General features: G+C 54.7%; 40 protein-coding genes and 1 non-coding gene across 41 annotated transcripts in view; 18 read left to right on the forward strand and 23 right to left on the reverse strand.

The window, feature by feature from the left end:
* Positions 1-2,263: 2,263 nt before the first annotated feature.
* GLRG_06102 (inositol monophosphatase) lies at positions 2,264-3,286 on the reverse strand (the record flags this gene model as incomplete). The annotated part of the gene is made up of 2 exons (XM_008096787.1): positions 2,264-3,036; positions 3,169-3,286. The coding sequence occupies 2 exons, from the start codon at positions 3,284-3,286 to the stop codon at positions 2,264-2,266; spliced, it is 891 nt and encodes a 296-aa protein (XP_008094978.1).
* A 797-nt stretch (positions 3,287-4,083) lies between these two features.
* Positions 4,084-4,171, reverse strand: GLRG_13154. Its single transcript has one exon. It is a non-coding gene; the product is annotated as a tRNA-Glu (tRNA).
* Positions 4,172-7,235: 3,064 nt separating this feature from the next.
* GLRG_06103 (uncharacterized protein) lies at positions 7,236-8,016 on the reverse strand (the record flags this gene model as incomplete). The annotated part of the gene is made up of 2 exons (XM_008096788.1): positions 7,236-7,838; positions 7,912-8,016. The coding sequence occupies 2 exons, from the start codon at positions 8,014-8,016 to the stop codon at positions 7,236-7,238; spliced, it is 708 nt and encodes a 235-aa protein (XP_008094979.1).
* A 2,309-nt stretch (positions 8,017-10,325) lies between these two features.
* On the reverse strand, positions 10,326-11,738 carry GLRG_06104 (histidine acid phosphatase; the record flags this gene model as incomplete). Its single annotated transcript, XM_008096789.1, has 2 exons — positions 10,326-11,631; positions 11,698-11,738. 2 exons carry the CDS (start codon positions 11,736-11,738, stop codon positions 10,326-10,328), a joined length of 1,347 nt encoding a protein of 448 aa, XP_008094980.1.
* Positions 11,739-12,233: 495 nt separating this feature from the next.
* On the forward strand, positions 12,234-12,578 carry GLRG_06105 (uncharacterized protein; the record flags this gene model as incomplete). Its single annotated transcript, XM_008096790.1, has 1 exon — positions 12,234-12,578. The coding sequence occupies one exon, from the start codon at positions 12,234-12,236 to the stop codon at positions 12,576-12,578; it is 345 nt and encodes a 114-aa protein (XP_008094981.1).
* A 304-nt stretch (positions 12,579-12,882) lies between these two features.
* Positions 12,883-15,505, reverse strand: GLRG_06106 (dynamin family protein; the record flags this gene model as incomplete). The annotated part of the gene is made up of 6 exons (XM_008096791.1): positions 12,883-13,572; positions 13,632-14,559; positions 14,611-14,692; positions 14,817-14,946; positions 15,074-15,328; positions 15,392-15,505. The coding sequence occupies 6 exons, from the start codon at positions 15,503-15,505 to the stop codon at positions 12,883-12,885; spliced, it is 2,199 nt and encodes a 732-aa protein (XP_008094982.1).
* A 1,890-nt stretch (positions 15,506-17,395) lies between these two features.
* GLRG_06107 (uncharacterized protein) lies at positions 17,396-17,758 on the forward strand (the record flags this gene model as incomplete). Its single annotated transcript, XM_008096792.1, has 1 exon — positions 17,396-17,758. The coding sequence occupies one exon, from the start codon at positions 17,396-17,398 to the stop codon at positions 17,756-17,758; it is 363 nt and encodes a 120-aa protein (XP_008094983.1).
* A 739-nt stretch (positions 17,759-18,497) lies between these two features.
* On the forward strand, positions 18,498-19,184 carry GLRG_06108 (uncharacterized protein; the record flags this gene model as incomplete). Its single annotated transcript, XM_008096793.1, has 1 exon — positions 18,498-19,184. One exon carries the CDS (start codon positions 18,498-18,500, stop codon positions 19,182-19,184), a length of 687 nt encoding a protein of 228 aa, XP_008094984.1.
* Positions 19,185-19,848: 664 nt separating this feature from the next.
* GLRG_06109 (uncharacterized protein) lies at positions 19,849-21,086 on the forward strand (the record flags this gene model as incomplete). Its single annotated transcript, XM_008096794.1, has 3 exons — positions 19,849-19,906; positions 19,979-20,140; positions 20,272-21,086. 3 exons carry the CDS (start codon positions 19,849-19,851, stop codon positions 21,084-21,086), a joined length of 1,035 nt encoding a protein of 344 aa, XP_008094985.1.
* Positions 21,087-21,479: 393 nt separating this feature from the next.
* GLRG_06110 (3-isopropylmalate dehydratase) lies at positions 21,480-24,058 on the reverse strand (the record flags this gene model as incomplete). Its single annotated transcript, XM_008096795.1, has 4 exons — positions 21,480-23,603; positions 23,682-23,756; positions 23,855-23,886; positions 23,959-24,058. 4 exons carry the CDS (start codon positions 24,056-24,058, stop codon positions 21,480-21,482), a joined length of 2,331 nt encoding a protein of 776 aa, XP_008094986.1.
* A 1,820-nt stretch (positions 24,059-25,878) lies between these two features.
* On the reverse strand, positions 25,879-29,066 carry GLRG_06111 (uncharacterized protein; the record flags this gene model as incomplete). Its single annotated transcript, XM_008096796.1, has 4 exons — positions 25,879-27,440; positions 27,771-28,115; positions 28,250-28,681; positions 28,904-29,066. The coding sequence occupies 4 exons, from the start codon at positions 29,064-29,066 to the stop codon at positions 25,879-25,881; spliced, it is 2,502 nt and encodes an 833-aa protein (XP_008094987.1).
* A 2,382-nt stretch (positions 29,067-31,448) lies between these two features.
* Positions 31,449-32,893, reverse strand: GLRG_06112 (uncharacterized protein; the record flags this gene model as incomplete). Its single annotated transcript, XM_008096797.1, has 2 exons — positions 31,449-32,594; positions 32,648-32,893. 2 exons carry the CDS (start codon positions 32,891-32,893, stop codon positions 31,449-31,451), a joined length of 1,392 nt encoding a protein of 463 aa, XP_008094988.1.
* Positions 32,894-35,072: 2,179 nt separating this feature from the next.
* GLRG_06113 (V-type ATPase) lies at positions 35,073-35,623 on the forward strand (the record flags this gene model as incomplete). The annotated part of the gene is made up of 4 exons (XM_008096798.1): positions 35,073-35,129; positions 35,191-35,226; positions 35,289-35,423; positions 35,483-35,623. 4 exons carry the CDS (start codon positions 35,073-35,075, stop codon positions 35,621-35,623), a joined length of 369 nt encoding a protein of 122 aa, XP_008094989.1.
* A 371-nt stretch (positions 35,624-35,994) lies between these two features.
* On the reverse strand, positions 35,995-36,675 carry GLRG_06114 (ML domain-containing protein; the record flags this gene model as incomplete). Its single annotated transcript, XM_008096799.1, has 3 exons — positions 35,995-36,114; positions 36,170-36,386; positions 36,467-36,675. 3 exons carry the CDS (start codon positions 36,673-36,675, stop codon positions 35,995-35,997), a joined length of 546 nt encoding a protein of 181 aa, XP_008094990.1.
* Positions 36,676-42,305: 5,630 nt separating this feature from the next.
* On the forward strand, positions 42,306-45,122 carry GLRG_06115 (PHD-finger domain-containing protein; the record flags this gene model as incomplete). Its single annotated transcript, XM_008096800.1, has 1 exon — positions 42,306-45,122. One exon carries the CDS (start codon positions 42,306-42,308, stop codon positions 45,120-45,122), a length of 2,817 nt encoding a protein of 938 aa, XP_008094991.1.
* A 969-nt stretch (positions 45,123-46,091) lies between these two features.
* GLRG_06116 (glycosyl transferase family 4) lies at positions 46,092-47,609 on the reverse strand (the record flags this gene model as incomplete). Its single annotated transcript, XM_008096801.1, has 2 exons — positions 46,092-47,075; positions 47,169-47,609. The coding sequence occupies 2 exons, from the start codon at positions 47,607-47,609 to the stop codon at positions 46,092-46,094; spliced, it is 1,425 nt and encodes a 474-aa protein (XP_008094992.1).
* Positions 47,610-49,895: 2,286 nt separating this feature from the next.
* On the forward strand, positions 49,896-51,272 carry GLRG_06117 (major facilitator superfamily transporter; the record flags this gene model as incomplete). The annotated part of the gene is made up of 1 exon (XM_008096802.1): positions 49,896-51,272. One exon carries the CDS (start codon positions 49,896-49,898, stop codon positions 51,270-51,272), a length of 1,377 nt encoding a protein of 458 aa, XP_008094993.1.
* A 357-nt stretch (positions 51,273-51,629) lies between these two features.
* On the reverse strand, positions 51,630-53,672 carry GLRG_06118 (transglutaminase-like superfamily protein; the record flags this gene model as incomplete). The annotated part of the gene is made up of 1 exon (XM_008096803.1): positions 51,630-53,672. The coding sequence occupies one exon, from the start codon at positions 53,670-53,672 to the stop codon at positions 51,630-51,632; it is 2,043 nt and encodes a 680-aa protein (XP_008094994.1).
* Positions 53,673-56,868: 3,196 nt separating this feature from the next.
* GLRG_06119 (F-box domain-containing protein) lies at positions 56,869-60,047 on the forward strand (the record flags this gene model as incomplete). Its single annotated transcript, XM_008096804.1, has 4 exons — positions 56,869-56,982; positions 57,046-57,386; positions 57,439-59,497; positions 59,553-60,047. 4 exons carry the CDS (start codon positions 56,869-56,871, stop codon positions 60,045-60,047), a joined length of 3,009 nt encoding a protein of 1,002 aa, XP_008094995.1.
* Positions 60,048-60,572: 525 nt separating this feature from the next.
* Positions 60,573-61,514, reverse strand: GLRG_06120 (uncharacterized protein; the record flags this gene model as incomplete). The annotated part of the gene is made up of 2 exons (XM_008096805.1): positions 60,573-61,102; positions 61,277-61,514. The coding sequence occupies 2 exons, from the start codon at positions 61,512-61,514 to the stop codon at positions 60,573-60,575; spliced, it is 768 nt and encodes a 255-aa protein (XP_008094996.1).
* A 911-nt stretch (positions 61,515-62,425) lies between these two features.
* GLRG_06121 (cyclin domain-containing protein) lies at positions 62,426-63,399 on the reverse strand (the record flags this gene model as incomplete). Its single annotated transcript, XM_008096806.1, has 2 exons — positions 62,426-63,112; positions 63,175-63,399. 2 exons carry the CDS (start codon positions 63,397-63,399, stop codon positions 62,426-62,428), a joined length of 912 nt encoding a protein of 303 aa, XP_008094997.1.
* Positions 63,400-64,147: 748 nt separating this feature from the next.
* Positions 64,148-66,085, forward strand: GLRG_06122 (PX domain-containing protein; the record flags this gene model as incomplete). The annotated part of the gene is made up of 3 exons (XM_008096807.1): positions 64,148-64,630; positions 64,690-65,143; positions 65,205-66,085. 3 exons carry the CDS (start codon positions 64,148-64,150, stop codon positions 66,083-66,085), a joined length of 1,818 nt encoding a protein of 605 aa, XP_008094998.1.
* A 6,504-nt stretch (positions 66,086-72,589) lies between these two features.
* On the forward strand, positions 72,590-73,995 carry GLRG_06123 (alcohol dehydrogenase GroES-like domain-containing protein; the record flags this gene model as incomplete). The annotated part of the gene is made up of 2 exons (XM_008096808.1): positions 72,590-72,700; positions 72,844-73,995. The coding sequence occupies 2 exons, from the start codon at positions 72,590-72,592 to the stop codon at positions 73,993-73,995; spliced, it is 1,263 nt and encodes a 420-aa protein (XP_008094999.1).
* Positions 73,996-74,573: 578 nt separating this feature from the next.
* Positions 74,574-75,874, reverse strand: GLRG_06124 (signalosome subunit; the record flags this gene model as incomplete). Its single annotated transcript, XM_008096809.1, has 2 exons — positions 74,574-75,541; positions 75,598-75,874. The coding sequence occupies 2 exons, from the start codon at positions 75,872-75,874 to the stop codon at positions 74,574-74,576; spliced, it is 1,245 nt and encodes a 414-aa protein (XP_008095000.1).
* A 1,145-nt stretch (positions 75,875-77,019) lies between these two features.
* Positions 77,020-78,840, forward strand: GLRG_06125 (uncharacterized protein; the record flags this gene model as incomplete). The annotated part of the gene is made up of 3 exons (XM_008096810.1): positions 77,020-77,521; positions 77,580-77,614; positions 77,668-78,840. 3 exons carry the CDS (start codon positions 77,020-77,022, stop codon positions 78,838-78,840), a joined length of 1,710 nt encoding a protein of 569 aa, XP_008095001.1.
* Positions 78,841-78,968: 128 nt separating this feature from the next.
* On the reverse strand, positions 78,969-79,349 carry GLRG_06126 (uncharacterized protein; the record flags this gene model as incomplete). The annotated part of the gene is made up of 1 exon (XM_008096811.1): positions 78,969-79,349. The coding sequence occupies one exon, from the start codon at positions 79,347-79,349 to the stop codon at positions 78,969-78,971; it is 381 nt and encodes a 126-aa protein (XP_008095002.1).
* Positions 79,350-81,255: 1,906 nt separating this feature from the next.
* Positions 81,256-81,573, forward strand: GLRG_06127 (uncharacterized protein; the record flags this gene model as incomplete). Its single annotated transcript, XM_008096812.1, has 1 exon — positions 81,256-81,573. The coding sequence occupies one exon, from the start codon at positions 81,256-81,258 to the stop codon at positions 81,571-81,573; it is 318 nt and encodes a 105-aa protein (XP_008095003.1).
* A 934-nt stretch (positions 81,574-82,507) lies between these two features.
* GLRG_06128 (uncharacterized protein) lies at positions 82,508-83,408 on the forward strand (the record flags this gene model as incomplete). The annotated part of the gene is made up of 2 exons (XM_008096813.1): positions 82,508-82,585; positions 82,638-83,408. 2 exons carry the CDS (start codon positions 82,508-82,510, stop codon positions 83,406-83,408), a joined length of 849 nt encoding a protein of 282 aa, XP_008095004.1.
* Positions 83,409-83,473: 65 nt separating this feature from the next.
* On the reverse strand, positions 83,474-84,348 carry GLRG_06129 (chorismate mutase; the record flags this gene model as incomplete). The annotated part of the gene is made up of 2 exons (XM_008096814.1): positions 83,474-84,203; positions 84,278-84,348. 2 exons carry the CDS (start codon positions 84,346-84,348, stop codon positions 83,474-83,476), a joined length of 801 nt encoding a protein of 266 aa, XP_008095005.1.
* A 743-nt stretch (positions 84,349-85,091) lies between these two features.
* GLRG_06130 (WD domain-containing protein) lies at positions 85,092-87,270 on the forward strand (the record flags this gene model as incomplete). The annotated part of the gene is made up of 4 exons (XM_008096815.1): positions 85,092-85,160; positions 85,242-85,854; positions 85,913-86,943; positions 86,995-87,270. 4 exons carry the CDS (start codon positions 85,092-85,094, stop codon positions 87,268-87,270), a joined length of 1,989 nt encoding a protein of 662 aa, XP_008095006.1.
* Positions 87,271-87,633: 363 nt separating this feature from the next.
* On the forward strand, positions 87,634-89,367 carry GLRG_06131 (JmjC domain-containing protein; the record flags this gene model as incomplete). The annotated part of the gene is made up of 1 exon (XM_008096816.1): positions 87,634-89,367. The coding sequence occupies one exon, from the start codon at positions 87,634-87,636 to the stop codon at positions 89,365-89,367; it is 1,734 nt and encodes a 577-aa protein (XP_008095007.1).
* Positions 89,368-89,524: 157 nt separating this feature from the next.
* Positions 89,525-91,114, reverse strand: GLRG_06132 (uncharacterized protein; the record flags this gene model as incomplete). Its single annotated transcript, XM_008096817.1, has 1 exon — positions 89,525-91,114. One exon carries the CDS (start codon positions 91,112-91,114, stop codon positions 89,525-89,527), a length of 1,590 nt encoding a protein of 529 aa, XP_008095008.1.
* Positions 91,115-93,721: 2,607 nt separating this feature from the next.
* Positions 93,722-98,345, forward strand: GLRG_06133 (GRAM domain-containing protein; the record flags this gene model as incomplete). The annotated part of the gene is made up of 3 exons (XM_008096818.1): positions 93,722-94,113; positions 94,898-97,635; positions 97,687-98,345. 3 exons carry the CDS (start codon positions 93,722-93,724, stop codon positions 98,343-98,345), a joined length of 3,789 nt encoding a protein of 1,262 aa, XP_008095009.1.
* Positions 98,346-99,209: 864 nt separating this feature from the next.
* On the reverse strand, positions 99,210-100,191 carry GLRG_06134 (uncharacterized protein; the record flags this gene model as incomplete). The annotated part of the gene is made up of 2 exons (XM_008096819.1): positions 99,210-99,978; positions 100,031-100,191. 2 exons carry the CDS (start codon positions 100,189-100,191, stop codon positions 99,210-99,212), a joined length of 930 nt encoding a protein of 309 aa, XP_008095010.1.
* A 2,136-nt stretch (positions 100,192-102,327) lies between these two features.
* Positions 102,328-103,023, reverse strand: GLRG_06135 (uncharacterized protein; the record flags this gene model as incomplete). Its single annotated transcript, XM_008096820.1, has 1 exon — positions 102,328-103,023. One exon carries the CDS (start codon positions 103,021-103,023, stop codon positions 102,328-102,330), a length of 696 nt encoding a protein of 231 aa, XP_008095011.1.
* A 5,379-nt stretch (positions 103,024-108,402) lies between these two features.
* GLRG_06136 (phosphatidylinositol-specific phospholipase C) lies at positions 108,403-109,458 on the reverse strand (the record flags this gene model as incomplete). The annotated part of the gene is made up of 1 exon (XM_008096821.1): positions 108,403-109,458. The coding sequence occupies one exon, from the start codon at positions 109,456-109,458 to the stop codon at positions 108,403-108,405; it is 1,056 nt and encodes a 351-aa protein (XP_008095012.1).
* Positions 109,459-112,633: 3,175 nt separating this feature from the next.
* On the reverse strand, positions 112,634-113,120 carry GLRG_06137 (uncharacterized protein; the record flags this gene model as incomplete). The annotated part of the gene is made up of 1 exon (XM_008096822.1): positions 112,634-113,120. A coding segment is annotated over exon 1 (252 nt), but the record flags the coding sequence as incomplete, so codon positions are not given.
* Positions 113,121-118,869: 5,749 nt separating this feature from the next.
* On the forward strand, positions 118,870-120,435 carry GLRG_06138 (WSC domain-containing protein; the record flags this gene model as incomplete). Its single annotated transcript, XM_008096823.1, has 4 exons — positions 118,870-119,032; positions 119,166-119,515; positions 119,662-119,778; positions 119,881-120,435. 4 exons carry the CDS (start codon positions 118,870-118,872, stop codon positions 120,433-120,435), a joined length of 1,185 nt encoding a protein of 394 aa, XP_008095014.1.
* Positions 120,436-124,751: 4,316 nt separating this feature from the next.
* GLRG_06139 (uncharacterized protein) lies at positions 124,752-126,619 on the forward strand (the record flags this gene model as incomplete). Its single annotated transcript, XM_008096824.1, has 3 exons — positions 124,752-124,791; positions 124,882-125,465; positions 125,519-126,619. 3 exons carry the CDS (start codon positions 124,752-124,754, stop codon positions 126,617-126,619), a joined length of 1,725 nt encoding a protein of 574 aa, XP_008095015.1.
* A 432-nt stretch (positions 126,620-127,051) lies between these two features.
* Positions 127,052-127,800, reverse strand: GLRG_06140 (uncharacterized protein). Its single transcript, XM_008096825.1, has one exon. The coding sequence runs from the start codon at positions 127,650-127,652 to the stop codon at positions 127,245-127,247; it is 408 nt and encodes a 135-aa protein (XP_008095016.1). The 5' UTR covers positions 127,653-127,800; the 3' UTR covers positions 127,052-127,244.
* A 306-nt stretch (positions 127,801-128,106) lies between these two features.
* Positions 128,107-134,026, reverse strand: part of GLRG_06141 (THO complex subunit 2) — a gene marked incomplete at both ends in the record, with an annotated part of 7,370 nt that continues 1,450 nt past the window's right edge. The window contains 3 exons of the mRNA XM_008096826.1: positions 128,107-130,708; positions 130,762-130,856; positions 130,908-134,026. The exon at positions 130,908-134,026 is cut by the window's right edge and continues 1,450 nt beyond it. Of these exons, the coding sequence (XP_008095017.1) occupies positions 128,107-130,708; positions 130,762-130,856; positions 130,908-134,026 (5,816 nt within the window). The remainder of the gene's footprint in view (positions 130,709-130,761; positions 130,857-130,907) is intronic.

A 134,026-nucleotide genomic window follows, 5' to 3' on the forward strand; every position in this document is an offset into this window, starting at 1 on the left:
ATGGGCCTGAGACAAGGGTGCCATGGTCCCTGACGTCGTGCTCCACTCACCCCGCGCACGCCATCCTATAAGGCTCTGACGTTCTCGCCAACCCCCACGCTGTCCATGTCTTACAAAGAGCCGCCTTCAACGTCGTCTCTTGATTGCTCGGGTCAAAGGCGCATTGGATTTGCTTTGCTTGAACTTCTTTCGATGGTCGATGCATATTGCGATATCATGTTACGCCGCCCATTGGCCATCCTGTCGCTCTGGCGCCGGATGGCTTGCATGTCAGTCTTGTGTCGAGCTAGATGACTAGACGCCTGTAATTGGTACGGTTACCTGCTCCTGGGCTTCTTCACATGTTATCAGGTTGTTCAATACACCCCTCGGTGGCACGAGTCCCGTCGATCGGTTTTATGCTACTGTCCCAACAACGCCACACCAGCTGTAGGTGTCGGTCCATCTAGATTTGTGAGACCTGGTTCAACATTTAAGCCAGGGCCTGAATACTTCAATGTCCCTCTCACATGCGTCCAAACCGCAAAGCTAGGCTGAGATGCTCTATAGAAACTACGAGCGGCTTGGCTAGGCAGACGGCGCGACCCAAGACCAGAATCCCCAATGATCAACCTTTACAAATCACCGAAAACCTCCCGGGTGGAGGTAGATATAGCCAGAGCTTGGCGTCATGGGTCTCAGAACTTCTCAATCAGACCGCGAAAAACTAACTTGAAACTTCCTCTAATATGAAAACTCCGTCTCGAAGGCCATCCAGGGCAGCCGGGCCGGCGATGCGATCGAGGCGGGCCTGCGTTTGCAAGGCAAAGGAAGCCGCTTTCGCTGGAAACGCGGCGACGTTGGACGCATCGCACGCCGAGCCTTCTGTGGACTCTGTAACGATACTTTCACATGCGCTGTTGAGCTGTTCAGGGTGAATATTCCGATGAGTACGCGCGCAGAGAGACGAGGCTGCTCATCGTGATGCAGCAGGGTGCCTCTCCTGCAGCCCGGCTCTCTAGCCAGACTCCCGAGCGGGCTTTATGCCGACAAATGTAGGATGCTGAGGGGGTCTCAACGAGTTCGCGATCACGCCATCGCCCCTGACGACCATGATTGGCCTCCTGTCTCCTTTTGGAGGTACCCATGAGCCTCTCCCGTTTCCGTTTTGGAGCCTCTGGAAATGAGAAGAGAACGATGCTTTGCAAGCGTAAGTCGGTTACATGAGCCTGTCCAACGGCCGCACCCGCCTCTGACACTCGCAGGCATTCGCTGACATGATTCTCTTTGGGTAGCGAGCAGTCGTTGGAGCCGAAGCGTGGCGGCGGGTGGCGTCTTGCAGTCGCCTCACTGCCTCGGATTCTACCGCGTCTGTCGAGGAGAATTTGAACATTCTTTGTCCTACCGCAGCACCCTCGCGGTAATGCGCAAGAAGATGGGGATGAAGTCACACGCATCGGGGAGCGGTCAGTCATCAATTTCATTCCTAGCCCGAACTTGTGCGCATAAATCCCCCCTCCCCCTCCTGAACTCCAAGCCGCAAGGATGATGGCGGCCTTCGTAGCTACATGTCGTAGAGGCCCATTCTCCCTAAACCACGGGAGAAATGGTTCTTGTATCTTCCTTCGACTTCGACGAGGCCGACCGGCGGCTTTGATCTTGCAAGATCCGGAGCTAGGAGCAGCGACTGAGGCAGACGAGGTTCCCCAGCTGTTGCCAGAAAGGCAGCGAGCCAGACAATAGATGTAACTATGAGATTTACGCAAAATCCACCGGCCTCGTCTGTCTCTCACGCCATTTCCCAAAAGTTTGGCGTACAAATGCGACATGCAACAATACCGTGCAGGCTGGCCCGGGAGAATTGTCTAGATCATAGACATGGAACCCGCTCGCCCGGTTATCAAGACGGACGAGGAAAGGAGACGTACTATGAGATCCCGATGTGACTTGGAAAGGATAGACATGCTAGGAACGGATGAGGCAATCCGAAAACAACAAGCATTCTGGATAATATTGGGTCAGCCTTTTACTGTCCTGTTCTAATATACCAGATGAATGACCGGGCACCCACTGCAATCACTCAGTCTATCAACTATATGGTCGGTCGTATATAGCGTCTGGAGAAACGGCCTTTTAAGCAGCCGGGTGTCTCTGTCTTGGCTTTCCCAGCCCTCGTCTATGTAATCTCGGTTTCATTTCATCATCACATCATGTCCCCGTCAAGAAACCGCCTGGCGGCGCTTCGCGAAGGCTCCCCCCGCCCCTCCCGGAAGCCCAAGCCCGCCTAGACGGGGTAGTCGAGCTTCTTCCCGTCCAGTACCTTCCAGAACTCCTCGACGATCTCCCTCTGACCAGACGGCGCCCCCCGCACGGCGAGGTACACCCTCTCATCCACGGCCGGCTCCCAGACGCCTGGGTTCCCGCCGGCCATGAGCCCGCCGGCCTCGGTAAGGATGCACCAGCCCGCGCACACGTCCCAGGCCCAACAGCCGCCCTCCCAGTAGGCGTCCAGCTGCCCCGCAGCGACGGCCGCGAGGTTGAGCGCCGCGGACCCCAGGGAGCGCATCGAGTGCACCATGGCGCCGCCCGACTCCTTGGTCGCGGCCAGCCGCTTGAACGTCTCGGTCTTGAGCTCGAAGTTGGGCCCGTCACGCGTGGAGCCCCACTCGCAGGCCAGCAGCGCGCCGTCAAGCCCCTTGAGCGGGATCGGGCTCCGGGCCAGGGGCAGGCGCTGCGGCGCCCCGCCCGCGCGGCGCATGTAGCTGCCCTTGCCCTTGATGCCCGTGAACAGGAGGTCCTGGAAGGGATTGTAGATGACGCCGACGACGGGGACGCAGCCGACGGACAGGCCGAGGGAGATGCAGGCTTCGGGGAAGGAGTGGACGAAGTTGGTGGTGCCGTCGATGGGGTCGACGACGAAGGTCGGCTCCGGGCCAAGACGGGTGCCCTTTGTGTACGTCTCCTCGCCCATGAAGGAGATGTCGGGGTAGGCCGACTTTAGGCGAGTCGAGACCATTTTCTCGACGGCCTGGTCGGTCTCTGTGACAATGTCGACGGCTGTTTGAGGGGGGAGAACGGAATCGGGTGTAAGCCAGGTGATTCGGAGGGTCAAACAAGGCCGGTACGAATGAAAAAGAAATATTGATTGGGGGTGCCAGAGGGGATAGGCAAGTAGGGGAGACTACGCACAGTTGAGCTTGGTGCCCTGGTCAATCGACGACGGGTTCGCGGCCATGATCATCTTGCCGGCCTCGCTCGCGATGTCGAGGAGGGTGTCGTGGATCTCTTGGAGGTTGAGGTCCGCCATCTTTGCCGTGTCTGGCGGGGTGCTTGGTTTCTATGCTCTCCAAAGGGGCCGGGTGCGTTGGCCAAAAGAGGTTCGGTTGGTCAAAAACAGCTCCTACCGTATCGCAACTGTTCAATAAAGGAAGCTGTACAAGTGGTTGGTTGGTTGTCTCTGTCAATCGACGCTGGAGTCGAAGCTCGCTATAAGTTTTTCTTTTTTCTTTTTCTTTGTGGGGGGTAAGTAAAGTCGGGAATTAAGCAGGAGAGCTGGGATGTAGAATGATGGCGGGGTTATGGGAAGGAGGAAGGAATGAGGACATAGCTTGCGGGTGAGGGGCATTGTGGGGAAAGCTGACGATCGATCCCCTTTCCCTTCCATTCTCACCTTCCACCGCGGCGGACTTTCGGTTGGTTCAATTGGGGGCTACAGTCGTCAGGGGGGTATTGGAAGCTCCCGGGGGGGCGGGGTGAAAGCCCAATGGAGTCAGAGTTCGCAGGGGGGTAGGCCGCACAGACCCGCATGCATAGGGTATATATTTCACACTGTAGAGAAGACCTTCTAAAAGCCCACTAAGAGTCCTATAAGAAAGAGCCCTATAGGCTTTATATACAGGTATATAGTAAGTTATACTGTACTTACTAGACCTTTTTATACGTTAGAGCTAGCTCTATAACCCTAGCCTTATTACCTACTACGCCCTATAAACTCTAACTCTACTAGGCTTTTACCCCCTAAGGAGCTTCTAATACCCCCTAGACAGCTATAGCCTTGGCGAGGGGTACTAAAAATACTAATAATAAATAAGGAAAAAAGACATGTTCCCTCACCGAGGTTCGAACTCGGGTCTCTCCGGAGCGCTTCCAGGGGATTGAAAGCGGAGTATCCTAACCACTGGACTATAAGGGACAATCTAAAACATTACTAGAACCAATGCATCAACAGTAGTTATAGTGCATACAGTCCTCTCTAAGAAGCCTAAAAACGTATCCCATTGAGTGCCAAGTGACCTCACATAACCCAAAAATGGGTCTATGTAAATAATTACCGACAGCTATTGGACAGTCAGCCTGGATTGCTGTACTCTTATTGGTCTGAGGTTATGTGAGGTCACTCGGCACTCAATGGGATAAAGAGTGTTATATTAAATCTACTAAACTCACTATCTTCTACTTAAAGTATCTTAGTAAACTCTGCTAGACTACCACTATAGCCGTTAAAAACTTTACGCTATAGGTTATAGACACTACTAGAGATATCTACACTTGCCGCTTACTAGTCATATAAAGTCGGTGAGCTGGACGGCGGCGGTAGCGGCGGTGGCGGCCTCGTCGACGGCCCAGGCAAGTAGCTGGGTTGCGAGACGTGGCGGAGTACCCAAGGACAAGGAGTTGTTTTATACGGGAGGGGGAATCTTTTTGATACTCAAAGTGCAATTCAAAACTTATTTTCAATTACAATATGTTGAAAGTCAGGTAAACAAAAGTGCCTATTGACTGTTAGTTAGGTAACAGAGGGAGGTGTTGCTCGCGGGTGAATTAGCCAGCCGGCCGGCGAAGTAGGGGTCGCTATTAGGAGAAGCTCTACACACACAATACAAGGCCAGAGGCCCTCTGGAATATATACAAAAAACGATTTTAGGTAGAAATACCCTTCCTAAGTGGGTTTGCCATTCACCGAGCATATCTGTTGCGCCTACAACTGGTATCACCTCCCACAACCAGCTTCTGTCCTATCTCGAGTGTGTCTGCCTGGCCGCATCTCACAAGCCCGGATACATTACCGAGTTCCGTCTATCTTTACCAGGAGTGCACGCTCTGAATACATTGACGACACAGTCTATATAAATCCGCTAGCCTCTTTGTAGCCCTTTGCAGATTAGCCAGAGCCCAAGGACAGTCATTAGGCAGTTATAGACTATCCTAACTGTCTATTATAATAACCAAGTAATCTTTCTTATAGAGGTCATTTTATTCCCTCCTAACGTCACATCTCAGTATACTCTTAGGGTCCTATAACATATAGTTATAGTACTATATATACTTTTGCTCTGGTCAGTTTGATAAGGGGATCGGCTCACCCAGCTGTTCTTTTATCCAGCATATACTCACTGAAAACCATTCTAGGATGAAGGCCCTTCGCGCTCTGCTCCGCGGTCGTCAGCTATAGTCACCGAAGTGGTGCATCTCAACGTTCAACAAGGCAACCTGCGATATCTTCCCATATTTCGTCGTACATCTAATCCACTCCCTCGACTTCGCCATCACCTTCTGCTTGCAGCGCGGGCCGTCTTCCGCTTCCGCGCGCACCGCGGCTGCCCACCAAGAGCCTCACAAAAAAATTCTTCTTCCCCCTCCGCGGCAGCAAGAGCCTTCGCTTCAAGTACCTTCCAGGCAAAGGACTTCTACCCTAGCAAACAACAGCAAGAGCAACCCCGCGATACGTGAAAATGCACGAGGAAGAGACGAATATGCTCCTACAGCGCCCACCTTTTCAACCGATAACCCTGTTCTCCAACCTCCAGATCGACGCTTAGTCTGAACATCAATATGGACTCGATCAACGGAAAGAACCTCGCAGGGGCCATACGGACTCCAGAGGAGAGGCTTCCCTTTGGAGGACCGCTCGACGGACCACATGAGCATCCCCACCTCGCATGATGTGGCAGGATTATTGATTGTATCGAAGAGGGCCTGCAAGTTTTGCCGCTATTAACGCTGAGGGAGTCTTTGCCAACGGACTCCCTGGTCTCGCCTCCGACGCAGGACATAGTCCGGAAAGATATGTCTTGTTGAAACAGGAGACATCGACATCATTCACGCATAGTTTACAGGAAGACAGCCTACTTAACAATAACGACTGCAAGACCCGATCCTTCCAACATTATATCTCAAGACTCGCTACATTCATAAATATCGACTCCGTTTCCATCGGTCAGAGCCACGCCGTATAAACTAAGTTCGCTCACAAGAACCTTTTACCGTCACTTCTAAGCAAGGTAGAAGCTATAGGTGCTACCTAAGCCAACAGACTACTTACACAAGAGTGTCCTACAGCCATTAATAAAGTTCACACCCCGACGGCTCATCTGATTATTCGGGCCCTCAATGTCATCCCACCGATACTGGTCACTGATTGTTTCTCATCTCTAATCCCAAATGTGCAACCAAACATGCTAGATCCAACAGCGCTAGCACCGCCTCACGACTATCCAGACAATGAAAACTGCAAACACCTGTTCTTCAAGACTGTCGTAAGTCAGTCACCATGGCTGGTGTCTGTCTGCAATACGTGGTCCAGGGGGACGAGGTTACTGTTAGTCAGGGGGGACAGGGTTACCACGTTCGAAGCCATACATCACACACATCACACACGCAACAGCCATCAGCACACAGCAAGGCAGACCAAGGCTCCTCGGACCTAGCTTTACTGCAATGCGTGGTCCAGGGGTACGGGGTTACTGTTGGTCCACGGGGTACGAGGTATTCTGCCTTGTGCCGGACCAGCTTGGGTCATTGGCCGGCAAGCAGAACGCATCTCATCACTTATCGAGGGAATCTTTGGGCGAATAGTGTTGCAGAAAGAGGGAACCGCTTGGCGGCTCATTGTGTTTTTGTATATCGGCCGCCCATGAAAAAAATAAAAAAATGAAAAAGCTTGGTAAAGCGAGAAACGATAGCAATCCTAACGCCCTTGGAATTGTATGGCACATTTCCCCCAATCGTGACATGTCCCCGTAAACCCTCCTCCACCTTCCGGGCCCGCTTTCCTTTACTCGATAGTAGCTTCGCCGCATTATCCCCAAAGACGTCTGACCACCCTTCCCCATATTCCACCAGGGATATAATTCTGCCACCTAGCCCAAGTGGAATCCCCAGGCTGGAAACAAGCCAAGCTTTACCGTGGGCCCTTGCCCGCCCCCTCTTCGGTAAAGGTTTCGTATTGCGAGCTTCAAAGGTAGACTGCTGCGCCCTTATACGTTCTCCCGGAAAATCGACCTCCGCTCCGTCGGGCTCTCTCCGTTGTCTTTCTGCTGCTGTTGCGATGCCGTGTCGACGATGGGGCGGGGACTAACACCGCGCAAACTGATATTACTCGGCTCCGCATCGTCCTCGAACGGGTTCCTACTGCCCGCCTTGGGCCCGCCTAGTCTAGCATCGTCATCGCCGAGCCGGCTGAGGCTCCGGCCCCGCGCCGGCTCGTCGTGGTGCACGCCCGGTGTCGCAGCAAGGTTCATGCCGTAGCTGTTGCCACCATCCGCACCGTTGCCACCACGATATCCGAGCTCCTGTTCCTCGTAGTTACCGTAGGGGCCATACGTCTCAGCCTCGTGGCCGACGCGCGCATCCCAAGCCTCGTCCGGGTCGAGTGGGCCGAAGCCGCGGCGGGGTGCGCCGGCGCCCGAGGGCTGCTCGTAGGCGCCGGCGGCGGAGCGGCTCCCACGGTTTTTGAAAGAGCTGATCTTGTCGTTGAACCAGCCAGAAATACCGCTCGGTGCGGGGCGCGGGGGGCCGTAGGATGGCGATGTTTCGGATTTTCGGAAGGGAAGGTAGGAGGAGAGCGACGGAGGCGGGAGCTGCTCGTTCATCGGTCAGTATTGATCACCTGGGCGATAGCTTGGTGGTAGACGGGGAGAATTTGCAACGTACACCTAGTCTTCGAGCACGGAGCTGAGTGAAGATAATCCAGCCGACGATGCCGATGAGGGCGAGGACCAGGATGGTGATGATAATGCCTCCGGCGACTGACACCATGTTTGCGATTCAATTGCGACGATGCAAGTCGGTCGGCTCTGATGGCGGGAGGAGAGGAAACAAGGGCTCGCAGCGCAATGTCGACGATGTGGTGACGGCGACCGTGTTGGTGGTGAGTGCGTCGGTGATTGAGGATGTACGGCGGCGGCCGATGGAGGTCCGGTTCATGAAAGGTGGTCGAAAGTGCGTGGTGTGGTTTGCGTCGTCCGCCTTGGCTTGGTGGGCTGTGTGTGTGTGTGTGTGTGTGTGTGTGTGTGTGGGTTGTGCTACATACACGGACACGGCACACGACACACGCTGTTGGGGGCTAGCGGCAGTGCGCCTAGACGGCTGAATGGAAGGCTGTCCGAGAGAAGGTGACGCGAGAGAAGGTTAGGCGGAAGCCTGGACCCGTCGGCTGTAGTGAGGTGGGGGAGGAAGAGAAGACAGACTTGGAGAGACGGAAAGGAAAGGCGGCAGGCCCGTTGAAACCTTGTTTGACGAGAAAGCAGTGCAGCGCAGTGCGGTGCAGTGCGTCGCGTTACGCAAGGCAGCCAGATCAGCACCCAAGCGGATTACATGCACCTGGTACGGAGTACTCGTTTGGTTCCCCGTGTCGGCCAAGGCAGGACAAAAAACGGCAAACAAGGCAGTGGGAACTGAATGACTGCAAGTCGCCCGGCGCAGAAGAACGAAGGAAGTAGGATAAGCCAAGCTTACTGCACTCCAATCCCCCTCAGCTGTCAAGTGCCAATTCCCAGGCAGGTAAGGTAGGTAGGTTTCCTCTACTCCAGAACGCTAGCTTCTCAAACCCGGCAGCTCGGTGCTTGTTTCTTCAGCGGACTGCCTGCTCATCATGTAAGTACTGTACATCCTCCTCCTGCTTGCTGTTGCTGCCCAATCAGCTCTGGCTCTGTGCTCTTTTGCTAGAGCTTGCGCTAGGATGCGCACATTCCACCCGATAAAGTTTTGTTTCTATCGGATTTATTTCGCAAGCCAACGAGTGTAGAGTTAAGACAATCGCCAAAGAAGCCTCCACGTCGTCCTTTCTTTTTGTTGTTCTGTTCCCCGACCCAACAAAGGGGGGAGGGGGCCGGACTGGGGAGACAGCATCCCGTCGAAATACCTAATGTAGGTAGACAACACAACAGGAGCTCAGGTCGATGACGTGCATCCTGTGCAGCGCTCGAGGAGCTCGAGTCCTTTTTTTTGTACGGAGTATACGTACCGGTATAGTATAGTACGGCACTGCTAAGAGCCCACAAACGAAACCAGCTTTGAACCCCTGCCTTTCGTGGCCCCTTGCGCTATTCATAGCGGAGAAACGAGCCCGATCCCCACCACCCTTGTCGTTCGCTCACTCACTCACTCACTCACTTACATAGTCTACAGACAAGCTGATAATGCCCCCCCCTGACAACCCAAGAGTACCGTGCACAATAACCGATAGGGTTAACGTGACAGTAGAGTAGGTAATAGGGTTCTTACCAATAGATACGCACATACACGTCAAAGGGGTCTATAAGCCTAGAACAAACCAAAATTTTTATTCTTCTCGCTCTATATCCGTATAGTCTAGCAGTAAGTGATGCTCTTACTAATCTAATAGCTATAGGTTTAATTCTAGCCTTTTCTAACCTTTTCTAATTTTTTCTGACTTTTTCTTTGGGTAATTTCAAAATGGCTCCGCTAGGGAGGGTTAGAATAGTCTATCCCGCCCTGCTTCCTCTGCTACGCTCTAGGTCGGGATAGGCCAAGACTATCCCTTTTGCCTCTGTTTTTTACCTCTGTTTTTTGCCTCTATTTCTACAGGGTGGCAGGGGTAAGTTTTTCCCCCCTATGATGTTATCCCCCATAGCTGACATCATGATAGAGGGGGAATATTCACCAAAAGTGAAGTTCTGTAGTAGGGGGGTGAGCATTAGTTACCTAACAGGGGGGAAAAACTTCGGCCGGATACCATCGTACTTTTTCCCTCTATCTATACCCTTATCTATTAGCTATAACTGTATCTATTGTCAGCTCAAGCCTGCACGGGCCAGCGCGCACGGTACTCTCGGGTTGTCAAGGGGGGGGCATTATCAGCTTGTCTGATCGCTCACCCGGACTCCTGAGCCCCTGCCAAGTCAAACTTTGGTGCCACCCAAAAGATAAACCCCGACACTTGACATTGACACTCGATACCTTTTGTTCCCAAGCTATCGCCAGCACAAAGTCATATTCTCTCAACTCTATTTGGGGAAAAGGAGGAAGGAGATATCATTCATCATTTCGCCTCCCTCTAGATCTAGATAGACTGGCCGAAAATGAAACCAAGCCTAATGTGGGTATCACACGAAACACTGATCCCAGAGCCCTCCGCTCCTCGCGAACCCCATGCTCTCCACGAACGAGCGTAGCTGGCACCGCCCGAGGTCGTCGGCGCCGCACCCGACCAGCGGCACCACCCGGTCGTTGACCAGCACCCGGACCATCTCCTCGTCCGTACCGTCGCATTTCATCTTCTCCACGTACATGCGCGCCGCGAACGGCACCGTCCAGCTCGCCGTGAACCCTTTGGTCTCTGACACAGGCGTCAGCTCCGTCTTGGACAGCGGCTTCGTCTCGTTGTACAAGCCCAGAGCGCCGTAAATAGTCATCATGTCGTTGTCGTGGCTGAAGTCGGCGTACAGCTTCTTGTCGAGCGGGAACGTTGCCGGGTCCGAATCGAGCGTCGAGTTAGTCGACGTGTGGTCCACCACGGGCTGCCGCGTCAGGCGCGCAATAAGCTCGTTGGTGAAGCCCACACCCTGCGTCGGCCCGAGCGGGTTGCCCGCGTTGTAGCCGTAGTACTTGCCCAGCGTCTCGTAGTACTCGTAGCTCTTCCACTCCTCCAACGTGAAGAGGTTGCAGAACTGCGACTGCGTGCCCTCAACCACCGTGTTGAACGGGCACAGCTCCATGAAGTTGATGGTGTCCGCCGCCGTCAGGTTCGCGCCAACCAGGTTCTCGTTAAGCCGGGCCGTGATCGGAGGTGTGAAAATGTCACGCCACGGGGCCTGCGCCTCGTCGCCGACTTTGGAGTATGCGCCATCCTCAAAGGCAGTGCAGAGGCCGTGGTCCAGCGTGTTGTTGAAACCCTTGGTCTCGGGGATGATTTTCACGGCCCCCGCGATGCCACCGCCGCCCCCCGTGTGGCCATCGGCAATTTTGGAGCTGTAGAAACCTTGCGTCCAGTTTAGGCCAGATTCGACCACGCGCTCCTGGCCGGAGGCTCGGATGAAGGGGTCGTTCACGGCGGCGAGCGCTTGGTAGCGTTTGTAGAATGCCACGCCCGAGTCGACAAGCTCCTTCTGGCCGAAAGATGTGAGCTGGTCGGCGCCAAGAGTGTAATTGTAGGTCTTGATAAACTCGTAACCTTTGCCGTAGCTCGTGACGTTGGCGTGGATGCGGTCGACGAGCGCCTTGTATTTCACTGTCTTGCCGGCGGTAGGATCCCGAGCGCCGTGCCGCGACAGGACCTGTGCGAAGGTGATCTCGCAGCCGGGGGGCGTGGCTGCGCTAATCTCAGATGGCACCGAGAAGAAAGGTGAAAGCTGGCCCCAAGACTGCGAGATGGGTTCAACATCGCCTTGCGGTGCCTGGCCGCGGACAAAGCTAACCGTGGCGTGAGTTTTCAGTTTCACACACGTCAAGGCTCAGAGTGATGGAGACAGTACTTACCCGAAGGCCAAGGCGAACGAGACTAGAATGGCAGAAGCCATGGCGACGAGTGTGAATATGAAGAGTCGACGTTTGTAGATCGGTATGCGGGTCTCCCGATGATCATCAACCTCGTCCCTCTCGCCCTCCTCACCCGGGATGGCGTTGTATTTATGCGCCTTCCCTGCGACGAGATTCCTGATGGCCCAGTAGGCCGAACTATCCATAGTCAAGTCGGAAACACCCATCTCGGCGATTCGTTCTTCAGGCCAGTGGGCTTGCGTGTCGTAAATGATTTGCCCGATACAGCATCCCTGTGCCCCTCCTTCCAGGGTGCGATTATGTGTACGTAGTATGGGCGAAATTAGGTATCGGCAGGGTAAATGAATCAGGCGCATTAGTTCCAAACGCTACGGTGTCTGCCCCGCCCTCCTGGCCCTGTCACGTGGGGCCGACGCAACGTCAGAATTAGAAACAAGCTTCTGTAAGCTTCATTACCTACCTCTCACGCAAGAACCTTTGAATTATTTATTTGAATCGCTTAACGCCCCGCACACATGCCGCACCTACCACTACAAGTATGTAGCTCCGAAGGCGAAGTACTTCCCTTATTCGATATCCGTACAGCCGTCTTAAACCCCGTCTCGGAAGCCAAAGTAAGGGTAGTCACTCTCTATATCGCAGGGGCAGGCTCTCCAAGGCCCTCCCGCCCCTGCTCCTTAATAACATGCTATGGCCGTGTGTCTTCTAATCTTAAACACAACATTCCAGCTGACAAAGCAAGAAGAAACAAACTGTACGATTCATCGTCTTGGGTGATCGCAGTTCAATTTTTTCCTATGTTGCCAACTGCGGAACAGCCCTTGCTACATTCCCAGCCTACAGTGAACCTTGCCTTTTAGTCTAATGATACATCTTCAGGCCCGGTACCAAATTACAACGTCGCTATCAATGACACACTTGAGCCCTGAACTTCACTAAACGATTTCAGATTCAGACGTTCTCGCCAGACGGATCCGAGGCGAGCTGTACACCTTCAAGAGAGAGCATGCGAATTCTTAAGTCTACCAATCTATTTTCAGACTGCAACAGAACCTATCTCCATCCTCACGCCTTGATCGGTAATCTGAGACGACATCGCCCAAGTACACAGCAGACGGACCTAGGGTCGATTCAACCCAGCCGCGGCAAGGTCTCATAGCAGCTTTAAGTGCGAAGAACCTTTCTGGCCTGCTCGAACAGCTTGATGTCATTCTTCAACATCTCACGCGTGGCCTTGCTCACAGCGTCCTCGCCTGCCACCATTTCCAACTGTTCGGCCGTCATCTTAAGGATACGGTTCGAAGACAAGACATTCAGAGGGCTGGTCTCGGCACTGAGAAGGAAGTAGTCGATGACCTGAGAGCAGACCGTGTCAGAAAATCGAGCGCTGGCGATGTCGTAGTAGCACTTCAGGACGTCATGGATGATGTTGCACGTCTCGTTCATTCTTTCGGTACTGGTCGGTTCTCTCGTCAGCTCTCTGTAATTGACGTGTTCTTCGCCAGTATTATCCCCAGCGTTCTTGCAGCCTTTGTACTTGATTGCAGATCTCTTGGCCTTGACTTGACCCAGTGCTCTGTCGAATGCCGGGTTGTACGTGATGGAACGGCCCCCTCGCTCCACGTGGATAAGCAATCTCGCCTGTTGCATGGCCGTCTGGTAACGCTTGACGAGGTCCTCAACAATCGAGGACCAAAGCGCCTCAAGGACCTGTCCATCCCCGCAGGCCTCCTTGACCACCCCGTAGATGAAGTGGTGGACAACAAGGATGACGTTGCTGACGTGGGCCAAAGTGATGGGCTCCCACTTCTTCGACTGCTCCTTGAACGCTGTGGGAAGCAGGTGATTGTTGACCTTGGAATGATCAGTGTGCCGATCAAGCATTGTGCAGTTAATCAATGATAGCCACTTACAGTGCCCAGCTCGAAGCCGCGAGATGCGAGGTGTAGCTGTTCGAGGTGCTTCATGATGTTCTGGTTTTGAGGTGCCGCACACTTGCAGGGCTCTGACAAGACTGCATCCAATTCACCGAACTCGTCCGGCGGTATCACAAACGCTATGTCGTACAGGTCATTTCTGCTGGCATCCTCGTCTTCGTCCTTGTCTTCGTTCTCGTCTTCGTTCTCGTCTTCGTCCTCGGCGCTAACTTCATTGCCTTGGTTCTCGGCCTTTTCATCTTCATCCATACCATCGAAGCTGCGGGTATGAGCTCTGTTGAAGAACATGAGAGAGAAAGCCGAATTGACCTCACGAATCCGGGTCGCCAGGCGATATTCTGAATGTTTATCAAAAAGAGTATCGCCGGTGTAGTAGGCGTTCAGACTGAAGTCCCGGAGCTGAACGTACCGACTCACAATCTTGCCGAGATAGGCTCTCTGCTCGTCAGCCGTGGACCGGGACTGTCCTAGAGCCTCGAGTTGGGTCCTGGCGTCGGCGAGGCGTTCGTTGATCTCACGGCGCACTTTGGGGAATTCGCTCTTGGTACGGTCCATAAGGAGCTCACGCAAGCGATTGCGGAGGGCTGGGATTCCCAGGCGCGACTTGTCGAGCTTGCACCAGGGGTCCTCGCTGAAGAAGGCCTTCTCCTGGTAATCCCGCTCCTCTTTGATGGACGAGGTGTCGTCGGCGCCGCGATTCTTGACAACGTAGTAGCCCAGCTGGATATCTCGTCTCTTGCCCCTAATCAGATCCATCGCCGCTTCACGAGTGGCATTCTCGCTGACTAGATCAGGTTTGGTCAGGACGCCCAGGGTGCGCTTGCCCTCGGGGTCTGCCTCGGCGGCATAGGTGAGGATGGTCTGGGTTGCAACATCCACGTTGCATGGGATCACGGCAAGTATGCTGGATGTACAGATTAGTAACTGGAGAATCCCGACTTGCGAAGCGACTTACATCGTTCGGGAGTCCTTGATGTAGTCCTTGACCATGGACTTGACCAAGGCAACGTCTCTGGCAGTCGAAACGCCTGGAAATGCTGATTAGCATTCACACTTGTAACCTTGCTAGGGAGTTCTTACCATCTTGTGCATTCTCAAATATGCCTGTGTTACCGGATAATCAGCGGCTTCCTTGCATTCAAAAAACGCTAGTCGACTCACCAGGCACATCGATGATAGTAAGATGCTCTTCGTCAGGACCACATATCTCAACACGTAAAACATCTTTGCTGAAAGCAGCTCCCCCAGAAGAACCATCGAGGGAAGTCTTCAGACCCATGACATTCGCAGCCTATGAAAGCGGTCAGGAGGTAACATTTGCGTAGACGAATATCAATGAGAAGTGGACGCCACGCCTAAGGTGACCAGTGTCGAATGAAGCGACGACAGAAAGGGGACTATGAAGACGATTGACCTACTTCCTTGAGTACATCTGCAAACTCTTGGCCCTTCAAGTCACGGAGCTCACGCCGGAATGACTTGGCAAGCTCGGCTCTCTCTGGGGTCGCCTCGAACGGCTGGATTGTGACGATGATGCTTGTCGTAGCTTCTCGGCGGCATACGATCTCGGTGGCATGACGAGTACAGAGACCCACCGAACGAGGGAAGTAGTACCCCGTGAGAGACTCCAGAACACTGGATTTTCCGGAAGACTGATCTCCCACGACAACAAGCTGTGAAAGAAAGGTCAGTAAGTGATGATATATACACATACAAATCATGCCATAGCTGCTTACCTGCGGAAGAGCGACTTGCTTAGAGATTCCGAGCTCCCTCAACTTGTCAATCTTGTCGAGGAGGTTCCGGTTACCCAGACCGGAATTCTGACTCTTGGACTGTACGGGTGCCATGATTGTGTCAATGGGTGATGACGTTCTGAAGTAATGTGGGGTGTTGGATGCAAAATCAGAAACGATGGTGAAAGTCTGAGGGAGGTTAGGAATGGCAGAAAAGTCTGGGAGAGAAGGGAAGAAGGGGTGGCATATAAGCAGATTTTTCTCTCTCTTGTGGTGGCGGCCCGCATCTTGCTGCAGGCATCGATACAATTTCAATCAACTGACCAAGAGAGAGGTGTGGACAAACGACGGTGACAAGGGTGTCGGGAAGAGCATTGACTGTAACAACAAACAGAGCTCCTCCACTCTGCAGCAGATCAGTAATTTGGACCAGGTTTCTGGCGTCTACCTCATGTATGGGCAGCTTCGAGATAAAGCACAAACACTGCCCCTAGGCAGGTATCAAACGTAGAACAGGCGAATAGATGCCCCAAAAACCAAGCCGAAAGATGTAGCACAGTCAACTGGTGAATTGCTTGTGAAGATCGGCTCTCATGACAGACTCCTTCCTCCCCACGAAAGAAGCGATGATCCTGCCTCTTTCAAGGACATATTCAATTGAAAAGGCTTGACATGGACAGGCTCACTTGCGCCTGGCATTCCATCACCGCCCGTATTTCTCGGCTTCCAAGCTATACCAGTGATCAAGATGACAAGGCCATGATCATGATTCCTTGTAGCGGTGCTAAGTAACTACGGCTTTGCTGTGAAGGCGCATAATGTCAACTGCTTTTGGCACCAGTTCGTCCAAGACCTAAGCTGTAGGGTTTCGTTAACGAGAGATCAGTAAAAGATGCAGCATGGCTATAAAAAACGGGTCGTGGCCTAGAGTAGCTAACACAGTGCGGCAGATGCCTTCAACTTCAGAAATCTGGTTTCTGTAGATAACAATAACAGAGGTAACGTGTTCAATATGAAAAACAGACCACCTCTTTCATGTATGGAATGGGTGTTAAAAAAGGTCTTCGTCAAGAGGAGTGGCCGCCACGTAAGATGTTGGCATGATGTGAACAAGCGTTTGGCCCATAAAGTCTATACGGCTTGTGAGCGCTCATGAGACACACAATAAGCGGTTTGGATTACGGCCTATAAGAGAGCACTTAGCTTTGAAACGTACTCCCAGGCATAGTGGCTTCAGCAGTTTGAACAAAAATCATGACATGATGGATAAAGACATACAACACCAGGTATTTGCTGATTGTCACCGGCTTAACCACTAGCCTGGCCCTCATGAAGTGTTGTTAGCTGTGGGAGCCTAGATTTCCTGTTTTTGAAGCCTTGCACTTCTATCATCGGAAGGCGAAGCTCCCTATATTGTTCCACTTTGCGGCATATAAAGTAGGTCCTCGCTGAAACGGTGTCCCTCTGTTTCCATGTTGGTTGATTGGTTGATTCGGCGCTCTGACAGGCCCTCGTCACCTCCCAGGGCCGGCTCACACACATCTACATGCATCGACAGAACTGTCGCCATTCGACAGCCACGAGGCGAGACCTACCTCATGACGGCCCGGTTAGGCTACGGAGACGGCAAACAATACAATTAATGCTGCTGCTGTCTAGATGCAGTGTTCGTCCGGCCCCGCAGTTGTTGGAGCTGAGTCTCGCAAGTTGTAACTGCCAACTGGGTTGACTGTGTTGGTTGGAAGACTCAAGGTTGACCATGCCAAGTCGCAGAACGAGGCCCTCAATGCTACGCTGATGGTGGTCCGTGCCTCAGCTCATGTTGGACCAACCCGGCTTTCACCTTCCTTTACGAGTAATGTTGCTAGGGTAGGTAACCGTTGGCTCTATGAAGAGTGATGGTTGGGTCTTCTCAGTCTCTCCACTCTCGGGCAACGTTTTATCAGTTCCATCACGGCTGACTATGGTAACGTGACGGCTGCCTTCCGGTCATCTTGCTGCAACATGGCGGCTATCATCTTTGCGTGGCCGGTTGGCTGGTTCTTCCTTCTCGTCCGCCCTGTTCTTCTTCCTCGGCCTGTGACAGTGACGGCGCACACGACTTCTATCCTGCTCCTGGACGAGGGAAAGCCCTACGGCTCCCGGCCCACCACGGGTGCAACACTGGGATGCCAGCGCCGCATCTCGTTCGGTTTAGGCTGCAACATGAGAACCCTGGTCTTTTGGTTTGTTGACTGGTCGATGTCCGAGATTCTACGGATACTCCTCCGGACACTGCGCTCCCTCGCTCATGGGATCCACAGCTTTGCGCCCGACAAGCGAACCGTCCTTCCGAGTCCCTGGACTTCTCCAGAGCTCGCATACTAGGACCATGTTCTCCGAGTCATCACGAGCACGCACTGGATATGCATCACATACTGCGGCTTGACGACGATGCACCATTTATCCGCCGCACTCTTCGTCTCGGTGTTGAACTGGGAGTCTCCCAGCAACTGGGCGGGAACACCGCTTTTCGGCTCCATCTGGGATGCCTACACTCCCTGCCGCTTCTAGGCCGTCTTCTGGTACCGACTGCATGTCGTCCCATTCTCGGCTTACATGCGGTTTCTGCCGAAGGCGCTTCGCGCTCTGTGGGTCTTGTTGCTTTCTGCGCCTGGTCACGCGCTGGTCCTGAATTAGGCCCTGTGCTTGTGCAAACGTGTTCTTGGCGTGGATGGCGGGAGGATGCCCGGTCTCTTTTTCGTATGGCTATTCTTCTTTTGTACCGTATCGGCGTGGCAGGATCCTGGAGTTTAGCATAGATCCCGATGTGGGCGTCATGGGTCTCTTTCCTAGCTATCCTAGGCATGTTTCTTGCTTACACGATATCATCATTACTGTTCTAGCACATGATCTATGGCGGGTGCTACTCTGTCGTGTTAATCTCATTGTTTCTTATGACTAATCCGCTCTACTCTTTTCAACTAACCCATTATGGAGGGCTGTATCCGTAACTCTCCTCCTTTCCCTTTATTTACTCTCACTTCCGAGAGTGCACACTCCTGCGAAACCACCAGAGCTGCACATATCAATCGATTGCAGAATTCTCGGATCTCCTGACAGCGCCATGGACGAACCCCGTGGTTCGACCGAGACGTCTCTGCCACCCTACGACGCCGTCTCGCAGCCGTATCAGGAGGTGTGCCCCCCAACGACTCTCATCATAGCAGGCCAGTCGATCCACGCTCTAACGGCAGATTCGCCGCCGCTTTATCATCTCAGTCTTGGTATTTCAAACCTTTCGGATATCACCACAGAGGTAGAGCTCTCGCGCGTTGAGCCGAATAAAGATGGCTCGGGACGCCAACGCCATATATATGACTTGCGATATATGCGCTCGGGACCTGGTGGCTACGTGAAGCTGCCGTCCGACTCGCCTCACTACTTTATCGAGCGTGCAAGCCGTCGCGTCCCGGGCCTTCAGGATCTGGGCCTCAAGAAGAGCCGCTTGCTGGGAAAGGCATGTACGACTGTTCTGCCCGTTGACATAAGAGGCAAGACCAGCAAGTACAGCATACCCAACTTTGTCAAGGACAGCGCCCCCGTGTTCAGTATCAACAAAGATAGGTGGGCGGATGCGCAAGGGGCTCCGATTGCCTCCATGCATGATACCACCGAGCACAGCCTGATCGTCACGGCGGCCCTGCCGCGCGCCCAGTTCGACATGCTCGTAGCACTGTGGTGCTGTAAGGTATGGGAGTCTGGAGTTGCTAATGCCGAAAAGGTGCACGAGGGGATCGACGGAGGTGAGTAATTCAGTCAGATATGGACATTCCAACACGCCCGTTTGGTCGCTGACTTTTTATATGTGTGTTTAGTGAAGAGAAAGATGCGGCTGGCAAGGGAGTTTGGGATGCGCGGCCCACTCAGTAAGTTGTCATTCCTCGTATCTGCGTCGACCAGAATCGCTCGATTGACATAGTGTTCAGTGGGAGCCGGAGGAGTGGCTGGGGGGTTTTGAGCTGGCGCGTACGGGGCCTCGCCGCCTGTCTGATGAGGATACAAACGCCCACTGCGTTGGGTAGGTTGCGGTTCATGGGAATGACGATGAAGATGTAGAGCCTGCACTCTTTATGGAACCTCTTGCGTCTGTTTCTTTGCTAAACTGTTCTGCGTACGAGACTTTGCAAGCTTGAAACCCGTCAACAAGACAAGTTGTGTGTTGTCGGAGTCGAGCCCGGTTCTCCAACAGTGAAAAATTGCTAGTGCAGCCCACACCGTGCCCGCAACCACCGCAACTCACTCACCCACTCACCACTCACACACTTGCAGCCTCTCACACCCCCATCTCATTCTCACCAGCGATCTCGGTCTTATAAATTGTACCAACTGAGCTTGGTGGGTGAAACATACTTGGAATCCTCCGGCTCTAACCACCCGCCCTTGCATCGGCCCCGGGCTCAGATACCCAATTCGCAATGGCCGTAAAAGCCCTCATCTCAAGCCTTGAGGACGAGATCCTTGACCCGGAGGAAGGTAAGCCCACCTCATTCCCCCCTTCCCAAACGGAACAATAACTCACATGCTTCTTCTACTTCTCTTCCTCAGAAACATTCTTCCTCTTCTCCCACGACTTCCGTTCCTCGAACCTGGGCATGATCGACCCGAAAGCCGCTGAACTCTCGTTGACGATTGCCGGCCGCGACTTCACAATCCATCAGTCCCCTACCATCCTCTCGTCAACGCGTGCTGGTGGCACCACCGGGGCCGGTGAGTATCCTTATCCGCTACTTAAGAAGCTTTCGAGTCCCGGCACTGCTGAATCTCTTTGCTTCGTACCTCACCTCACTCGCTGTCTTTCGTCTCATCCATCTCCATACAGACTAACACCCTTCACGCAGTCCTCTGGAAAGTGACGCCCCTCTTCGCAACCTACCTTTCCTCCCCTTCCTCCCTGTTCAACCCAATCTTCCACCCTTCCTCCACGATCCTCGAACTAGGCTGCGGCATCTCCCCCCTGACGGCACTCCTCCTCGCCCCGCGCGTATCCCGCTACGTCCTCACAGACCAGCCCTACGTGGCGCGCATAATCCAACAGAACCTCGAGGCGAACCCCCTACCAAAGTCCGCCTCGTCCTCATCCTCAAAACCCTCCTCCTTCTCCTCCCGCCGGAAAAGGGCTGGCGCAGCAAACCCGTCGTCGTCATCGTCCGCCCCCGGCCAGGACGCCAGAGCCGACAGCCCCGGTGTGATCGCCTTCCGTCCCCTCGACTGGGAGCTCGACACCCCGGACTCCTCCCTCACGGGCTCCCCCGCCGCCCGCAGCTTCGACGCCCTCATCTGCTGCGACTGCATCTACAACGAGGCCCTCGTCGGGCCCCTCGTCTCCGCCACAGCCGACCTCGCCCGCCTCCGCCTCCGCGACCAGGAGGACGACGCCAACGCCCGTGACGCCGCGGGCGCCACCGGGGACCGTCACAACCACTACTCAGCATCGTCCACAACGACAACGACGACGGACCGGTCCGAGCCGTGCGTCTGCATTGTGGCGCAGCAGCTCCGCAGCCCCGACGTCTTCGAGGCATGGGCCAGGGCCTTCCACCGAGACTTCCGCGTCTGGCGCGTCCCGAGCGCCCTGCTGCCCGAAGGGCTGAGAATTGAGTCCGAGTTCGTGGTTCACGTCGGCATTCTGAGAGAAGCCAGAGTGGACTTTTAGTTCCCGTCGCTTTACGTATTTTACGGCAAGGGACTGAACACATCATAAAAATAGGGGGAAAACGACATCACCATTGCCGGCGAGGGAAACGAGACCCAAATCTTGAGAAAGCCCTTTCTGTCTCTCTTTGTTTGTGGCTACACATCTAGCAAGCTTTGTAAAACTTTTCTGGCAATAGCTTTCTATTATGAAGAGCCGCCCTTATACCATTTCCCTTTGAATATCTCGATTTCCCGAATCGCCGCTAGTGTGGCGAGGAGGCATGTTTGGACATGCCAAAAAAAAAAAAAAAAAGCCGTAACCCAAACCGCATCGTAGATACGTCACATGATGATAATAACTCCCTTTTTTAAATACAAAAAGCCAATCCCGTCTGCTTTTAGTATGAGCCCTTTACCACTCGAGGGGCTCCGTCTTGGTCTCGCCCCGGTTCGTCTTGGGAACGGGGACAGCCTTGGCGAGGAGACGGCCCGTCTTGGGGTCTCTCTTGAGGTAGCCCGTGCCGTCGAGCCAGGGGGTGATCTGAGACATTCGGCGCTCGTACTCGGTGATCTTGTCGTTCTGCTGCATGGTCAGGCCAATGTCGTCGAGGCCGTTGATGAGGCAGTGTTTCCGGAACTCCTCTACGTCAAAGTCGGAGATGGTGTTGCCGTCGGAGTCCTTGATGACCTGGTTGGGCAGGTCGACCTCGACCTCCTTGCCGGAGCGCGCCACGGCGGCAATCGCCTCAAGCTTCTCCTTGTCGGAGATGATGATGGGCAGCATGCCGTTCTTGAAAGTGTTGTTGAAGAAGATATCGGCGTACGAGGGCGCAATGACACAGCGAATGCCAAAGTCGTTCAAGGCCCAGGGGGCGTGTTCTCTTGAGGAGCCACAGCCAAAGTTGGGGCCGGTGACGACAAGGATCTTGGCGTTGCGGTATGGTTCCTTGTTCAGGACAAAGTTGGGGTTTTCGGAACCGTCCTCGTTGAACCGCAGGGCGAAGAACAGGGCGTTGCCCAGACCAGTGCGCTTAATAGTCTTGAGGAACTGTTTAGGGATGATGGCGTCGGTGTCGACGTTGGACATCTCCAGAGGAGCAGCGATGCCCTTCAGGTTGGTGAACTTGGGGAGACCGGCAGAGGTACCGGCTGAGACGGAGGTGTTTGTGTGGGGCTCGCTGTCCTGGGGCTGGTCGGCAATGGCGTCCTTCTCCGAGTCGCTCTCCAGTACCCGCTCGTCGACATGGGGCTCGGCGGCGGGGGTGATGGCGGCCTCAATATGCGGACTGGCCTTGTATCCCTGGAGTTTCCTGACATCGGCGAGCTTGCCGACAATGCCGGCGGCGGCAGCCATGACGGGAGACATGAGATGCGTCCGGGACCCGGCCCCCTGGCGACCCTCGAAGTTTCTGTTGCTGGTGGACGCGCATCTCTCTTTGGGAGCGAGGATATCAGGGTTCATACCCAAGCACATACTGCAGCCGGCCTCACGCCACTCGAAACCAGCGCTCTCGAAGATCTTGTCCAAACCCTCCTTCTCTGCCTGAGTCTTGATGAGACCAGATCCGGGGACGACCATGGCGCGCTTGATGTTGGCGGCGATCTTCTTGCCCTTGACGACTTGAGCGGCGGCGCGCAGATCCTCGATGCGGGAATTTGTGCAGGAGCCGATGAAGACCTTGTCGACGACAATGTCCTCCATGGGAGTCCCGGGGGTCAGGCCCATGTACTCAAGCATTCTGCGGCCGGCGGCCTTCTTGTTCTCGGTGGAGAAGGTCTCGGGGTCGGGGACACAGCCAGTGATGGGGACGACGTCCTCAGGGCTAGTACCCCAGGTGACGGTGGGGACGATGTCCTTGGCGTCGATGAAGACGTCGATGTCGTACTTTGCGCCGTCGTCGGACTGCAGAGACTTCCAGTACTTCACGGCGCGATGCCACTCGTCCGAGTTGTACTTGGGGGCGAGGGGGCGGTTCTTGAGGTACTCGAAGGTGATGTCGTCGGGGGCGACCATGCCGGCTCTCGCGCCACCCTCGATAGACATGTTGCAGATGGACATGCGGGCCTCCATGCTGAGGCTGCGGATAACGGAACCGCAGAACTCGATAACGGCACCGGTACCGCCGGCGGTGCCGATCTTGCCAATGGCGTGCAGGACAACGTCCTTGGAGCTGACACCGGGGGCCAGCTCTCCGTCGACCTGTATCCGCATGTTCTTGCTCCTCTTGGTGATCAAGCACTGGGTGGCCAGCACGTGCTCGACCTCACTGGTGCCGATGCCGAAGGCCAAGGCGCCGAAAGCACCGTGGGTCGAGGTGTGACTGTCACCACACACAACGGTGGTGCCGGGAAGGGTGAAGCCTTGCTCGGGGCCAATGACATGAACAATGCCCTGTCGCTTGTCGCCGAGGCCAAAATATGTCAGGCCGAAGTCCTTGACATTCTCCTCGAGGGTCATGCACTGGATTCGGGAGTCCTCCTCGGCAATGAAGGAGCCGATGTCCTTCATGCCTTTCCGCGAGGAAGTGGGAACATTCTGGTGGTGGGGGTCAGCGATTGCGAGTGACGGGAAGGAGGAGGAGGAAACTCCGTCTGCATCACGGAGTCAACTTACGTGGTCGGTGGTCGCGAGAGTGCAATCCGGTCGGCGCACTTTGCGGCCGGCGTTCTTCAGGCCCTCAAATGCTTGCTGCAGGTCCTTTGTTAGCGAGCCGCCATGGTGGGGTCGGCCAACCGACGTCATCCACGTCCGAGGGCCAAGGAAGAGGGAACGAGGCGGCGACATACAGGAGAGGTGACCTCGTGCACGAGATGTCTGTCTGTAATTCGGCCATGGTTAGCGAGCTGAATTACCTAGCAGATTGACCCTCGTCGCGGGCGGACTGACTTACCAATGTACAGCAGGATGGTGCCGTCCAGCTTCTCATCCACGACGTGGGCCTGCAGGACCTTGTCGTAGAGAGTCTGCGGGTTACCTTCGGCAACAGGCATTGTGTGCGACTCGAAGGGAAAAGGGTTCAAGCTCAAAAAGCAAACCAGCCGTCCTCACAAGTAGGGACCGTTTTGGTAGGCACAATGGGGTTTCCCGAGGTCCTTTTCAAAGTAGGCTTCTGGACGGGGGAAAGTCGTAGTTTGAGGGCTGGATTCGTGAGGCACGGCGTGAAAGGGGGTGAAAGGGGGAGAAAGGGGAGAGAGCAAGTGAAAATCCTGAGTCGGAGGAGAGAAGTGGCAGGGTGTGGGGGAAGAGCCGCTCAATATGTATCTGCCGGACCGGGAGGCCTTCGTCCCCCTCCCCTCCTTCTACTGCGTAGGGATTGTGAGTGTCAAGTGCCTTAGAGTTAGTTGCGGGACACTCAATCAAAGAGGATACACGGGTTTGGGAGCTTCGGAAAGCGAGGGGCAGCAAGGAAGAGACACACACGACTCTGGAAAAGTGCCAAGCGCAAGTACCTCGCAGCCATTTAAAGGGGGCAGTGTACCTACCCGTCTACCTAGGTAGGTACCTTGGCTTGGGTGGCACCCAGGTATTGAAAATGCAAAAACGAAGCTTTGGGCTGAGCCCCTCCAAGCCTTCCGATCATCGGAGGCGCCAGTCCCAGCTAGAGGCGGGTCCGGTCGCCGGAACGCGGGGTACAGCGCCCTGATTTGCAAATGAGGCCCGCGGATTGGCCCGCCGCCGCAAAGGTGCCCTGGTGGTGCCGAGGGTCCTGCTCCACATCAGTCGAGCTTCTGGAGAACCTTCCAAATCCAACCATGAAAATTGTTGGCTCTCGCCATCGGTCCGGCGGTGGTTGACGAAACCAAAGAAGAGGGGTGATGAATCCGCCCATTCTCTGGGCTAAGGCCTAGGCCTAGGCCTAGGAATCGCCCTTGGCTATCTGGTGCTGCGCGTGGTTGTGACTCTACTGGCTAAGCTAAGTCGGTAGGTATAAGAGGCTGCTCTGCTGGCTGGCTCTGACGTTCCCTGTCCTGGAGAAAATGTGAACGCTTGACTACCGCAATCTGACGAGTAGTGTAATATGGGCTCGAACGGGCACAGCGTTGCCCAAAACAGCAAGTCGTTAAGTTCACTCGTACCCACCACATATGCCTCTGGCACCAATGTGACCCAGCCGCGTCTCCGTTCTGTTCCGTTGTTTGCCGTCCTGATCTTCACTTTCTTATCCTTGCTGCCGTTGCCGCTGTGATGACACTTGGGCACTGTTACAAGACGGGTCCCTCTCAAGGTCGCAAACGACACGGTCAGCCGGACGGCTGGCCCTTATGTACGTGACTTCGTTTGCCTTCCAACAGCTCAATCCGAGCGTTGGCACCGTCCATTGTCGCGACTCTTGTAAGCGCTCCGTCGACCGGCCCCAGCCTTCAATGTATCGCGCCAAGATATCATCTCATTAAACTAGAGCCCGTCGAGAGCCTAGAGGCCAACTTGTGTTGTCCATCATGCGCACACAGGGACACTCACTTCACAACCCACGCCCGACACTCGCTCTGCCATGGCCGAAACTTTGATCGATAGGGAATATCCATAGTTACCAAACCATACCAATATTAATGCTGTATCAGTCAACGACTTCCGTGACACTACCCCACTCCCAAGACTCAAACAAACGCCCGTCAATCTCGTACCATTTGACATTGCGCTTTCGGCCTCCTTATCAGGCATCCCCCTTCCCCCTACCCAGCCGATGTACGGCGGCGTGCGTCCATAGCGCCTCGCCCAATCCAGCCCATCCCCACAGCGTCAATCGGCGGTTGGTCAGGTCCGAGCGCCAAGCTTTCCTCCACGGCCTCCCCTTTTTGTCACCACGTTATCAAGAACCGAGAATCGCAATCAGGCCTACCAGTATTATGTGCACCATTCCCAACAGCAATGCGATTCCTTGCGCGATCCGGACTGCCGCCGCCAACAACGTGAAACCGCTGCCCAGCGCAAATAGGAACAATACAAAATCCCCCCATGTTGATTTGTTGCCATCAAGTCGCTTCCTGGCAGGCGATGTCGGATCAAAGCATGGCGAGATCACCGTCCAATACCAGCGGGCCAACATCCCCATCATCTGCTTGCCGTCCGTGGCGCACTTTAGCACATGCTTGTTAAACGTCTCTCTTCTCAAACGACTTTCGATGCCGCCGCCTTCGGAGCCCTTGCTCGCCGGGGCACTTGACATGCTGTAGCCAGCTTTCGACCTGGCATGTCTGGTCGATGGCAATGCTTTGCTCGTCGTTCGCGTAGTCTGCCGATTGACGCTGCCCCTTGTTCCGACAGAACACAGCTCCGAGCTTTGGCCGCTGTTCATCTCTGCGGCCTCCATTAATTTTTGTTGGCTCTTGCCCAGATGCCTCATCGAGTTGAAGCTGCTCCGCAACCTCCTAAACGGAACGTAATCGGCGTGGGGCTTCCTGAGGCTGAGAGGCAATGCCCGGAATTCTTCCCTCCCCGGAAGAGACCTCTTTCGAGTTTGCGCCATCTTGCTGCCCGAGTTGGCTACCGCGGCCCGCGCCGCCTCCAACGAAACCGCCTCGCTTTGGTCCCACTGCGTCGTTTTCTCCCGTGTGTTTAGGGGTGATGTAGACGTGGACGTGTGTGACGTGACAAGGTTGTCCGTCTCGTCCTCGACGAGCTCCTTGCCGGGGAAATTCTTCACAAAGGACTTCCTGACCCCCTTCTGGATCGCAGCCTCTTGGAACCGAGTTGCTGCCGTGAGACTGCCTTTTGGTACTAAATTCTCCGTCCGCCTTTTGACGTTGGCCAATTGATGGACTGATTCGGTCGAAATGTCCTCCGTCGATGTCGACATTTGATCGTCGTACCGTCGACTTATGTGCCGATTCTGCAACAAGCTCCAGCTTTCGCTGCATTTCTTCTCTAGTTGACTCTGCCACGGACTCAATGGAAAAAGAACTTGGTCGGACCCAATAGTGGTGGTGATGGGTGTGGTAGCATGTCTTGCCATCGGATCCTTCTTCTCTCCTTGAGCTCCGAAGCACGGCAGGCTTTCCTGGCTCTCTGCTGCTCCTGGAGACATCCACTGGTTCATACAAGGCTTGTTTACCAGACTTGAAAGTTCGTTTATCTCCTTTAAGCTGTCGCTCATCAACTTGCTGAAGGGATGTTTGGTCTTCGATTCTTCGATCCATGTGTCTAGAGCCACCGAAGGACTCTGGAACATCAACAATGACTCGGATGGGGATGTGGTCACTGTATGTCGTGGGCCGCAATTCCCGACCGCGTTCTGGACGTTGAGTTTTGACCGGCGCTCTCCCATGAAATGGCAAGTCATTCGTAGGGGCTGGCCCTCCATAACTTCGGTGGAGGCTAGGACCTTGAATTCCTGGCGCGCTTGCATTGCCTGCCTCATGACTTGCGGGCGGTCTGTTTCCAGTGTTTGCAAAACTTGTTGTGGCAGCTGGTACGTTTCCGGCGGGATATAAATCCTCGAGGAGTGCTTTTGAGTCGGTCTGGCGTTTACCGACATCGACCTCAAGGGGTATGTAAGAGCCTTGTCCTGGCTGGGACAGGGTATCCTTGAGATTACCTTGATTTTGTGTTCTCGCCGGTCCGTCTCGGGGCATACCGACTTCGTTGGGGTGGAAACGGCTTGGAGTACTCGCCGGCCTCCTGGCTCTGCCTCCTCCGGGCATCGCTGGCCTAAAAAAGAGACTATTTTTTGAGAACTTTTTGGGAGCGGTGGTAACGCCTTACCCGAGGCGCTACCTCCCAGAGCTATCTGCTCGGAAATGGGTGACGAAGGTGTGATCTGGACTTGCGGGCTGCCTGCGATTGTATTTTTTGCTGGTTTCACTACACCAGCTGGAACCGAATAGTTGCCATTTCCAAGCTTTCCATCGAACTCGGGGGTAACGAAGGACGACCGTCTTCGTTGAGGCGTTCGAATTACTGTGTTAGAAGAATCGGCGCCATCATCTTCCGAGATCAGGTACTTTGGTAAGTGGGACATGGGATTCGTGTGACTCATATCCGTTTGATGGAAGTGTTGTACTTCCTGTACCTTTGGCAATTCCTGCCCTTGATCTTTAGCCTCTGACCCTAGAAAGTCTGTCAGCATGTCTCTTTTCAAAGCAACGGTCAATCCAACATATATAACCAAAAGTGAGACTTGGGAATAGTCAAGTAGGGGTCCGTCATTTAAGTAGTTCGCGAAGGCCGAAAATCCAACTTACCACGAGTAGAAATGCTCTTGATTGACTGTGCGATAGGGCTAAGAATTGGTCCCTTCGCTGAAGACCACTGTTGTCGATGTCGTTGCCACCGAACGTTGCGCTGCGCTTGTCGTATGGCCTCCTTCTCTTGATCTTTTCGAGAGAACCGCTGCTCCTCTAGGTGCTGAAGCTTTTGGGTCACTTCTTCTGTTAGCACTGCGGCACCTCTGCGACTGTTTGTTGTTTTGGTCTTTGTCTTTTTATGCGAGTCCAGCTTTTGGTCAATGGCCAAGGACGCAGAGCTGAAACTGGTGGTCGAGGGCGTCAGGACGTCTAGCTCTCCGGTGGTTGGGTTAATCCCTGTGACACCAAGGTAATCGCCGCTCTCCTTCAACGTTCTCCTCTCCAACTGAACCAAGCGTCGCTCTTCCAGAGTCTTCTCCCCCTTTGAGGCTGTAGTATTGGGGATGTGTGCTATGGTTCTAGCTCTCCGTCGGCGAGGCTCACGTTCAGAAGGAGGGTACCTTGACGGACGGGATATATCTCTTGCCGTATTCCAGCGAGTTATACGGTCAGAGCCTCGTCCGATTCGAGGTGGACTGGTGGGAGAGTGACCTGATATGGAACGGTTTTTCTCAGTGGTCTCCTAGTATCCCTGGTTTCGATGGGTGCTACCCTTTTCAGCACGGCGGCTTGGTAGAACGGCCTTCAGGCGAGAACTCAGTGTTGATTTCCGGCCCAGCTCGTCAAATTGTCGATCTTCAGAACGCTCGGGGACGAGCCGAAACGACAGAGCTTTGGGTTGTTGGTCGATGGCTGAAGCGGAGTGGGTTGACATTGTTCGAATCGAGGACCAGATGAAATAGAAATATTACGGTGTAAGATAGATAGAAAATGAACAAACAATTTCCGATCCAAAAAGCCGACGATGTCGTTGCTAGGGATCCCGCACGGCGGTGCAAGAAATTGCGAATGACAGGTTGCTGGTGGGAAGGGGACAACCTTGTCAGGGAAGGGACAGTAATCTTGGAGAACCAGAGCGCAACGGCTAAAGAAGTTGCTGCTGCCATTCAACCCGCTTGTTGTTTTGACAAGTGAATAAACAGTCTGCATTTCCAAAGATTCGTTTTCAAGGCCTGTTCTTCTGATATAAGACCACGTCGACCGATACCCGCTTCGTCTCCGCCATTATTCACCTTTCGTCAGCTGCGGTTTCACTCTTGATGTATGCGATGGAATTCCATCTTTTTGGGGACTTTCCTCCTGAGATTCGGGCGTTGATTTGGCAGTTTGCTATCCCCAAGGACGAACCAGAAGTTTGCATCGTACAGCCAGCATGCGACACGCCCCAGTCCTTACTTGTGCATCCCGCACTCCCGGTGCTGATGCACGTATGTCACGAGTCTCGCCAGCTCGTGCAGAATTCCCGGTTAAGTGGAATCAACTTCATATCTTCGAAATCAGCCAACAGTACAGCTGGATATCTCGTTCCCTTCCGCCTCTTCCGGCCAGAATTGGACATCCTGTTTTGCCCAATCGGAGGCCCCGCCGCACTTGAAGAGATTTCTAGCCAAGATGAACTCGAATCAATCCTCCGGGAAACTCGTCACTTGGCCGTATCGGGTAAAAAGGAGTATATCAACCTATTAGCATGGATCTTGCTGTTCCATTTTCCAAAGCTAGAGACGCTATCCGTGGTTGTCGGCGGTCTGTCTCTTGACTCATGCTTCGAGTCCTACTTTGACGCGCCAAAGACTAGATGCGAGTTACGCAGAATATCGGGCGAGCCTTCTTGGTCAATGAACCGGGGGGCGAAGAAGTCCGTCGATATTAGAGTCCCGGGGCCAGTTAACTTCTCGGGTTACATAGAGCACTACACCCATGAACTTGAGAAACTCATGGCGGAATCTGTCGACGACATGGAAAGAACCATACGAAAGTCGCATCCGTGGTGGGATAATGAATCGAATGCTGTCAGGAAGGTTAAATACTCGGTACAGGCGTTCATGGAGTGTACGGTAGATGGTATTTTCGGCCGGAGCGAATTTGTGGAAGAAGGCAATACATTAATGGCGTAACTTACAAGAAGCTGAAAAATATGCCAGAGCTGTTTATATTGATCAGAATCCGCCCCGTGCGGCTAAGTTGGAAATACCCCATTTCCTGGTCCAGATGTTAGCGATAAACATTGAGTTCCCCAGTGCCTTCCTTTTGCTTCTTCATTTCGACTATTCTGACCTGGCTCCTTCCAATGGGGGCTCAGTTGGTTTCCGGTACCTACCCAATGTGCCCAGGTGCCTAGGTAACCTCTACCTGCCTCCTTGCCTCCTCAAAGTCAGACCTCTCGCCCTGTGCACTCTTTTAACTTCTCGCCTCATCGCCACCTTCCTGCCCTGGGCATCAACCCCTCGTATACGTCCCGCACGCGTATCCTAGGCACGCCACTATGCCGAAGTCGCCAAGTACAGCTACGGCCATGGCGCTCTCAAGGCTAGCTTGGCCTTACAAGGAACTCCAGCAGATCATCTGGAAGCTCGCGCTACCTGAAGATAAAACCAGAATTCTGTTTCGCCTGCAGACCGGCGATTCGCGGAATATCACTCAGGAAGGAGGATCGAAACATCGGAGTAGCAACGCCAAATAATCGCAAGAAGATCCAGGAGGAGCGTCTATGAAGTCAACGATACATATTCATGGGAAAACGCAATAGTGGCAATGACGGCTCTTGTTCATACCCTACCTGGCATCATACTTCGGCACTAGGCATCAAGAAACCCAGCGCAATGTTCCGCGGCTGTCAAATGTGATCACTACTTCTTGGTTAGCTCTACCTGGATGTAGTATGATGAGACTAAGACTGGACCGAGAAGCTACTGATAAATGAGCTAAGAGAGGTGCAAAGCACACCGGTGATGAGTATCAGGAAAACATACGCATAAATGTGCCGCGAATATGCCCAAGGGGATTTTCCTGCTATGATAACGGACCACGATGCTGGAACATAACACTGGTCAACTGAGTAAATATCAAATCAGCCTGGAAAGCCAGTCTCCAAATTGTATTATCGCGTCGATAAAGGAGAACGAACGCCAGCCAAAACTTGATCACCCACCCCTAACGCCATCATACATGCTGCTGTAAATAAACCTGTGAGCCACCAAGTAATAGTTACACCCTACCCGACTGCCAATGTGTTGATATACATGATGTTACTTCGACCTCAGTGGAACCCCGACCATCTTGAAGGATATCGCTCCTGCTGCTGTAAAACTTTGTTCCTCTTCGCGCTGGCAAAGGGGTTATAGTTGGGAGCGCTCGTGATATCCAGTGCCTCCGAACCAGTGGGCCTCCTAGTCTCCGATTGCTTGAGCGGGCTGCCGCCACGGCGCTGTTCGAGAGCAGCCATCTCCCTTGAGTTTCGGGGAGACATGAAGCCTTGGTTCATCTCGTTAAGGCTTGCCGTCTTCTTGAGTGGCGAGTTTGCGTGACTGAACACGCCGAGGCTGCCGCCAAAGTTTGTTGATCCCGTGTTCGCCGTGGCATTGCTCGTGGAAGTCGAACTAGATTGATACGCAGGGGCAGGAGGAAGGTTCTGGCGGATCGATCGGGTGCTGGGTACGGGGGTGAAAGATTCAGAACGCCGGTTTGTGGTTGGCGTAAAAAGACGAGAAGCAAAGCTGCTAATAGGAGGAGTATGGACAGGCTCCTCCTGCTTCACATGGGGGTTGGGCGTAACGACGAACTCCCTCTTGATGACGGTGGTGGGGGTCCCTAGCTCAACAAAGGACTCTTCATCCTTTGCTTCTTCTGGGGAGCACTGGGTGCCGACATCGCGAACAACTGGGTGAAGACGCGGGCGTACGAACTTCGTATCATATTCATGGAGCACCTCCTTGTGGATGATGGCCGTATCCTTGATTTGTTGGGCGTACCGGTTCTGGACGAAGGTGAGCTGAACGGTGAGAATCAGCTGCAGAATGACACAGTTGAATATCGTAACACTCGGCCGGGGGTCCATAGGCACCAGCGGGAGGAACATCATGTAGACGAGAATGTGGCCAGGGCTGAACAGGCAAATGAGCTGCAGAGAAACCGGAAGCGGATCCCAAACGCTCAGCTCCCACACATCGTGTGTCCTGTCAGGATGAGCCCGCGCTTCGGCGGTCTCGGAGACCAGCAGATTATTCAGCAATCGGAGGGGGGACGAAGCAGCCGGGTCGGATTTGGCCTTGACTCTTTGGGCAGAGGGAGTGTGCGGTTTGTCTTCGACGTTGACCTGGAACAGCCGGTACTGTCTCGTCCGCGTCATGGCGTAAAAGGCGTTGACAAATGAGAGGATGCCCAGAATCCAAACAAGTGGTCGCACCTAGTTTATGTTAGTGACCACGCATCGCAAACGATATGTTAGGTTCCACCCACGACGAACGTGATGATGTTGCCTGAGCTTCCATCGCTGAACACATCATCCTCGACCTCGGTTGCCGCGCAGTTAGCCCTGGCAAGAAGAAATGCGAAGTTGAAGCCGAGCCCGAGTTGGGTGCCGAGAGCCTTCGAATTCCAGTCCCTCGTTTCAAGTTCTTCCGACAGCCAGAGCAAGAAGTCCATGGGGTTGAGCAACGCCTTCAGGCGTTCGGAGAGCGGCTTCTTTCGTACAAGACGCGGCATCTTGTCGATCTGCACTTCGTCTTTTCGACGTCGTCTTGGGGAGGGTGAAGTTTGGACGATCTTGGGGGTGTTGGGTTGATCGTCGGCAAGGGACCGAAATGGATGTCGAAGTGGTCGGTATCGTTGTCGTTGCTGGGTGAAATTGTTTACAAAGGATATGGGGCTATTGGTTTTGGGAAGTTATTACGTTCTAGGCCAGGGCGAGCTGGCTGCTGACGAAGTCGAATTTGGTTAGCGTGTTTTCTTTCTCCTTTGGGGTCTATCTGCAGAGTGGGTCCCACTTTATTTGAAGTTCCTATTGAAGTCGAGCTTCAATCCTTCAGATATCCTACGGTGATTGTGTTGTGCGATGCAAGAACCAGTGTTTCGTTTCCGGAAATAATAAATACGTTACGTAGTCTCTATTTATGTACTTCAACTGCAATTTTGTATCTGGTTTACTACTCTTGCGCGCAACGCCCGCCTATTCCCTATCCTAGGCTTCCCGTTTGCCTAAGCTTCGTCTTTCAGTGAGAACTCGGTTACTGACATAGAGTAATAAAAAACACAGCCAGATTGTGTTGACACATTTTGCGCATCCCGTATCTAAGCAGGTGTGCAGTTCCTATGCGAGTCCGGTGATGAAGAGCACATCCCCAGTTTCATCAATGTAAGCATACGTATGAGCGTACCCAAGGTGTCGAAAAATGTCCTTTTCTATCGCTCGACTCGATCTCCTTGTGGAAGATACTGAAGTCTTCGATCTGTGAAATGCCATTTTCCAACCATAATGCTCGGCCAGGGGCCCCTTCCCCAGGCAAAAGCTGGAGGCAGCAAGTGAGTAGATCCGCATATTGAGACTTCTCGTCAACATAGAGGTTGTTCCTGTCGCTCGGGTTGCTAAGTCTACGACCTTGAAATAGATAGGATAATTCGGCCGACCGGCCAGAGCCCGATTCATCAGGAATTTCTATCATCAAGTGAAGCTCATTAAAAAAATAATGAGTTATTCTTGGTCGCGATGGAGGAACTGGCTCATCGTAAAACCCAAGAAGGTATCGATTGAAAAGTCGAGAGAGCCAATGATTCTCCGAAATTCATTGAAAACGCGGCTTTGTTATTACTTCTTCAAGTCTGCGAAATGTTCTAGGACTGCCTGGTAGGTAGAGTTGATGCCGGCTAGTAGGTCTGTGACGAGTTTGTGACCGGTGTCGTGACCGACTAATGTAGAGAACCTGTCAAGCGGTTAGCCTTCTGGATGTACTCGAAGTAGCTCCTGATGAGTAACGGGATACCCTGCTGAATCACGGTGTGAGAAATATTCTGTAGTAGAACATGGCGAGAATTTTCTGCAAGAATCCCGTCTATCAGCCAACGCCTTCACGACTGCGTACTCGAGTTGGTTTAAGTCTTCACACCGCACTCGATTCAATGCGTCAATTGTCAATACCAACCTTGGCATCGAGGTCTTGTTAATGGATGACATTGGCGATAACCGGTTGTATATCCACATCTGGCCTCCAAAGTGTTATGTGCAAAGAAGAGGAGATGAGCATGCCTCAGATTGCCGTCAAGCCAGCCTCCGTCTCTAACAGAAAAGTCATTCATGCAATGATGTGCGCCCTGCAACGACAAGTGCTTGCCCTGCAGATGACAGGACATTTGTCCGCCGCTCGACATTGTTGGTGTCTTATCCAGTGAAGGGCCTTGCACTCTCTACTCCAGATGTGCGTTATTATAGTAGCACCATGGGGACGGTTAGTTGAAGATATATATCGTATGATTTCAGTAAGAAAGCGAAAGCATCCGATACACATAGAGTCATAATTCATTCGGAAAAAACAGGCCCTCGTCCCCGTTCATGGTCAACTTACAACTGGGGTATCCTAGGAAATCTTCAATATGGTGTGCATGAACCGAAGCATGGATGCAACTATGGAAGATGGTGCCTTGGTACTTATCGATATTGCCTTTGCAGGTGGGGTCTGTCTTGCCCGCCGTCGCAGCATCTGTGCCCATTGGCATTTTGGTTGTAGCGGGCAGTACTGGCGCCGGAGCGCTAACACACTCTCCAGCCACAGCCGGAAGGTGCTGAAGTGGAGCGCTAGGCTGTAGTAATCAACGCACCTCAGTACGTCAATCGCCCGCCGACCTCTTGGGCACCGCAAGCTTTCCCACAACCACAGAAGTCAACCCCAGAATGGCTTCGCAAGCAGATATGAAGGACCGCCAGTTCCTCGCCGTCATTGGCGACGAGGTGAGACCTCCCTCTCGAACGCCAGTCACGCAGTAGATGCAGCGCGCTGACAACAGTACAGGACTCGGTTACCGGTCTCCTTCTTGCCGGCATTGGGGTGCGCAACCTTTGCTTGAATGACGATGCGGCTTCGGCTCGAGATGACTAACCTGTCTATAGCATGTCAGCACGAGTGCTGATCAGGAGAAGAACTTCCTAGTGGTGGACAGCAAGACCGACACCTCTGCGATCGAATCCGCATTCGAGTCGTTTACGGCGAGGAAGGACATCGGCATTGTCCTCATCAACCAGCACGTCAGTTGCCGCAATGAGAGGGGAAAAACATATCGGGATACATGCTGACTGGGGGGCAGATTGCCGACCGCATAAGACATCGCGTTGATACCTACACGGCCGCTTTCCCGACGGTTCTCGAGATCCCAAGCAAGGATCACCCATACGATCCCGACAAGGACAGCGTTCTCCGCAGGGTTCGCCGGTTGTTTGGCGAGTAGACGTGTTCTTAGACACATGAAGGGGCCGCGGAAGGGTGGATGAGCACGAGATGGCAGATTGGTGGTCGATTCAAATTGAGGGTGGACCATGGTGGCCTGTCTCGAAATAAACTGCAAGCTACATATCTAGTACCGCTTCCCTATGTACGTACGCATCGTCAAGCCGATACTCCTACGCAAAACACGCACTCGAAGAAAAAGACCCGGAATGAAATCATCCTATGCAAGTGAAGTCAAGTGCAGAATCCAAAGGCCCAGATGCTAATCCTTGCCATAAGATGATTAGAAACCCCCAACAATTTGGATGTATCGCTACGTGAAACTGTAATCAATGCCCATCATCGTAAGCCTTCATGATAGCCTTTAGCTATTTAAAGATCCAAGCTGAAGAAGCTCTGCTGGCTGTTGCGAGAGAAGACAACCTGGGCGGTCAGGCAGGTGATGGGGACATCGTCACCGGTGTAAACATCGGCGAAGACAGTATACTTGCCCTGCACAAGGCGTCAGTCGTATTGTTAGATACAAAACGACACGGAACCAACTTACGGAAGGAATCTCGGCCGGAAGCTCGACAGACTTGGTAATGCTCAAGGTACCCTTTTCGATGGGGCACTCGAGGTCAACGTTCTCGATCTGTTCGCACAGGTCCGCTTTGGTGCTGATAAGACGAATGAGGCCGTACTTGACCTGCAGCAAGACGTATGCGCCCTTCTCGATGGGCTGTTTGACAATTCCAGAAGCCTTGATAACAAGCTCCTTGCCACTAAAGAGATATATTAGCTGCCTGTTTGGGTCGCGATGGCTTGCATATGCGTCAAAAGGGACAAAGGGGGGCAAACGTACGCCTGAGGGGGGTTCGGGGCGAGGTCAACGCTTTCAATCTTGACGATATCGTCGTCGTGAGACTTGGGGCAAAGCTCCAAGGGCGAGTCGCCGGGAACCTTGAGGTCGTCCTTGACGATGACGGACTGGTCTCTCTTGACCAGGACGCTGGCACCGACCGGCGCAAGGCCGGCGGAGAGGAAGGCGATAACGGCCGTGGCGAACCTCATTGCGAGCAGAGGTCTGGGTGGGTTGGTGTGATTAGGTGGACGGGATTCAAAGGTTCGAAGGGCGGCGTATTTCGACGTCGTTGATGCTCGGGTTAAGGTCGTTGATGTCCGAGGATGGCTGGAAGATGATGGAGAAGTGGTTCTGGCGAGTGGCTTTGGTTGGTAGGTAGTGAGCAATGAGGCTGGGCCTGGAGGGAGAAACGTCATGGGACCTGCCAAGGGCTTCTATGATTGGACAAAGCTGGGTGGACCTTGGTTGGAGACAAGCGCCGTTTCCCTCCACAGCGACCATGGCGACATGCAAGTCCAATCGCGTCTATTGGGGAAAAGAGCACGCCTTGACGTGGAAATATGTATGCATAACCGCGGGAAGAAGACAATCAGTTATAGTCGGGCACACGAGCAAGAGAGACTGGTTCTGGACATAAAGTAGAAAACACGCCGGTTTGTTGTGTCAACGCACTGACCACATCAAATCTCCACTTTTGGCGTCTTCCTCTCCAGAATCCCACTTTCGTTATCAACTTTCCAGCAACCAGATTGTCTCTTCTTGAAACGATCCATACATGTCATTTCAACCCGCGCACTCCGCGATCAACGAGCGGCATTTCCACTTCCTCGCATGATAGAACGTCCATGCGCGATCAAGGCGGCGCGCCACACACACACACACACACACACACACACACACACACAAACACGCGTCGTTGTCAAGACTCTAGCCACAGTGATAAACCTGGCATTTCGCCCCCGCTCGTACTCGTCTTTGAGACGGCTGGGGCCAATGTCATGGAAAGGGCAGCCGGGCCAGTTTCGACTGCGCTGCCACCGCTGGAACATCCCTGGACATCCTGGTCCCGTGGACAGGATCGATGCAGCGGCTATCAGAATGAGAGACCGGCCCGCCATCAACCACCCAGGGTCTTCCGTCGTCATAGGCTCATGGCCATTTCTCAAGCTTCTAGTATCGGGATTTGGTATTCGAAGTCTCGGTTCTGCGCAGGCTTCGTGATTGGTCTGAGCCTGAATCCCACGACTCGAGAAGTCGTGCGCCGGCATGGATTGGGACCAGGAAGGAAAGGTAGCAATACCACACCTGCATCTCCCGTGGTGAGAAAGCTTGGCTCGATCCAATCAGACCAGCATCGCGTACAGGGAATTGGTGCCAAAAGAAGTGCTCGAGTGAGAGTCTGCTTGGACAATGATTTGGGGGGGGGGGGGCACTGTGGCAAAGTACCCAACACCTCTGCAGCCCCGGCTACCATTATCGCAAACTTCTGCTAGGTCTCGCAAACGAGAGCGTAGGCTGTGTAGCACAGGGAGTCCCTCGCCAGTGGGAAACGGGCCGCGAATCATGCTGGGGGCCCCGACGTGACCAGCTGGAGGGGCTTGAGGGTCGCGGCTCTTTGTTTTTGTTTGTCTATTGCCAGTTGCGGCGAATATGAGAGGTGGGGAGGGGGCGAGAAGCGGCAGAGGCAGCGTCTTTCCTACCTGCCAATCTAAAGCCAAAGGCTCTCCTCATGTCGCACCGTATTTGGGCCATGCCGTCGGCCCAGGGGCAGTGAGAGTCTACATGGTAGAAAGCAGCAGCAAGCTCCAAGGGCGCCCGCCCGCGGCGGGACTTTAAGGTGCACGCAACTTCGCTAGACGTGGGAAGAGCATTGACTGGAGGAGGTCAAAGTACCGATACTTGTGCAACTATGACTTGGGAAAGGTAGGCAGGCAGACTGATGGCACCTCAGCAGCCCAAGAGGCCTTCCCCATGTCGCCGCGACCGCGTTGAGTTCAGCGCAGCGTGCCATCTACCGAGCTTCTAGAGACCAACTTAGTCTCTGGTGGTGAGGGGTCGAGTACGACAGCGAGCTGATGCTGGTTTGTGTCGGCAAAGTGCCCCAGTGTACGATGTACATGTGCGTGGGTAGGGTGCATGAAGGACGGCATCCAATCATAAATGATGGTGTAGGGTTTGCGGTTGGCAGAGAGAAGATTTGGAGGCGAGAGTCTGCCGGAAGAGTGAGGGGTAAAGGTCGCAGCAGTAAGGTGTCATGGGAGAACGGGCGAATGGCGGCATTTCAGTGCCTAGAGGATGCATGGCTTCAAGCTTGAAGTGATGATGACTTCAAGTTGCATACCGCTGTCGGTGCTAGTATGGGAACAAGCAGAGAGATAGGGGGGGCTTTGCTGCAGCCACCAGCGTCGGCTCGGCAGGCGACTTCAATCGATTTTCGACCACCAATAGCCCGGGGACGAGCAGTCGTGATGGGGGCAAGGCTGGCATGGGCAGTACCACATCGCATGCGAAAAGCTGCAGGTCTCCAGCCAAATTGGTACAGGGAGCGATAAGACCAGCAGTAAGACCCTCGCCCATTCCATTCTCGAAAGGGACACATCAGCCAATGAGGAGGAGGCGGCGGCGGCGGCGGCGGCGGCGGGAGTTTCGTTACGACTCGAGATAATTGGGGGTCAGCATACGATGGCACGCAGCGACGCTACGCCACGGGTCCTTAAAAGTTCCGTCTGCAGGTAACGACGGGGGACAAAATGAGCAAAAACAACAATGTCTGCCTTCCAATATGCGCAGTTCAATTCAGTTCTTTCTCTGCCAAGGGCAACACAGTAGTGTACTTTTCTTTCTTTTCCGAGAGTTTCCCCCCAGGTACCTCGGCCTTTCAGGTTGGTGTAATTAGCATCCTTTCCGTTATGAACTTTGGGCGCAACCTTGGTGAACAAAGGCCATTTAGCTGACGACTCAACGAACTCTATCTTACCTTCGGTCGGGCAGGAAAGAAGGACAGGCCACAAAAGACTCTCTCAGTCATGGTGTGTGGGTGTGTGGGTGACTGATGAAAATTGGCGAGGACAGACAGTTGGCGTGGGGGGCCGGGCGAAGTGACGCCTCCAAATCAGGCCAGCATCTTCTATTGGATCGTTTGCCCATGGGTCCCTTTTCTCGATGACTTGAATGATGCTCCGAGTGTCTCTCTCCCGGACTCTCCTCGGGTCACTCTATCCCTGGCTTGGGTTAATTAGCCATTCCGACCCACCCATCCCGTCGTCCCGGACGAATCAGAAGAACTCTGTAGGCGGATTTCACACGAGGAGAGACGCAGCAGGGAGAGGTCCCCGACCACCACTCCTTCTATTATCAAAATGAAATAAGAGAAACTCAGCATAACGCGCACGGCCTCATGTTGCTGTTGGGATGGGATGAAAGCCATACTCATAGACACGCCATGTACATGTCCGATTCGCGACGGTACGGGTTTACAATCATCGATCCTCTCTCTCAACGACGCCTGGAACTCGACAGACAGCGATCAACGACGCCAGGCATTCTTCCACCCGTGGTGCTCTGCATGTATATACAGTACATACGCAAGCATTTGCTCTATTTTTGATCCATGTTTGCTCTAGCACAAATAGAGAGGGGGGTCGGATAAGCCCACTCTGTTCTGGTGTCTTGCCGCCCGTTTCCTTGCTTAGGTACGGAGTATGGCACGTACGTACCTATGCCCCCGTCCGGCACACGGATGCCTTCTTTTGCAGGCGGAAAACTGCTGCCTTAGTCAAGGCAGGCAGGCAGGGGCTACTGGGTACCTACCTATCGAGCAGAATCCACCCCGTCGTCGCTGTTCCATTCTGAGTTACCCGTTCCCGTCAGATCCGCCGTTCTGCTAGGGCCAGAGACGGAGAGAGAGAGGCGGCGCACCACGACACCGACACCAACACCAACTCTGTCTGCCCATTTCTTCTCTTTTATTACTCATTAAATCTTTGCATGTCGCCTCTCGTCCCTCCACTTCCGCCCGTCGAATCCTGCCTCTTGTTTCTGTTCACACTTATCAGCCCGACCATGGCCACCAGTTTCTATTGCTTTGATCAAGACGATCAGAGCGTGCTCAGCAACCGGTTTTGTCCATATTTATTCTCATCGTCATGGGCTTTTTTGGGGGCGATGAAAGTGTCATCATACCCCGTTCCGTGCCTTTTTCTTTCTATCCTTTTCTTTTTCTCCTTCTCCCCCTCTCTCTCACTCAGTTTCGGCGTTTAGTATTTTTTTTTTATTTTTTATTTTTTTTGGTCTTCTACCGCCTTTGTCCGACCTTCCAGGGCTAACAAGGCAGGCAGGCAGTCAGTCAGTCAGTCTTCAGTCCTTCATCGGACGGGGCTATCTCTCATCTGGTTGCGGCCTGAAACTCCAAATGCCTGAGGCATCCGAGTTTCTGCGCTAGAGGTCTGACTGGACTGCCGTAGCCACTCATATCAGAGTGCCCACCGCCTTTCCGGTCTAGCTCCAGGTAAGTACAGGTACCTGGGTACCCTGTTTTTCCCAACCCACGGGCTTTGGCTTTTCTGGCCCCCCGTCTCCCACCTCTACTCGTCTCTCTTACGCCTCGCCGCCGCCGTCCTCCAGTCCAGTCCAGTCCAGTCCAGTGCGTCTGGCTTTGCCGACTGGACTGGCTGGGGACTCGCCGGCTGGGCGGTAGGTAGCCAGTGCGCCTTCTGCACTGCAGCGACAAGCCGTCTGTCTCCTCCTACCAGGGCAACTCGAGCTGAGTTGCACCGAGCATCCCAGCTCGCCAATCCTCACCCTTCCTCCTCCTTCCCCCAAATCCCATCCCTCGTCTGTTGGTCTTCGAAGACTCTACGACTTTACGACGCCCCCTCTCCCTCTCTCCCCCCATCCAAGTCCATAGCCCGCGCACCAAACCAAACCGCATGGTGCCAGTCAGTCCAAGTCTCCAACCCAGACCGAGACCCGACCCGACCCAGCAGTGCAGTCAGTCACTGTTCCTGACCCGTTCTCCCTCTCTTCTCCTTTGGTTTGGCCTTGGTTTCTGGGCTGCACGCTCCTGTCCTGCTGCACTGGGGGGGAGGGACTGGGACGTGTCTCGCTCAACTCGCACCGCACCGCACCGCACCGCACCGCACTGCACCAGCACCACACTGCCTGCTGCTGCGCTTTCTGCTACTCTCCTTCGGGGGACCCATCCATCCTTCTCCTTCGTGTCGTGCCCCCCTCTCTTCCTCTCTTTCAATCTCTTTTCCACCCTCACCCTCTCGACACAACTCACCCTGTTCTCCCTCATTTTCGGTCGAAATACTCCGATTCCTCCTCATCACCTCTTCTCGACTCGACTCAACTACTCGAACCGTCCCATCTCCCTTCTTCGACGAGCCGCAACCGCACAACCGTTCACTCGACTCCGTCTGCCTCTTGCTTCGCCTTTCGTTGACACGCACTTCGCGATCACTCGAAAACTTTTCCTCCCGCACGACCACAACCCAAATTCGTGACGTGTCGACAACATCTGTTTGGCCCAACGCGACTGCTGGCGACTCGGCCAACCACTTTGTTTTGCTGTCCCTCGCCCCCTCGACGCTCTGCTCCTCGAGACGGCTTTGACGCTCTCGTCGAATCCTGTCCTCGATCTCGCTGATATTTACCGACCCGACCGCAACCTGTCGACCCACGGATGATCACAACACCACATCTCCCTGTTCCTGCGATTCCCTTGACGGCTTGTTTCTGTGTGTATAGACAGGCGTCGCCATGCTACCCAGGCCGCAACACTAATCAGCTCACGCATACCTCGACTTCAATCCCTATTACGAGGCGATCTTAGATTATGACCGAAAAGCTGCAGCCACTGTCGACGCAGACCGCGACTCCTAGTCAGACCCTCTTCGCTCCGAGCGTGCCCGTCTCTACCCAGAGTGTCCCACGCAAGGTTGAGACGGTAGAGGAAGAAGAGCCCTACACCATAAAGTGTATTTGCAACTTCTCTGATGATGATGGAAACACGATCTATTGCGACACGTGCGATACATGGCAGCACATCGACTGCTTCTACCCGGACAGTCGCGAGGAGGCCCTCCGCGAGGATTTTGCCCACTCGTGCGCCGACTGTAAACCGCGTCCCTTGGATCGACAAAAGGCCATTGAGCGTACCCGCCGACTGAAAAACGGCGTTACAGCCGAAGGTGCCCCAGACAAGAAGGCCAAACGCCCGCCATCCAAGAGCCACAAGAAGAAGCCAAAGCCAACGGATTTGCAATTGAATGGTCATTCCACAGGCCAAGAAAACGCAAAGCACGGAAGTCCCAGCGAACATCCTCACACAGCCAAAAAGGCGGCGAAAACTTCTCACCGACCATCTCACTCTATAAGCTCGCAAAACGCGAAGAGGAGCCCATCGTACGGGAACGGTCGATCCCAACCCAACGGACACCCCCCAAGCCCTGCTACGACGCCTCCAGACCTTCCGAGCGACTTTCAAATACACAACTACTCCGACGGCTTTCTTTCCATGACCAAGGAGACAGACGTGCCTATCACTCAAATCAATTCATTCGCCAGTCTTTTGGTGTCAAACACCCTTTCCGTTTGGGTACGCGAACCGCTTCGTTTGCGGAAAGATACTGGCGGGGAACTCAACGATGTTTTTGCCAAACTCCCCAAAGATATCGACTCTCAGAAGTGTCAGCTGCATGTGGAAAGCAAAAAGCTGCCCCTTACTTCCGACACGGTTCTCCGGTGGCAATATCTTGCGACCTCGGCTGCCATCGAGAAAGATGTGCCGTTGATTGAACTAAATGGCGTGATTGGGTTTCAAAAGGACTATTGCGACGAGCCAGAAAACCTCTGGGAAGAGCTTTCCTCGCCACTCCCTTTCGTCTTCTTTCACCCGATGTTGCCGCTCTACATCGACACCAGGAAAGAGGGATCACTCGCCCGATTTGCCCGGAGGAGTTGCAAGCCTAATGCCATCCTGGATACGTACTTGTCGGGGCAGTCTGAATACCATTTCTGGCTGGTGAGCGATCGGCACATTGCTCCAAATGAGCAGATCACACTGCCCTGGGAGTTTAGGCTACCCAAGAAGTTCCAGGCCCGCATGCATCACCTATTGGGGCTGGCCGACGACGATAGCCAAGCCCAGGGCGAATCTGAAATGGACGAGGCAGAGTACCAAACGCTGTCCGGCTGGATCCATCGGATATTATCTGAGCACGGCGGCTGCGCTTGCGACTTGGGTGCCAATTGTGCCTTCGCTCGTTTCCACAGACAATACCAAGCCAAGATGCAGTCCCGGCCCGCCGTCAAGAAGAAGCCGCGGAAACCCAAAACCCACACCATTTCTCCCACCAGTACTGGTCACGCCACCAACAGCCGCGCAGCCAGCGAAGGCCACCATGAGGACCCAGACAACGATGCTCGATCGATATCGGAGCGCAGCAAGCCCCCTAGTCGCGACCGCACACCATTGCGTCAAGGTTCCCTTGACCGTCCGGGCATTCTCACTGAACCTACTGACAGGGACAAACGGAAAGTCCAGATGGTCGAAGACTCGTTTCGACGCATGGAGCAACAGCAGCCACCGCGTAAAAAGAAGCGCACATCCGACGGCACTGGAACCAAGACAAAGCAAAGGAACTCAACTAGCAATGCGTCTAGCGGAACTTCCCATTACGTCGACGCAGGCACTACAAGAAGCAAATCTAACTCCCCTTCCAGCGGTATGTCGCCCACACGGCATAACCCTTTCAAGGCCTCAATATCTCAGAACGGCTCTGCCGCAACACAGCCCAGACGAGAGTCCTCCGGGCTTCGTCCTGTTTACTGCGATGCTTCCGTGCAAACCGACCCTGTGGAGGGCGAATGGTACAGCGAACCCATTTTGACCCCGAAACCTCGTCGCCGAATCATCTCGTTATCTCAACGGCTGCTCAACAACCGTCACCGACTACGCTGCGACGAGGCAGATAGACGCAAGTCACTTCCCTCCATTTCAACCCATGATTCTATGGATATAGACCCTCCAGCGGACCATCAGCCTGTGATGGGCTCTCCGACACCATCCAAGGAATCCGTCATTACCGCACAAAGCACATCGCCTGTTCCGCCATTGGCTGCCGACGTCGTCATGGCAAACGCCCCAACGAGCTCACCCACTACGCTCAAGTCGCCCGTGCAAGCGGATTCGGCGACAGACACGCAGCCCAACGGTTCCAGCAGTCCTTCGAAGATCAGGTCACCGGAATTGCGGGTACAAATGCCTCCGGTTCCTAGCTTCACCGGTCCCATCCTGGGAGCTCCTTGTGCGACTACACCGTCTTCGGCCTCTACGACTATCCAATCTCCCTTCTCTACGGGTAACCTTCCCAGTCCTCTTGCACCTTCGACCGTCAATGGGGTAGCAGCGCATCCGAGTCCTGTCAAGAAGAAGCTGAGCCTCAGCGACTACACCAAGAGCAGGATGAACAAGACCAAAAGCACTGGCGGACTCAAGACATCACTCTCTGGGATCGAGGAGTCGAAGCCCGCGGTCGATACGATCATGGATTCACCGGGCGTAGAGAAGAGCACAGACATTGTGACACCCGTTGTGGGTAATACGGTCACCTCAATTCCTGCGGCCACGGCAACAAACACCTCTTTGTAACATGTATAGAGACCGGGATTCGCGATCGCTTACAGGACGACACGGCCACCTCTCTTTCCGCTCTAAGTATTTCCAAAATGCAGTACCAATGGTTTGGTATTTGGCTTCGGCGTTATGGCAGCGACGGACAAATGGAACGGGGAATGAGGAGGGAACGTCTTCATTTGGAATGTGTTTCGTCCATGTTTGGAGAAACCGCAAAACTGCACGTCTGACAAGGGGGAAATAAAACACGCCTGTCGCGAAGCAAAGCCTTGTCGACTGGCAAGAAACCAAAATTCTTTTCTTCTACGGGTTCACTGGCGCAAAGAAGGCAAGAGGTAGCGATGCCTGGGCTTGGGCTGATATTGGGATGGGAGAAAAGGGGTTTCTGCTACTTCCAGGAGCGGCATATTTTCATGTGTATTTCTAGGCTTAACTTGGCCACGATGAGAGAAAGAGAGAGAGAGAGAGAGAGAGAGAGAGACAGAAAGGGTGAGAGAAAGCGTGACTTGGCACTGGGTAACGCCCCTCCCGTGACGATGAAAAAGATTCAAATGGATGTTTTACTTTCGCAGCTCCTGCGCTGCTTATTTCTCGGCTCACTCTATTGTTCACTTTACTATCGCTGTGCACTGTTGCTTCATAATGTAGTTTCGATTTCGTCCGAGGTTTGACCCAGCTCTATCTAGGCACTTTTCGCCCTCCTGCCAATCCTTTTTTATATCTACTCTTACAGGGTATCTCGATTTCCGTCCATATTTAGTACCAAACAAATAGCCTCAATCGACAGCCGCCATGGTGACTCAAGAATGGAGAGGGAAGAAACAAAAGATCGGGTGCATTGCAAGCCCAGTGTGGTTGTCACACCACGGAAAACGTGAAAAAAAAAAAAGACAAAAGAAGGGGCGGATATCTGATGACCGTCTCTTTTTTTCTTCTTGCCCCCCCCCCCCCCCCAATTCCATCAACGTGCCGTAGGGAAATTGATCAGTATCTCTTGGTCGTCATGCCCCAGTTATCCTCCTTAAAGATGAGCAGGGCGAGGCGGTGTCGGACGAAGAGGCCGAAAAGACCAACGAAGAGCTGGAGGAAGGTGACCTCCCAGGCGAGGCGGTCCTCGCGCAGGGGGCCACGCCAGACAAGCCAGAGGTTAAGGAGGGTGAGGTTGCTCGTCTCGACGAAGCGGCCCTTGTCGTCAGTAGTGACACTCAGCAGGCGCAACCTGGCGAGGAGGTGCAGGGCGCGGGCGACGAGCGGGTGCGGCTGGCGCTCGGGGCTCCAGGGGGTGACGCTGGGCTCGAGAAGGCCGGTGCGGGCGACGAAGCGCGGCAGGCGGTGGCGTGGACAAGGGACGAGGCCGAAGATCTGCGGGGTGGAGTAGAGGAAGTTAAAGAGCTGGGGGACGAGTAGGAGGCCGAGCGTCTTGGAGAAGTGGCCGAGGATACCGACGGTGGCGAAGACCATGCCGGAGAAGTAACAGTAGGTGTCACCGACGAAGACCTTGGCGGGGTACCAGTTGTGGAGGACGAGGGCGAGGGAGACGCCGAGCCAGGGGAGGAGGAGGAAGAGGGAGAAGAGGTGGGAATCGGTGGCTGGGTGAGGGTAGGGGGTGAGGAGGTAGAGACAGTCGTTGAGGACGAGGAGCAGGGAGACGACGATGCACTGGGAGACCTCGATGCCGTTGATGCCAGCGAGCATGTTGATGGACTGCGGGCAGAACATTGCGATACAGGCCATATAGGCGTAGTAGAGGACACCGAGGTCAAAGAGCTCGCCAAGGTAGGGCTGGAGGGGGATCGGGATAACGATGGAGGTGACGCCGAAGTCGACAAAGTAGATGACGAGGATCGGAACGGAGGCCAGGCCGGGTATCCACCACTTGTGCCGCCAGCGGATATCGAAGAGGTCGTCGCCGATGCCGAGGAGGGCGATGGTCTGGAGGGAGATGATGGCCGAGAGGTACGAAGCAAGCTGTTTTTTTTTTCCAAGTCAAGTCAGTATCATGCTAAGCAAATATTTCCATAAGTGGAAAACGGTCCCGACCGTCGGAGTAGGGAGACTGACCTTGCTATGAGGGAAGCGGTGCAGGAAGCGGCCCTGCTGGACATGCTCGAGGTGGTAGACGACGTCCCTGTTCCCCCCACCGCTAGTGGCGGCGACGATGTCCTTGTAAAAGGGAAAGGGGATGAAGACGATGACGACCAGCAGGTACACGGCGGCGCATACGGCGCCCATGCACTCGGGCAGCTCGGGGCGGTGGTGCTTGGAGAGGTCGCGACCCCGGAAACCGGCGCGCTTGAAGACTGGGCCGAGCCAGCGGATCATGGAGTAGGCGAGGGCGAAGGCGAGGACGGACAGGGCCAGGGACGCTATCAGGGGCTCGCCGTCGCCCTGGAAGGTGTTGAGGAGGACGGCGACTGCGGCGAAAGAGAGGGCGCCCAGGCTCAAGGTCTCATTACGGGTGAGAGCTGCGGCGGCGGCGGAGGTAGTGGTGGAGGACGACATTTTTGGATGTACGGATGGGTTGCGCTCGCGCGATGATGCGCGCAGCCGCGGATGAGGGAGATCCAAACTGGGTTTGTCAGTTCAATTTCCTTGTTGTCAAATTCCGCGTTGTAGCCGGATTCCTTTCATCATGTGATTTTGTGCACGCAAGGTGAATTGGCAGGTGCGCAACGCGATTGTATCGCTTGAGGCTGCTTGGGGGTTTCGCGACGGGACACAGTTGTCAATTGGGACCCCACCGAGACCGCGTTACGTATCGATGGATTGTGGCTTTCCTGGGCTCGATGAAATCGATAACGTTCCCATGTGCTAGTGGAGGCTCCCCCCATGCCATGTGGGTGTTTCGGGAGAGAAGGGGACAACTGCGGGGCCGCAGTGTACAGTAATGCAGGCCAAGGAAGGCCAACCAACATTGGCAAGCCCCTCGAAAGAGGTGGAGCCGGTGCCGGTGCCGGAGCCGGAGGAGCTGTGTGTGCCGTTCCAGGGTCTGGTCTGTGCACATGAGAGACTCCTTGCGGTGGTGCATGGCATTCACACTTACCTCTGCATTTAGCGTCAAGACACCCCAATTCTCTTGGACTTTGCAACTCTAGCACGGCACAAACACAGCCTCAATCTAGTAGCCTTGCACACCTTGGAACAAACATAACCAGGCCAGGCAATACTAATGGCGGACTTAAGCATACACTGGCCGTGTTTCCCGTAGGGGTGGTCAGCAGCCCCACGGCGGTGTGATAGTGAAAGTCTGACTTCTACGTAACGTCATCTCCGATATCCCTCCCGACGTCTGCCTGCCTGCCTGCCTCTCAGCAACGGACTCGGCCGGGGTCGGGCCTGATCGAGATACGCCACCCACACAAACGCCCCCTGACCTTAAGGAGTCCCTTTCGCCGTCTCCGTTCTCTTTCATACCTCCAAACTGAGTTACGTATCCACGGCGGTTCCTCTTAAGATCGTACGTGTACCTACGCAATCATACTGGATCTAACGTAGGTAGTCGGAAAAACACAGTATAAGCATCATGCCCGATACTCAACATAATAGTGGTTCATACCCCCAAACCCCATCATCTCGAATCCACGCGGGTTCCGGATATTAAAGATGAGGTTTTCAGGTTCCCGAGGGGGGACTAGCCGCTTCTGACTGCAGGTTGCATGTCTCCCTGTCGTTGGCAAAGTACCTCTCCCCTCAGCAAGGGGGTGGGTGCCGCGGAGCACGATTCGCCGATCTCTTGAGGCTGCCCATCGAATCACGATACGCCCTTGACCTTAATGATCGTCGCCTCGCCCGGGGTAGATGCGGCATAGGAATTGAAGAGAGGGGTAATTGTTTGGACTGAAGCGGCCGTCCTAACAGGTAACGTCGTGGATCTTTGCTTATATGAGCTTGTGAGCGAGAAAAAGGAAGAGAGAGGCGTTGGAGTCGAAATACGACTAGTACCAAAGTGTTGGTCGCCCTCGGTTGTTCGAACCGGGAAAGGTAACTTGGTTCATCGAACATTCTTCATTCCAGTCCTTCTCATCGACCAATGTCGATTGCTTCTCTTGACCTGCTCTCCTCCGCCAACTTGGGACACACAAGAGGAAAGCGAGGAGGGGAAAAGAAAAAACTAAATAGAAACCTCTGCATATATCTTGCCAAGCATGGGATCCGAAAGGAATTAGAAGCGGACGTGACGATATCCTTGGTTGGCGGCGGCAGTGCTGCCACCCGAGGCCTCCAAGGAGAGTCCTCGGACCAGACGACGATGACTGAAAAGGAGACTGGCCAAAGACAACGTCACCTCTTCGCCGCTGCAGATGATTTGGAAAATGCGGAAGAGGGGCGCACGGAGGAGGAAAGGGGATCCGGCATTGAGGACGCGACGGACGGCGAGCAGCGGTCACAGAAGGACAGTACGGCTTCTTCTTCTTCCCGTGAAGGAGACGCTTAGTGGCTGTCTATTGCCAAGGGCAAGATTTGACGACGAACTTCACAAACAACATCTCTGCCACTCAATTTCTTACTGTGTCCGACATATCGCTGGAAAAAGAAACCGAGATGGACACTGCGTTTGCATGAAAACACCGGCTCCATGGCCAGTACTGACAAGCACTACAGGACACCCTCGCCGAGCCCATACAGACGACGCGCTCCCGCCTTTCCCGTATTACAAGCATCGTCTCCCGCCGCAAGGACAAGGACAAGGACGGCGGCGACGACGATGATGCCTTCCCCGCCACGGTCCACCCCCTCACTGACCTCTCCATCGGGCTGATCGGCTGGGATGCCCAGTCCGACCCCGCCATGCCCATGAACTTCCCTCGGGCCTGCAAGTGGCTCATCATCTGGTTTCTGTCGGGCATCACCTTCATGACGCCCTTCGCCTCCTCAATCCTCGCCCCGGCCATCGGCCGCTTCATCGAGGACTTGGGAAACGACGACCTCACCGTCGGCACCCTCCCCGTAAGCATCTACCTGCTCGGCTACGCCGTCGGTCCGCTCTTCCTCGCGCCCCTGTCCGAGATGTACGGCCGACGCCCCGTCCTCGATGCCGCCAACCTCTTCTTCTGCGCATGGCTCATCGGCTGCGCCCTCGCTCCCTCCATCGCCTCGCTCGCCATATTCCGTGCACTCACGGGCGTCGGTGGCTCCGGCTGCCTCGCCATCGGCGCCGGCGTCATCGCCGACATGTTCCCCGTCGCGGAGCGGGGCGTCGCCATCTCTATCTGGATGGTCGGCCCCTTGATCGGCCCCACCCTGGCGCCCATCGCGGGCGCCTACATCGCCCAGGGCTTTGGCTGGCGCTGGTGGTCGTGGATCACCCTCATCGCTGCCACGCCCATGGCTCTCATCATCGCCGTCTTCAACCAGGAGACCAACCCGCGCGTCCTCATCGACCGCAGGGTCGCCCGCCTCCGCGCGGAGCTCGACCGCCCCGACCTCCGCAGCGTCTGCGACGACCCCCCGTCGCCGGCGGGCGCGCCCAAGCCCACTTCCGCCCAGGTCCTCTTGCGGGCGCTCAGCCGGCCCTTGAAGTTGCTCTTTCGCTCTCCGATCCTCTTCAGCGTGAGCCTCTACTGCGCCTTCTCCTACGGCGTGCTTTACCTGCTCTTCAGCACCATCCCCCTCGTCTTCACCGCCACCTACGGCTTCTCCGTCGGCAACACGGGGCTCGTCTACATCCCCCTCGGCCTCGGATACCTCATCGGCATGGCCTTGTTTATCACACTCTCCGACCGCACCGTCGTCCACATGACAAAGGCCAACGGCGGCGTCTACGAGCCCGAGATGCGGCTCCCGGACTGCATCTATTTCGCCGCTGTACTGCCCGTCACTTTCTTCTGGTACGGCTGGACCGCCGAGTTCAAGACGCATTGGGCGGCGCCCGTCATCGGGCTGCTGCCGTTCGGCATCGCGATCCTGGGAATCTGGCAGCCCATACAGGCCTACGCCATCGACGCATACCCGCTGGACGCCGCCTCGCCAATGGCGGCCTTTACGGTTTTCCGCAGCGTCGTTGCGGCGTTTTTGCCCATAGCCGGGCCGCCAATGTACGACGCCCTCGGGATCGGCTGGGGGAATAGCGTGTTGGGTTTCATTGCGGTTGCGCTCATACCCGTTCCGGCGCTTATATATAGGTACGGAGGGCGGATAAGGAAATGGCAGGAGCTGGAGCTTTGAGGTGGTGACTGGAGATCGGGTCATAGGATGCCGGATTACAACAAACCAATGAAAGTAGAATGCCTAGCAATGCACAAAGAGTCATAGAAATACTGGACCAAAGAGGAGTAGCAAGCACTGTTCGACATTGTCTATTCTGCCCAGTACATACCTTGGCCCCGTTGCCCTTACACCAGGACAGCTATAGAACGTACCATTACCAATTATATGGCACATGTGATTCTGTTAAAGCCAAAGCGCCATCAAAAACATAACCCTTGATCCGAAAGTTCCCATTATCATTATCTATCACTGTAGTGCAGTGCCCGGCCGTTGTAGTCATCAGCAATGAAATCCGTCTTCACGTGTCTGTCCCTCTCAGATGAGTTCCCACCTCATGAGGTACGTCCAGCTCATGCCGCACTTGCCCTTCTTCGCAAAGTAATCCTTACTTGTCATACCTCTTGCGTCCTGCCCATCGATCGTCGTGATCATGGCTACGCTGACGCTCTGACCTGGCGCGCCCAGATCGATTGCGTTCACGTCGACCCAATGCCAAAAGCCGTCCGTCTCAATGGGGACCATATCCTCCTTACGACCATCGCACCCCTTAATACTAAGAAGCAATAGCGGAGGCTTTCCCTTGCCATGCTTCTCTGATGTCCAGTGCTCACATTTGTTGGACCACTGAAATCGCACAACTTGGCCGCTGTAAACTGGAATCTGGAGCTCCTTGGGGCTGACTGTGTGATCCCAGACACCTTCTTCATGCGCAATGGTGTAGATTGTGGGCTTGTCACCGTGGACTGGGCCGATGTAGTATTCCTCCCAGGTCGGTACTCGGCCATCGGGGCGGAAGAAGTGCCTGTCATCGGATGGGTAGTGAGAGAGTCCGAAAATGTCATTTCTCCGGGTAAACTCATGTGGCTTGAAGTCGGCCGTGTACTCCTTGGTCACATCTGACACATTGCCGGCGCCCCAGCAGGCATCGAGGAGCTTCCATTCCCCACCGTCAATCCGGACGGCGTTCCAGGCGTGTCCGTCAGCCTTCTTGGGCGGGGGGCGCTCACCCTTTTTCAAAGCAGTGTACCCGTAGCCCTTTCCATGACCAGTGACCGTGATACATTCGAGGCCAGCACGAAGGGCGATCTCTTTGTACGTGTCTGCATAACCCGAGCAGACGGCCTTGCCCAACATTATGGTCTCGGCTCCAGAGCGACCCCTAATGCAATTGCCAAAAAAAGCAGCACAGTCATAGGCGATGTTGTGATGGAACCAGGTGAAGATAGCTCTTGCTTTGTCTGTGTGGGACACAAATGGGCCGCAGAGAACCTGTGCCAAATACCCTACAGGATCATTTTTGGGAAGTGACTGTCTAGGGTACTGAGCGGCGATGCCATCGGGACCAGAAAAGTCACGACAGATCAGACAGTCAACTGCGCGGGAATTCGCCTTGGCCGAGACAGCCTCAATCTGTGCGACACTGGGACGAGAACTGAGCGGGATGGGTGGTGGGGCGTCGTCACCAGCGCCTGACCGTCTTACGGGCAACGGTGGCCGACCGTTTGCTTGCTGTTCCTGAGAAGTGTGGCCGTTTGCCTGCGGCTGTGACTTGATGTACGAAGATGGGGGCGGGGGCAACCGTCTCGGCTTCTCTGGTGTTTCTTCACGCAGCGATGGCTCATGGACTTGGTGATTCGGTGACCTCGATGTCAATCGCGGGGGTAGCACCGGTCTCTGAGGAGCCTCGATTTGTCGAACAGCAGGCGAAGAGTGGACCGATACAAGAGGGTATTTGGGTTGCTGTGGCTGTTGGGCGGCAAACTCTTTTGCTTGGGCTTCCCGTTCTCTCTTTGTTGGTGGCAGCGGGGGCAAGTTTGCTTGGTCAAAAGTAGGCGGCAGTTTGCGCGTGGGGCCATCGATTGAATGGACGCTGGTAGCAGATGATATGGTATGATTCAATGAGAGGGATGACAAGTTGGAAATCTCAGAAGCATTCGAGCTACGGCGCACCGTCAATTGCTGAGCGGAGGGCCTCCGAGGGGGCAAAGCCGGCGAGATCTGCTGGGTCGACGTGCGACTAGGGAGGGGTGGGGGGGCAATGCGGTCTCTAGGAGCTGGTGTCTCGACCGACACCTGGGATGAATCAGTTGTTCGCCGGGGCAACGGCGGCGGGCTGGGCTTTGTCGGTGCTGTCTTGATCGGCCGGGGAGGGATCGTGGGACTGATCTGAGGCGTCGGGAGACCGTTTGTTTGAACGACAGGCAGTGTATGGCTGCGCGGCGCAGGACGATTCGTTGGCGGAGGCGGAGGCGGGGGTCGCTTTGCCTTGACTTCGGGAGCTTGGAAATTCTTTTGCTGGTTCAGGGCGGCGATTCTCTCGGCCAGAGTGTTGAACTTGGGCTCTTCGACGTCAGCCATGATTGGTTCTGGGCGAACGAGACTCGAAGATGGTGGGATACGTGTCGAGAAGGAGTCTGCCGCAACTCAATTGGAGTTGGGAACAGGTGGGCTGTATATACGATGGATGAAACGAGCGGGTGTTGGTCGCTAATTAGCTAAAGCCCCCCACCAATCCGGACCGCGTTGGTCGCAGCACAATGTCCCAATTGAGCAATAGACAGACAGCAGGCAGGTCTCTGGCAACCGAGTCACGACAAGGATTGGGTACTTTGGTACGAAGAGATGTATCGAGGACTGGGGCGATCAATTTGCCAGCAGAAGGGGGAATGATTGGCAGATATTGACCGGTTGTGTCTGTAGACGGCGTCCTACAAGTCGATGATTTGAATATGAAAAAAAGTGAGAGACAGCTGGTCTGCGCAAGACAAAAAAGGGGGGGTTGACGAGGGTATAGGGGCTGACGGTGGTATTAGTGTGTTTGTCTGTAGCGGTTGCGAAGGAAGAAAGCACACTGGCTTGTGGCCATCTGTTTGGCACAGGGTGCAGAAACGAATGCAGTTGAGCGAAGGATAATTGATAAATGGCACGGTTGTCGGCAGACGAAGAAGTCTTGGAGGTCTTACAAGAAATATGAAGCGAATAAAGAGGTTGAATTGAGGCGATGCTCTCAACTTTTTGGTTGGAGGCCGTTGCTTGCAGACAACTTTAGGTAGGTAGGTACGGAAGGAAGGAATCTCGTACTCCAGGCAGGCAGGCAGGCAGGCAAGCAGGCAGCAGCAGGGTCAGGGTCGTCTGGTTGGTTGACGGGACGCAACAACGCTAAGCTGCGACAGGGGGGGAAGAGAAAGGTGGCACGACAGGTAGAGGGCGGAACAATAATCTGTCAATTACTGGAGGGAAGGGCTGAGGAGAGCCGGAGCAAGAAGAAGAGTGAAGTGGGAAAGGGCGAGGGAGAAGAGGAAGGAGGGAGGCAGTCCAGTCCAACAAGGTCTCAGAGCAGGTTGAATATGGCGGCGGGATTGGGGCCAAACTCGGACTCGAGGAATGATTGGGCTGGTTACATGCAGTGACATGCAATGCAGTCTTTATAGAGAGCCAAGAGGGTATAAACACGGACTCAAAAATGGGCAAAACAGAGGAGGGAAAGATGAGGAGGGTCGGGTATCTGCATGGATCTAACAGGAATAGATAGAATCAGGGCAACTGTGCCACTAATCGAAGGCGGTCTTTAACAGAATCAGGGACATGAGACCAGAAAGAGGACCCTCTTGTCTGTCTCCTGTCATCTCCTCTCCTCCCCTCCTCTCCCCTCCCCCTCTCCCTCTCCCTCTCCCTCCCCCTCCCTTTCTCCCTACCTCTCTATCTGATGTTTGCTGCCTTTCTCTCTGTTATCATTTTTTTTTTTCTTTTCTTACGTTGACCAAAAATCAAGATCCGTCGAGGTTATGCACATTGGTGTCTTGTCCAAGTGGGTGAGCCTTGGAACACCCCCCCCCCTGGTTCCTTGCCGTCCCGGTCTGGGTCAGTCGGCACCGCCCAGCCTTGTTGGTGGGGAAGCAACTGCGGAGTGGGGTTTTCCCCTTGGGAGCGGATGCGCTAAGGCCGATCGCCGCCTCACGCTGGAGTACAGGTGGTGTCTGACGCCCGAAATGTCTTGGTAAGTGGCTGGCCGCTTGTGCAGCTGTGCCCTTTTATGACAGCCCTCCCAGAAAACGGTCAAACGGATATTAGTCCACTGAAGTTGCGGCGGCATTGGGGCATCGTTTCAGATGTCGAACCTTGGTGGAAACAGCGAAGTTGTGACAGACTATCAGAACCACTGGCTTCCCACAAGTATTTGGGTGGCCCTAGGCAGTCTCACCAACTTCTCCACAACGGCGTCATTGCGAGCCATGTCCATAGGTATTGGAAATCCGACGCTAAACAAACGGCAAACGTAAGCTACCGGTCAAACCCACCTCAGCCAAGCCCGAATTCCCATTGTCTGTCTCTCTTAGTACATAGTGTACATATTGACCAGCAAGTCCCGTGGCCGATGGCCAATCGAAGCCATAGCCTCTGGCAAAGTATCCGTACATGACCAGTTCTTCGCCTTGCCGCTCGGGTCTACGTCATGGCATCGTCCAGAATCGGGCTCTTCTGCCGACCACAATCGCACAGGGTTTGTTTCTCGTTGAGCATGCATTCCATAGCACCATAGCATGGCCGTACGTACAGCCTTCAACAGCCTCCTCTTGAGACGGCGCTCGGCTTTCTTCTCTTGAGCAGTCACATATAAAGGAACTAAAAACGTTACCTAAAACTGAAGCATGCGGTGTGGGAGAGCCCCGTCGTACGGAACGACGGGGCATGTAAAGTGCAATTCATCACGGATCATGGGGATCTCTCAAAGAGATCCGAAAAAAGATGAGAAACCAACAACGACGATAGGTGGGGCTGGGATGAATACCTAGAGTACCTCTTGCTGGAGCGGATGCGCCCATGCCCTTGCCCATGCTGGTGGTGGTGCTGACTCTGTTTCTGTGCTGGGCTGGGCTGCGCGGCGCGGGCTGCGAGCCATGCATGTCCGAAGTCTGAGCGCTAGACCCCTTCCTTCTTTCCCTGCCACGCAGACGGACCGCTATGCGCCTCAGGCTGGCGCAGAGCTCGCCCGTCAGTGGCTGCCCTGCAACCTATCGCCCTGTGCACGACGGGGAAGGGAAGGCCGGGATACGGAGGCTGGCTGACTGACTGGCTGGTTGGTCTCACAGCGCTGTCGCTGTCGCTGTCTCTTCTCTGTCTGAGAGGCTGGAGGGCCCCACCCCCTCCCAAGGCGTGCCCCTCCTGCAACTGGCCCTTCCCGTCCTCCCACGTTGCCCTTGTCGTTGTCCCCAGGAATGTCTGCCAGGGTAGGTAGGTAGTGTATCGGGTTCATTTCATTGTATTGCTTGCTGTCTCTGTATCTTTCTTCCATGTGTCTTGCCCTCATGCCTGCCTACCCCAACCCACGGTAGGTAGAGAACCCCTTTGCCCAACAACATACGACGAAAGAGACAGAGATACATAGGACTCTCCACCTCCTTACCTCTGTTCGCGTCCTCCACATTACCCATCGTAAATCCCTACTTAGTCGGGCCCTATCTTCGTTTGGTCATACTTCCCAGGGTTGATTACTCTTCCAACAACAGTCAGACGGCGTATTCCGCTGCCTGCGCCACCCAAACTTTCGCCCACGATGGCTTCCGCCGCCGAGTCTTGCGACAAGGCTGATGCTGCCTCCGAGAGCACAGCCAAACCGCTCAACTTCCTTGACCTTCCTCTCGAAACCCAAAAAGATATCTTCAGCCATGTTAGATCGATTCCTCCATTCCCTGCTCTCGCATGCGATCCACAACCACTGACCTTTTCCCAGTGCTGTCAAAGCGACCTCATCTGCCTCGCCCTCGTCTCCAGGCACTTTCGCGAACTAGCTGCCGCCCAGCTCTATCGCAACTTCCACATTGTCTTCCCCGATGAAGATGATCCGTCCTTCGATTCTCCCATCGACAGTTTGGCTGGTGGTCTCGAGACCTTCGTGTCCAGCGACTACAACTATGCCCAGCATCTGAGGGACATCTCCCTCGACACCCTGAGTGCCGGCGACAAGGCTGAGGCCGCCTACAAGCCCTACCTGTACAGCGCCAGCTGCGGCAAGTTTATGAACACCCTGCTATTGTTGACACTCAAGAATGCAAAGTCGCTCGAGACTTTTAGGTACGTCCGACAGGCGCCGACTCGCAGCTCACGCTGACCCTCGCAACACCAGATGGAACATCCGAGTCGAACTCAGCCGCCCTGTGTACAAGGCCCTACACCAGATTGCGCCTCTGAAGAACCTCCACATTCGAATGCAGGCCGGCCCGTCTCTCTTCGAGATACCTCCCCCCCTGCCGTACACATCGAGCCTACCTCCTCAGCCTACCTCGACCCAAAATCACTGGGATCCTTTGCCGGCTTTCTCTGCAGTGCCGCCGCCGCCTCCGCCTTTCGCAAGCATGTCCTTGCCCCTCCCACCTCCGTACAATCCTACTCTTGGCCCGCCACCCCCCTTGCCGCCAGCGTTGAGGCCCGCGCCTAGGAGTAGGCGGAGGATATTGGCCAACGAGCCTGCGACGTTGTCGGGCTTCCGTAAACTGAACTCACTTGCCGTTCTCGATATCGATTCTCTGGATATCGTTACCGAGATCAAGTCCTGCGTGCGCAACTCAGCCTCCACTCTCACGAAACTGAAGCTGTCCTTCTCCACACATCTTGCTTCCCAATCCCGAAAGCCTCCTCCCGAGGCCGACCCCGACGATTCCGATCAGGATGGCGAGTTTCAAGTCGTTCCCATGCCCTCAGCGCCCGGTTGGGATGAGGCGAGTGGACCAGCAAAAGCATTTCGTGCACAAGAAGAGCGCAAGAGCCAAGAGTCCGTGCTGGGTAGGGTGTTCGACGTGGAGCCATTTCTCGTCAAGAGAACACAGCGTAAGACCCTGAAGGGCAAGGAGAGGGTCGACACGACTGTGAACACGAAGGAAGCTGGATCACCTGCAGAGGCATTCATGGAAAGACTTCGAGAGGTTTCGACGAAGCTCATGGCGAGCGTAACGGACGGCGACGCCGATGATGGCTCGAAGCAAGAAATCCTGGAGATGATAGAAAAGGCTAGCAGGAAATATCTGGAAGCAGAGGAAGCGAGGACGGCGGCTGCGACAAAGGCGGAAACCAAGATGGAAACCGGGCCTGGGACCTTCCATGCAACCCCTTCGGCTCCAAGTACAGCGGATGCTAGCACTCAGCCAGCCCCTAGTATTTACGTCTCTGAGCCTTGCCCAGTCGTACCGGAGACCAGCACGAAGCCGAAAGCGAGCTTTGGAACAGATGCCAACCCCGAGGACATTAACGTTGAGGAGCCTATCGCGACTGAGGAGACCGATGAGCCTTTGGATATCAAGACTGACCAGAACAAGGACGAACCCGTGGCAGTCCCCAAAACCATTACTTCTCAAGCTCAAGATGCCGCGTTCGAATCGCCAACGACGGCTCGAGCTGCAGCAACCTTGGCAACACAAAAGACAAATTTCGAGACATTGGTTCTTCGCCTGCAATACCTCCTTTCTGAGGCTGCTAGCGTACATGAGAAGCTTGATGGTTTGCGGAATACATATCCTCAAGACAGAGACCGCATTCGGTCTGGGGAGAATCAGTTACAGGGCTACTACCGTGATATCGACAACGTACGCACTGAGCTAAATGCGACAGAGGCTGAGATCCGCGACGTGGAAAAGCAGGTCAATGGTATAGCCACCACGGCTCACGGCGAAGATGAAGTAATGAGCGAGTACATCCGGTCGACGAGAGGCGTAGCATTGAAGTCATTTAGTGTCCACCTGGTCCCAGTCAAAGCCTCCGTACTCAGGGCAGCTATCGACGTACGGGCTCTCAGGAGACTGACCTTGCTGAACGTCGGCAACCAAGCTCCGATTTGGACAATGTTGGCCAAGGAAAACAAGGTCCAGCCGCTCCCGCTGCGAAAGATCTTCACAGACAACGTATCCATCACTTTTCTCACGTTTGCGGGCCAGCTGGAGCAAATCACCGAGCTCTTCATGCTGGAGCGGTCGGCCAAGTATAAGCCAGAGAGCTTCGCGCCAAAAACCAACGTTGTCATGGACCAGATCCGTCGCCTCGTTCTCAAGAAGCACATGCCAACTCTCAACAAGCTAATGATTAAGAACGATTCTGGTCCGAGCTGGGACGTTGACGAGAAGGCCATGCTACTGATTTGCAATCGCGGAAAGAAACTTGAAGAGCTAGCGGCGGCGGTTGGGATCCGCGCTATCGTAAGTCATCCAAGCAGCCTCTTACTCTTTGGACATTTTCTGATCACTTCTACAGCACGTCTTCATGCAACATATCGCGGGGCTCGTGAGTCTCCGTGCTTTGAATATCACGCAGTTCAGAAATGACGACACTTGTGTCTGGGTCATGCGTGAGACTCGGAGGTTCATCGTCGACAACCTCTGCCACTACCCATATTTGAAACTCGAGTGGATCTCCATTGATGATGACCGGGTCGAGCGCATCATCCGTCCGCCTCCCCAGACGCCTGCCGCCAAGGCGGAAGAGAAAAAGAACAAGAGGGGCAAGAAGAAGACTGGCGCAAGCGCTTCGTTCGGGACCTTCGGCGGCGCCGGGACCGCCACTGGCACTGGTGGGTCCGGGGTCTTCCCGCCGTTGCCTCTGCCGGGGTGGGAAACAGACAGTGATAGCGATGATGAGGATACTGACATCGTGGCCAACACAAAGCTTGAAACGGTTGAAGGTGTGCACTTCTACGATGTCTGGGACGTCCGAATATTCAAAAAGGAAGTCATGACAGGCCGGCTGTGATTTCTTGATAGACAGATGGACCAGGGTCACAAACCATGGCTGTTCATGATGCTTTGGCTCATGCCGGCCGTCCGCTTTGTTGTGCAATGGGAATTGTACATCCTGCCGAAATATGACATGTTTGAAAGTGAGGGCCGCGATAGGATTTACAAAAGGATCGGAGTTGATTGGTTTTCTAGGCAATATCTCTTGGATTGGATCATCTGGACAATACCCCGGCACTAACGGATCGAAGCCTGGCGTACATGGTATGGAAGCTGGAGAGTTTTTGGTTTTCCTTGCCCAATAAGCAAAAGGCTGTTATTAAGCAGTATGAATCTGCGAAGGAGAAAAGCAGCAAGTTTTCTGTGCCTAGTAGTGGTCTTCTCACCTTCTCTCGTGCCCTTGCCTTATAAACATCCGAGGATTCTTAACATACTTGCATATGTATACTAGGAGCCCGACCCGATCCCATTACCCAGTATCCTGCTTGCCAAACGCCGCTACCAATAATAAGAAAGAGTGCGGTTCACAACCTAACTTGGTTTAGACAAACAGCTCGCCATCTTTTTTGTCCTGGGTGTTGGGGTTGACGACCCCGTTTTCGTCACAGAGGCTGACGAGGCGCGTCGTGTTGTCGTACGCGGGGAACAGAGAAGGCAGGCCGCCGGCCTCGAGGTCATCGTACTCAAGGTCAGAACCGGAGTCGGGCTCGAGCTCCCCCTGGGCCTCCAGCTCGGCCATCCTCCTCTTGAACTCGGCCAGGCCGTGGGCATACCGGGCGTCGATGGGGCCGGCCTGGTCCACGGCGTCGTCATAGCCGTACTCCAAGAGGTTGCAGAGGGACTTGCGGGTAAGGGCGGCGAGGATGAGGCACTCCTCGGCCTTCCGCATGAATTTGTTATGGGGGCAGGAAGCAGAAGGGGAAATGTCAATGCCAGCGGGGGCAGCAGCGATGGCGCTGGCGCCGGCGATCAGATCTCTGATATCGAAGAAACCCATGATAGTCTCTTGGAAGGGGACGGCGAAATCGTTGAAATCGGCGATGATGCCCTGGGCATAGATGAAGACTTGCTCTGTGGGGGGTTGGTGTCAGTTGTATGTGCCATGAGCTTGGAGTATTATTGACCCCTCCAAAATACCAAAGAGCACCAGAAGGCAACCAAACCCAGGAGACAAGACTCAAGGTTGAGAGGGAGGGAAGAAAGGGGGCAAGATCAGAGTATACGGGAAAGAGGGGGGAGACTCACTGAACTCAGAGACGAGCTTGGTCAACTTGCCCTCGTGCTCGGCCAGCTTACCCTCGCGTTCTACCATCTCCTGCTGTATCTTGATGCGAAGAGAGCGCTCGCAGAGGACCCAGATCGAGAGAAAGACGGTGATGAGCTCGAGACAGATGGTCCAGAGCATGGCAAGGAGAGGCGGCTCGTTTCGATCATCCACCTCCTCGGGCGAGAACAATAGTGTGGCGAAGGTGAAGTTGAACATGTTGAGGGTTGCGTGGGTTGCTTCACGAGGAGATCCCTGGGTGATCTGGAGGTGGAAATAAAGGTTTACTAAAACGTGATGATGAGATTTGCTGGTGGGGGAGGGGGACCATTGCTGTTTTAATCTCAAATACGAAGGGCCAAGGCGAGATTCCTGCAATTCTTTGGTGAGTGGAGGCGGACGGTGTGAGAAGCCGATTTGCGTCTAGGGGGTTTTGTTGCTACGAAAAAGGGGAAACGGGATCAGAGGCCGGTGAGTGAGAGCCGAGAAGGGACGCTTTTTGTCTAGTTGCTTCATGCTGGGGTTTGATCACTTTTCCACCTTCACTCAGAGGCTTGTTGTTGTCCTAGGAAGCCAACTCAGATTATGTGGCCTAGCTGGCCTATCACTCTACACAAAGGCTCCATATTCTGTTTGACTCCTTGGTTTCTTCACAGTCCTCAAAGCCTCGGCTTGAAGTGGCTCTGAACAAATCTCAAGTAGATACAGATCTTATTTTTCAGACTGATCCCCGTAGCGTCGTGCACGAACATTGTGAAGAACGTTTGAGAAAACATATGAGCAAACGTAGCGTTTCCCCCCTTGATGTCCTTGTGGGAGACAGTGGAAAGACTAGGACACGATTTTGGGTTGCGTATCTGGTCAGTTATGTGGACGGCTGCTGCAGATACACGGCTTGGGTATATATCACCATAAACTGGCAAGGAGATGCTCCGAGTTGCCTGGCACTTTACCCTAGGACTCCAGTTAAGACAACCGCTGGATGCAACTTTACGTACTTTTTTTCATAACGGGGCCAGACAGCTCATCTCACACAATGCTGTGTGTGTTGTACTGTTAAGGGGTATCAAACTTCTATTCATTCTGGTCATCGGCCACTAGGCAAGACACATATTGCGTAGCCTTGACGATTATGCTGTCTTCTGGTCCATCAACGCCATAAGTTCGTCTTCCTCGTCGGCCTCCCCAGCTCGTCTCCTTGCTTCTCTCTCGATAACACCCCTCGTAATCATCCCACCGGCCAACAAGCCTGTCTCCTTAACCCCTCTCACCCAGCCCTCAAGGCTCCTCATCCCCACGACAAGAAACCCGAGCTCCTCCCTCTCGACGTCAAACACCTCCCACCACGCCACCTCGGGCATCTTCGCTCCGGCTTCTCGGGCCGCAATGTACACCGCCGCCGTCGCCAGCGCATGCGGCTGATGTGTGAGATAGAGCATTTGCGGGCTCAGCAGCGCCGTGTTCAGGTGTGCGATGACCCGCGCCGCCATCTCGCTCTTGGGTCCCCCCACGAAGTCGAGCGCCTGAAGGTACGTCACGGCCAGCGCGTGCGGCAGCGCCACTGCTGTATCGAATCCCAGGGCCCACAGAATACGCGCCTCGGCCGCTAGCATCCGCGTCTGGAAAGCAGCGTACTCGCCGTCCGTCTGGTAGTACGTCGTCGGGTCCGGGCGACGCTTGTCAGGGTCCGGGGGCTCGCCGCGGAAGAGGGGCGACGCGGGCGAGAGAAGGTAGGCGTAGACGTTTGAGATATCGCGAGTCGTGCGCGGGAGTGGTCCCATCTTGGAGACTAGGTAAAGGGCTGCGGCCGATACGTCCTAAGAACTCCTGTTAGTGGCCTGTCGTGAGTGTCTCGTGAGAGCAAGATAGGGGCGTTTACGCTGAATTCCCCTGCCATTGGCGACTCCACGAGCCAGTACCGTGCCAGAAGAACGTTTGCTTGCGCTGTTGTTGATTGTGGCAGGTCAAGCAGCACGCCGGCGGCCTGGGTTAGACACTGCGTCGCATAGAAGATAACATCCTGCAGGTCGGCTGGGAGAGAGCTAAAAGAATTGCGTTTGTAGAGCTGGTCAGCCGTGGCCAGCGGATTGGTCATATGTGCCATCGTTTGCGCCTCGATATATCGTCGCCACCGTCGTCTTTGGAGGTTCCCACCAACAGTCAAAGGCTGAAGAATAGTTATCGCGAGGCTGAAAGTGTCGGATATAGATGTCGCTGTCGTCCGAAATCCGGGTTTCTCATTGGTCGACGCTGATAGCTGTCAAGACAAGTTAGTCAGGCGCGATGCCGTGTGTGTCGTCACTTTGGCTGAGGTCGGACGAGCAGTGCGGCCAGAACAGAAGCAACTGAAGGCTGGCCCGAGCTCCCCTCTTCTTGCGGTCCAGAGAGCCCCACTTCTCTCCTCCGCTTCGGCTTAGCGTTCCCACGCTCTGGCCTCACAGGCAGACTTAGGCTCTTGAGACGGTACCTGAGGTTTTGGCTGGCTGGTTACGAAAGGGCTCTGGGCCAATTCAAGGCAGCTGCGTGGAGAAAGGCTCCCTGGTTCCTCGACACCACGCTTCGCAATCCCGCCCAGCTTGCGAACCACACGAGGGCGATTAACACAACATCGGTCTACCAGGACATTTCATCCGATATACCTGGAACAATTCGCAGCCGACTTGGTCAATGGATGGCCTGACATCTCGAATACCAAAGTGACCCGTCCATACCCTTCTTCCTCTTCCCCGCATCGGCTTAGGTAGTCGGCCAGTCGTGATCCATCCACCCAACCAACCATCGACAACACCGAACGCATCGCACACAGGCAATAACGACGAACGACGACGAACGATAGGAACGCCGCTACGATCATGGATTACAGCGCCTCCATCAATGACGAGGCTGGCGCATCACCCTGGGGCAACTCACCAGGCTCCTCGCCCCGGCCCAACCAGAGCAACTTCGCATCTCTCGGGGCTGACCTGAGCGGCGATCGGCCTGGCTCCCCTTTTGGCTACACACCGAGCCCCGGCGACGCAACCCCACAGGGCCATGAGGGCTTTGGTGGTGAGCAGTACAGACGGCCGGATACCGCGAGCACCCAATCGGCGACCGAGGTGGAAACACAGGAGTCGAGGACCGAAGTCGGCTCAGAAGCCCGGAGCGTCGAAAGCCCTGGACCTGAGCTGCCGCAGAAATCGCAGGAACAAGGAGGTCCGCCGAATGCGGGCGGACAGTCCAGCCGGGATCAGCAGCCTCGCAAACCCCAGCAACCTCAGTTCAGACTTCAAGCCAAGATTACCGGCCTAGAGCGAACCGGAAAAAAGGACCCCATCTTGCGGTTCGACGTTCATGTAAGGAGCATTCCCGTTTGGAGATGCGGTGGGGTAACGATGTCTGACAAGAGCTGCAGACAAACCTCCCGAGATTCCGCACGACCCAGTACCGCGACGTGCGCCGCTTTCACTCGGAATTTGTCAAGCTGGCTGAACACCTCATCTCTGCGAACCCCGAATGCCTGGTACCAACGGTACCTCCCGCCGTGACATCAGCCGGCGCCGGCACTGACGAGGACGAAGCCCGCGTGAAGGCCTTGCTACAAAGGTGGTTCAACTATGTGTGCAGCAACGAAGTCCTTATGAGGGACGATGAGATGGTCCTCTTCGTGGAGAGTGATTTTGGTTACAGCCCTATGGTCAAGATGAAGCAGCCGGCGACCGGCGTGCGCAGGAAGATCTTGAAGCAGTTTGCGCCTCCGCCAGATGACACCCCTGAGCTCCAGGAGGCTCGCCCGATCGTGAAGCTCTTCTACTTGGGAACCATGGATGCTGGCCACAAGGTTGATAAGCTTGTAAAGTCTCGCCGAGGTAAGTCCACGTCAATTCAGCCCCGATAATGCGCCTTCTTCACCGGTCTGATATCATCCAGGTCTTGGATTGGCCGAGTCTGACTTTGGCGTCAAGCTTGGCTCAATGCACATCCAAGAGCCCCATCAGGGTCTCGCCAACGCCTACCGGAAGCTTGGTAAGATTGTGCAGACGGTTGGCGATTATCACGCTGCACAAGCAACCGCAGAGGCCACCACTATCGGTGATCCTTTCCAGTACCATTCGCAGGACGCCTTTATCGTCAAGGAGACACTCACAAACCGGCAAATCCTCATTCGCGAGTTCCTCCAGGCACAGGAGAACACACGCAGCAAGCTCAACGCCGCCGATCGCCTCAAGGCGAGCTCCAACGTCAGACGCGAAAAGGTCGATGAGGCCATCACTGCCCTTGATGATGCGCGCCAGAACGAGACCTACCTCTACCAGAAGACGACCCGTGTCACGCAAAACCTGGTGCAAGAACGGCGGAAATGGTTTGCAAGAACCGCAGCGGACCTGCGACTTAGCATCAGAGAGTATGTCATTCGCGAGATTGAGGCGGAACGACGTGCTCTTGCCGTGTTGGAGAGCGTGAGACCGGACATTCGTGCCATCGATGCATCTGGCGGTCTGAGTCGACTTGGGCGCGAGTCTCACCCTCCCGTAAGAAGGGCCGCCGTAGCTGCTAGCCAAGGACCCAAGGGTGATGCTTGGAGCGGTGTTCCACGACGTACCGACACGATGAACCGTAGCGTGTCCGGAAGTCTTATTGCGGGCCTCCCCGAGGAGGGAGATGGCCACGACGGACAAGGTACAGGACAGAACCAGGGCCTCGGCATAGCGGGTGGCCGGGCGAGTCTTTCCGGTGTGGCAGAAGAAGACGACGAGGACCGGGTGGATGCGAGAAACGCGGCAAGCCGATTGGCGACTAGCACCTTTTGATGAGTCGGTCACGCCAGTTTGTTTGCGAGGGACGGGCGACGGAAAAGGCGCCCGACGAAGGGAGGGGGCAACCTTTTGACCAAGCGAGACCTTTTTGGCTTTGGTACAGGCGCTTTTCAAAAGCCCTCGCATGACGTGTAATGCTGTATCCGTCCTGTATGTGCTCCCCTACACATAGATTCCCAAAGTATGAGCCTTTTGTTCTTCCCCCCACCCCATATCTCTCTGTGAGTTCATTTATGCTGCAGCTCGCGCCGGGTGTGACCTGGCACAATGGCGAATATGGATTCCGCAGTCTTGTAGCTCTCCTCATGGGCCTGGAAGGGGGGTGTGGAAGGGGGGAACAGGTCGGTGTCTGGGTTCCGATGGTTGTGGTGGTGGTGGTGACGGTGGCGGCGGCAGCGGCACGTCCTCTAGAATTCTCGATTGTGACGCTAGAGGTGGAGAATACATTGGTCCGTTACCTTTGCCTTTTTTTGCCTTGAGTATGCAGTGGCATATGTACGTACGCCATGCATATAACTGCTATCTTGGTTTATCTATGCTGCTGTTGCTGTCTCTCTCACTACTGCACCAATGGCATCCACTCGCAGCGCTTTGCAAACTGAGTTGTCACGTCTCCTCGCCGCACCGTACCGCACCGGACCGCGTCGCACCGCATGGGCTATTGTACCTCTCCAATACCAATTCGGCCCATTTGACCTGCTGGCTGGGTCCATTGGCGGTGTGGGAGGGAGGGAAGGGGGGGAAGCACCGCCGAGTGTAGAGCTGCGGTGCGGTTCGCGACGCTGGCACGTTTGGCTAGGTCTACCCTATCTCCCTGCCCGATTGAATGATGCCAATTAGACGGCAGTCGCTGAATGCACATGCCAAACTTCTCCCAATGCAACGAAGACAAGATTCACATGCCTCGACCCCCCCCCCCCCCCCCCCAGGGAGACGAATTGGATGATTGGGAGGCGCCGAGAGGGGAAGATTGGACCGCGACAGCGGGCGAGGGCCAGATCAAAAGGTGTCATCCATTTCGTGCTGCTAGTGGCGATTCCGGCGTCGGGCGGGTTGCGTTTGTTTGCTTTTGGCCCCATTGCCTGGCCATTGTTTGATGCGTTTTTTCCCAGGTCCCGCTGATTCTCATATGATACATCAGCTATCGAAACGTGAGTTGATCAGGGTATAATATTAGATCGCGGCAGTCCTCCGGCTTGTCCGGTGAGGGGTAGCATGCACCTGCCTAAGAGGCACATCAAGCTATCAGGCAGACCGATTTGGCTGTGTTTGTCGGGGCCGAGACGACTTCGGCTTCGTGTACAGACATCACCATCATTCCCGATGCCGTTGGGTCAGGTCGTCTAATGCAAGTAATCAGGGCACGGCTTCTCTATTAAGTGTTATCCTACGCCGGTAGTTCTTCCCGTGGCTCTTCTCCAGCGAGGTTGGTAGGGCTTGCCATCAGCATGTGGCTTTCCCCTTTGAACCCCCTCAGTGTATGGCAATGTGATTCCTGTCAAGCATCTAGATGAGCCAGATTTTCTCACTCAATCTATCTGGCGTCTGTGTGAGCGATGCGAACACGTTTCAGTCGGTTCCAGAGATCGGATAGATCCCTCGCTGAAAGCTTACCAGCGAGGTCGCGTCGAGCTTCCCACTTAGCTTACGCTTTCTTGTTGGCATGGAGTAATTGAAACAAGATCGTAAGCTGGCTGCTCCAGGAAGCGTTGAACGGATCGAGCGCCTGCGAGTAGGGAAATTCAGAGAGACACAATACACTATTGATGTAGCGAATTCTTCGCACAGCTTTGTCATTGCCAGCTCCCAGAGTTGACCCCGCCCAATGCCTCTTCTTAATTGCACGCCTAACCAGTTGAAACTGCTGATTATTCTTCATCTGAGAGCATTGGATCCGGCAGGGATCAACTTCTTCCTCGTCCAAGACAAGCTCGGCGAGGCGTGTGCTAGTACCAAAGAAGCCAGGCGAAGTCATTTCCCGTTCTTCCAGCATGTTTAACTCAGGTGCACTCGACTTTTGTCTGCGAGGCAGAAGGACATCGTCGGCTAGTTCTCTGCATCTCGCTGAGCGAGCAAAGCGCCCTACTATGGAAGGAAGGGCCACAGTCAGCGGTTGGGATTGCTTCCCAAGAAACTCCACCTCATATTCCAAGGGACCCAGAACCGTTGGCGGAAATGGTTCTGTGCGATCCGATTGAGCGAGGATGCAGGGCTTCTCCAAATGCGGCATTCATCTCCAAATTTCTCTAGGATCGTGCTTCCGAGCGGCCGTCGCATACGATGAATAGACAGCTCGCGCAGTCGAAATTGCTTGATTGCTTTCATGAGAGCCACCGAGATGCTCGACGAATCGTTTCGGGTGACGCCAAACAAGTCGATCTTGCCACTTCGAGGGATTGGCCGCCCGGCTCAGGTTCTCCAGGCGATGCGGCTAGGAAAGAGATCATCTGTTTAGAATAAAGAGCCTCGCATATCCTATGGTTAGGTATTGAAAACAAGGCCGCGCATGACGCTACTGCGTGTCACACAGCGATGTCATGGCAGTTCCCCAATCCCCAAGCGCCTGGAGTGGGAGATGTTCCGTCTACTGTAGCAAGAGACCAGGGATGCCGCATGTTTTTATCGCCCATCCAAGCGGCTTGACGAAAGGTGGTGATCCTCGACATCCAGATTAATTGTGAAAAGCGGCTCAGGACGAGTGACTCTGTTCGGCTAATTTTCAGCACTACGCATTTGCAGATCCGACCAACTTCGTCATCAGGACGGGCGGAAAGAGTGATGGCTGCATCTCCGGGTTATCGCTACTGTTCTCTTGCTTGCCGTGTTCCCACTCAGCGAACGGCGCAATCATGGGTGTGAGTGGCGGCTCCCATCTCAAGACGGACCATCCCATCTCACCTTGTAGTTTAGATGGCTGGTATTTGGCAGCAGCTTGGGAAAGCCTCCTATTATGGTGGGGGAGATGATGCACTGTGGTCTGAGCTTGGCATGGATGGCCATGTGCAGAGCTGTCTTGTCCTACCGGTAAAACAGAGTTGCAGATGCAGTGTACCCGCATACTGTTCACCATCCATTCATCAGTTGGAGAAAGCCAGCCGTGACAGCACAAACGGGGTGGAGTTGAATGCCGTCCTGGCAGATGGCGGTAGCCATGAACCGTTGCCTCAACTATGCCGGTGTAATGCTAGCAGTGGTCCAAAATTTCGTTTTTTTGTTTGTTCAATTTTTATAGCCAGGTGCAATTATAGACAAGGCTTGCTGTCGTGCTCGGGCCGGATTAAGCAAGGTCGAAGTTGGTGAAGGAGGCATAGCTTCCGCCAGCTTCCGCCATGTCCAATGTTCGGTGGGGATTAGGTATGGTATTCCTTGGCTTCTTGGTCCAAGCTCTCGCTGGGGTCGCAAGGGGTATCCCAGGAGGGGCAGCAGTTCTCGACAGGGACCTTGAGGGCCACACATGTAGGTAGCAAGCGTCATCAACAGTGCCGGAGACTGCGGGTTTCTGATCAAGACGGTGCCAGGTTCGAAAGGCAAATGACATCCGCGGCAATGAAGATCTCGCCAGTTCTACCTCCAAGCTCAGAGTGATGAACTAACACAATCGTTTGGATGTTGTCAGCCAAGAGGGGCGACAAGGAGAGGACGGACGAACGCTATCAACGGTTGGCAGAGTAGGTACCTGAGATGGGGCAGGGGGGTCGGCATGGCATCTCCAATTCTAGAATGTCGACAGCCCGTTAGCAAGGGTTGGCAGAAAAGAGGCAAAGCAGGGCGGCAAAAGCCATGCAGCTTAGCTTCATGTGCAGAGGCGAGAGAGGGGAATGCGTCCAATTTGTCATAGTCGCCGGTTCGTCCCGTGTCAGAGTTCGGATGTTCGTCTGAGTCCGTGGCAAGATGGGCCGATCTATGCTGCCCTGATCTATGATGAGCGGGAAATGAATAGTGAGGAGCCTGGCTCGAAAGGAAGAGAGTGAATATGATATGGATGGTATGGTAATGATGGGCGAAAGCGGTTGAATGATTAGAAGGAGTGGTGTGTATTCCGTACCTACCCTACCTGCCAGGAAACAGACGCAAGGATACAGCTCCTCCTAGGTACGTACCTAGGTACAGGCAGCTACACCCTGGCCTGGGCAGCTTCCGCGAAAGTGGAAAAACAAGCAAGCGGCAGGCATTGAGCGGGCCATCAGTGGCCCTTTTCTTCAACAATGGCAATGACGGCGGCAGGGTTTCAATAAGCAAGAAGTCGAGCAAGCACACAAGGGATACGCGAGACGAGGGAATTGCTCTCTTGTGGTCCCTCCATCCAAACCCATTGGACGACAACGCATCCTTCGACGGTCCTATTCAGACGTTGTTCAGTTCTCTGACCCAACGACAACGGGCCCAGTGTTACGGCAACAGACGTACCGCCTCGTTTTCCGTTTTTCAACATGTCCATGCCGCTCGTTCGATTACCTGCGATGGAAGACTCTTGGCATCACTCCCATAAACTATCCCGTCTCAAAAGCTGTCAAGGGTCTCGTCTGTCTGTCCTTGTCGACCTAAGGGGCCTCCGATAAACGGAGCGGAACTGGACTGGGTAGTCCCGTTGATTAAGGACAAATCGATGCGCTCAGAGAAAGCCACGACTCGTTACGCCATCGGAAGCATCCTGCGGCACCTCAGCCGGCTGCATCGTCCCTTTTCACTTGCCAGCCTATCCTTGATGCCCTCTCTCACCGTCTATCTACTTTGCTGCTACGGTACTACCTCATACCCGTTCACAGACTCGTCCTCTCCTGGCTGACTCAATGCATACATTGCCTCATCAAGCGCTCTTTGCCCATCATCTCTCGCAACTCATCAGCGATTGCCCGCATATCTGTCACGTCGAGAACCCCTTAGCAGATCAAGGGTGTACTGCCCATGGCACCAACCTTGTTCATCATCACACCTCCTCATTTCCTCCCGTGTCGCCCTCCATCCGCTCCGGCTCTTGGAGCATGCATCACCGCTGCAGCGACCTCTCCCCCCTCCTCTTCTCCAATTCACCCCTCCTCTCCTCTCTATCCCTGTCGTCTCCATTCCTTTCCGGGCCCTTGCTCCCGGGTACCTCAAACCACCCATACCTCAGCTAGCTGTCTCTACCTTGCCCGTCATCCTGGCTCTTGCATGTGGCCTTGTTGCCATCGGAACGAGAGGAAGAAAGAGACCGAGGGGGGGGAGAGTGTGTAATTTTTCTTGCGATTAACCATTGTCAATACCTGCTCTCTCTCCACCGACTAGTAACCCGAGACAGGCATAGTTTGTTACCGCAACCTGCATCAGACGCACACAAGGCAATGAGACCGTGGCTATCAAGTTGGAGCTCATGCATGGCCTATACCTGTCACCGCAGTGATGCCATCCGGGCCATCTTATCACGAGCCACTAGTCCTTAATCTGTAGTCGGCTCCCATGCCATGTTGCGAAAGATTCGGAACTGGCTCAATAGGGGGCCCAGCCGAGTCACCGCAAATGGTCAAAAGTTACTTCTATCCGACCTCCTTTTCACGAGCCCATCGTCGTCCATCGACCAATACCCTCACGCCAGTACGCCCAGTCCTACATATGCTGCCCAAATGCGGGCACCTTGTAGCCCGACATGCTTTGTCAAGTCTTGTTCCCTGCCGGGCCATGTACCGCTCAAAGTCCTTTTCATCTATCTCTCCCTCCGTCATGAGCCGGTCTGGTACCAGTCAAGGGTTGTCCTGCCGAATGTTGAGGTAGCTACGTCGCTCTAAGTCTCTTGCATATGATTTCCCGAGATTACACGTACGAAGAAGCTGCTAGCTTGGCTCCGATAACTGGTCGATGTTTGGTTGGGCGAACTTGGCCAACGTTGCTCCCCATGGCCCCCTTTGATAGGTATCCTCAGGGGCCGCGGCGCCTGCCCGTCTGCCCGTTGACCCTAGAAGGCCCTTGCAATACGATAATCACTGATTGACACCACCATAGACATCATATATCAGGAAGAGAGGCCCGAGTCGGGCAAGCATCCAGGCTACTTAAGGGGTGGCGGGCTACGACACCTTGAGCCAGAGCTCTCCTGACTCTCTATCTACTCCTCCGGTTATCTTGCCATTTCTCCCAAGTTCTCAAGTAATAAATCCACTTGCCCACCGCCGTCACCCCACGGCCATCGTCTTAGCTCAAGCCAACCGTCCTCATCCCACGAGAAACCCTGCCCTCCATCTTCGTGTCCCTGTTACCCCCCAGAAACCAACAATCCAAGGTGAACCTATCAGTCCTCGAGCCACGAGCCACCCCGCGTTGGCGCTCTCTTGGTTACCTAGAACCCTCGCCTCGCTATCCTCATCACCCTTTGCTGCCGGCACCCCTCATCAGGCACTTGGCCAATCCCGCTGAACGAACCCTCCCTAATAGGAAGTTCGACCAAGCCCCCTTCGCTACCCTGACCTCTCACCAACCCTACATCCCACGCTTCACCCCACGTCGCCAGCGTCATCTACCCTCAACATGGCCCCAGTTGCAACGGGAGAGATGGCGCCAATGCATCTACCCGTCTACAAGTCAAGGTCTTCCTCCGTCACTGCCTCTGTCTTGCATGGCCCAAGGGATTTGCGATTGGTAAGTGCTGCTTCTTGGTATGAGTTATGACGTGGAGAAGGTGGGCTTTGTTACACAATCCCCCACGTCGATCCCGTCGCATCCCGTTACCTCGAGTCCCTCCGCCCCGCTTACGACATTGTTAAATCTAACGACGCCCACAGGAAACCAGAACAATCGAAGAACCAAGCGCTGGAGAGCTGCAGGTTGCCATCAAGCGCACCGGGATTTGCGGGTCCGACGTCAGCTATTACAAGAAGTTCGCCAACGGAGACCTCTGCGCCTGCCATCCTCTTTCTCTGGGCCATGAGTCCTCGGGCGAGGTCGTTGCCATCGGACCCCAGGTCACAGGCTTCAGGCTGGGGGACAGGGTCGCGCTCGAGGTTGGTGTCCCATGCGGCCAATGCACCATCTGCCGCAAGGGCAGGTACAATCTTTGCAAGAAGATGAGGTTCCGGTCCAGCGCCAAAAGCGTCCCTCATTATCAAGGTACCCTCCAGGAACGCATCAACCACCCAGCGGCATGGTGCCACAAGATACCAGACCACGTCTCTTACGAAGCAGCTGCGCTTCTCGAGCCCCTTTCTGTAGCGATCCATGCTGTCAACAGGGCCACGCCCGAACCGGGATCCACGGCATTGGTCATCGGAGCAGGAACCGTTGGTCTCCTGACTGCAGCAATGGCTCGCCAGGCTGGCTGTGCACAAGTCACCATCACCGACATTGATGCCGGCCGGGTCAACTACGCAGTTGAGAAGGGCTTTGCTACCCACGGCCATGTCGTCAACAGCAACTCGGGCACGTCGACACCGGCTGACCCGGGAGTGATGACGCCCGCCAGCATCTTCTCGGTCCAGAGTGCCCAGAGCAAGTTCGACGGCGCCAAGTCGTTTGCCGCAGAGATCCTCGCCCTCACCAGGGTCCCAGAAGAGGTCGAAATGGATGGCGAGGACGATGGCGTCGACGTCACGTTTGAGTGCACCGGGAAGGAGGTGTGCATGCAGACGAGCCTATACGCCACCAGGCCCGGCGGTAAAGTCATCATGGTTGGTATGGGTACGCCCATCCAGACGCTCCCACTGTCCGTCGCGCACCTGAGGGAGATCGACATCCTCGGTATCTTCCGGTATGCCAACACCTACCCAACAGGCGTCCGCCTCCTCTGTGCCAAGGGCAATAGCGGCCTCCCCTGTCTGGACGACATGGTCACCCACCGGTTCAAGGGCCTCCACAACGCCTCCAAAGCCTTTGAGCTGGCGAGCCGGACGTTTGACGACGAGGGGAAGCTGGTCCTCAAGGTCGTCATCGAGGCCTGAGCGGGAGGAGTGCGTTTCTTTCGGGGCCCACCGTCTTGTCGCTGCACCCCCCCGAACCTGATGATTGATACCACATTAGACTCTTCCTTTCTCTTCTTTTATGGCGCTTCTCAGGGGTTCTCGAGTTTAAACTCTCTTAGCTGTGAGTAAATGGGTTTAATAATTGGCCAGCCGGGCTGGTTACTGCGACGGGAGCATGAGGAGGATCAGAAAGTGCTTATAGATCTCCTTTTCCTTGGGATGTCAAGGCACGAAAAGGCTCGGTATTCAGGCTCAAAGGATAGCTTGGAAATTGAAACCGTAGGATAATGAAGCAACAAGTTGAAATCGTTTTTTTTTTCTGATTGGCTCCGTTGCCGTGAAAAGAACGAACTGCTGGAGAGACGGATGCTGTCCAATGGATTGAAAATGATTCAATTCGTTGGATCCGGGCTTTAGTTTTATAGTCTGGCTCCTCGCACGTATAGTCATGTCTACATTGTCATCCCCTGAACGCCTCTCCATGATAACCCCCTCACCCGAGCGGTCAATGATGCGCATCGATGTTTTTGACGCAATCGCTGTTCGCATGCCGCACTTTACATCATGATGTCGCCTGCGCCGGGGAGATTGAAGCTGGAAGGTCCGTAAGCGGTAAAATCAGCCGGCGCTGCTCCGCGAGTCCGACTTCGGGCGGTCTCAGCGATACCAAACTTCTTGCCCAGGTCCCGCATGCCGCTGATGCTCTGCATAAGGTCATTAAGACGCGAGGTAATGGCCACATCGTTCTCCTCGCAGAGCACCTCCTTCTCAAAGGCGTCCACGTCAGAGGGAACAACAAGGTCAAGTCGGTTGACGAGGGCCTGAATCTGGCGAAGGATCGTGTGCGAGGGTGTCGTCTGCGCACCGCTAGCGGAGGCGACGGCGGACTGCTCTAGGCCGGGGAGGTACTCGGATGGCAAGTGCTCGAGGTAGGTGGTAATGAGGCGGATGCGGCCCTGCAGCATCTTGACGGCGTTCGCCTTGGCCGTCAAGGCGGCAACCATCTCCTCCTCCTCTGGCGACAACTGAGCCTCGGAAATGCTCTCTTCACCCGACTCGTCCGCCACGACGACGCGGCGCTTTCCTCCCGTCTCGACTAGCTGGACCTTGGGCTTGGCCGAGGTTTCTTTGGAGGACTCGATGGCGGTGGCATTGCCGGCACCGCGGGCGACGTGGTCCATGCTGATCATCTCGGCCTCGCCCGTCTCAACCGTATAGGGTAGCTCGCGGAAGCGGAGCTTGAGCTTGGACTCGCCGTCGTCCATCTTCTTGTCCTCGCCATCGGCCTCGGCTGCGCGCGGGTCGTCGACCTCGTAGTTTGACTCATAGATGGACATGGGAAGCTTGCCACCAACGGTATGGCTAAAGACTTCCTCTGGGTGGAAGCCGAGGAACAGAGCAGACTCGTTAAAATCGGAGAGGAGCTGGTGGTGAATCGGGAGGATGGTGGGTGTCGGGCCATCAGTGGCGAGGAGGGTGTACCAGCCGACGAGGTCGAGGCTGCGGTCCTTGTGGACTGTCTTCACTTTGGAGGCTATCAGCGTGTCTGCACAAACGCCGAGACAGAAAACATGCACCTACTCTGTTCTAGCCTCGCCGTGAAGCGCTCAGAGTCCAGCAGGTAGCCGCCTTCTACCTCTGGTGCTTGCTTCGTGTGGCAGTCAAACGCATGCTCGATGGTAATCTCCCGACCGTTCTGTTGGCCTAGCAGGGCGCCGACAATGGGACCCGGCTGCGAGCGGAGGGTATGGCGCGTAATGTAATCGGATATGGTGAGGAGTACGAGGGGGTGGAGGACAGCCTGGAGTTCCGAGGACTTCTGGCTCGACATGAGCGGGTTGACGCTGGAGGCTGCCATGTTTGGCGTTGCTCTGGCTGTCGCCGGGACTGTCGGTTGGCGTACCCGGATTTCGAGACCATGCGAGAAGAAGAGGTAGAAGAAGGGATTATTGTGAGCAAATGAACTTTGTCGTTTTCGTGGGCATCTGTCGTCGTTTGCTCGTCGTTATCAAGGCAGTTGGGGTTGGAAATGGGGTGAAGCTGCCTGAAGGCTGCCCCGCGATGTGGGGATGTCAATGGAACGTCCAGGTAGGAGCTACTGGGCCTATCCTGGAAATAAGAGTGAGGCTGATGAAGAGGAGGCTGAGATAGCGGGCAAGCCACCATTTCAGCCATTGGCTGCGTAGCCTGGCCAATCATGTTTGTTTGGAGATAATATGGGGCCCTCTCTCTCTCTCTAGGTAGGTAGGTAGCTTATCCGTAGTTTGAAGCCATTATCCGTATTATCTATTGATTCTATGCCGGCATAAGAACATCGCTTCGTTCCAGCCTTTTACATGCATCCCCAGATTTATCCTCTCTGCATACAGCACAGTCACTTTTAACATTTGAGATAAAGGTCTTAGTGATCCGAGATGGTTTGAGACTGTCATATACTGCACACGGGAGCAGCCGTTTCTGTTCATAGGCTCTCCCGGGAATTTTGCACATGCTGCAGACAATCAACAACCGAAGAAAGTATCTTTCCATACTGGCCGGGATTTATGGATAAGCGAGTGGGTGGCTGCACGACTGGGGCGTTCACCCCTGGTATCTCATGCAGCTTCCCTGCCAAGTGGCAATCTGTGTCTTGGTAGAGAGGAGAAGTGGCATTCAAGGTGTCACAGTGGGAAAGACGTTGTGAATCCGGTCTTTCTTTCTGCCAGGCTAACCAAAGAAACCGTTGAAAGACAGACAGTGCAACACATTAGCGCCCTTCTTTCGACTTCTCTCTTTTATGTTCATGGTTTGGTACCGCTGCTGTGCCCAGTTTCCCCGTTATTCCAACATGTACGCTGCATACTCAGCAAGGCTATTGTTACCTAGTTGGGGACAGGGTTCAAATATGGATGCTTGGTCGTCCCTGCCAGCTAGCCGTGTCTCTCAGTCTCCTCGATGTTGTATCCGCTGCCGCTCCCGCAATCTGAAGACACCATCACACTCCCTCTTCCCAGCCCCGTCGACATGGAGAGCTCCCATCATCGCTTTGGCATGTTTCCTCCCGCATTGCCAACAATCCCCGCATCATACCCTCAACCTGTCACACCAGCGAAACGCGAAGATGACGATGTTCAATTCGTGTCTTCCAACCCTGTCAAAAAGAGGCGGATCGACTGTCATCAGGACACTCCGCAGTTGATCGGAAGCTCGCCGCACATGAGGCCGCCTGCACTATGTAGCCATGAGCCACCTAAGCCTGCCAAGCCGACTGCGCAGCCGGAAAGACGGGGGAGCACCGGTATGGTCGCCCCCACCCCCGCAACTCACATGCCGGACACAGACCCGATGCGAGGATGTTCCGTGCCGACTCCGGAAAGGTCTGGCTATCAGGAGACATTTTGGACCGCACCGCGTACCGGCCCGCAGAGCTCCCCGCCCGTGTCACCCAAGACACTCCCAGAGAACATCTCACTTCCCATGCTTCGGACTGATAACGCCCATGAGTCTGCAAATGGGCACCTGGAAAGTAGCGTCGCGCCAGTTGCTGGATGGCCAGGACTGGTTCAGCCGACTGATATCACAAGCCATGCGTATCAGTCATCAGCAACGAGAGATCAAGGTACGCCAAGTCAAGTACAGCCAGAGAAGCAGAATCACGCTGAGACTACAAAGGACATGGTGCCTGCCCACACGGCTCCATCGCCAGCCGGCGTCACTGATGCCGGAAAGGCCACGACTGTTATCAACGCAGTACCAGCGACAGATGCAATGATTGCATCGCAGCAAACAACCACTCTGGAGCCGACTCCGGGTCACTTTCGTACTGACAATGAGCCGAAGCATGCTGCATCTGCATCTCCACGCCACCATACAAACGCCGTGTGTTCGAAGACTACCATCACTCAATCCCAACCCCACACTCATCATTGTACTTCTTCTTCAAGTCCTGTGGTTTTGGCTACCCAGGTCGGACCTTATTATGGTGCATCCGAGACTCAGGCCGGCTCCTGTCGTGGGCGTCCTGCCTCGGGGGCGAAGGGCCCATGCCGGCAGTGTATAGAAGCGAAGATGAGGCAGCAAGCTGCCAACATGGCTGCTGCCACGACCCTCCCATCCGCCCAAAAGGCGCAGTCGCCAAATCAGACCTCGGTTCCGTCATCCGCCATTCAACAGCCATGGGCTCACCTCCTAGGGGTCAATCCTTACCATACTGCGATGGCTGGAGCTATGTACGGTCCACTGCTTCAGCAACCTTTGATGCCCGGGGCCACCGGTCCGTTTGCCGTCACACCGCAGCAGTCGCATATGCCCCCTGGAATTCCTACACACCAGGTAGGAGGCAACATGTATCATTTCGGATCTGTGTCGCCCATGCCGCAGACGCAGGCATATACCACACAGCAGCCACCAGCGAAACCGATCAAAGTAGCGACGGGAAACGTGAAGCCACAAACGGCTAGAATCCTCGACACGCAGCCCACAACGAAACACATCATCGTCGACGTCGCCGAGACCTGCTTCAACGTCTTCCCCTTTGCCGAGGTCGCAAAGCGGCACAACCAGCCGGAGCAGAAGGTCAGAGACATCTTTGCCGCCGTAATACAGTTGCCCTTGCTCCGCTGTCCCACTGACAAGAGGCGAGCCGGCAAGTTAGGCACCGCTCGGGTCAAGGAGTTCAATCAGGCGAAGAAGGAGGTCCAGGTACAGCAGGCCGACACGGGGCAGCTGCGACAGGAGTCTCAAAACCAGGCGGCGTACATGCCGTCTGCCTGGGATGTTGCGCAGTTCATGGGCCCGAGCGATATGCAGCCCGGCGGGCTTCCGCAGTATTCGGGGCTGTGGTGATGGGAAGCTCGATTTTTTAGAGGTCATTGTATTTCACGGCGTTGATTCTTCTGGCCATCTGGATAGGTATTCCGAGTCTGTATCTATACCCCATATCGCAAAACATTTCAGCTTTGTCCGCCATCAGATTACGGCCCGTTCTCCTCGTTATCTGAGGAGTGAGCACCGCCTCCCCCACCTGCTCCCGGCCATAGTACGTCACCGTACCTTTCCTCCCTCACCAGACTCGTCGCAAAGTTCTTCTGCCGCGACGAGCGTGTGTGCTCGAGCATGGCGCGCCGGAGACGGCGCATACCTTCCTCGTCCCCACAGGCCTTGGCGCGTCTGTAGCCGGTCATGAAGATGGCGTGCTCTGCCTCGTGGAGCACGCGGTTCTGGTCGTAGTTGAGAGGTCGGTGGCACGCCGCGCAGCTGTCATTGATGAAGGCCGGCTGCCATCGCTCGCCTTTGCACTGGGCGCCCGCGCCGCATTCTCGGAGGCGGGACCGCAGGACGTGGCCGCAGGACATTGTGGTCTCTGTACCTTGGCACATGGTGGTTCTGGCCGTCGTGTTGCCTGTGTCTGGTGATGGCTTTTCTGCCGCGCATAGCAGCAGAGTGTCTACTAGCAGTCGTTGTCATTCCTATTAACTTCATTCTACTGGTGTAGCAAGGTCTTGGAAGCTGCTCGCAACTTCTTGTAGTGTTTTGACACAAGACTTTCGTGTCAAAGGAGCTCATCGTGGCCATTGTGGCTTTTGTTCGATTGTGTTTGGAGACTCATTCGACCCGCGAGTGCTACTCTTTCATGAGCTGGATCGCATGGACCCAATCTCCCCTGTCAATGCACGTGAATCTACACTCCATCTCATCCCGGGTAGCGGCCTGTTTTACATCACAGATTATGTACCAAGGTTGTCATTCTTAATGGCATGCATAAACCACAGTCACCTTTGACTTAAAAGACAATGCCCGCATTAAGCATGTACAAAACAATGGGTGCTGTCATCCGCCGTCCTCGCCCCTTATTAACCCGAACGTCAAGGAAAGGAGGAAGTGCTGATAAGCGGTTGCCCGTCAGCGAATAGGACGGCATACCGGACCCACCAGTTCAGTCCAGAGGATGTGAGATGTTCCAACCAATTGTACGACAGCGCAGATAGAGTCAAACGGACATCGGACTTCAGAACCGCCGGCCCGCCGAGGCGGGAAGGGTGGGCATGTCTGCTAGAAGGCTTGTTTATCATGCAGGATACATGGGCACCCTCCTTGCAGCCTGTTATCTGTGTGATAATGAGCCGCGTTTGAGGCGTTCTGGATTCATAGATCCCGTGTCCCGATTAGCAGAGGGTTTCTCGCTTGCCTGGGGGTTTGAGAGGGCAGAGCGGTTGTGAGGTGTGCTGGAACTTGACGACAACACCTCTTGCGCATGGAGAGAGAGACATGTATTCGGAACGGAATTAACAAAGAGATTAAGTACATACCCCTAAGTTCTCGGACAGTGTGGAGAGAGAGAGAGAAAGAACATAACAATCTTTCCGAGGCCCAGATAACACGGACTCATAATAGGCGTTTCTCTTGTGGGTGACTTTGTTTTCATATGCCGTGACATCATCTTCCATCAGGGGCACGGAGGAAACCCGCCAAGTACCTAGTCAGACCCCTCCTAAGGTTATCGATAATGAAGGTGTCAAGAAAAGAGGATAGAACCAGCTCATGAGGCTGTATTCTCATCCCTAGTCTCAATGAGCTCTGTCGGAATTTCCGGACGCACCACGGCCGCTGACCTCTGTCAAAGAACCATTCTCATCAGCTCATGTCCTGACCGGCCTCGGTGGTTCTGGCCAAGTCAGCTTGACCGTCACAGCCAACGCCATCGTCGCCCTGCTTTTCATCACAGCTGTCGCAGCCTGATCCTTGCCCTTGTCGGGCCAAAGATTGCTTTCCTTATCAACGGCAGGACGTACGCACTGTACAGTGACAGGCTCCTCAACTTCCACCTTAAGTCAAACGAGACATATATGTCTCCTTCAGGGCCCAAAAAACGTCTCTGTCCCTTTTGATCAAATCCGCCAGAGGGAGTAAGCCAGGCAATTTCTCAACGGCGCAAATGGCACTCTCGTCATTGCCAACGGCGCGATCCCCGGTATCAGCTCGTCCTTGATCTGAATTATCCAGGGCGCCATCATAGCGACCTACGTTCACGAGTCGCAAAAGGGACGTGCCATTGCCACCTTCTGTATCATCCTCAACCTCGGCGGCGGCGTCGGATCGCTTGCAGCCTTTGGTCTCAACTTCGCTTCCACCACGGGTACCGTCAACGACGCGACCTATATTGCCCTCATGACTAACATGCTTTCCGGCTGAGCATTGGGCTTCTTCATCTGCTCGCCGCCACCAAGACTCGGAAACCACTCGATTCGGGGCCTGCCTGACATGGCCGTCGCAACCCTGTGCAACCGGCGCGTCGTCTGCATGCTGCCGCTCTTCTTCTGCGCCAGCGTGTTCTACCCGTACCAGCAGAACAGCATTAATGGCATGAAATTCAACATCCGTACCCGCTCCCTCAACGGTGCGCTGTACTGGATAGCCCATATGTTTGGCGGCCTCCTCATCAGCCTCCTGCTCGACCTGTCGATGCTCGAGCGGCCCGGCCCCTCCCGCTTCGGCTGGGTGCTCCTATTTGTTACCGACATGGCCAGCTGGGACGGCGGGTATCAGTTCAAGCAATGGCAGGACTCATGGCACGCGTAAGGTCTCGTATAAGATATTGACTATACCCAGTGGTCCATCTCGACGGAGCCCACATTCCTAAACATTTTCTACGGCGCCCACGACTCGCTGTTGCAGTTGTACTGCTACTGACTCATGGGTACAAAGTCCAACTAAACGGAGAGGTCTGCGCTTCTCGTGGGCGTCATGGCTTGGAAGATCAACGCGAAGCATATGAGTGTTATTGCGTAGCTTGCCATGAAGTGGGGCCTCAGCAGTTGGTTATTGCGTTGGAGGCGGTATGGAGTGTGACCAAAAGTACCAGTGTCTTGGAGTAACTCTTGGCTCAGTGTGTAACTCACGTAGACACCGTTGACACATTAAACTTCTACGTTCTTGTATGAAAAACGGGCCAGATGACTAACCGTCTTTTGGTGGATGCTTGTATACTACTATGATGACGTGCCGGACACACGTGATGCAATAAAATAGCAGCATTTCGATGTATCTACTCTGTAGGCCATGGACAGTTCCGCGATTTGGAGACGGAGGCAGACACCATGAGAGAACGGAAGCTGATGTGTTTCTGGCTATCTGCTTACAATAATTTTGAGGGAATGCTCGGCGTGATCAAATTGTAGTAAGTGAGATTACGCTCTGTCCTAGGCATGACACTGATGCAGTGGGTGGTATAGGATTAGAAGGCGTCGTCGGGAGACGGGAATCGGATATCCACTCGAGGACCGGACACCCACAGCGATCTTATCGATAAGCCCGGGCCGCGTCTCTGTCCACAAAGAGTTTAGTGAGGGGCACCGCCCCACCAAAAATTTCCTCTTCACCGATGGGGTCTGGCAGGCGGCACTGGTAGTGACTGTCTCAATCGGCGGGCTTGTTTGTGAAGATATAACGCTTGAAGATATCCTGAAACTCCGAGACCCGGCTTTGGACCATCAGCGCTATAACCAGACTCAAAATGGGCAAAAAGAGAGAAAGAGATGAGGCTAAGCCGGCTGAGGACGTGAAGATGGCCGACGACAGCTCTGACGATGAGGTGAGGGTTGAAAAATGCCTGTCTTCCATTACGCCTCGCTCACACAGTCCAGGACTTTGATGTAGTCAACGTCGACTTTGAGTGGTTTAACTTTGACCCCGAGATCGACTTCCAGGGCACCAAAACGCTCCTGCGCCAACTGCTGGACGTTGACTCTACGCTCTTCAACATCTCAGGCCTCGCGGATCTCATCTTGTCGCAGCCCACGATCGGGTCGACCGTCAAGGTCGACGGCAAGGAGAACGATGCTTATGCCCTGATGACGGCGCTTAACATCAAGGAGCACAGCCAGAAGACCGAGATGGCGGAGCTCGCCAAGTACATAGTCGAAAAGGCCCAGACCAACGACTCTCTGGCCCCGATCCCCCAGATCATCAACAGCGGCGCCCAGGTCGGCCTCATCATCTCCGAGAGGCTCATCAACATGCCCTCCGAGATCGCACCGCCCATGTACCGCATGCTGATCGACGAGATCGAGGCCGCCGTCGAGGACAAGGAGCCCTACGAGTTCTCGCACTACCTGATCCTCTCCAAGGCGTACCAGGAGATCGAGTCGACGCTCACCGAGACGGAGAGGAAGGGCAAGAAGGCCAAGGCCGACACTACCATGTGGCACTTCCATCCCGAGGACGAGGTGTTCGTGAAGCACGCAACGGCCCACGGCTCGTTCCATTTCACCAACGAGGAGAAGGCGGTGGCGGACAGCAAGCGGGCTTTCTCGGAGATGGGTGTCAAGTCGCACGGCTACCTGATCCTGATCGAGGCCGGCAAGTGGGAGGGCGCGGTCAAGGCGGTAGAGCAGTACCTGAGCCCGCCTCAATAGAATCAATTACGATGCATCATTTTGAGCCATTTTCCTCTTTTTCTTCATATTTCTGTTCTCTAAGTCTATTCCACTGGCTCTAGTCTCTGCATAAGATACTCGACCTCGACTTCTTTGGTCAAGGGTATCACAAAGTCTTCGTACATGGCGACCACGGCGTCGGCGTCAATCTTGGCCTGGTTCTCGGGGCCGGCTCCAATAGAAGGGTCGGTGCCGTAGGTAAGCACCTTGAGGCGGAGGCGCTCGAGAACCTTCTTTTCGACGGCGGCGTTGGTGATGGCGTCGGCGATGCCCTCGCGGTCCTCAGCCTTGATGAGCTTGGTGTACTTTTCCGGGTCCGACCGGAACTTGGATTCGGCGACGAACTTTCCAAAGTGTATCCTGCGCGACAGGGCCTGCAGGCAGGCAATATCGCAAGTGGCGGAGGAGCCGTAGTTCTCCTGGGACTCGCCTCGGTCCTCGTGGCCGAAATCGGGGCAGAGGGCGGGGAGGAGCTTGTCGACGTAGAAGTCCTTGATCTTGCTGTTGACGTTGACGTCGTTGGGATGCAGGATGCGCGGGTAGTGCAGTGGCTTGAGGATCTGCTTTTGGACGGCCTCGGGGAAGAAGGGATACTCGTCTGGCGAGTCGTAGCGGCGGATGATGGACTGCAGCTTCTCCTGTTCGCGGAGGTACCAGTCCATGAAGCTCAGGCCGCTATTGGGGATGTCGAGAGCGCCGGGCACGTAAATCGTTTGGTTGCGCGGGAACTGTGCTCGCTCGATCAGATGGAAGGTGATAGTGTCCTCCAAACGGCTTGTTGCGCATTGTTGTCAGCAGGTTTTGTCGGGATGTAAACACTTTGAATGTCTTTGAAGGGAGCGACTAACATCAGCTGGTATCGAATGCGGGACAAATCCAAGGCCTTGGATGGGTCCGATAAGTCGATGAGAGAGTCCATCTCGTCATCAATCGATTGATAGACCGACGGGGAATCGTATACCAGACCTTGAGAGCTGATCTGGTGCGAAACAAGTGATTGGGCCTCTGGCTGGAGTGACACACGCATTCGAGAAATGGTGCATGTATGTCGTCGAGTCACGAAAACTATGGGGTGGGAGTGGGAGGGGAGACGCTGCAGCCGAGGCCGATGACGCTCCAGTTCAGTGGGAGAAGGAAAAAGGAGGGAGGGGGGAAGGTTCCGACTATTACGCCGGAAGGCTACGGAGTACTACTACCGGCAATCTCGGGCGCTGGACCTGCATGTATACTGGGTACACTAAACCTAGGTCCCTAAGGTAGTTAGGTATACGGATACAGCGGGATGGCTTCAGCGGGCACCAATCAGTGGACCCTACCATCTTTTGTAGAGGGACGCAGCGAAGCAGTCTCGCAATTGTGTTCCCGTGCTCACGGCGTGCGACGTGCCGGCGTGCAGGGAGTTGTCGGGTTTTTAGCGCATCACCCAGACACAAGTGCAGGACTGACCCCAACCGGGGCCCTTGCCGGGGTCGGTAAGGTGTGGATACGTATTTGATTCTCTACCGAGACAAACAAAACTCGACCTTGTCGAAGCACAACCTGGAGCTGTTCCACCATTGTAAGCTTCGATTTTCTCTCCTTTCTCCCCCTTCCTCCTCCCCGTCCCCCCTTGTGCTACCCGTCGTCGCGCGTATCGAACCGAAGACGCATACGTACGTACGCATGGCCGCCTCGGATAACGACCAGTATGGCTTCCATGACGATGCCGGAGACGATCAGTCGGTCCTGTCAGTAAGTCACGCTCGCCACTCGCGTGACCTGCTGCTGCTTTCCATCGTGATCCGGAGACTGACTAGACTGCGTTGCTCGTAGACGCGTGGCATCGAGGCCTTCGGGCGCAAGGTCACCACGACAGCAAGCCAATTGATGGCACCTCTCTCCGACCAAGGGAACACCAATCATCACCACCATTATCATGGCGCCCTGGCCGAAGTCCACAAGCAGCTGCGCCGGCCGACTATCCAGCGTAGCATGTTCTCCATGACTAAGACAACGCCTACAGACATGGTCCGCTCCAAGCTGTCCACGACCGAGATCCAGCATCGCGCTCTGACCTACTTGCCCGACGAGTTGCTGGCCAACATCCCCGAGGGCGACAACTCTTACTCCCTATTCCAAGGCTTCAAGGCGAGCTTTCCCGACCTGACCGAAGAGGGCAGAAAGCATCGACGACGTATAACGAGAGGTAGGAAGATGCTGGAGGACGCAGAGCACGTTCCCGGCACACCGCAGGAGCTGCAGAACCTCAAGAAGGATAAGGCCTCGATGATGCACGAGCTGGAGATGCTGGGCGTTCGCAAAAACATGGCAAGCAGCGAGATTCGCGATATTGACAACAAGATTGCCAACCTGCATGGCATGCGACGCATCATCCTCGACAGGCTCGCAAACCTGGAGCAGGACGAGACACTACTGGAACATGACCGTGAGCGCAGAATCACATGGGATCGTCCTGTGGCCTGTATGATGCTGACCCGTGCTAGTTATGGACGTCGAAGCCAGACTGGAAGAGGCCCAGGATCTCGTCGACGAAGCCGAATCTGTCGCGATGAACACACCCACCAAAACCGAGGAAGACCTGGCCGGCGACCAGGACGAAACCGGGTTCATGTCACAATCCGTCTACGAGAAGCTGCCAACGGCAGCTGGCACACCTGCCGGTACGCCAGCGTCTAAGGCTAAGAAGAGGGTGGTCCGCCGGAAATCAATGCCGATATTGCACGAGCATTTTGAGGCCGGCACCGCCATCAGGGAAATCCGCGCACACCAGGACACGATTACGGCTCTCGATTTCGACGCACCTTTCGGAACAATGGTTACGTCGGCCATGGATGACTCGATCAAAGTATGGGATCTCAATGCTGGGCGATGTATCGGCTCATTGGACGGACACACGGCTTCGGTTCGCGCACTGCAAGTGGATGACAACTTCCTCGCCACCGGAGGCATGGATGCTACGATCCGACTTTGGGACTTGAGCAAGGCGCATTATGACCCGCACGGCAGTCAGTACGGAAGGGACGAGGACGAGGACGGTATTGCATTCGAAAACCCCGATGACGGCCCCGTTGAGCCTCCCGAAGGAAGCATGAGAGACTGCCACCTTTACACCTTGCAATCTCACGTCGACGAAATCACGGCCCTCCACTTCAGAAACGACACACTCGTTTCTGGCTCGGCAGACAAGACCCTGCGACAGTGGGATCTCGAGAAGGGCCGCTGCGTCCAGACTCTGGATGTCATGTGGGCGGCGGCACAGGCTTCTGCATCTCTCGGCAGCGAGAGCTCCTGGAGGCAGACAAACCGAGCGCCCGCACAACAAGCTGACTTCATCGGAGCTCTCCAAGTATTTGAGACTGCTCTTGCATGCGGTACTGCCGATGGAATGGTTCGCTTGTGGGATTTGCGAAGCGGACAGGTCCATCGGAGCTTAGTCGGACATACGGGGCCCGTGACGTGTTTGCAATTCGACGACGTCCATCTCGTTACTGGCAGTATGGACAGAAGTATTAGAGTGAGTTACGGGCTCTTGACCGTGTTCACCACATCTGCTGACTGTTCATAGATTTGGGATCTCCGTACAGGATCCATTTATGATGCTTACGCGTATGACAATGCCGTTACAAGCATGATGTTTGACGAGCGCAGGATCGTCAGCGCCGCCGGCGAGGACGTCGTGAAAGTGTATGATAAGGTGGAAGGTCGCCAATGGGACTGTGGCGCGGGTATCTCTGAGGCCGAGGAGGGCAAGACGCCCGCCATCGTAGAGCGGGTACGTGTAAAGGACGGATACCTGGTCGAGGGGCGACAGGACGGCATTGTAGGAGTATGGACATGTTAGAGTATACAGAACCCTTTTCAGCACAGAGCAAATCAACGCCATTATGACAGCGGGCCAAAGTTTGAGAGGAGCATCAGGTTTGTGGCGGGTCTGTCAACAAAGCCTCTGAATGTGTCCTGACCCTCAACACGCTACCAGATAGTGAATTATGCTCCGTTTTTGACTTCTCTCACATTGCTACTGAACATAAGCTTGTTCCATCCCAACTGATCACGAACCGGCTATCATCCAATCTCACATGGGCGGTAACCATCAGACGGAGCGGCCCCACCTGGCGACTCCAACTTTCTGCCAACCACTCGAACGAGAGTCTACCTCGCCACTTACAAACAGGTATTCAATTACACCACACCCCAACTACACATGGCTACGGGGAGCCACAGCCCGTCAGAACAGGACGCTGGCATGTCAAGGGTGACAGGTGAAGCTCCTAGGCCACCGTCAAATAAGATGCCCGGCCTAGACGACCCCGCGTTCACCGAAAAATGCATCAGGGCAACGGCCTCGATACACACGGACGCTCACCACCATCTCAACGCCCTTGCCGGGAACCTCGTACAACGGCAGTCTCCAGAGGATGAAAATTACGGCCTTAAGCCCCTGGGCCCAGAGGTTCTCAAATCGCTCGAGGATCTGGCTCTCGACGTCTTGACAGTGCACGCGTCGGAAGACGCACCCCCGCCACAGGACGGCGTCCGTCTCCTCCGCCGCCTAGACGAGGAAATCGAGAGGACGTATCGCCGGTTCTACGATTTCGTGTACGCGGATCTGCCGTACTGCTGGAGGCAGCTGTACACCGACCTGAGCCTGCTGAAGTTCTCGTGTCTCGTGTTCTTGAGGGAGTGGCAGAAGACGGCCGGCGGCGGCGGCGAGGTGGACGGCGACAAACAGCTGCTGGACGAATTAATCGCGGTCCTCGACAGAGCCCTCGTGCTCGCCGGCGGCGCGGGCGTTGCCCGCGGAAGGAAGACAATCTCTGAGCTCCTCGCCTGCCTCGAAGATGACTGCAAACTCGCGCCCGGGCCGAGGCCCTGTCTGCCGGCCGCGTTCCCGACGTCTCGCCCCTTCACGCCGCCCGTCACGCGCCCGATCCGCGTCGTCGACGGCATGTCCATGGCGGCGTTCCAGTCCTACCTGGACAGCCCGCCGTCTGTGGACCTCGGCCCGGAGCCGCTGGTCCTGACGTCGCTGCTGACGGGCTGGCCGGCGCTCTCCACGAGGCCGTGGAGCTCGCCGGGGTACCTCCTCTCGAGGACGCACGCCGGGCGAAGGCTCGTCCCGGTGGAGGTGGGCCGTAGCTACGTTGACGAGGGGTGGACGCAGGAACTCGTACCGTTCCGGGAGTTGCTGTCGCGCATCGTCGCGCCTTCCTCTTCTGGCTCGCCTGCCCCGTCGCCGGCCCAAGACGAGGCCGCCGCCGACGGACGAGCGGCGGGGACGACGTACCTCGCTCAGCATGAGCTCTTCTCCCAGCTCCCCCACCTCCGGAACGACATCCTCACCCCGGACCACTGCTTCACCGCCCCGCCGCCGCACCCGCTCGGCCCGTCCGCGGACAAGCCGGAGCTCGAGCTGCCCCTCGTGAACGCCTGGCTCGGCCCGGCGGGCACCATCACCCCGCTCCACACGGACGGGTACCATAACCTGCTCTGCCAGGTCGTCGGCGCCAAGTACGTGAGGCTGTATGCGCCGCGCGATTCGGAAGCCTTGTGCCCGCGAGGTGTTGTCGACAACGACGATGACGACGACGACGACAACGCTGTTGCCGAAGAAGAGGGTGAGGGGCCAGGCGAGCATGGTGTGAAGGGGGACGGAGAGGGGGAGGGTACCAGGAGGAAGGTGGACATGAGCAATACCAGCGCGTTCGACGTCGGTGCCGTGGAGGGCTGGGACCCGGACCCGGAGGGCCGCGACGCCATCGAGCTCGAGGAGTTTCGCGGGCTGCGGCACTGGGACTGCGTGCTCGAGGCCGGCGACGTGCTGTACATCCCCATCGGCTGGTGGCACTACGTCCGCAGCCTGAGCGTGAGCTTCAGCGTGAGCTTCTGGTGGAATGGGGACCACTACGTTGGGCCGGACGGACCATCTTCTGCGTGACGAGGGCCATCTCCCCGCGCCGTTCTGCCTTTTCTTTTCATCATTGCGGTGCCAGAACAGATACCCCAGCTGTAGACGGCATGGCCACACAATCAACGCAATTATATTTCATGTATTGTTTCTTTCGCATTACAGTCATGGAAAAGAACGGGAGGGATCAGCTCCCACTCGCCATTGCCGCTGCCGCTTCATCTGCCTCGGCACTCTCCGCCGTCCCCTGTGCCTGACGCCGCGCCTTGGCTCCGGCCTTGAGCTTCTCCCACTTTTCACGGTACTTCTCCAGCGTCCGCGCCATGCTCCTGTTCTCCTTCTCTAGCGCCTCCATGCGCTGTATCGCCATGGCCATCTGCTCCTCCAACTCTTTGTTTCGTACTCGCAGCACTGCGTCGCCACTCGCCGATACTGGTCCGCCAAGTGTAGCAGAGGAAGGCGACCCAGGTCGCCTTAGCCGAATGCTCTCCGCCAGTGCGAGACTCGAGTTCTGCGCGGTAGCCTCAAAGGCGTGTAGGCGTTTGCTCAGCTTGTCCAGCATGTCCTTGAGCCCCTTGTTCTCCAGGTACAGCTCCTCGACGGTGTTAGACAGGTGCTGCTCTGAGCGGGACGGCTTACTACCGACACGGCGCCTCGTGCTGGGGGACAGGGGTGCGGAAGGCGTCTCGCGGGCATCGACGAAATCATCGTCGTCGTCGTCGATGAAGCTGTCTCCGCCGTGGAGCGAGGCCTCGAGGCGGCGCTTCTCCTTGTCTGCGAAGTTGAGAATGTTAGCGTACGAGACAGTGTGCCCGCTCGTCGGGACGACGTAAAAGGAGTCATTGGGGTTGTTGGCTGATATGGCGCGGAGGGTCGCGCGGGAGTAGATTTTGGATAAGTCCGGCTCGGCGGGAGCTGCAGGGGATTTGAGCCGGTTACGTTTGATCGGTGATGGCTCCGACGTCTCGGAGGATTCCGGGATGGAGGGGGTTTCTTCTGTGATCAGAGGCAGGCCGGCGAAGGCCAGTGGTGCAGAGAGGCGGTTAATGATACTGCCAAAGGTACTGTAGAAGCGAGAGTATCCATCGTCACTGGGCGGTGATGCAGCTTCTTCCGGCTTTTTAGATTCGGCTTCTCTCCGCGAGGATTCGGGGTTGCCTGTTGGCGGGATCCATCCTGGCTTGCCAGACTGATCGAGGACGTTTTGCATCTTGGCTCTCGATCCGTCTCGTCGTGTCTGGACTTCCATGTTCCCTGGGGCTTGGTCGTTCGTGACACTCGGCGGAATCGGCTGGCCGCGGTTTCTGCTCGATCGGATGCCACGCGCCGAAGCGAGGTTGCTTGCGATCGACGAGGTCATCTCACGGCTGGGGTAACGACGCTGCTGCGAAAGAGAGGGTACGGTTTTCGCGGTAGCGACCGTGCTGCTCGCAGACTGCGCTGAACCTGCCTTCGATCTCGCATACTCGGGGGAGGATACATCGCTTGCGTCGGAAGCCTGCGATTCTTGCTTCTCGTCGATGGCATCGGTGGCCTGGCTCGCGCGGCGGTCGAAAGGTACCTTAAGGAGCTCGGAGAGACGCTGGTGATGCTCCTCAAGAAGTTTGAGTGTGCGGAGTGCTTCGATACTCGTGGTCACACGAGCAGCGTTGGCGAACTCGCCGGCAGCGAGCGCATGTTCGTTGATGGCGACTGTGGTCTCGGACTGATGCGTTGCGTTGGAGGCGGCTCTGGCGTGATCGTGCGCCTGGCGAAGTACTGTCAGAACGATACCCATACGCGACGTGCCCACGAGGGAAGCAATACCTTGATCAGCGACGACTCGTCCATGTTTGGAACCGTAGTAGGAGGGCGGTTTACGACGGTTCAGGGGACGAGGTTGGGCCCCCGATAGGCGTGTGGTGTTGTCCTGCAGACCTGGATGCAGTCCTTCCTTGAAAATCGCGCATCCGCCACACACCAAATTCGCAACGGCGGCAGGGGGTCGGAGGGCAAATTCCAATGTGGAAACGGAGGTGGTTGAACGTAGAGGCCTTGAATGTTCGGTGGTCGGTGTGATTGATGGTTGGTGGATAGTGGTTGGTGGCAGCGATCGCGGAGGGTTCCCCAGAATCGCTAAACGCTTTCCCCTGCTGGCCGGATGACAGGCAGGTGGGAGCAGCGCAGGACCACGCGGCAAGAATGCTCGGAGGCTGTTGGATGGGGCCCTGGGGTAACCTGCAGTGGTTGGAGTACGTAAGCAGCCCCCGTCTAAGCGGTTGTTACCGTCACTGCTTGAGGGAACACCCAACCGACGTCACTCAACAATCATTTCATAGCAAAGCTCTTGGAGTCAATTCCGGCGGGTGATAGGGTTATGATGCAGCCAGGCTGGTGCCCGTGGCAAAGGCCATTAGAGTGAGGACAAGAGGAGCTCTCATATCTCAAGCAACAAACATATGCAAGTCGATTATGTCAATAGTTAGCCATTCCTAGCAAACAGCAAACCTTCGAAGCCGACACGCCGTGTGTAAGCCGAGTTATGAGGTAACACCGCAAGGCCGTTAACCACGTACTCCGTACCTTCGACAGAAATGTCCCGAATGGCGAACGGAGAGGGGTGCGTGCCAAAGGTTCCCCCCCCAAAACTGGCGCCTCATCCTTCGTGAACTCTCCCGCAATGTCGGGCGAGGGAAGAAGGTTGTCTGGTCCTAGGTATCGAAACCAATGTACCATCGCCCTAGAGACCATTAACCTATCGCTAGCTGTTCCAAGACACCAGTCGCTGACGTTGGTATGGATTCCCCAAGCCAGCAGCTGATCCGGCCGGGAAACTCAAGGCCACAGGGATTCCTGATCGGGCCAGCCATCGAAACTTTGTCACGGAATCCCTAGCTGCAAATCTGCCAGACGTGCATGCATCGCATCACCAGGAGAGAAAAATGGGATGGAAAGGTTGTCGCTTCCCGGCCAGCCGTTAGGGTTGCTGAGTGTTTACTGGTCTTGCGGCCGAACCACGCATGCGGTAACACTCAGGCAGCCCGGTTTGGAGAAAGCTGCGTGCTTCCATGGCACTACTACTAGCCTTGAAGAAGAAGTGTACCTCATCGTGTTAGAGAAACCATCAATCACAGCCCCATTGACCGAAGACTGGCTGACTGGCTATCTGACTGATTTGGCGAAATTTTCAGCCCTTTGCTGTCGCGAGGTGGCGGAATATTGGAATTGCGCGGCCGCGACAGATCAACCGTTCAGGAAATGTATCGTTCGTGGAACAAAGATAGCAGCATCGTTCTCCAGTCACTGGTGGCGGCGGGCTGGAAACAATGCAGCAAGACCAGCCTCCCGATTCTTCGAATTCCTGGTCGCTCGTAATAATGGGACAATATCGGTACTAGGTACTTGTACAACACTCGTCATGAAAAATAGCGTTTAATTGGCGAGTGCAACAATGTGGCTTTGATCGACCACATCTCTCCGAGGACCTTGTCGTTATGCGAAGAGAAATATTGACTGGCTGGCCTACCATACCTATCCAGGTATCGACCTCATATCTACGAATAGGACAGTGTTGGTGTTTCCATTCCACGCGGGGCGGTGGCCCACTAACAAAAATAGGTACTGGGTAAAGTACCTGTACGGAGTACTCCGTACCTGCCTCTCCTCCCTTCCCCACCTCATTTACCCCCCTTTTAAGCCCAGACTATTTAGCCAGGCCCAGGCATTTAGCTCGCCCCAGAAGAAGAGAATACGAAAAGAAAAAAAGAAAAAAAAGACCGTGACGATGACGCTCACCTCACCACAGGAAGAGACGCACGCGGGTTGGCTAAGCTGGACAAGCCAAGGCGGGACCAGCAAGCTGGGCAGTTCGTCATTGACGATATGCGTAGGTGCCTACCTGTCTATTTGGTCATAGTTTGCACCTTCCTTCCCAAATTGACGAAATTGATCTGGAGCTCTTGCCAATCCGAAATTTCTCTTATTCTCTTAGGAGGTCATCAGTTCCGGGTTGTTTTGTTGCTGCGACGCATTTGCATCTTCGCACCTTTTTCTGGCATTGCACCACCTCACAAACACATGACAATATCGAACAGAGGTTTGCGTTGCACTGCGATACGCCCAAACGACAAGAGAAGACACGCCGCCCCCCTGCCGTATTCAGAGGACATTACTCCGTACAAAACATTGCTTATCTTACTGATACCTGTCTCTTCGACCTTTAATTTCGATTTCCAAACTCTCGATTCCCTGCACCCGCGGAATTTGATTATCGTGCCCACTATTCACATCCAATTCGCGTATTCCCTTTGAAAGCTTGAACTAGCCAGCCGAGCAGACGGTACGAACACTGCCTGGTCGTAACGTGTACGACAAATTACGATTCCCGACCCTTGGAACCGAACCCATGGACGCCGCCAGTGAAAGCGGAGGCGGCCTGAGCAAGCTGTTACCGAAAGCCATCGTGGCCAAACGGCGCCGCAGAAAGCAAGAAGCCCGGGAAGACGACGCCGCAGCAGCAACGGCGGCAATGCTGTTAGGGGTCAAGGGGGAAGATGTCACGGCTCCAGCTGACACGCCTGCACCACTTAGAGGCGACAGCGTCAGTTACATGTCTGCCAGACGCGACAGCGGCTCCTACGTTCACGACACAGACAGCTTCTCCAACAAGGACAGCTCGACAGGGTTTCCCGACTACGACTACGACCACTACCGTGAGCACGGTCACGACGCCGTCGACGAAACCAGCACCGAGGCTACCACCAGTATGGTAACACTCGCCGAATCCGAGGTCGAACAGTAAGTTTCTCGGGTTTCTTGTTCGTCTGTTCCTGTTCCTCCCAAGTTTGCATTTCTTGGCTTGCTTTGGCTTGCCCTGGCTTGCCTTGGCTTGCCTTGCTTGATACCTGCCCCAAAACATATACTCGCATCGCGGATGTCAGCCTCTGCACCTCGGCCCTTTTGCCTGCATGCGTCCAAGCGTCCTTGTTCCGTGCTTATGCGCTCTTACCACATCACCGCACATAGCCACGTCTTTGTAGTGGCGCATTCCTGAGAATCCGTCACCCGCGTCCACATCGAATGGCAAGGCGGGCGTCGAACAGCTACCGAACCCGGATCCAATCCATTAGATAGCCCCATCCACCGACGTTATCTCCTGCTCAAGCACACTGTCATACCTCATCAGTGGAGGAGAGGGCAGCAGTAAGAGAGAGAAAAACAGGAAGCGGGGGATTGGTGTCCTCAGGAGCTGCCATCCTTGGTCTCCTGGTCTCCCCCCATTCCCCGTCTGGGGGGTGATTGGGGCTAGCACTAGAGAACGAACTCCTTTCTAGTCTCAGCTCCCCCTCATCCACTCTGCGGCAATCGACGTACGACGGCTGCCGGGGCTCCTTCAGCGCACATTTGGTCTCTGGTCTGGCTTAGTGTCCCCTGACAGGAGTATTCCACCCCCAAGCGAGTGCGTCGTGGAACAGGGTCGTCCTTGTCTTCCTCGTCACCTCTCTCCCATTTCGTTTCGTCTACTCTTCATGTAAGCTCGACTGGACTATCTCTAACCTCGATCATTTCCCCCTCTCTTTAGATCTTCCCCTCGGCCAAATGCCATTTCTACCCATCCTTCGCAAATAGGTTACTTGACCACTTCTTCCCCAATCGTTCAGGCAACTCACTTGCCTGAACCCCAACCACAGATACTGGACGGCCAACTCCCTGAGATCGCCTCGGCGCGATCCACCGCCAATAATTCGGCCAAGAGAACACAATCGGTCGAGTCAACAGATTCGTCACTGCGCTCCCAGCGCAGTTTTACGAGCCTTGTTCCGCCCAAGAAAAATATTACGAGGTCGCCCTCCCCTGTTGGTCGTCTCAAGGGTGTTTTTTCAAAATCCAAGAAGACCCCCAGTGCAGCTACGAGCCCCGAGCGGAGTGTGGGCAGTGACGACACCACCGACGACGGCCGAGACACGCGCAGGACTAGAGACCGAGGCAGAGCTTTTGCGTCTGCCTCCACCTCTGACCTCATCTCCTCCTCGACCGTACTCACAAAGAAGCCGTCTTTAGACAGGCCGTCTACGCCACAACCGAATACGACAGACGATGCGGGTGCACCCCGCGTAAAGTCGACATCGCATTCCCCCGAGCGACGCCGCTCCAGGGCCTCGACAACCACCTCTCGCATCGACACTTCTTTCGTACCCCAAACCCCGCCCAACCCCGACACCAACACACCGGTCATCGTCAATACACCCCCGACGCCGACCGATCACAGCGCACCGTTCACCCAATCTCCGCCGGGACCACCACCGAAACCCACCATCGAGGCTCCCACTGCCTCAGGCAACACGAATGGTGGTTCTTCCACCGGTAATATGATTGCTCATCGCAGGGGTAGATCAGGATCCGGCAGTATAGGGCCCAGCAAGCTGTCCAAAATCACCCTCGCACCTCTGACTCCCACCCCGGAGAACAGCACCCCCGGCAACCCCGGCACTCCATCCGGCGCCGGCTTCTTTTCTTCCGTCTTCTCGGCTGCTCAAAACGCCGCGACCTCACTTTCGAGCACCATCCAGAATACCGGCATTGGGCCGCCTCCTTCCAAGAACAAAAACATCACGAAACCCCCCGACATTAAGATCGACAGGGAACCCGAAGTCGAGCCCCCGCCTCCGTCCACGACAGGTTCAACCATGGACAAGGAACCTGCTGTCAAGACCATCGGCTCAGGCGAGCTAAGCCTCAGCCAGCTGGGGATAACGGACACAGGTAGCGCCTCTGGAACTCCCATCACCGCCAAGTTCCCCGAATCGGCCGAGGCGCGCGTTAGAAGTGATTCGGCCCCAACTGATGCTGCATACGCGGCTGCCACTCGCGATCTCGGAGTAGACGACGGCAGACAGGTCACCAGACCACAATCACTGTACGAACCGGGCAGCGGCGGAGACCGCACCCCCCCTCAAGGCAGCATCCATGAAGATCGAATCTCTGGCGTGCAGAGAAGTGGAAGTATTCGCAGCGCTATTGGACGCCATCGTAAGCGAGGAAGTTCAGCTGTGTCGGGAGGTACGGCTACTACTATTGGCGCTGCCATTGCTGCGGCTAACGCGTCTGTCGCTCATCCTCAAGCAAACGCGAGCGTGCCGAAGCTTACCGGATTCGCCGTTGCGAGCAAGAAACGCAACCGCGATTTCCACGCACTGTTCAAGAGCGTACCCGACGACGATTACCTCATCGAAGACTATAGCTGTGCGTTGCAGCGGGAAATCCTAGCGCACGGCCGCCTGTATGTATCCGAAGGACACTTATGCTTCAGCAGCAACATTCTCGGTTGGTCGACCACGCTTGTTATGAGCTTTGACGAGATAGTGAGCGTTGAAAAGCGAAGCACGGCCCTGGTCTTCAAGAATGGACTCATGATCTCGACTCTGCATGCCAAGCACATCTTTGCCAGTTTCACGAGTCGAGACTCGACCTACGACCTCATTGTCAACATCTGGAAACTTGGTCATCCTACCCTGCGAAGCTCGCTGAACGGAGTGCAGCTTGAGGGCACGGGTGGTGACAAGACAGAGAAGGTTGATGGCGATGACGCTGTAGTAGCCGAAATCGATGATGGTAGCTTGTCAGGCACCGACGAAGACAGCGAGTCTGGCGATGACGACGACGTCTATGACGAAGACGACGATGCCGATGATCTCCAAGACGTTACACAACTGTCGGAGGTGAACGCCGAGCCGGATGGGGGCAAGACTGTGTCTCGCAAGGTCTCTGGTGCGGGTGCCAATAGCGCCGTGGCCGACGTTGTTAAGGATGCTGTCGGTGTCCCCTCCGGCGGCGATGACTTCCCCGGCCCGGCCGCACACGCTCCAACGGACTGCGGTGATGCGGACACTCATTACGAGAGAATTGTTGGAGACGACGTCATTCCAGCGCCTCTGGGCAAGGTTTACAACCTGCTCTTCGGTCCTGCCTCAGTCACTTGGATGACGAAGTGGCTGACTGTCGAGGCGAAATGCACAGAGTTGCAGATGGAAGACAAAAAGGGACTGACCCTCGAGAACAGGTCGCGCTATTTTACCTACATCAAGCCCCTTAATGGCGCAATTGGCCCCAAGCAGACCAAGTGTCTTGTGACAGAAACGCTGGACAACCTTGACTTCGAGAAGGCCATCAACTTTAGTATTACCACCCAAACACCTGACGTGCCGAGCGGCAACATCTTCAGCGTAAAGACGAAATACTGTCTGACGTGGGCGGAAAACAACTCGACCAGAGTCCAGTCCAACTGTACCATAGAGTGGACAGGCAAGAGTTGGTTGAAAGGTATGTGCCGAGAACCAAGTCTTGAAAAAGGGCCACACTAACTTGACGAAGGACCTATTGAAAAAGGTGCGAACGATGGCCAGATCCAGTACTGCAAAGACTTGTTTGCCAGCCTGAAGTCGGCCGTTTCGTCAAAAGCCCGCAGTGGTGGTACGGGTGCTGGTCCAGGCCAGAAGGGCAAGAAGAAGGGCAAGAAGAGCAAGGCAGCGGGCTCGTCGACGGACGCCGAGGATGAGCAAGTCAGGCTCAAAAACACCCCCAAGAAGGATTGGGGTCCGTTGGAGCCCGTACGGGGTATTCTGGAGCCGATCCTTGATATCGCCAAACCGCTCATGGCGGGCAACATGATGTATGGTCTGTTGGTCGGCTTGCTCATTGCAACGTGGTTCGGGTTTGGGCTTCCAGGCAGACAGCCATCTGGAGACATGCGTATGTACGGCTACCCGGACCGCCTTGCCGCATATGACGAGATGTGGAGACGTGAAGAGAGTGAGCTCTGGGAGTGGCTGGAAGAAAGAGTCGGTTTGGAGCGACTGCATGGGGGTCAGTTGCCCACTCGCAAGAGGGCAATCGAGCCAAGTACGGTGGAAGAGAGGGTCAGAGAAGACCGTATGGGCGAACGGGAGATCGAGGAAGCGATCAGGGTGACGGAGGAGAAGTTGAAGGTGTTGAAAGACGTCATGGATAAGAAGAAGCCCTTGGCCAGTTGAGGAAATACCCCTGGAACGGGATGCGAGAGGAACAAATGCAGCAAGTCAGGTATGACACCACACAACGTGTCTCTTTGTTTTTTTGTTGTCGGGGGTTTTTTTTTTTTTTGTTATTGTGTAGCATATTCGGTAGCGATGCCAACGAGCAATCAGGGCTTTGGGTAGATTAAGCATCAGCAAAACCAAATACACTGACGGGTTATGTTTAAGTCGCCCTGCGTGGACGTGCAGTCCAAGTGGGAGACGACAAGTAAACAATTGAATCCCATTGCCAGCCCGTCTTTGGGCACGATCAGTGTAGTGATAACTTGATCAATCACAATAGGACAATAATCCCCAGCCCCTTATTCTCCGTCAAGACTGGATGGGCACGGCACGTGTTGAAACCATTCATTCAGCTTCCTTTACTCGCCGGGTAGGGTGGAATCTCTTACCAGCCTCCTTCTCTACCATCACTTCAAACAGTAAGTACACTGAAGCCACATCCAACGTTGCCTCTTCTGGCTAACGCCGATACTTGCATGTTGTAAGCGAAGATGGTTGACAAAGAGGCTGACACTGCTGTGGACGAGTCGCTGCCCGAGCTTGGCATCAATGGCCTTGTTTCGTTCCCACTCCTTAGGACGTCACGGGCTTCGCCTCCCCTCGCACCCAGAGCTCTGTACTCGCTATGCCACCCAGATCACTTGCCGCCGTGACGACGTTGAGAGTATTCATGTTTATATCATTCCCAGCCAAGATTCAAGAGACAATCGGAAAGAACGACCGCGCGCCTTTTCAGTTTACAAATCTTAGATCAAACCTCCCACTTTTCACCTCCGTTTTGCAAGATCAAACAAAGAATGCAACAATATTCTTGTGACATTAGACATCGTCGGGGTATTGATCAATAAAATCTGTCCTTCCCTCCAAGAGTGCATCTGCGTTTAGCCTCACACTCCATCTAACCATGTAAGTCATACCAGTTTCTCTGAAACCTTTGTAGTTGCGAATATCGCTGTGGGAACTCATTGGACCCGCCGCCCGATGGTGGTGGAAGAAGGCAGGCTGCGATGTCAGGCACTTGTGTGGTTTGCGTCCCTTGACGCCCTCGCAAAAGTACCTGAGGAGTAAGTCAACTGGATCGTCAACGTCTTTCAATGCGACCTCTTGCAGCAGCTTCCGTGCTCCTTGTTGGCTCACAGCGTAGCCCAGTGTGCAGACACCCTCTCGGACATGATGAACGGCACGGGTATGCTCAGGGTAGTTTTCCTTCAGAGTGAATGGGAGATTCAACCCCCGCAGGTTCTTTTTCGGGGCCACAGTTACGTCGTTGTGGTGGATGACGCGAGCTTTGGGCACCCCCTCTTGGTCGAGGAAGGGGAAGTGCATGCCGCAGTGACCGATCCATAAGAGGTCCCAGTTGTCGCCGTACGGCGAGAACTTCGGCGCAGCGGTAGCAGGAAGATTTTCAAACGGTATTTCCAGTGCCGTTCCAAGGGTTGGATCACCGCCAGACAGAAGTGTACTCCGCAGGGGCTGGGTTAGTGCTTGGGTCGATAGGGCGAAGTCGTGGAGTTGAGATCTGATTCTTATGTCCCAGTCGACGTCGTCCTCAAGAATCAGAACCGAAGACAAGTTCCGACGGACAATTCTACAAAGATGTGAGTCGTGAGACACGACCAAGCAAGTGAAAGGGCGCTTACTCCCCAATCGCGTTCATGTGACTGCGCCAGCATCCTATAACGCCATCGTCTTGGCGGTTATATTCGCTTGTCTTGGGAATCGCTTTCTCGGAGACAGTGTCGCCAGGAACGCCGTCGAAAAGTTCGATGTCCATGTCGCTGAGTGCCGCCTGGAGAAGCATGCTGTCCCGGCGATCTGTCCGGGTTGGTAGGCCAATGACGAATATTTTTTCAAACTAAAGAGCAGAAAACGTGAGCAGATATGCCAGGTTTGCTTCCAAAGGAGACGCACGCCCAGTGTGCTATTGTTGATGCTACTCATCAACTTTGGTGAATTTGTGCCTGTCCGCCGCTGTACGTGGCCCAGAAATGGGTTGAAAAAGGTAAGTGTAGCGATCATCAAGATTGCTCCAATGATGTACACGATCTTCCTGGCCGGCGACCTGACGGGTAGAAAATGCATCGTGCCGATTTTAGCCGTGGTCCAAAGTTGATTTTCAAGAGAGGCAAGCTTGCCAATGTCAGACTTGGTCTGAACGAGCCGCCAGAGGTCGACACTTAAGCAAAGGACCAAAGAAAGGGAGATCTCGCCAGGTATGACCAGGGACAGACTGAATGAAACCCGGCCACCAACACCACCATCTCCGTGTGGCCATGTGTCCAAGTCAGCATCCAGCAGGTGTAATACTGGCTGCTGGGGCCAATGAGAAGACGCGGATCGAGACTCAGATTGGCATCAGCCTCAGAACGCGGAATGGGACGGCGTGTGAGGCATTTGGTTCTATCCCTCGTTTGGACGCCGTTCGATAGACTTGAGACAATCCTAGGGAAAGCCCAATCAGCAACATGTGGCGCCTGAAGACTTTGCTGTTGGTTTTGGTTAAGGATGTCTTCGCTTTTAGGATCCGGTTAAGGAATTACTGCCAAAACGTGTCTCGAAATGAGGACCACGTATTTCATCTTCGTCGGTCATCGTTGGCTGGGTAATACAGTGAGTTGAGGGGAGTCGCAATGATACGAGATGATATAGACCGGCGACCCAACCTGTCGGATCGGGCTCAGGCAAGCCAGGGCCTCTGACAAGGTAGAGCATAACAACAATGATGATAGATGGCACATTCACCTGTATCCTGTGGGAACAACGCCTCGACATTCCGTTCCAAAATGCTTCCTCAAGCCGCGGTTTTCTATTCTGTCATCCCTTTGGCCTCCTCTCAGTTCTTCAATCCCACGTAGAGCAGATGGTCATGGAGGATTGGCGAGACAAACAATATCAGTTCCAATACCAAGTTCACAAAATATTCTATCGCACTTTGGCAACAAGCTTTAGCGCGGCAATTTTGGGGCCCCATCATGTTTCTCAGGCCATCAACGGCTCTGCGTGGCGTTTGGCAAATGACTGATCAAGCCACGAAGACTGACTTCGACCTGGAGTCCCCGAACCTTGTTTCCTCCGACTTTTCGAGGGAGATGCCTCGGTCCAAGCCAATCCACCCTTCCAACACTGGTGACAACCACTGAAATCTCGAAAAGTAATAGGTACCAACGGAGCAGCCTTCTTTGCAAGCCGCTGCGAAACCACAGTACACGCAAGGTGAAAGCGGAGGAGAAGGATCTGCCGATGCCGATCCAACAACACGCCCTGACGGGGCCATCAAAACAAATGACTCTTATTAGTATCGGGCCGAGGTGGGACCACGGTTGTTACTCCTGGCATCGGAAATATGGGCCTCTAAACTACGACTGAGGCTTTGATCACAGATGACTCCCCTTTCAGAATTCACTCCTTTGCATGTCTGAGGACATACTGGTTTTCTGTCTCAGTTTAATCACCAATAAAGTTGAGGCGGGAGACCAGTATGAAAAGTACGCAAGCTGCCTTGAAAGAAAGAACAGCCACTTTTTGTTAGATAAAAAGAATGAGCTTGCAGTGTTTTCCTCAATTCGAAAACGAACATTTTTGATCACAGGCGGCTGTTAAGATAAAGATTTTGCTATATTAGACTACGCTTTCAACAGAGAGAGGCTTCTTTACACAATTAAAGAACAGAGATTTCCAAGTTCTCAAGACAACGGTTATTTCACCGTTCACCTTCAACAACATCGTTACTGCTCTGGATCGCCAGAAAGTTATGTATTATGGCTTGTTCATCACTGGGGTGAGTACATCAATGCGAATCTTTTCACCAAGGAAGCATCTTCATTTTAGCCTAAGAAAGAAATCTGCCATGTGAACATCCTTCTCCAATCTGCGTCGTCAAAGCCACTCTTACTCCCGGTATCTTCAGTTTGCTTTGCCGATATGTGGTATGTGTGTCCTAAACGTTTACGACACCCTCAAGACCATCAACCTGGCTCAATGAATTCTGGGGGCTGTCCTCCGTGTGCATCCAATGCTCTTGAACCAAGCGAACTGGCTTGAGCTCCTCTACATCCTCACCAGCGGCAGTGATGATACCCTGGGCAATATTAATGAGCCGTGCGCGACCCCAGTAGGTAACCTTGGACCAGTTCCAGCCGCCGACGCGTTCCTTCTCGTTGGTGTCGTAATGCAAGCCGACCTCAACTTTTGCCTCGTCGAGGGTAAGGTCTCCCTCAATATCGATGGAGGCGTTGGAGAGCTCAGATCCGCGATGGCCCTGCTGGTCGACCCAGAAGAAGCTGGCAACAGGAACGTCTAACTGAGGATCGATTTTCATGCTAACTTTGAGGAGCACAGGCTGGTCGGAACGGCGGTAGCCGGGAACACTGCCATTCTTCGGGACATTCTGGTTGAGGGTGCCGATGAGAAGAGCGCTCTCGTCGTTGGTGCGCTTAGGGAGCTTGACAGGTGCGATATTGAGATTGCTGGTGGTCCAGTTTGACTTGAAAACTCTGGTCCAGAACTCTTCTCGGACCTCTTCGAGGGTAGGGGGATCAATAGGGTGGTTGCGCTGAATGAGGACAGTGAGGAGGTCGTCGCACATGCGCTTCTGGTCCTCTGTGAGCTGGCTGAGACGCGAAATGACTGCCATGATTTCTTGTTGGTGTTTGATTATTTGTGAACTGTCAACCATAGTTATTTAGACAACGCCACTAGAAATCATATGTTTTGGGGTTCACAAACCAAGAAGAATGAGGCTGGGGCATAGGTTGCGGGGCTTTGTTGTGAAGACGAAATTCGCGAGGATGAGTTATGAGGGCAAAATCTGTGATAGCCTTAAGAAGAACAGGAATGAAAAAAGAAAAGCGAGGTTTCAGTGAGTATGGGATCCAAGAGAGCTCTCGCGTCGTGCTTGATAGAAAGCCAGGGAATAGTTGTGAGTTGGCCTGTAAGATGAAGGAGATGTGAACGTGACCTGGCCGTATTCAGAAATATTTATCAACCACTCAACATGCGCGTAGCTGCTACAAAAGGAAACAGCCCTGGTTTGTCGTAAGGGCGCGACTTCCAAAACAGAGATATTGTTCTGCAGCTAATTTCCATACTACCTGTACAATCCTCAGTCAGGCCTGAACACACAGTCATTTCCTCTAACTCAAGACATACTGTTGGTTTGAACATGAAGAGGAACAGAAACTAGTACAAGACTTCTTTCCCCAAGATTATTCTCTATTACTAAAACATGGTGTTTGTTTACTTCTCCACGTACTTGAGGCAAAGCATGTCTCCATGAGTAATCCAAGAGTTCACACATGATACAGGAGAACAAAATCAATCTAGGTCCATTTGCGGCCCCTGGAAAACGATGTGAACACAGTGAATTTCTGGGCGTTTGGTTTCTGAAGAAGTTAAATTGAACATTACCTCCCATTCTTCAAACAGCAAGCCCGGGTCTTCGTGAGTTCATTAATCTATTTGATGAGTCCCTGACCAACAAGATTGACGGCCTCGGTCCTAATGCTTGGGTGACGTTACGCTTCAAAGACCCAACGTGCCATTCATCATTACGTGGCTCTGGCCACGCAACCTATTCTTATCCTTCTTGCCTTGATAGCTGTAGAAGCTCAGGTCAGAACGCGAATAAGGCTTCAGGTCTCATGGGGCTCTTCTCTTCCTCTTCTTGTAAGCCAAGCAACAGCATCGGCGGAGTCTCTATCTTTTCGAAACAAAAGAAAAGGCTTGAGGGATATATGAATACGAAATTCTCGCTTTCTTTTACTCTATATGCTCTGTTGTTCTCCAACACATGGCTTGGCTATGTGACTTTGACAGGTCAAAACCAGAGGCTAATTTTGGAGCAAGCCGATCATTCTACTGAGAAATATTTTATGGAGTGGTAATGGCATGGAAAGCCGCAGCTGGAACCATCATATTGTTATCCCAAGCATATCCAACACAGCGTGTTAACTGGCTCTGGGATCTCGTATTTGAGGGTGGCTGGGCGTCTATGAGACCCATGAACGACTCATCAGAGCTCGCTCGTAGGAGCGATGCTGTGTTATGGTGCGGTGTGTTTGGGTTCAGGATCTGCCGCTTGTTGCCGTCAGTTTGGTGTTGCCACCAACTCACATATGTACCCATTAATGATAATACTTGACCAGAACAACGCACTAAACTCCTATGTCACAGCATGATAACCTTCGACTGCTTGAAAGTTAGATCAGCAAGAGAGGCAGCGTCTCAGGCGTACACTGCGGACGGAGCTGTCCTTAAACTCTGACAAAAAGCGAAAGCACTACCATGGAGAGAAGCTACAATCAGACTACAAGGGAATACAGGGGTTGGTAAGAACAAGATGGAGAGAGTGCTAACTAAACAGCTCGGTGGGTATGTGTCTCCTTGTAAAGCCCGCAAAGAAAGAGGTGGTTGTGGTTTGAGAAGTGAAGAATGGCATGGCTTTGGATAGCCGATACTGATAGCAATAGAGTTGAAGTTATGCCTACGTAAGAGGGAACAAACTATGTAGAGAAAATTATTCCATCGAGCTTAATGAGCCGATGATAGTAAAATGATGGTTTGACAGTACAGCTCTAATGTAGTGCCCGTTGTGGGAACGAACAAGCACACTTGTAGACTCTCTAACGGTGGATAGGGGAACGGTAAATGGTTGTTGATAGTTGTAGACTCCAAATCTTGATCTAGAACGATGTTTGTATGTATATTACTGCCGTTGTCTTTGGTTGAGCATGAGCCTGTGCCTCAGATTTTAATGCTTGAATACATTCCGATTCTTTTTGATTTAGAAGTATGTGCATGTCCTGTTTTCCAGCTATGGTTTTTTGCGTTATACGTGGGTAACCGGGACTTGGACATGTCATGGATGTCAAGGTCAATACAAAGTAATTGGCCAACCATCTCAACCTATCATCGTCATTCGTCAAGACCTCCGACTTCTAGTTCATAACCTTGACGTGACTACAGGTTAGACAAGCGTACAGCGGGTGAAATGGCTCAGGAAAGGTAACGTCCAAGGCCTCGGCCAAGCCAACATGTACCTATCGCCGGTTCCTACTAACTCAGCTCCCTTTCTACTCCTTGACATATTTACTCTCCACGCTGTTGGAGCCCATGACCTAGGGAAGAAAACGCATGTCTTACATTACTAGTCGTGTCTCTAAAGCCCCAGCGCCGAAGTCAAGGGACTACTTGACCGTCTACCAATGGACTTGGCAGCCTCAGCTTTCCCATTTCCTAATCGAAAACCCCGATCTCTCTCTAAGTGTCTTGGCCTCTAATTGTTTCACCGCCTCTCAAGTCGGACTTGAGAGGTTCTACAATTGCGTAAGGCCTGACGTCAGCATCTAACGCTTTGATTACATCTTGCCCCATATGCTATTACCCACATCTAGGATTCCCACCCTCGAATCTTCCCCATAGCGGCAGCCTCACCTCTGAGCATCCAGGGCTAAGGTAAGGAGTGAGTGGGTTTCGGTAAAAGCTCAGCCAAGCTCTTCCGCAGTCGGCTATCGCAGGAAACACGTAAACTAGCTCGATCTCAGATCCAAGGCCGAGGCTGAGAAAATCTGAAGGATTACGCACCAAGTGAGCCTGCAAGACGTAACTGGCGACGATCCATAACTCCGCCCAGGTTCCCAGGAGCGAATTAACTTACTCGTGCTCGGCCTGCGTGTTCCTTGTCGGTTTGTTCCGCGGAGTGACAGAGGGGGGGGAGTGGGAAACAGCGCGACCAGTTCACCGGGGTAACATGGATGAAGATCGTCCGGCTACAATTACGATGGGCGAGAGCTGTTCCTGAAGATCCTTCCAAGCCCACCTTTTTTTTCTTGCACAATGGGATGGAACGCTAAAGAGAAGGAATGCCAATGAACGACATGGTAATCTTGAGGAAGAACGAATAACCATCTCTGCTCGCCACTTGGCGGCCCCAGATAGGGCCGAAATGCATGTTTGGGTAGGGAAACCACAAGGAGGGGGGTGAAACCGCCACTCGCGTAGACGGCGTTGGTTCGTAGCCGACAGACAGCGCACAGGTTTTAAAGCGGATGGCTGTACGGATACTGGTAGTGTAGTACAAGTGCTACTAAGTGGGGTAGCGGTGGAAGTGATGAAGCGCTATACGACGTCAAACGGCGTCAAAATAGGGAAAAAGGGTCGCCGCTTGCGTCTAGGATCGAGATCACGGAGAGTTTGGCATAGATCTGAGCATGCAAAAGCGACCGCGAACAGGCGGCGGCGGCGGCGGCGCCAAAGCTCGAGGCTACGGGCGGCTGCCAAACGCTAGTCGGGGCAAAAAACCCAAACAGCTAGAAGAGCTTCGCTACGGTTGCCCTCCACGGCCCGAACAGACGCGAGACCTAAGCCACCTCGTATACCTCCCTCATCATCTTCGCCCTTTTCGAGGCCGTGCTTTGTAGGCCTGGCGATCGCCGCCCTATTTTTGAGCCCAAAGCATCCAGAGACGGCATAGCTCGGCCGCTGAAGGAAGGGGGCGGCTAACCAGGACCCTGCAAAAAGAGAAACAAAAAGAGCGCAAAAGAAAAAAGAAAAAAACAAGAAAAAAATCATGGGACCGGGGGAAAAATCCAGAAAGACACGCACCTACCCACATGGCTAACCCAGCGGCAGCGCCGGCGCCGTTTCGGGTTTTGCGGATCATCCGGCTTCCGACGCTAGCGCACCCGGCGAAGATCATCATCTCGGAGGGGGCGGAGGGATCTCGGACGAACGCGCCAAGGAGCGCCACCCCCCCCCCTCCAGTTGTTTGATCTATATGCGCATTTTGGGATGGGCAGCTACGGATCCGTGAAGTTCGGACGTTAGCAAGTATCGTATAGGTGTCGGTAATCGGCGAGGAACCTTTGTTTGCGAATGTGTTCAGACAATTCTAGGTCCTAACGGCGCACATCCTTCCTGAGTATCGGGTCTTGCCATTACTTGAGCGTAAATTAGAGAGGGCCAGTAGGATCTCCGGTCGTCCGCTGAACGGGTGCGTTATGCTTTCCGGTGACACATCAATGGTCTCAGGTATGTGTACGATGCTTCGCGGAACTCACCTTCTGTTCTTGCTCTAAGGTTACAAGTGTATGTACGAATTACATGTAGCGCCGTCGCAAACAGAAAGAACTAGTAAGATAGACATGGCGTCTTAATAGAAATCGTCTCCGCTGGTGACTTAAGTAGTACTCCGGTCTGTAAATTTGCTTAGAACTCTGCACGCAACCTTATACGTAAATAAGAATTCGGTTTCATGCCCCCCCGTAGAAGAAAAATTGCATCCGCTCGGTAGTTGTTCGCGTAGCCTGCAACTCCACTGGCGCAGTGTTCTCTATGCTCTCAGCTAGAGGACTATTCACTTGTACTTTATTACTATTGAATAGTAGTAAAGCATTATCTTGATTGATAAATGCTTATGTTTTAAGGCAGGTCTCCTTTCATGTGAAGTCCGCGATTAGAGGGTCCGGATATATAGGGATCCCCCCCCCCCCCCCCACACACACACACACCTTCTTCCATCCTTCGGCCGCAAGGCAAGGCGAGCGGCCGCCGGCGTGTAAGCACGGGTGGAGGAGGTAATGTATGTAGGAGCTGGCCCTCCCCCCCCCCCCACCCCGTTGGGTCCCAGCTTCCTTGTTGCCGTTGATCGCATCCGTGAGTGCAAGATGGTGGCGGCGCCGGACGGCAGGGAGAAAGCTGGCTCCGAGCTGCCCGATGCGGTCAAGTTCCTGAACATCTCCGACGCCGACGTGCCAGCCTGTTGTGTGCCGCACGGGAGCCAATGACGAGGATTCCAGAGGGAAGAATCACTCGCACTCGGTGCGGTATGCGGTAGGGTATCGTCATGCATAATTCGTGATGTGCAATGACGCCTACGCGTGACGGAGAAAGACGATTACAATGATGGTATTTCTGAACCCTAAAAGAAAATAGACAAAAAAACGCCGCTCGGATCGCTACCCGTCTATACCTCGACGCCCCCCCACCCCTTTCTTCATGCGCCTGCCTGCCTACCTCACAGCTCGGCACTCCGGCCCGTCAACATCCGATTCCGCGCGAGCACCTGGTCCACCAGCTCCTTGCCGGGGAAGTCGATGATGACGACGCCGGTCTTGCCGCTGTCGGCGCGGTCGGCGGTGGCGGCAAGCCAGTCGCCGGTGCGGTCGTTCATGCCGGCGACGGTGCGGTTCAGGTTTCCGGCGGCGGCCTCGATGGGCAGCACGCCGACGGAGGCGCTCAGGTGGGCGAGGTACAGGACGCGGTTGGCGCGCTCCTTGGCGGTGGCGGCGCGGCGCAGGGCGTTCTCAATGGCCTCCCACTTCATGTAGAGGTGGTCGATGCTGGGGATGATCCAGAGGTCCTCGAGGACCATGTCGGCGGACTCCCAGATGACGCCGTAGGGGCTCTCGGGCCCCTTGGCGGCGAAGTTCTGGAGGAGGAAGACCTTGCCGCGGAGGGCGCCGAGGGCCGGGTAGGGCGCGCGGGGGTTGTGCTTGCGGAAGTGGGCCTTGGCGCCGGGGGCGGTGGCGGTGGAGTTGTGCAGATAGAAGTTGAAGGCGTCCTCAAAGGTCATGGTGTTGGAGCCGATGGGCCGGCCCTCCTCCTTGAGGCGCATGACGACGGTCTCGCTGGGGTGTTGGTCAAGGAAGGAGAAGACGGTGAGGAGGACATCAGTGTAGGAGTAGCCGGTGGACATGGAGCCGTGGTAGATGCCGATGGTGTCGTTGACGAGGCGGCCACGGATGTCGAGGTAGCGCATGCCGGCGTGCAGCTGGGCCGAGAGGTTGTGGTTCTGACACTGGAAGACCTCGTTGCTGAGATCGAAGGTCATGGTGTCGTGGGTGCCGGGGATGGACAGGCTGGTGAGGTTGGTGTCATCCGGGATGGCGCGCATCCACTCGGCGTGGTTGGCGCGGTCGACGTCGAAGGAGAAGTGGGACTCATAGCCGCGGTAGCAGTGGTTCTTGGACTTGACGAAGCACGGCGCCAGGGACAGCAGGACGGAGAAGAGGCCTGAGATGAGGACGAAGAAGGTGACAATGTATAGGAGGGGCATGCAGTGGAAACGCATCTTGGCGCCGTGTGAGTGGATGAGTGAGCGAGCGGGCTAGTTGTTGTGCAGTGGATGAGCACGACACTCGTTTTTTGGCGTGAGTACGTGAGTGAGCGAGGTCGCACACGAGTGAGTTACGCGGGCGGGATGAGGTCCGAGAGATTCGCGATGCACGGATGAGGCTCAACCCGCGGGTGAGACGCGGATGACGGAGTCTTGCAGTCGTCCCTCCGGCACGGAAGCCCACCCCGTAGAAGCTGCACCTCGAGGGGGGGGGGGGGGGGGGGAAGGCACGGGAAAAAAAAAAGAAAAAAAAACACAAGGCGGAAAGGAGACGACGATGCTGACACGGTAAATATCTAAAGAAGGAATGCAAGACTCGGAAAGATATCTACCAAGAGAAGGAAACCATTCGCTCTTGCAACGCTTCAATGGGAAAATTCAGGGGGTGATGTTAAGTCAGACCGATGCGTTCCAGAGCCTCCAACGCACCCCGTGGCTTTACTTGGGGCCACCACGTGCGCGCGGCAGCATTGAAGACCGCACCAACGTTGTTCCGGGCCTCGGAGTTCGCCTCTGGTCGGGACGCGGGAGGCTCATAGAGTCCTCTTGTTACGTCCCCCGGAATCATTACCACTGCCAGCACTTCATGCGACAATGGATGATGTTTAAAGGGCGAAATAGAAGAAGGGGAAAAAAAGAAGCCTCAGCTCACCCTCACCGAAAGGTGTGATATGGCGTTGTAGCACACAGATAGGTAGGTACCCAGGTTAGTAAGTTCCAAGGTGAAGTTAAAAGAGGAAGAACTATCGATAAGGTGCAGGGCGACAGATAAGGCCCCCGTAAGAACTCTAGCTCGGAACCCCCGGGGTTGTCGGGGGGAGGAAGAGAAGGTAGGACAGCACGGCGATCGGCCCCAGGGCACGCGGTCTCGGAGCGACAACAGCAATGCGGCCGCATCACCCACCACAGGACAACGATACTTTCGGCCGCCACATCTGCCCGTCCGTCTTCTCTTTTCTATTCTCCCTGGCAAGGGGTATTGGGCCTGTCTGACCGCCATGGCGACGTTCTGCCTTGATTCGGGGTTGCACGATGACCGGACGTGAAACTCACAGAGGGGAAGAGGAACATGTGGTGGGGGGGGGGGGGGGGGGGGCGTGCAACATCTACACACTCGAGCGAGAGACCGTACCTACCGACAAGCACCGGGGAAGTAGGCTTGCTGGGACCTTGGGGGGAACCCTGGCCGTCCTCGTTGTCCACTGGACGGCGAGGGGGGTTGGAGGTCGTGGTATGCCTGATGCCCGGCCACTTGCGTTGCTGTTCTCCAAGACGTCCTTTTCCAAGGAGATGCGTCTGCATTTTTGGCAGAATGTTGCCAATATTCCTTACGCCACTAGGTAGATGGGCCGCAAAAGTAGCGCCATGCAGCCGCTTCTCCATGTGTCCAGGAAACTCTGAAGCAAGCAACGCACAGAATAAGACCTTCCACTTCCAGCCTTTCTCTCTGCTTTTCTCTCCATGGCGCCACCGTCCTCCCGGATACCAAGGGTACATACATACTTGTAGTTCGTTACACCGACTGCGAGGAGATACCCCTCAACCTTGGCAGTGCCTTTACTGACTTGCTCAGTCCACTCATTGGGTTCGAATGCTATGGCGTCGTCTCAGCAGTGCTTGACGTTTGGGCTCGCTGCGGGCAATCATGAGGCTTATCAAACAAAAGAGTAATTGTTTCGTAATACGGGTTTGCCTCTGCCAGTCGTTGCAAGTGTGCACCAGGCTTGACGGTGACAAAGTTGACAGGGCAGGAACGGATACACTGCTACTAGGTAGATGCTATCATGCCCCAATCAGTACGTACCAATGCACAAAACACAGCCAGGCTCACGGTGCTGACTAAAGGTCGTCACCTCATGCCGCCCCACCTCAAGACGAACAGGTTCCCGTTGCCGGCCGTTTCTCTCCGGAACCCCACCATGCCCGCGAGTCGAGGACGTCAGCAGTCCTCGAGCCAACTGTCAAGGTCCCCCCCCCCCTAAATCAGCTCATCATCGGGTATCTCTGGGCCCTTGTTGTAAATTTGTTGCATCACTAGGCGCCCTCCTCGAGGTGATTGTCTCGTGTCTACGGAGTAGTATCTAGCACCCTTGGTCTGTCTTCTAACCATACTCCCGTCAACTTCCCGTTGCCCGGCGGCGCCGCCGGATCGTATCGCGAAGCACCGCATGACTGGATTCCTCGTCCAAGACGAGAGAGGCGACGAGTCCCGCGGGACGTCTTACACATTCAACCAACCCCCGGTGCCGCTTGCCGACTTCCTAGGCATTCGTACTCTCCTTGCCGCCGTAAGCCCCGAGAGCTGGCTTCATGTGATCTCTCGCGCCTCGTATCCCGTCAATCTTCATCTGTCATCCAACGCCACATCGCCCATCCCTTTTGTATGCATGCATGCATGCATTACCACCCACACCACCCACCACTACCACACACTCACTCCCTTGCGCAAGGGCGCCGCCTACCACCCACCACCAAGGGGGGGAGGAACCTCACGTCGGCTTTCCTCACATCTATTCGCCAACCGAGTTCGCTGGGCTTTTCTTCATCTTTACCCCCCTCCCTCTTCTCTTGGACAACAACAAGAGCCTCCATGGGCCGAACACCGTCCCCCAACCACCGTCTCGCTTGGCGGGGCAACTTGTTTCTCTCTCTCTCTCTCTTCAAGCGCGCGGGGGGCCTGGGGTGCCGGCCAAGGGAACAATCCAATTGGCACATTGCACCTCCAGCAACGTCAGTGCGTGTGCCGGATAAGAAAACATCGGGGATAGGACGGTTCGTTCCTTAACGGCGGGACAGAGAGACGAGGGCGGGAAAGAAGAAGAGGGGGGGAAAAGAAAGAGGAAGAAGATGGATTTGATAACTAAAGCAAAGATAGTTTAGACGACGGTTTCTAGGTACGACCTTGTTCGTTGCCTGTGGCCCCTCCTCCTCCACCAACCCCCTCGACCCCCCTACCGGACGAGACCCCGTGGGAGTTCTCACTGGTTATCGGGCCTTTGCAAGGTCAACAAATCTTGTTTCTTGGCCGTCGCCAGTTTGAAAAGAGCTCTGCACGCCGCTTTCGTTGCTGCGCTGCCCCGCATCGGGTGCTGCAAGACCATCAATTGACTTTTTTTCTTTTTTTTTCTTTCTTATTCTTTTCTTTATTTTTATTTATGATTATGATTATTATTATTATTGCTCGTTTTTCTTTCCCCTTCTTCTCTGGAAGGCACCCCGTCGCTTGCTTGCTCGCTCTATTTTCATTTTCATTTTCATTCTTTTCTTCCTTCATCTCTTCACCGGCGGAGGGGAGGGGGGCAACTCGGCGTTGCATACCTAGTTTACCTGGCATGCATGGGACGAACCGCCGGTTCGGCCACGCCCGGTTGGCGAGGAGCATGCAGCCAAGACTCGACGTGAACGACGCACGAACGGAGCCCGTCAAGCTACCGGTAGTGTAGGTAGCGTGGGGTTCGTCTCGCTTTCCCTGCACAACTCCCGCACCCTGTACGGATACTTGGTAGATAGGAGTACTACCTAGTGTACTGTGTAAACTTGGTGGCTCCTCAAAACGAGAGGGGGACTAGCCGGATCCGGCGCAGCATCGCGCATGCGTTGCAGCAGGAAGCCCAATCGGTGCCGAGGTTGCGCGTTCTCTGGGGCATGAGACTGGGTACGAGTAACCCAGGTGCACACGCGAGGCTGGCGATACGAACCAAACTGCATGTCATGCCCATCGCATCGTCTGGTGTGTGTCTGTCTGTCTGTCTGGCGTGCTCATGATACCCGATGCTTATATACTCAGTAGGCAGCGGTGGGACGCCGGCCCAACCGGCACAGTAGCGGGGGACGAGAGCCTCCTCACCTCCCGGCATGGCGTGGAGGAACGGCGCGACGAACGTGGCGCAGCGGTGGGTTCTCGCACATCTTGACCAGGGTCTCGGGGTAGCTGTGGTTCTCGAGGCATCATATTGTACCAGATGACTCTTGAGCTACTGTCGGAGGATCGCTGATGCGTTTATCTGTAACCGTAGACGCTCTTCGTCTTCTTCGGAAGCTTCTCTCGTCCGGGGCCGAAGCAACAAGGAACACCGCGGCACGAATCCCTACCGGCGTTTCCGGAGAAGCTAGAAGCGAGTGATTGTTTCTCCGGAAATGCCCCCAAACCGGGAAAGATGACCTGCCACTAAGCGGTTTGATAATTGGCGAGTCTGCCTGATAACCGCAACCGCGATATTCGGCTTCGAGATTGGTGTCACGGTCCCCGGTCCCCAGACCACCCCTTGTGGTTGCGAACATTGGATACAAGCAATGATGGCCACGCCCGACTCAGAGGATGACAACTGCAGACACAAAAGGCGATCCAAGAGCCAAGACCAGGACAAAGTCACTCAGGGTTGCTGCGAGTTTGGCGCCCCTCCCCCTGGAAGGAGGCGCTCCTTTTGGCTATAGCTCAGAAAATCAAGCGAACGATTCCAACGGGTAAAGGGGCAATGACACCCTTGCGGCGAAAGAAAAAGCGCTAAGGAGTGTAACCCGATGCGGCATCTTGGGTCGCGATGAGAGGGATACAACCACAAAAAATAAAAATAAAAAACAAAGAGAAAGAGAGAGAGAGAGGGAGCGCTTTCTGACGGGAGTGGCGAGCTAGGGCAGGAAGCCGCAATGCTATGGTGCCGTTGACTTGGGTGCTTCGTCGAGTTGGGAGTGAGAGTGGGTGGGACGTGGAAAGGTAGCAGAGGACGGTGATAAATCATGGAATCATGGAATATGGCCGAACGAACAGGCAGAATGGAGGCTAATGGAAGAGAGATAACTCGGTGTGCCAGCGGTTTGCGGATGAATGGTCCCGCCAGGAACTAGAAAAGGTTTGGTACCTAGATGAGAAGGGGTTATCGCGGACGGGGGGTAGAGGGGAGGGGGGAGAGAGCGGGAGACGACGCCCCCCCGGCCGCTAATTCAACGACCCAGGCAAGGTAAAGTGTTAGCTATAATCATAAACTTTACTTTAGGTTCATTGATGATGGTTTGCGCGCGTAGTCCGAAGCAGCCGGCGGTCCCGGGCTCTGTTCTGGCATTGCGGGTCTCCCTATCTGTAAGACCCGCAGGCAAAGCTCGAACCAGCAGCATACGCAGCCAGAGGCGATGCCGTACGAATGGGGGTCGTCGTCCAGGAGCCCAAGAGGCAAACAAGGGGGAGAGGGGACAGCGTGGGCGCCCTGCTCCGGGACAAGTAAAACGGGATAGCGAGTGCGGTCAATATGGAGATCCGATTGAAGGAGGGTTAGGGGTGGAATTTAATCAAAGCCCCAAACGCGTACGCTGCATGGCATGGGTGCATTCTTGCATCGTATCGTTGTCACCTGCCTCGAGTTTGGTGTATCTACACCAACCCGCAAGCGCATGTATCCGTACTGTATCCGTACTCGGGGCAAACACTTATGAATGGCCAGGAAAGACAAGGCGATTGCGGGTTATTGTTCCAAAAGTAGCAGGATGGACGGATGGGCGGCAGTCTACGGATACTGAGCACCCCCCCTCAAGATGATCGCTGTGGGGGAGGGAGATGCTTCAGTTGCTGTACTCCGTAGGTAGCAAGTAGATCTTATCTGGTGCTTGCAGCTGAGACGGCGGTTCGCTTTGTGAGGAGTATGGTACATTGTACGGAGTATATTGTACACACGGCATCGGAATGCAGGCATCATGCCTTTCGGATAAACATCATTTGGGACAGGCGCGGCCCAAGCGCAAGCAACCTCTCTGCTCCTGCCTGCCCTCCTTGTGTTGTTTTTATGCTTTTTGTGCCAGATCAGATCAGATGCGATGCACCCATCATCGAATGTCGACGAGAATGGCAAGAACGAGTGATTTCACTGGTCCGTGCTTCCTGCAGCTTGACAGTGGAGAGTGACGACATCGGACATGACGAGGACGCTAAAGGAGGAGAAGGAACGAGAGAGAGAGAAAGAGAGGGGGAGAGAGATGGCGGTAGTGGGTCGGTCAGAAGGTAGGTAGTGCCGGTGCGGGTCGTTCGTTGTTCTTGCCCATTACGGTTGGTCGCGCAGTGACGGGCACAGGAAGGCAAAAATATTATCACCACTCACTCAGCCTCGAAGGGATGAAACAGAGGCGTTGAGAACAAAACGTGGATTGTCGCCCGCCAAACGAGGTTAACGAAAGCAGGCAGTAACCTATCTGGTCAAGGTGTCCGCGGCTGGCCGAAGAGAAAGGGAAAGGGAAAGGGAAGGGCACAGGCAGTGCAAGGGAGAGGCTGTATTTTAGGACTGACCGACGCCGCGCCTGCTCGTGCAATCATAGTGGACGGCGTGGCTGCTCTTGGTCAGGCAGTTCTGTCGGACCGTCCGCGCAGTTTGATTTTGATGTTCATCACTACCCTGCAAGTTTGGCGAGTGCTAAGCCGCATCGGGCTCAAAGCTCGGGATGAATGCGCCGGGTATGCGGGCGGGCTCTCGACGTGGCTGGGATACCGTGTCAAGAGTTTTGTGCTTGCCTGCTCACTCGCTTGCTTGCCTGCTGCCGCCCCTCTTTCAGTGCTCGCTGCTGCCATCTATTTCGAGGTTGTTGATGGAGATTCCCCCGGTCCGTAGGGCGACAATGGAGAGAGAGAGAGAGAGTCAGGGGAGCCAAGTCGAAGAGACGAGTCCTAGGTAGTCAGTATGAGGCCGGGCACAATATGAGCAAGGCAACGGCTGCCCTTGGGCGACGGCCAGGAATAACAGAGGTCTACGGAGACTTATGAGGTCGACATAGCCAGTGTGCCGTCTGTCCGCATTCAAGAGACAGGCAGGACGGGCGACACACTTGTTTCTGGGCCTGATTCTCCGACGCCTGACCGTTAATTGCTCCCGAGCGGGTGTCGGCGCAACAACAAATGGACAGCATCACACACACACACACACACACACACACGCTCTTACATCTTGGGTCACTTCCTTCTTGGACGGCGTCCTGCTGTGTGAGCTTCACACGTATCATCCTCTGTCGTGTCGGGTTCGTCCGTGAACAAGCTCCCATCCATCAACCACTACCACTATCATCATCACCGCCACCGCCTATGACGGTCCACTCACCCCTACCTCAGCTCTGTGTTCCAGTCTGACACCGCCGTCTCTCCACGTTGGCATTCGTGACTGCGACGGATTGGCGGCGGGAGAGACCAGAGAAACAAGAGAGACCGGCCAAGTAAGTGCTTGACCGGGGTTACCACGGCCGGCTCGTGTCCCTACCGCCCTGATCCTGGTCAGGTTGGCCTGTCCTAGTACACTAGTACCTAAACTAGGTAGGTGTCTGCCCCCCCGGTCACGTCAAATCCACTCTTTTCTGCAAGTTCCAACCACTCACGGTCCCACTGCCTACCTGGGCCTACCAAGTCCTCAGGTAAGAGGTAAACTAGAAATTACTGCCAATCTGCGTCTAGGTATCTTGAACCTTGGCGTTTTGGTTCATCGGCGAGTGTTGCTGCTGCTACTGTTACTGCTGTTACTCGTGCGTACTTGTGACCGTCTGGTCGCCTCGTTGCGCACTGACTAGCGTCCTTGTTGAATTTCCCATTCTCCCACCTAGGTAGGTGGTCTATCTACACAATCCCATCGTCATCGTCATGCTGGTGGAAATTTAGCTACATTGTAGGTTTTTGTCACTCCTCTTGGCCAGGGCTCTCCGTCTGCCTCTTTTACCTGTAACCTCCCTCCCCCTCTCGAGCCACCGGCTTTTCATCCTCGACGCTGGACTCTCTCCTTCTCCTTCTTGCTTGTTTGGCCCTTGTGTTTCTCTTTCCCCCTTCCCTCCGTCGTCTGGGTATCTGTATTCGTACACTAGTACCTGCGGGTACCTTTTGCTTAGCTCCATTCGTCCCACACACACCCCCCTTTCCCTTGGGGGATTCTTTTTTTTATTTTTTATTATTTTTTACTCTTACTCCGTACTTTTTTCTTCTTCATTATTTCCCATCTTATTATATTTTTGTCTTTGCGTTGCGGGTAACGCCTCAAGTAACTCCGCTTTCGCGCCTTTGGCTGCCAGCACCCCTCGGGAAGAACGAAGGACACCCAAAACAACAACACCACCACCACCACCACAATCGCTTCGCTTCGCTGCAGTGCTACTGCCACTCTCTCGTTTCCTTTCTGCCCTTGCTTCCCTCGGGGGGTCTCACCTACCTAAACTACCAAGTACCTACTCCCTTTGCATCTCCCCCACGTACCTACCTACGCTTGGTATCCGTACCCGTGCTGCAGATACCAGATCGGATTAGATACTAATCGACGGTCGATACCCTCGCCCTGGGCGGCACCACCTCACTCGCTTGCTACCTTTCTTGCCTGCCTTTTTTTTTTTTCGCATCCCTCGCCTTGGCACCTGCTTCTTTTCTACCCAAGCCTACCTTACTTTCAATCTCACCATCACCCTCACTCATCTCCCCTTCCCTCAAACCGACCATCTATCACAGGGTCGTCGGCTCCGACGATAATACCTCACTCAGCCCCTGACCGACTGACCGACCTTGTGCGCATCCTCAGCTATAGCCCCCAGGTCACACCTTAATTACTTCGGTTCCCAAAGGAAGAAGAAAACCAAACCGACGCCTGTTCTCATACATACTTCTTGAGCAAGAGGGAGAACCACGATTATACTCGATCCTGTTGTGCACCCGGTCGTCTTGCTCCTGTCTCAGACGTCTCCAGTTCCTATTCCCAAATCCGCGCGCTAGTTGTGTCTCTAGGGGCCGTCGACTCAGTTCCAGGTCGTTGCTTGGCTGCGTTGCTAGTATCATTCGCCGGGTTCACTTTGGATTTCACATCTGAACCCTCTCTCATCTTTTCACACTATCCGCCCATACTTGGCGCCAACACATCTTGCACCGACGCCACGACGCGACCGATTCCTCCCCCGATATTCTCTTTTCCATCGCTCCCGGCCTCGTCGTCGTTTTAGTAGGCCCCCAGCCCGAGGCCCTTCTAGCATTCAAAAAGACCCGACACAAGAACCCTTCTCCCCGCCTGCCTGTTCTGGGGCTTCTCTTGACGATAATCGACATCTTTGTCGTCTTCGCGTTTGCGTCGACTCAACTGCGGTTTTCCGCTCGCTTGGCCTGGTTGTGTAGGACAGGTGCAGCACCTTGGTTTTGAGGCCACTCTTGAACTTTTCATCCCGCCTTTCGCCGACCCCTACAGACGTCAAATGTCCGCTTTGTGAGGGCCTGACTACAGGAACTGTGAGTGCAAAGGTCCCAGGCTTGCCCTGTCGTCGGACCCGAGGTTAAACCCCGAACCTGAAGCGCCCATGTCCCCTCAGTCCTGAATACGCACGCTGACCAATATTCTCATGGCAGTCAACCGAATCGCCCGCCTAGACTTAACCATCATGTCCTTCACCAAACGCACCACGAGGTGCTTGGGCACGTTCATCCTCGTTGCCCTCTCATGGTCGGCCCTGTCTCAAGCCGCGCCCGAGCCCGATATTCTCCTCCCTCGACAACTGACGCAGACGCTCTGCTCCAGCCAAAATACGGCTTCCACCAACGCAAGTATGTCACCGACCCTTCGAGAAACCTGGCGGCTCTGCGGCACAGCCTGGAATGTATATGGCAGCTTTTAGGCCATTGTCCATGTATATGGGAGCACCTCTTGATTGACGTTGTTGCTGACAATCTACTCAAGATCTCAGCACATGGCAGACGAACGGACTCTGCCAAGATTTTTGTAGAGACCAAAATTTTGCCTTTGCAATCGTGCAATGGCAATCGTGCTGGTGCTCAGATGTCGCCCCAGCGCCGTCGACCGAAGCGGAAGTCAGCGACAAATGTAACGACATTTGCCCCGGCTACGACATCGAGCACTGCGGCGCAAGACCCAACTACTATGGCTATCTGGCCCTCGCCAAGGCTCCTACCAGCACCGCGGGCAGTGGAAGCGGAAGCGGAGGCGGAAGCGGAGGCGGAAGCGGAGGCGGCAGCGGAGGCGGCAGCACGCAATCTCCAGCACGCCCCTCTACTACTTCTCCCACCACAGTGAGTGTTCCCACGTCCCATGCTTGGTGAACTATATGCGTGATTTTGGATGATACCCCTACCCCCAACCCGTTTTCGATACCGCTATCAGACTCCATCTTATCTCCCCAACGTGCGATGCATTGGCTTAATCGTCTGGAATCCAGGCCCCTCCGGCCCCGCCCCCAACCACCGTCCAAATCATCACAAAAACCGAGATCGCTCAGGCTCCAACAACGTCGGAATCTGAAACGACCACATCTACAACCACATCTACAACATCTGTATGCTCTCGTAGTCCCAGCAGAGTTGCCGTGACTCACTTCCAATATTTGACAAAATAACGGGTTGTTTGACAAAAGGATGACCGCTGACTCAAGTTTCAGACCTCAAGAAAGCCTGGAACGACTGTCCAGACGGTGACCGCCGACGGTATAGTACGAACTGTTACCGTTACGCCAACGGCTACAGCAAATGAGGGAGCAACGGGCGCCTCGGAACTGAGCCCCTCGAGCCAACCGTCATCAAACGGGCCGACCACGGGCGCTGTCGTGGGAATTGTGGTGGGTGTTATTGGCGCTGTTGTAGCCCTGGCAGGAATAGTGCTTTTCTTGTTCTTCAGACGACGGAGACAACGCGAGAATGAGAACGACAAGTATGACGAGCCCAGCCATCGGGGTAGCTCAGCTGGTATGACCGGATCGCCACGCAATCCCGAAATGGTTGTTACTGTGGATGGAGGACGATGGGACCCCGATGCTACCAGCGAACAACGAAGGAGCCGGCTGCTCGCACACGACCCTCGCCTGGATCCTCTACCGAGGGGCTTATACGTACGAAACAAGAGCGCAGAAAGTATCAACACCCTACGCGACGACCAAGACTATTCGCGCAAGGTTCATCAGCCGGTCCTGCGGGCGACCAACCCTGACCCAGAATGAAGGATCAACGCGGCATCGGGCGGACCAAGATGACGAGAAATTACATCATCGTTGACGACGTACACGAAATCGACCCCGGTACAAATTTCGGTCTTTGCATTGCGCTTTTGAGATACCAGGACGGCGTTTCGATTTTCACTTCACATGAGAGTCCATGAGAGGGCCTTGGATGATGGTCACTCGCGGGCAACACCGGACATGGGAGGGTTTCTTTTGGAGAAGATCGATATTTGCGTCAATACACGGTGGGCGCAAGGCCCCTAGATGACGAACACGAACATATCACTCGAACAACCAGAGAGCGCCAGCCGGCAGCTTCCGTAATTTCATTTCTGAATCCCCCACGTTCTGCTGAGGACCCGGGGGTGGCGATTGCGCACCAAAAGAGCGCACCAGCAGACGTGCGGTTCCATATATCTCAACCCAGTGGTTGGAGAAAGAGAGAGAGAGAGGGCAGGCTCTTCATCTATTTCAGGTCGAGATCCGATCGCGAGCTCACAGTCATGATGTTGAGCAGCAATCTGTACATGCGCCTCACACGAGACACGGACTAGGCAGAAACCAATGGTTGAGATGGAAGGGATTGGTTACAATTTGGCACGATTCGACACAGCTTCTCGTAGCGCACAGCTAATAGTTGACACAAAGTTCGCATGACAAACAATAGGATGACCAAGGAGGGAGGAGGTAGCACCAAGTTGGAGGAGCTGAGTCTGGCGAGCCACTCAAGGTCGCAAGCTGTGTAGCGAACCAACAGGTGTTCTTGTACAGCCAAACAGCACAGTTGTCACGATCGCCATTGGAACACGACGGGATAGTTTTTCTTCTACGTAGTTGCAAGAACATTAATCACACAAGGACGCGTACAAACGTTTCATTCACACTTGAATGCCGCTGGAAACGGGCTCCTAAGGTCAGCCTAGCTAGAATTGTGTTTGTGTATGTGTGTGTGTGTGTGTGTGTGTGTGTGTGTGTGTGTGTGTGTGTGAAGCACACATGTGTTGGCCGATCGCAACCTTTTTTGCTGTAGAACGCTAGGAGAACAACAGGATGGGATGGGAATGGTGTTGAGATGGCTGCGTTGCTGACGTACAAGAAGCTAGGTGCCGTGGTTCATGTCATTTCGCGGCGCTGGTTTAATTTTGCAGAGATTTCGTCGCCCCCATCCACGTCAGATTAGGGGTGGCGAGAGAGAGAGAGAGAGAGAGAGAGAGAGAGGTGGACTTTGCATGTGAAAGTTTAGCGCGAGGGACAGCAATGGTAGCATAAGGCCTTCTTTCCTCGAGCACCCATCGTGAAACGTTCGTGACGACGATGGTCTAGAGAATGACGTTTATAGGTTGACGAAAAGGGGGTGGGGGCATGGTGTTGATCTCTCGCTCTCTCTCCGTATGGATGGGGGTTAGGTAAGCTGATGAGGCTCAACACAGCTGGGGTTCATCCCTTACTGATCGGACACGATGGCGATCACGGTAGCGAGGGGAGGGGAGGGACAGAAGAGAAAGATGCATGTTTCGAAACAAGCTGGACTGGGTAGGGGCTGGGGGGATCGTTAGAGAGGGCCGAATTACATAGTATTGATTTCGAGACTTGGCGTCATTGTGGTGGCATAATTGTGTTTCAGAAAGAGACAAAACGGCTATCCAAAAGGATATGAGAGAGAGAGAGAGAGAGAGAGAGAGACTCTGTTTCCCATACAGCGGAGTAGGAGGCACTCCGGCCTCGGTTAATCGTCGTTGAGCCTGGGTCACGAAATACATGCGGAATTGCGTTTAGGATACGAGACTGTCTGGTTTGGTTCGTGTGCGGGGTGCATGGCCGCTCGCTGACCTTTCCGTAAAAGGGCAGTGATTACCGGCGATGCCTTGACAAACACGTGGCTGGGGGGGGAGGGGGAAGTGGGAATAGCTTCATCTTAGCTTCTTCGCACAAGGGTACCTAGTGCCTGGATAGATGGGTAGGTACCGGTAGTTAGGGCGACATGGTGTACGTACATACATGCACGCGCCCAGGAAGTGGGATGGCGGGTCACGTTCTGGGGGGCTCGGCGGATGCACGGCCTTGGCATAAGGGAAAGAAGAAGAGAAAAAGAAAAGAAAAAAAGAACCACCAGCATGTGACGTAGTTTCCCAGTCCGTCCGCGGATGTGTGTGTGTGTGTGTGTGTTCGTCTCCTCGAAGTGGCCATGCGTTTCATCAGCGTGGATGCTTGGCCTATGCGGCACTGCACAAGAAGAAGAAGAAGAAGAAGAAGAAGAAGAAGAAGAAGAAGAAGAAAGAAAAGAAGAAATTCAAAATTCAACCGAGAACCTAAAACCGAAAAAGATTTGACAGTAGTAAAATTCCTCGGACGAATGACGGTTATGGGCAGCCAAGGTTTAAAGGAGTCGAGGAGGTCGAGTCCCTGCATTGGGGGGACATCGCGCACATGGTGCATCACGTCTTCGGAGAATTTTGTTTGAGGCCGGCTTGCCCTTCCCCTTCCCTCCTCTGCTCTGCTACCCCCCTTGGTTTCCAAATGCCTACACACACTCAGGCGGGAGGATGAGAGAGAGGGAGGGAACCAGTCGCGTGGATCCCACTCATCCTTGGCCCTACTGGGCTTGGGCATGTTCGTAGAGAAATAGATAGGTAGGCAGGGTAGGTATCAGGAAGATGGGAATGAGATGTCCCCCGTAAGAGGTGTGCGTACGCGTTCACTCTTCGGGGATGACGCCTCACGATGCGCAGGTTATGTAGGGAGGTGGTCAGTCAGGCGCGACCTCCCGTCCGAGCCGGCGGGAGATGAGAGTGACAAATCGTCCGGGGAGCACACACTACCTAACCTCACATACGTGGTAAGTTAAGGTAGCAGTGTTGATGAGATGAAGCACTAGGTAGGTAACAACGTAATGTTGAAGCGCTTCACATGGACGACGCCTGCGCCGAGACCAGACCAAGGAAGACACGAGGGTAGAAGGGAACCCCCCTGAAGGAAGCCTGAAAGGACGCTGCGCTGCTGCGTTGCTGCGTTGTTCGCCTGCGGCTGGAGAAGGGGGGGGGGCTTCGCTCTCGTTGCCGTCTTGTCTCGCTGCTGCTGCTGCTGACTTGGACTTGGACGCTGACAGGGTGGCCCTTGTAATCTTAGCCGGGCGTCTGCTTTAGCGAACCCTTGGCACACAGCCCACTCGTCAAACGGTGGAAGGGGCGTTCACTCTCTCCTGAAAAGGGTGCGAGACGAGATGGACGAACCGAACCCCGGATGCTGGTGGTCTGGCTCCTCCTTCCTTGCTACCCTGCCTCTCTGCTGTTGTTTGTCGCGGGTGGCTGACTGACGGACTGCGTGTATAGGTAGTATTGAAGCGTATCCGTAGTGTATCCGTAGTGTAGTGTAGCGTACCGGTAGTGTAGGTAGTGCATCCATATGCCTGTGTCTTTTCTCCCCGCCGTTTTCGCATCCATTCATTCCATCGTCGCTTCATCTCTCCTTTCCATACATACCCACGACAACCAAGTAGCCTGTCTGTCACTTATCACCCACCTACCTCCCCCCCTTCCACTCTCCTTCTCTAGTGCGTATTTGGTTCTTTCTTTCTTTCCTTCCTTTCTTCCTTCCTTCATTCCTCCCTTATTTCTTCCTTCTCGCGCGGGACACGCCCACGACCGCAATCCACTACACCCCAATTTTGTCCCAAGACCCTTCCCCCTCCAAGATCAGAGCGACGTCGATACCCGAAAGCGGCAACGGCCACGAGCCCGGAATACGACCGCAACCGCTACCTGACTGTAGCTGCGCGACGCGCGTTTGATTTCCCCGTGGGATCGTGTAAGAGAAGGATCGGCCTGGGCAATATTGTTGGCGGACTGGATAGGGACCATTGATTGGAGGCACACTCGATTATTACGATCCCCCCCCCCAAATACAACCCTAGTTGCCACGAAACCAAAAAAAAACGAGCGAGCATCGCTGCTTCGCCGCCGCATCCCATTGAGAAAACGAGCAGGACAAGAGCACGCCTCGATAGACGATAGAGCCCCGACCTCTGCTACGCCTGCCCATTAACACTCTGAGCACGCGACCCCTGCCGACGCATTCGAACGCCACGAGGCAACCCAACGTCTGCCAAGATCGACAACCGCTCGTTCCTGCGTCTAACAAATCTTGGCGATCGTCATATCCGCTCAACCCACCCCTCGCCTTCCACACCGAGCGACGCCGGTCCCTTATCACCATCTCGTCTTGCTTCTTCCGCTCCTCGCCCGGCTCCGAGTCGTCTGTTCCGTCTACAATCACCAACCAAAAGACCACCCTTCTCGTTAGGGCCGTGGCCCGTCATCATGAACCTGACATGTAATTCAACGCTCGAGGAGCTGAGGAGTACGTCACCCTGCCGGCCTTTTCTTGAAGCATTTGCCAGCCGGCCTGGAAAACTCACACCAGTCCAAAGCTAACGTGCTCGTCCATCAGTCCTTCCTGGCTCCGAGATCCTCATCGCCGGCCCTCTGACGTTCCACGACCTTGCCCTCGTCGTCGCCGGCTCCTGTACCATCATCGCCATCTCCCTGTCCTTCTACCTCATCTTCATGCACTCCATCAATTATACCAAGCCCCGCGAGCAGCGCCAGGTCATCCGCATCCTCCTCATGATCCCCGTCTATGCCGCCTCTTCATTCCTCCAGCTTTATTACTACTGGCATGCCGTCTACTTCCAGCTCATGAGCGATTGCTATGAGGCCTTCGCCATCGCCTCCTTCTTCTCCCTCATGTGCCACTACCTCGCCCCGGACGTACACACCCAAAAGGACTACTTCCGTAACTTGTATCCCATCAAACCCTGGGTCTGGCCCCTCGACTGGTTCGCCAAGTGCTGCGGAGGGCAGAGGGGCCCGTGGCGTACCCCTAAGAGTGGCCTGACATGGTTCAATGTCATCTGGATTGGCGTCTACCAATACGTCTTTATCCGCGTCGCCATGACAGTTACGGCCGTTGTGACCCAGTACTTCCACCGCTACTGCGAGAGCTCCAACAACCCCGTCTTTGGTCACATTTGGGTAAGTGCGCTCATCCTAATAGCTTCAAGATCCGTCCTGGCTAACATCCGCAGGTTATCTCCATAAACTGTCTGGCTGTTACCATTGCCATGTACTGTGTCATTCAGTTCTACATACAGATGCGCGAGGCCCTTAAGGAGCACGCGCCCTTCCTAAAGGTTCTTGCCATCAAGCTCGTCGTCTTCTTCTCCTTTTGGCAGGTCACATGCATCTCCGTGGCTACATCTACTCTCGACCTCGTCCATGCGAACCGCGTTCTCGCATATCCTGATATCAAAGTCGGCATTCCCGCCCTTCTTCTCTGTTTCGAGATGGCCCTGTTCGCCCTTCTCCACCTCTGGGCCTTCCCATACGCTCCCTACGTGCCCGGCGCCAAAACCACATTTTACCCGTCCCCCGACGCCCGCGACATCAACGCGCATCTGCGCGAAAATGTCCACTCCGCCCCCAGCGGCGGCTGGATGGGTCTCCGCGCTATTGGAGATGCTCTCAACCTCTGGGACTTTGTAAAGGCATTCGGCCGTGGTATGCGCTGGCTCCTCTGTGGTGTCAAGCGTCGCAAGGAGGATCCCAGCTACAAGTCCGCTGCCGGCGTGGACATGGACGACCTCGACAAGGGTGGCGACAATGCCTATCATCCTGCTGGTCTCAAGAGCACAGAAAACCTCCCCATTGCCCACGAATTCCGCCGCAGCACATTCCTGCAGCCCTCGCGGCCGCCTCCTCGGCCTGCGCGCCCGCATCACGAAAGCGACAGCCTCATTGCCCATGCGCAGCCGAACCCCTCACAGATGTCTCCGCCGCGCCGCCCACAGCGCCCACACTCTCCAATGTCGCCCATGGTGCCGATCCCGCCGTACCAGGACCAAGGTTTCCACGCGACGGGCATGGCTCCTGTGCACCACACCCGCCAGGGCCCGAACGCTAACTGGGAGAGACCATCACCCCCATCGACGAGCCCGATAGCGGGGCCGCGCGACTTGACGCAGCAACGGGTCGGAGAGGCGCTTTGGGGACCACAAAGCCCCGCCAATCCTGCCATACTGCCCGAAAGCCCTGTTCTTGGGTCGGCATTGAGCGATTCTCATGGGCACGGCCAACCAGCACACGGGAACCAACCATACGAGGAACCGAGACCCGGGACGGCCTTTTAATTGATGTAATGCATATATCAGCGCAGGTGGCCAAAATCTGGTCAACGATACTGATTATCCGTCAGAGAGATGATCCTCACATTATGGGAGCTACACGACATTCGGCCGTTGGGTATTTATTTTTGGCATGCATGGGAAATGGCGTTTTGATTCCTTACGAGATACCACAACGTTTTTCATTCTAATTGATTGGAAATGAAACAAATCGATTTTAATGAAATAGATTGTCAAATTCAGTGTGAATCCTTCCATCCATGCGCTGCCGTGGGCCCATGAGCTTCTGCCGGCATAGGGCCTATGCTAGATAGTTTTACATTTCGAGTGCCACGGCGTCTGGACTGGCGTCGACGCCGTTACCATCGTCTTCGTCTTCGTCATCACAGACGCGGCACGAGGTAAGGCTTCACACATTTCAAAGCATTCAACACGTGTCGGGGTTGACATCACACCCATTTTTTGACCGAGCCCGAACTATCGGCTTCTCTCGAACTGAACCGCCCCCCTTCTCCTCCCACAACTATCGGCATGTCTGCCATTTTCCCGTTTTCCCCCTGTCCTCTGCTCCCGTCCGCCTTCGGAACCGACAGATGCCACCACTCGTTCTCTACTCTGCCGTCTTGTACAGTTATAAATGCGTTGCCGCTGTCATTTCCATTGTAACTAGCCTTTCCGCTACCCTTGCTCCCCTACCCTTTTCGTCCATTGGTATCAGTCCTCCCGAGGTTTTACTGGACGCTGACCACGCCCAGTTCCATCTTGCGCGCAGTGGGTATTTCTTCTTCTTCTTTTTTTGATTCATGGGTTTTTTTTTTTTTTTTTTTTTTTTTTTACAAATCGCCTTATCTCGGCGAACGGGGGCTTCTTTCCTTCGTTCACTTGGAAAGTCCCCTTTTGGCTTGGTCGTTGTACAAAGTGCGGCGGTAAAACAAAACCGTTTTTGGGTATCATATAATAATAATCGCTTCGTTTTTCTCTTTTTGCCAAGGGATGAATCATTACGAAAGGCAGCCCGGTTTGCCATGCAATGCCCCATGAGGAGTCGAAGCAAACCGGAGGTCGAGTCATCATCTTGTTCCTTTTTCTCGCTCAAATTCCAATGGCTCTTCTTTTGGCAATCCTGATGGTTCTGAACAATGTTGTGGTTTTTGTTTTGGACACTGAGTGGATTGGTTTTGTGTGTGTATCTGAATGTGAATCCGGTCTTTGCCTCTTCGTGACCATTGCCGGTCGTGCAAATCCCCCCCCAAAAAAAGTAGTACTCGTAGATAATAGAAGCACGTGTAAAATAAAACAAAAAAGCGATAATGAATGTTTCTTTCGTTGAGGAGTGCGGTCTCTTTCTCGTCCATTCTATGCGCTAGTCGTCGTGTTGACCAATGGCATCTTCCTCTTTTCCGCGCAGCAACATTACTTTTTCTCTTGTCGAAATCCCCTCCCTCATGTCGAGTTTCAGTGCGCTACTGCTCGTGTTCTTGAGCCTGGGACTTCTAACGTCTCTGCCTCTTCTCGCGATCGTTCGAGAGACCGACAGCATCTTCGCTCCTCCGCTTTCGCCCTCGGTCTTCGCGCGGCTCGCGTCGATCGTCGGTCGGCCTCGATCCCCCTTCGCGCGGTCCTGTCCTAGATGCGCCGCGCGCACTTCCACCCCATTCTTCGCTTCTTCCGCCCGAACCACCTTCTCCACGGTCGCTGCGATGACGCGGCTCGCGGCTACCACCCATGCTCTCTCGGCTGACGCCATGAGGAGCGTTAACATGTGGATCCCTGGTGCTGCTAGACAGCTCTCGGCCAGATCGCCGCGGCTCGCGGTCATCGCGGGTACTGGACTGGCCTTGTGCTCCAGACCTTCTGTCCCTGTGTTCACGCGGTTCCTTGGCGTCTCTCTCGCGATCAGGGCTGCGCTCCCGCTCGCGACTGCCCCGCCTCGAGTGTCGGCCACGTTCCGACCGGTGTTCACGTCGGCTTCGGTCGTGCTCGCTCCGTGGTTGTTCATCACCGTTGGTTTGTACTCTATCTTGACGGATGGGATCCGGACGCTCCTGTGTCGGTGTAGATACCGGCGATGCGCCTGTCAGAACTTGAGCATCGGAGCCAGCGATACTACCCCTGGCTACTCCACGCCCGCGCATGCTGGTGGCCCGGTTACTATCCGGCATGTTGGCTTGTGCTTGTTGCAACGTGCTGTTAATACCCGCAAGCTGCCTACGACTACCGCCACTACGGCCTCTGTCGTTGGACGATGGCCCAGAAGGCGCGCCATCTGTCGGACCCGGGTAGTTTCCTGTTGGTGTTCGGCTGTTGCTGCCTTGGCCTCCAGATGAGCGGTCAGGTGTGTTGATGGGTGGTAGAGATGGTCGGGAGTGGCTGGGAGGCTGGCCTGAAGGCGGAGGCGGCGGCGGCGGCGGTGCGATTTGTGCTAGTCGGTCAGGATGAATTCCGGGAGCCAATGTAGGACCACCAGACGATGGCGTGGGCGAGCCTGTCGGGCCCGAATTCATGGTACGAGTTCGATCAGGATGAGTGGCCTGCACCGGGGTCATCGCAGACGGCGAGTTGACGGATGCATTGGACTCGTACTGGTTCCGACGTCCCCTACCAGATGCTGGCCCCGTAGGCGGGTATCTCTCTTCGGGCGTTGGGCTGTCGGTGTTCTGAGGGAAGCGTGCGTCAGACCTCGAGGTGGGCGTTCCCATGGGACCGCCTCGGGCTGCTCCTCGACCACGACCACGAGGTCCAAGAGGAACATCGTTCGTGACGACTGACTGAATAGGGTTCAGTCGTCCATAATTCTGATCCTGATGGGTGTTCCTGCTGTGGTCGGGATCTGAGGTTCGACCCGAACCAAGGAAGGCTTCTCTGCCTCTGTCTGTGCCAAATCGATCCCCTTCCCTATCTGTTGTGCGGTCTGGTCTTGGATTAGAACCAAGAGGTTCGCCGTGTGCATCTCTTCCAGAGGAACGATGGTCCGGATGGTGGGAACGGCCATGCCTGTCGTCTCTGCCAGCGTCACCTGGTACGTCTGGGTTGAATCGCCCGCTTCTTCTTGGGGAATGCGTTCGAGGCGCGCCTCGGTCCCTGGGATCATCTCGCGCCGGACGTGCTGGGGGATCTGGCCGCGAGTCTCCCATCAATGCAGCGCGCTCCGGATTGAGGATGTCGGCGCGATCTTGATCGGAACCACGTGGCTCTTGACCACGCGGCACTCTACCACTACGTCGATCTGTTTCTGAGGATCGAGGTGGTCGCTCCGAGCGGCTAGGTCGGTCTGGCTGATCTCCTTGAATAAGGGCCAGTCTGGCAGGGTTTACTGGCGGGTCCTCGGGGGGATTTTGAGTGGACGGTGGCGGCGGCGTGGAGGTAACAGGTTCTCGCGAAAGCCTGCCAGACTCAGCATTGCGTCCGTTGGTCGGTGCTGGTCTGTCGCGAGAGGGGTGGTTGTCACGCTCGTGGGCTCCTTGGTCGCGGCGGAGAGGCAGCGTGTCCCGCCTGGGAGGCCAATCTTTCTCTGAAAGGCGGCTGGGTTCTCTGGATTGAGCATCTGGACCGCGTTTATCTTGATTGGCGAAATCACGACCGCGTTCGGGTCGAGAAGGTTCGGGGAATCTAGGATCCCTCAATGTGTCTCGCGGGTCCCGATGATCTCTAGGATCCCGAGATTCCCTTGTGTCTCTCGGACCGCGGGGCTCTCGTGGTTCTCTCTGATCTCGGCGGTCCGGCAACGCGTCTGGGGTGAAGTGGGTCCGTGCGTAGTGTCCTGGAATGGGGACATCTGGTCGCTTTGGAAGACTGTGTGCGCTTCTATCGGGACCCGTGGGCGTAGTAGTCGACTTGGTCGCATCCTGGTGGTTCGCATTACCCTGTGCCGGAGTGGCAGCCGCTGGCTTGGGTGTCGACGGCTTGCTTGAGGCAGCAGAACCGAAGTCAACGCGTCCAGATACGGGCTTGGCAGACTCCACGGGGGAGGCTGATGGCCTTGGAGGCAGGTTGGGGTCTTTTTGCGTAAGTGTGCCTGGCGCAGACGAGGCCGCAGGCTGAAACTCGGCATCTTTGCCATCTTTGACTTCTCCGTCTTCCTGCTCTGCAGCGATTCTGTAGACAAATGATTAGTTGAGAATCGTGTCAGCGCACTGAGGACAACATACTTGGCCGATCCTGGCTTGAAATCAGCCGCTGTTGGGCGTAGGTTGGTTGCACCGCTAGACTCGCCATCCTTGGCTTTCCCTTGAGCTTGACCGTTCTCCGAAGATGTTAGCATATGCCGGAATAGATGATTATTTGCTTCGCTCACCATGTTCGGTCGGAAGCCGGCTGGCAATACCCATTTCGCCTTTCTCCTTTGCAGCTCGGATAGAGCACCTTGAGCAGCGACAGAAAGATCTACTCGATGACCTTCCTCTCCAGCGGATGCATTCTTCGATGCCGCCTCACGCTCGGTGATTGTCTTGAGCTGCTCAATGAACTGGTTGCCCATGAAAGTTACGGCAGGGAAGAAGTCGAGAACAGCCTTGAGCACCGTCATCGCGTTGCGAATATGCATCCACTCCATGCCACCCAAGCAAGATTTCAACGCCAGGTTGAGCTTGTTATGCCATCCATACAGAATGTCCCGGAATTGCGCGTGATCATAATAAGATGTCGGCTTGCTCTTGTCATCAAATTCGGAGGCGAAACCGAGGAGAAAGCTCCGCTTGCCCACAGCTTCCCTCTCGTAAACGTTCGTGTCGCGATGCCATTTGGCAAGATCTTTCAGTATACAGTTGAGAAACCTGCCAAGATGCTCGGCTTCGCGGACGGTGCAGGTGAAAATCATCGCCCTCAGCCTGTTGACGTTGAAGAGTCTATCATACAACGCTTTCAACCGGAAGTTCGGTGCACCAAACGTGTGAAGCTTCTTGAGAAGTACATAGCAGTACTCTGCATCGCTAGCCGAAAGTACAAGTCGCGGAAGCAAGCATTGCTCGAGAATTGCGTCCGAGATGCCGTTTAACTTGGTTGCTGAGCCTGGAAACCATGTTGCCATATGCTCCGACATGTAATCTCGGACGACTCGCGCTCGCTTCATCTGAGAGTCGGCCTCTTTGGGTAGCTCATTGCTGATCTTGAGAAGCTCAGCCTTCTTTGCCTCTTTCTTGTTGATGCCACTGCGGCTCATGTCTGAGCGGTCTCTGTTGAGGTCTCTTTGCATGTTCGAAAGCCTCTTATGAGCACTGTTGTAACTTGCGGCAGGCACTTCAATGTCACCCAATTGCAGTGCCCAGAACAGAACGTAAAACTCGGGACTGAGCTTGGTCCATGATGATGCGGGTGTGATGGAGCGAATTGATTCAACAATGGGTTCGAGGGCCTCATGGATCTGGCGCAAAGAGTCCTGTTTCGCCTTTTCTCGAACCTCGGCTGGCGTCATTGTTTTGCCCTCCGGCTCGGTCGGCTCTTCGGTCGTGTCTTTTGCCTCGATGGCGTTCTGGGCCATAGAAACGTCTCCATCTGCGTCGGTACTGCTTGGCAACGATTCGAGCTTCTTGGTGAACATGTTGTGAGAGACACCTTCTCGGCCAATGAGGAATGCTAAACTGGCGTCCAGGCCAAACTCGTCCATGAGACGGGTAATGGCAGGCACCAGAGTGTCAAATTCGTGGGGCTGCAAATTGGTCCGCAGAAGATCGAGGTATTGGACCAAAATCTGGTGGCTGTCGTCGATGACAGATCCAATATACTTGATGTGTGCTTCATCGTCTGGAAGTTTATAGATGGCAGACTGTCGGTACTGTGCAACATTGATGAGCAAGCGCCCGGCGAGATTCGAGTCAACGAGCGACTGCATCAAGCGCTTGGCACTGCGAGTCGACTCAAACCGCTTGTCTTGAAGACTGAGAAGCGTCTGGCGCCGCAGAACCTCTCCTCCTGACATGGCCAGGATTTGGTCGTCGGTAAAATCAAGCACCTGGACCACACCACCCATGGATGCCACGAGCTCCTTGAGAATGATGAGATCAGTTGAGTTGCCCTGGAAGAGCTGGTCGTTGACGTATTTAAGAATCGGAGTCGGACCCAGAATAGAATACCGCTTGAAGACTTTTCCGGCAAACTTGGAAAGCGCCTGAAGCCACTTGCTTGTCAGCAGGATAGAGGACTCTTGTGTGCGACTTCGCTTGCCGCCCAGTGAACTCATCAAGGACCAAATCAGGACGTCGTATGCCAAGTCGGTGAAGTACTTGGCACATTCGACGAACGCTTCAATGAGATTGGCGTATGACTCGATTTGGCCCAGTGCTTCCTTGAAGACGATGCCAGGTGAGGAGTAACTGGTCTTAGCCAAGGATTTGGCCATCTCGCTGAGGTTGGTGAGAGAAATGCGCTTCATCACTCCTCTGGTTTCGACACGAGTCCGGGTAAATGCGGCCTTCATTGCTGGCAATCTGGAGATTTGGCCCTCAAACCACTCGGCGTAAATTGAATATCGGGTCGCGACGGGATAGAGCTTGAGTAAATCCCATACAGAATTGACAACGGCCGCATTGGCCGTGGTCATACTGAGTGCGGGGACCAGGATGCGCCGCAAGAGCTCCTGCCATCGGTCGATGTTTCCTTGAGAGCGGTCCTCCGCCATACTCTTGGCCCCGATGCTGACAAGCTTAGCGAGCAATGCAGGGTCCTTGCCAATATTGACACCAGAGAGATTCAGGAAAGTATCGCATAGTGTGAAGATGTCATCGACCGTCTGACAAACTGGAACGTTATCAGCCCATTCGTCCCAATAGAATCTGTAGTGCTGGTCTTTGCCGTCGAAACCGTCCGGGAACGGCCATCTCATCGACTTCTTGACCGGTGTGGTGCTGAGTTTGATGGTGCCTTTAGCAACGCCGGTTTGGTCGACATCGGCAATGGGCTTCGAAGGGCATTCGGCCGAGCCGACCGCGGTGGGTTTGCTTTCTTTGTAGACCTTCTCGATACTGTGATTTAGGATGCGGTGGATTCGATCTAAGATTTCTGGGTAGGCTTCCGGAAGCCAGGGGAAACGTCCAAGGATAAAGAGCGACTCGGGGATGGCGCCGATGGTTAACAGACACGTAAGTAATGCTGCCTTTTGCTCCATAGGTTCCGGTAGCTTGTCCTTCTCGTCCGTGCCCGTATCGGTTTTAGAGTCAGCATCAATCTTTCCAGCTGCGTCTCGGGTGCGCGTCGTAGGGGGCGGTGCCGTGTCGTCAGGCAATGCGCCAGCCATGAGAAGAGCGTTTTGTGCAGCGCCAGGTCGACTTTGTCTTTCCTTTTCCTCCAACTCTTTCATCTTCTTTTCCCTCAAAGAGTCCATCTCTTCGTCGAGGGGCCACAGATGGGGATAGATATCCACTAGGGACAGGAATCCGACCTTGACAAGGAGGGCGACAAGGTAGAGAAGATTTGCCGGCA

Source organism: Colletotrichum graminicola (genome assembly GCF_000149035.1).
Source record: "Colletotrichum graminicola M1.001 genomic scaffold supercont1.22, whole genome shotgun sequence".
Lineage (NCBI taxonomy): Eukaryota > Fungi > Ascomycota > Sordariomycetes > Glomerellales > Glomerellaceae > Colletotrichum > Colletotrichum graminicola.

Bases quoted from the DNA above. Each gene is read 5' to 3' on its own strand.
- GLRG_06140 (XM_008096825.1), bottom strand. From the start codon at position 127,652: ATGGGGCATTGCATGGCAAACCGGGCTGCCTTTCGTAATGATTCATCC.